This window comes from Natator depressus, chromosome 4 (genome assembly GCF_965152275.1).
Source record: "Natator depressus isolate rNatDep1 chromosome 4, rNatDep2.hap1, whole genome shotgun sequence".
Classification (NCBI taxonomy): Eukaryota; Metazoa; Chordata; order Testudines; family Cheloniidae; genus Natator; species Natator depressus.
In genome coordinates, this window is record NC_134237.1 from 136,186,875 (window position 1) to 136,308,770 (window position 121,896).

A 121,896-nucleotide genomic window follows, 5' to 3' on the forward strand; every position below is an offset into this window, starting at 1 on the left:
CACCTGGGGAGCTGGACATGCAGTTAAGCTGTGTATTGTTTTTGAGGTCTGTTTTCTCTGTCATGCTTTTATTCTGTATAAACAATACTTTGTGGAAGCTGTCTGGCCATTGGTTAACCCTGTCCTTGCCCCTGAGGGAAGAGGCTGCCTGTGCTGAATTATTGTGCGATCTGCTGAGGGGATCACAGCCTAGATCCTTGGTTTCGAGGAAGAGAATTGTGGGACTCCACCCTGGAAAACGTAGCGTCTAGAGACCTGCACATAAGTGGCGTTTCCTCAGGAAAGTCATAATGGGATCAGAGGTGCAGTTACCTCAGGAACTGTGACAGTGGCAGGGGCTGAAAGGGGAGGCTGGAGGTGTGTGGTGAAAGAAGGGTCTATCATCACTAGGACACACTCCCTTCCACAACCGGGAATAGAACCCACGATTCCCACGTTTCAGTGTTTCTCTGCTGGCTAGCTGTGAAACCCATGGGGGAAAGTGAACGCTCCGCCCACAAGAGAGGGTACTGGTCTGCTATCAGGTACTCTGTTAGCTGCAGAGGTCAGTGCTATGGATCTAAAGGCGCCAATCCTGCTGATGACTTGTTTGGGGTCGAGATGATTCCACATGCTGGAATAGCTGGTTTTTTCAGTTTTAAAAAGATCTAGGAAAAGACAAAATAAGTAGTGGAAAAAACAGTAATTACATGATCACATACAGAATGTATCATAGTTAAGGTCACGATTTTGTCACGGTTATTTTTAGTAAAAGTCACGGACAGGTTGCGGGCAATAAACAAAAAATCATGGGAGCCTGTGACCTCTCTAGAGACTAACCAATTTATTTGAGCATAAGCTTTCGTGAGCTACAGCTCACTTCTTTTTGCGAGTACAGACTAACACGGCTATTACTCTGAAACCGGTGACCTCTCTGTGACTTTTACTAAAAATAACCGGGGGGGGGAGGGCTGGGGGGGAAGGAGGGAGGAATGAAACTACTATGGGTGGGGGAACAGCTCCGCCTCCTGTCCTGGCCACAGCCACTGACAGCAAAAGCCAAAGAAGTCACGGTCACAAAGGTCTGGTAAAGTCACAGAATCTGTGACTTCTGTGACTAAATCGTATCCTTAATCACAGTGCTGAGGCAGCAGGAGCCTGAACGAAGACGGCATGGAACCTTTATTCTGGCATTTCTAAACATTTGAGTACATGGCTTTGCAACCTCAACGTTCCAGTCTTATTAATCTGTTCTCATATGAAAGCTGTTGTCCTTTTCTATACCTTTTACAATTCCAGTATATCTCTTTTTGAGATGGGGCAACCAGATCTGTAGGCAGCATTCAAGATGTGGGCCTACCATGGATTTATATAGAGGCAATAGGCTATTTTGCCTATCCCTTTCCTAATGATTCCCAACATTCTGTTCGCTTTTTTGATGGCCGCTGCACATTGAGCGGATGTTTCCAGAGAACTATCCACAGTGACTCCAAGGTCTCTTTCTTGAGTGGCAACAGCTAATTTAGACCCCATCATTTTATATGTATAGTTGGGTTAATGTTCTCCAGTGTGCATTACTTTGCATTTATCAACATTGAATTTCATCTGCCATTTTGTTCCCCAGTCACCCAGTTTTGTGAGATCCCTTTGTAGCTCTTCGCAGTCTGCTTTGAACTTAACTGTCTTGGGTGGTTTTGTATCATCTGCAAATTTTGCCACCTCACTGTTCACCCCCTTTTCCAGATCATTTATGAATATCTTGAATAGGACTGGGCCAAGTACAGACCCCTGGGGGACACTACTATTTTCCTGTCTCCATTCTGAAAACTGATCATTTATTCCTACCCTTTGTTTCCTATAGTTTAACCAGTTACTGATCAATGAGAGGACGTTCCCTCTTATCCCATCACAGCTTACTTTGCTTAAGAGCCTTTGGTGAGGGACCTTGTCAAAGTCTTTCTGAAAATCTAAATACACTCTATCCACTAGATCACCCTTGTCCACATGCTGGTTGACCCCCACAAAGAATTTTAGCAGATTGGTGAGGCATGATTTCCCTTTACAAAAACAATGTTGACTCTTCCCCAAAATACCGTATTCATCTATGTGTCTGATAATTCTGTTTACTATAGTTTCAACCAATTTGCCTGGTACTGAAGTTAGGCTTACAGGCCTGTAATTGCCAGGGTTGCTCCTGGAGCCTTTTTTAAAAATTGGTGTCACAATAGCTATCCTCCAGTCATTTGGTACGGAAGCTGATTTAAATGATAGATTACATACCACAGCTAGTAGTTCTGCAATTTCACATTTGAGTTCCTTCAGAACTCTTGGGTCCATCTGGTCCTGGTGACTTATTACTGTTTATCAATTTGTTCCAAAACCTCCTCTAATGACACCTCAGTCTGGGACAGTTCCTCAGATTTGTCACCAGAAACAAATGGCTTAGATACTGGAATCTTCCTCACATTCTCTGCAGTGAAGACTGATACAAAGAACTCATTTTGCTTCTCTGCAATGGCCTTATCTTCCCTGAGTGCTCCTTTAGCATCGCCATCATCTGGGGGTCCTACTGATTGTTTGGAAGTCTTCCTGCTTCTGATGTACTTAAATTTTTTTCCCTGTTAATTGTTGTGTCTTTTGCTAGTTGCTCTTTACGTTCTTTTTTGGTCTGCCTAATTATACTTTCACACTTCACTTGCCAGAATTTATGCCCCTTTCTATTTTCCTCAGTAGGATTTCACTTCCAATTTTTAAAGGATGCCTTTTTGCCTCTAACCACCTCTTTTACTCTGTTGTTTAGCTAGGGTGGCATTTTTTTTCTGGTCCTGTAACTATGATTTTTAATTTGGGGTATACATTTAAATTGAACCTCTAATATGATGTCTTTAAAAAGTTTCCATGCAGCTTACAGGGATTTCAGTTTTGGCACTGTACCTTTTAATGTCTGTTTAACTAACTTCCTCATTTTTGTGTTGTTCTCCTTTCTGAAATTAAATGCTACCACGGTGGGCTGCTTTGGTGCCCTCCCTCCCAGCCCCTGGGGCATTAGATTTTATTTTGGTATGGTCACTATTACCAAATGGTTCAGCTATATTCACTTCTTGGACCAGATCCTGTGCTCCACTTGGGACTAAATCAAGAATTGCCTCTCCCCTTGTGGGTTCCAGGACTAGCTGCTCCAAGAAGCAGTCATTAACAAACTAGGGAAATACAACCTAGATGGAGCTTCTACAAGGTGGGTGCATAACTAGTTGGAAAATCATTCCCAGAGAGTAGTTATCAGTGGTTCACAGTCATGCTGGAAGGGCATAATGAGTGGGGACCCACAGGGATCAGTTCTGGGTTTGGTTCTGGGTCTGTTCAATGTCTTCATCAATGATTTAAATAATGGCATAGAGAGTACACTTACAAAGTTTGTAGACTATACCAAGCTGGGAGGGGTTGCAAGTGCTTTGGAGGATAGGATTAAAATTCAAAATGATCTGAACAAACTGGAGAAATGGTCTGAAGTAAACAGGATGAAATTCAATAAGGACAAATGCAAAGTACTCCACTTAGGAAGGAACAATCAGTTGCACACATACAAAATGGGAAATGACTGCCTAGGAAGGAGTACTGTGGAAAGGAATCTGGGGGTCATAGTGTATCACAAGCTAAATACGAGTCAACAGTGTAACGCCGTTGCAAAAAAAGCAAACATCATTCTAGGATGTATTAGCAGGAGTGTTGTAAGCAAGACACGAGAAGGAATTCTTCCGCTCTACTCAGCGCTGAGTAGGCCTCAACAGGAGTATTGTGTTCAGTTCTGGGCACCACATTTCAGGAAAGATGTGGACAAATTGGAGAAAGTCCAGAGAAGAGCAACAAAAATGATTACAGGTCTAGAAAACATGACCTATGAGGGAAGATTGAAAAAATTGGGTTTGTTTAATCTGGAGAAGAGAAGACGGAGAGGGGACACAATAACAGTTTTCAAGTACATAAAAGGTTGTCACAAGGAGGAGGGAAAAAATGGTTCTTGTTAACCTCTGAGGATAGGACAAGAAGCAATGGGCTTAAATTGCAGCAAGGGCAGTTTAGGTTGGACATTAGGAAAAACTTCCTAACCGTCAGGGTGGTTAAGCACTGGAATAAATTGCCTAGGGAGCTGGTGGAATCACCATCATTAGGGATTTTTAAGAGCAGGTTGAACAAACACCTGTCAGGGCTGGTCTAGAGATAATACTTAGTCCTGCCTTGAGTGCAGGGGACTGGACTAGATGACCTCTAGAGGTCCCTTCCAGTTCTATGATTCTTTGATTTAAGGTGTCAAGAAATTTTATCTCTGCATCCTATGCTGAGGTGACATGTACCCAGTCAATATGGAGATAGTTGAAATCCCTCATTAGTAATGAGTTTTTTATTTTTATAGCCTCATCTCCCTGAGCATTTCACAGTCACTAGCACCATCCTGGTCAGGTGGTCTGCAGTATTGCTATATTCTTATTATTCAAGCATTGAATTACTATCCTTAGTGATTCTATGGTACAGTTTGGTTCATTTAAGATTACTTCACTTGACTCTATGCTTTCTTTCACATATAGGGTATGTCTACACTGCACTCTAAACCCGGTTCTGTGGGTCCTGCGTTTGTTGAGTCAGTGTTTCCAAACCCGTGCTTGAGTGTATTGCAAATCTGGGTTTACAATTGCTGGACCTGAGTCTCACAGCCGTGCTAGCGTGTCCACACTGTGCCACACAGATCTTCTGATCTGGTCTTGGGTTGACCTGCATTCACACTAGGGTTGCCAACCCTCCCGGTTTCACCATGAGTCTCCTGGAATCACACTCTATCTTCTGGAGGCTACTGCAGCCAAACTGGGAGATTTTAAGCACTAACAGTCCACTAGTGCAGCAGGGCTAAGGCAGGCTCCCTTACCTGCCCTGGCTCTATGCCGCTCGCAAAAGCGGTCGGCATATCCCTCTGGGTCCTGGGGAGGGGCAGGGGGTCTCTGTGCCCTGCCCTCGCCCCAAGCACTGACTCCAAAGCTCCCATTGGCCGGGAACTGCGGCCAATGGAAGCTGCGGGGGCAGTGCCTGCAGGCAGTGGCATGCGGAGACCCCCTGGCCCCTCCACTAGGAGCCGCTGCCAGGGGGATGTGCTGGTCACTTTCATAAGCCGTCCGAGGTAAGCGCCGCCCCCTCACCCCCTCCTGTACCCCAACCCCATCCCATCGCGCACACCCAAACTCCTTCCCAGAGCTTGCACCCCGCATCCCCTCCCGCACCCAAACTCCCTCCCAGAGCCCACACTCAAACTCCCTACCCCAGCCCAGAGCCCGCATCCTGCCCCCCCTCCTGCACCCAAACTCCCTCCAGAGCTTGCACCCCACACCCCCTCCTGCACCCTAACCCCCTGCCCCAGCCTGGGGAAAATGAGAGCAAGGGAGCCACAGAGAGAGGGGGATGGAGTGGGGGTGGGGCCTCAGGGAAGGGGCAGGGGAAGGGTCTTTGGGTTTGTGCTATTATTAGACAGTTGGCAACCCCAGTTCACACTGCAAAATGACTGGGCTTTGACCCGAGGGACAGTCGGACTTGGACTCTGACCCAGTCTCCTAGCGGGGTCCTAGGATCTGGGTCTTGAGCGCTTGCTGACCCCAACCAGGCTGATTTGTGTGTGGACGGCAGTGGGGTTTGGGCTCCCACCTGGCAGCGTCGCCAGACCCAGCCAGAGAGAGTTCCAGCTCCCTGTTCTCGCCACCCTGTGACTTGTGCTGTGTCCACACAGCCGGAGCGACTGGCCCTGCCTGATTGCCTTGCAGCCTGACTCAGGATTTGGGAACGCTTGGGCTGGGCAAGGCTGGCGTCCAGCCCTCCCCCCAGGCTGGGCCACGGGGCTCCCCGTTGCTTTTCCATTGCACTTCTCGGGAGCCGGAGCAAAGAGCACGCCCGGGCCTGGGGAAGGAGCGGCCAGGCGCGCAGCGGCTGGAGGGTTTGCTTTGCCCCTGGCCAATGCATGCACCGCCCCGGCAGGAGGAGCCTGAGCAGGGGGAGGGGATCTGGACCTGGCGGGGGCGGGTCCGGTCCGAGGCCCGGTTGCAGCAGCTGTTGGAGCTGCTGAGCGACTCGGAGGCGCAGGGCGGCCCGGGGATTTGCTTTGCTGCTGCCTCCGTTCCCCCCACCCCTTTTTCCCGGGGAGGAAAGTTACTTCGCCGCCGCGGGCAGGGCGTCTGCAGCCGCAGGGAGCCTCCCTCTTTCCCCGGCGAGGAGGTCGCACCGCATCGTCCTCGCAGCGGGGAGCTTCTCCCCTCTGGGCACTGCAGCGTCCCCGCCAGGAGCCTGCCGGGTCCCCCGGGGCTCCGGCAGCCTCGCCCGGGGAGCCGGGCTTTGCCTTGCCGCGGGCCCTGAGCCGGCGCCGCAGAGACCCGTCCTTCCGCAGGGGCGCCCCGGGGAGCGGGGGACGCGTCTCCCGCCCCGCCCGGAGCCATGTCCCTGCTGCGGGTGGCGGAGCCGGAGCCGCCGGCGCAGCGCTGGCTGCCCACCCACGTCCAGGTGACCGTGCTGCAGGCCCGGGGCTTGCGGACCAAGGGAGGGGGCGGCGGGGGGAAGCCGGGCACCAGCGACGCCTACACCATCATCCAGCTGGGCCGGGAGAAGTACAGCACCTCGGTGGCGGAGAAGAGCACGGGCAGCCCGGAGTGGAAGGAGGAATGCTCCTTCGAGCTGCCCCCGGGGGCCCTGGAGCTGGGGGAGCCGGCGGACTGGGGCGGGGGCTCCCCCCGCGGCCAGGGGGGCTGCGAGCTGGTGCTCACCGTCATGCACCGGGCGCTCATCGGCCTGGACAAGTTCCTGGGCCAAGCCACCGTGGCCCTGCAGCCGGTCTTCAGGGAGAGCCGCTCCATGAGGAGCCAGTGAGTATCCGGCAGGATCGGTCCCCTTCCCCTGGGGCTGGGCGTGGTGCGTGGCTGGGTGTCGGGGTGAGGATTGCATTTACCCCCCTGTTGCAACGGCATCGCCCCCCCCTCCCCAAATGCAAATCCGTCCAGGCTGCACCGCTGGGAGGGGCTGGCAGCCAGCACGGGGCGCACGCCCCACTTACCGCATTGCAATCTGCTAGCGCTGGGTTGTAAAGTTAAGACACCCCCCCTTCCCGTCCCTTTGAGCCGGGCAAAGCCCATGGGAGTTGAGTCACCCCTACGGAAATGGGTCTTTCCCCCCCATCTCCGGGCGGGGTGGGCGAAAAGTTCAAGCAGTCGCATGCAAGAAACGTCCCCCATGAACTTCCTCGGCCCCCGGGTCTGCGTGGCACGGAGCTGCCTGGCGGCGCCCCAGATGTTGCGAGCCCAGATGTTGTGGCCATGGCGCAACCCGCGCCACAGGAAGCTGGGTGCGGTTCAGCCTTTTACAGGGCTCCCTCCCGCACTGGGAAGACTTGGATCAGCTCCTGCTGAAATTGCTGCAGCGGGGTCTCCCCATCCCTTCTGGGCCAAGAGGGTTTCAAAAAAGCTTTCAGGTGCTTGGCTGGCCGCTGAATGTGTTTTTTTTTAAGCGTCGGGTTGAATGCAAACTCGTCTTTCCGAGAGTTGGGCGTGTTTCACAGCTTGCCTGCACCAAATCCTAAACATCAGGGCGTCTAGCCCCTTCTGATCACTTAGGCTTGGCTAGCCTGCGTGAGTCACTGCAGAGGGGCTGGGCATAATAAGCTCCAGTCTCCATCCATTGGGTAGCGTCCCTCTCCCGGGCATGCCAGGAGACCCAGTGGTGATCTTGTGGAGAGCAGGATTAACAGTGTTAAAGGGGTCAGAACATTGCTTTCCCCAAAAACCCAAACAAATCTGGTTTGTTTTTGCTCCACAGCACAACAAGGCTCTTGGGGCTCTGGCTTGCCTAATAGGGGCAGTTTTTGGTGAAGACGGGGGTGGGTTGGTAATGATTAAAAAAGGGAATAGCTCTCCTCTGTGTAGTTTGACTTATTTTTCTGGGAGCATTTGCTGATGGCTTGACTCTTACATGGGTGCCGAGGTGAAGAGATTGGAAGAGCGGATGGTTCGAAAGAGAACTCCTATTTAGGTCACAAGGCAACAGTTTATCTGCAGGCTTGGAGACTTGATTGCTAGATCACAACCATTTGGAGGCAGTCCCACTTTAGTGTGTGTGAGAGAGTTTAACTTTAACTTTAACTAAATTTAACTTTCAGTGCTCCTTGCAGCTTGCTCTGGGCATTGATGGATTATACTCTGGACAAGGTTGGAATGCACAAACTCTCCATAAGGAAACCAATGCCCCTTTGTCAGAGTATTTAAAGAAAGTGATAGTGCAAAGGGACAGGCCTTGTGTCCCCGCCATGCTAAATATTTAATTAGGGAAACCCAACAGTGTTAAATAAATAGAGTGGGCTGGCTTTACTTTGGCTCAGATCCTGAAGCTGGGTAAGCATGTGCTTAAATTTGTGCACAGGAGTAGTCCCACCGAATGTGGGAATGGAGCCTAAGGCTGAAAGCTCTTTGCGGCAGGAGCGATCTTTTCGTTGTGTGGCTGTACAGTGCCTGGCACAGTTGGCCCCTGATTTTGAGGTCCCTGGGTGCTATTTAGCAACAGTAACAAATGTACCATACTGCTGTTCTCTTGTGAGCCTTTTCCAGTGTTTACATTTTGTAGGCTTTTCCTCTGGCTATATTGCCTGCCATTTCTTGTGACTTGCTCAGGAGCTGGCAGTGATGGTGTCTCATGTGATAACTTGCATCACAGCAGTAAGATTACTTTGATGCTTTGGTGTGCAGCCCAAGTAGTGGGCTCCTGCCCAGTAACTCTGCTCTGCTCATCTTAACCCTTTTCTTCGCTTAGGTTTGTTTCTTTGAAGGTGTCATATGGAGCTGTCTCTCTAACCCAGCTTAAGTTGTGGTACTGGCTGAATATACATACAGCTTTATAATGTTGATGTAGAAACACTCTAAACATAGGTTAAACCAAACCTTGTATCTCAGGACAACATGGAATAACCAAACACTGGCTGCTTTTATTGATTGATGGCAAAAGCAACTCTTTAAGCACTAAATTGCACAAGGGAAGAGCTATTAAGCATCTGTGCCATCACACACCTGAGATTGTCTGGGGCTAGACATGTGACAACTGGGAGCTTTATGTGATAGTGGGAGGGAAAACTCAGGTGCTCCAGTACCAAAAGCATAGGAGACTCTCCATTCATTGTCAGCAGAGTAGGGGCTAAGACACGTAGCTGAGCAGTTCTGATTCTGTTTAATGAGGGGGGTTGTTGCATAAATGCTAGCTAGTTCAGAGCAGCGCATTGTAATTGGGAGGTCCGCCGTGCTGGATAACAGCAGAGCCATTTGTAGATTTTTATCACAAGCATCAGAGTGCAGCAAGTCCTGTACAGTGGATAACTGCGCCAAGTGACTCCTGGCCTCAGGTGCTTGCATTCTTTAGGCAAGTTGGTGCAGCACAGAACAAGCTGTAAACTGTCACAGAGTGAATACTTCACGGGGCCCATATGGACCTTGGGGAGTCTCTTTGGAGGAGACAGAGGTTGCTTAGCAAACCCTCGCGGGAGACTGCAAGCCTGCGGGTTGGTATGAAATGGCGCAAAACCCTACAAGTCTGAGGAGTTAGTTCAACAAGCTGTGTTATACAGTAACTTATAATTGCCTAACTTGGAAGTAAACTTTCACAGTCTGGTTGAGTCATTTGCAGACAATTTTGTTTGGGAGAATGTCTGCTAGTTTCAGGTAAAAATCAGCTCAGTGCTTTGAGGCCACATCGCTGACTGCGCAGCACTGTCTCCCCAAGGCCGTATGCCTCAAGACAGACATGGAGCCTTCAGGAATTCATTAAGAACTGAACTACTGTATCATTATATGGTGATGTAAATGCAACTGGTGCTTTGCAGTGGCTGCTCACCCTGAAGAGCTTCCAACCAGAGTTATGACAGGACGGGAGATGATAAACTGGGGGTGGGTGGGGAGAGAAGGCAAGGGTTACAGCAGTAAGATCAAAGCCTGGTTGCATAGGTTAATAAAATGTGCTTTTTCTAAGCAACTCTTTTTTGAGAAAGACACAGTCTGTGTGTTAAAGGTCTCAAAGAAGCATCTTGAGGAGGAATAGCAGGTAGGGTCAAGGAGAAGGTCCAGGGAGTGGGGGTGGCCTATATGGCAGGAAGCCATGGAGACAAAGACAAGAGCATAATAAGGAATCATGCGTGGAGCAGAAACAGTGACAGTTCCTAAGTGCTCAGCCATTGCAAAGATGAGGGCCATGTACGTGTCTGGATAGGTGGGGAGCAGAATGGTAAACTAGGGTTATTCCTGGTATCTCTTTGTACAGGCTGCAAGCAGTAGACTAGCTGGTAGTTCCTCATTGCTGCTGTAGGCCAGTTGTTGGTTTAGGAAGTGTTTCATTTGAGTGGGCAGGCACACAGCTTGTGAATTGATCACTTCCATCTCTGCTGAGCTCAGGCTCTTCATCTTGGCTAAAGAGGGCACATTTGTGCCAGTGGCTGGTTATGGTTTGGTCTTTTTTTTGTAAATTCATAGAGTTTAAGGCCAGAAGGGTCTGACATACCCCTGGGATACAACCTGGAACTGTGGGACCGCTGTGCCGCCTTAACACTCCTCCATGGGCTGTCTCTTACAGTGCTATGCAAGTGACAAGCTGCAAACACCTCCAGGGGCTGCGATCACTCAGCCAACAGCATACAGAGGCACGCCCAGCTAAGTTGCATGAATGCTCTCTAAGCCACTCATGAGCTATACACAGGGAGAGACACCAGTAAATATCCCCAACCACCAGCCTTGCACTTCAGAAATGTACCATTTTACACTGCTCAGGACCTTCTCTTGAACAATGCAAGCTCATTAATTAGTTCACCACTTTGGCAAAGGATAGCGGACACGCACCAGCCTTTGTAATCTGAGCAGATTCCCCAAACACGTTAGAAAAACTCACTGGTAAGGCTAAGACATTAAAATAAGTTTATTAACTACAGAAAGATAGATTTTAAGTGCTAGGCATATAGGTCAAAGTTGGTTACATAAGAAATAAAAATAAAACCTCAGTCTAAATTCAAACTTTATCAGACGAAGCAAGATTTGAATCCAGCAATTTTTGTCACCCCACTAGGCGTTATAAGCGGGTTACAGTTCTTAACACACAAGCTGAATTCTTTGCTCAGCCTGGGACCAATCTCTCCAGTTCAAAGTCATTTCTTCCAAACATTCTTGTTGTCTTCAGATTAGGTGGGGAAGGAGAGAAGCATGGGGCTGATGTCACGGACTCCAATTTATACCCCCCCCCAGTCCATGGGCATGGAATGATACTGTCTCAGACATGTTTCAGAGTAGCAGCCGTGTTAGTCTGTATCCGCAAAAAGAACAGGAGTACTTGTGGCATCTCAGAGACTAACAAATTTATTTGAGCATAAGCTTTCGTGAGCTACAGCTCACTTCATCGGATGCATTCAGTGGAAAATACAGTGAGGAGATTTATATACACAGAGAACATGAAACAATGGGTGTTACCATATACACTGTAAGGAGAGTGATCAGGTAAGGGAAACAGCCGTGTTAGTCTGTATTTGCAAAAAGAAAAGGAGTACTTGTGGCACCTTAGAGACTAACCAATTTATTTGAGCATAAGCTTTCGTGAGCTACAGCTCACTTCATCGGATGCATACTGTGGAAAGTATAGAAGATCTAGCTATTACCAGCGGGGGTGGGGGGTGAAGAAGAAGAACCTTTTGTAGTGATAATCAAGGTGGGCCATTTCCAGCAGTTGACAAGAACGTCTGAGGAACAGTGGGGGGTGGGATAAACATGGGGAAATAGTTTTACTTTGTGTAATGACCCATCCATTCACAGTCTCTATTCAAGCCTAAGTTAATTGTATCCAGTTTGCAAATTAATTCCAATTCAGCAGTCTCTCCTTGGAGTCTGTTTGTGAAGTTTTTTTGTTGAAGAATTACCACTTTTAGGTCTGTAAATGAGTGACCAAAGAGACTGAAGTGTTCTCCGACTGGTTTTTGAATGTTATAATTCTTGACGTCTGATTTGTGTCCATTTATTCTTTTACATAGAGACTGTCCAGTTTGGCCAATGTACATGGCAGAGAGGCATTGCTGGCACATGTCTCAGACATGGAGTCAGGGATCACATGTTCAATGTCCCCTGCTCAGTCACGGCGTTAAGCGGTCCCCATTGTCTGCATGCTTGGGGGAGGGCGGGGGTGCTCACTGGGAGAGTGAATTCCCCTTAATGGGCCATCAACACATGGCGACTGGTCCTAATGTAAATCTGTCTTGTGGGTGTTAGTTGCTCCTTTATTGTTACCAAAAGGCCAGCTGTGGGCATCTCCCAAACTTAACGTATTTCAGTGACACACACGCAGCATAACTTCAGATACAACGGTAACACACAATTCAACAGGATAGTAATGTTCAGCCGATCATGACTTCTCAAACGATACCGCACAAGGCATACTTTGACATGATTATATGTTTTGTGCGCAGTGGTGAATGTAGGGGCTCCAGGGTGCTATTCTGAGGTACAGAATGTCACAAAGGGACAATTGGATCATCTAGTCTAAACTTCTGTATATCAATGGCTGTTAAATTTCACCTAATTATGCCTTTGTTGCGCCCAATCGCCTGCATTTGGCTAAATCATATCTCCCAGAAAGGCACCCAGAGATGGAGAATCCACCACTTCCCTTAGTAGTGTGCTCCCATAGCTAAATGCCCTCACTGTTAAAAGAAATCTGTGCCTTATTTCCAATTTGAATTTGTCTGGCTTCAGCTTTCAGCCAGGGGCTCTTGTTCCACCTTTCACCACTGGATCACAGAGCCCTTTAGTACCCAGTGTTTGCTTATACACTGTAATAAAGTTGCCTCTCAATCTTTTAGGTAAACTAAACAGGTTGAGCTCTTTAAGTCTCTCCCTGTAAGGCAATGGCTGCAGCCCTTGCATCACTTCTGTGGCTCTATACTGCAGCTTTCAACATCCCTTTAAAAATGTGGACACCAGAACTGTTTGCAGTGCTCTAGTAGAGAGGCTTTTTCCATTGGACGGTATGAACTGGAACCATAAACTCACTGAACATTAAATCCCACCAAATGAGGGTAGATCCATCCCCATCATCGTATCCACTCATTATACTCCACACCTGAACATAGCCATTATATGGACAACATATCTCAATGTCTGTACTTTGACTGGTTAAACTTTTACCCCCAATCGGGGAGTTTGCAGATTATGTATTCCTTACGCCACCCGTTCCTAAACCGAATTTCGCACCCCTTGATAATCTGTACTTTATTCCCTGATAACCAGAAACTTCTGTGCTTAAACTCTGTACTGTTTTCTTTTTACTTCAACATTATCTTAATAAAATTATTAAATCTGTCTTGCCAATGCTATGTACAGAGGTAAAATCACCTCCCTACCCACTGCTCCCCTGTTTATACATCCAAGGATCAGGTTAGCCCTTTTTGTCACAGCATCACAGCCAGAGCTCATGATGAGTTGTTTGTCCGGGATGACCCTTAAGTCCTTTTCAGATTTGCAAACTGGATATAATTAACTTAGGCTTGAATAAAGGCTGGGAGTGGATGTGTCATTACACAAAGTAAAACTATTTCCCCATGTTTATCCCACCCCCCACTGTTCCTCAGACGTTCTTGTCAACTGCTGGAAATGGCCCATCCCCCCCCTCCCACCCACACACACTAGCCTTGCGAACCCCCCGCGCCCCCCATGACCCTGTTTTGGGTTGGGATCCCCCCGATTACAAGACTGTGAAATTTCAGATTTAAATATCTGAAACTGTGAAATTTATTATTTTAAATATCCTATGACTGTGAAATTGACCAAAATGGACCGTGAATTTGGTAGGGCCCTAGATATGAGTACATCAGACTGCTTCTTTCCAAATACAGAACAGAAAAATGTATCAAATACATATGCCTCTTCTACATTATTAACAACAATTTTACTATTTTGGTGAATGGGCCTAGGATTACTTTTGTTCCTAATATACATTAAAAAAAACTCTTTGTTGTCCTTAGCCCTGTCAGCCATGGATTTTTCACTGATGCCTATAGCTTCCCTTATCAATTTTCTACAATTAATAACTTATATTGATTGGTATCTATTTCCCTTATTTCCTTTTGTTATACATTGCTTTTTTATTTCTAATTGGTGCTTTCACTTTGCCACTGAACCATGATGGGCTTTTAGCCAGAGTTGTCCTTTTTATTGGTTTTGGTTTTTTGGCACTCTAACAAGCCCTTCTTGAAGGACTTTCAGTTTTCATTCACACTCTTCTGTCTAGCTCTTCCTTCCAATCAATTTTGCGTATGATTTTCCTCAGCTATGGCAAATTAGCCCATTTGAAGCACCAAGTATGTAGGTGACTGGTTAGGATGGACCTCTGTTGCCCATATTGAATGCAGTCAGGTCATGATTGCTGGTCCCTAGGCAACCACCAACTTCCAGGCCATTGATGAATTCAATTTTATCCATCATAATTAGGTCCAAATAGTTATCTTGCACTGGATGCAATACCTGGTGTTAGAAAACTATAATCCAGGGGTGACTAAACTTACTGATCCTCCGAGCTGCATATGACAATCTTCAGAAGTTTGAGAGCCCAACGGGAGATGTCTGCCGGGGCTAAGGGCTTCAGCCCTGTGAGGAGAGGGGTCTTAGAGCTTCAGCACTGTGGGAGCCACCTGACCAGGTTTGGGGCTTCAGCTCTGCTCCTGTTGAAGTCCTGAGCCCCGGCAGGCCTCTCTCGTGGGGCTGAAGCCCTGAGACCACCCTCCCTACTGTGCAGAAGCCAGAGGCAATGTGTGAAGGGGACATGTGGGGTCCCGTGCCCCCCACCCCCAATTTTTGCCAGGGTTGGCTGGCCCCGCTCAGTCACATGGTGCTGCTGGGCCCTCTCCCCGCAGGGCAGCTGCTGAAGCCGGCAAGCTGGGGGCTGTGCCTTGGGTAGAGACAGCGGCAGGGGAAGCTGCTGCTTTTGCTTCACCCTCCCCCAAGGAGCTAAAGCAGAGGCCCCTCCCTGCAGCTCCCAGCTGTTTGCCGCTGCATCTCCCTGCAGAACTAACACTCTGGACCTGAAAGGAGCGGTCGCTGAGGGTAAGGGGGGGGGATGTGTGTGCCAGGATGGGGGTGTGACTCAAGCTGTTGGGGGGGCTGAACCTTTAGATTGTGCCCCCCACTCTCAGCAGGCAACAGTCGTCTCTGGGAGACTCCCCTAGCCCCACCCCCTGCCGCAGGGCAGAAGCCCGGAGATCCCCCTCTTCCCTTCCCCCCGCCCCAGTCTGGTAGGTGGAGAATGGGGAAGGTGGGGGGCTCTGGGAGCCACACTTCAACTGTAAAAGATCTGCTTGCAGCTCATGAGCCGCGGTTTGTCCACCCCTGCTATAATCTGTCATTTTTTAGAAATGTTAATTAAACATAACTGGTGGTGGTTGTAGCCGTGTAGGTCCTAGGATATTAGAGAGACATAATATCTTTTACTGGATCCACATCTGTTGGCGAGAGAGACAAGCTTTCGAGCTTACACAGAGCTCTTCTTCAGATCCCTGACCTGACCTGGAGAAGAGCTCTGCGTAGCTTGACAGCTTGTCTCTCTCACCAACAGATGTTGATCCAGTAAAAGATATTACCTCACCTGCTTTGCCTCCCGAGTGTTTGTGGTGGTCTCAGGCCTCAGTTTCCACTTCCTATCTGTTTCCCTGTGCTGTACCCTCTCGACACATCTTTGAAGCAGGGAACCATAGCTCTGCCCTGGAGAGTGGGTACCGCATGTCTCTGGAGACGAAGCTGCTTCCTTTCCTTTTAGGACCCCTCCTAAACTCTGAGGCTGATTCCAAGCTTGCCGAATGGTCCCAGCTGCTTTCCATTATCCAGGTGGTGGTGTGGTGGGCGAGGTAAAATGAACTGCCTCAGTCCACTTCCAAAAGAAGAAGTCTCCGTCATGACTGCCTCCGAGACTGGTGGGCCCCTCTGGCTTCTGCTAAAGCTGCCAAGGATGAATGGGCCATGGGAGACAAACTAGTCTCTCCGGTAGAGGTGATGCCTCCAGGTCAGGGATGGGGCACATGGGGGCCCGGGCAGCACAGCGTGACCTAGCAGTGCTGTGTGTATTTTTCTGTGGGTAACTGACAACTCTCAGGACTTGAAGTCTGGTATCGGCGTGAGACTGAATTTAGGGATTTGTCAAATGGCATATCCATAATGCTGCCATCCCTGTAGTTTCAGAGTAGCAGCCGTGTCAGTCTGTAGCCGCAAAAAGAAAAGGAGGACTTGGGCACCTTGGAGACTAACAAATCTATACAGCCCTGTAGTGTATAGGAAACAACAGTGTCTCACTGCTCTGGTGACTGCATTGAGCTAGCTTGCTGGGTTCCTGCTTCAGCTTACCTGCAGCATGGCAATAAGTCACGAAATGTGCACTACCCTAAAACTGGCCCCTCCCTCTCCCATGCACATCTGACCATCTGTCCCGCCCTGCCACCCACTGTCCAGCTGTCGTGCATCTCTGGTTGCGCCATCTGTCCTTATGCTACTTGGACGGAACGATGCACTGAAAGGTCAAACTAACAGAGTTCTAATAGAAGCCATCAGCATTCATTCTGGTGCATACATAACGTTTGAGACTCTGGGCTCAGCGGGCTTCCGACGAATCCCAGGGCTGTGCGCCACAAGGGGTAGATCTCACAGGAGCAGAGCTGTTCTGTGCCTGTGCAAGGCTGTCCTTGTGTAGCATCTTTTTCATGCAAACTATCTGCAGACGCCTCAGGGAGTTACAGTAGTTGAATTACTGAATGAAACGTCTTCCTTTGCACAGTATGGGATGAAACAAAAGGAGAAAAATGTCATCTTCTGCCCCTGAAATGTGTCAGTGAAGTGGAGAGGTTGCTCCAGATAATGAGAGCCGCCCAGGCGAAGGGTGTCAAACCACCAGGGATTAGTGTGTGAAAGGCCCTAGGTTAGGGAGGGGAGCAGAAGTGGGCCAGCGCAAGTCGCTAGAGGGCTTTAAACATGAAAGTCCTGTTCAGTTGTACCCTGAAAGAGATGGGGGCCTCTGGGCGTGTTTGCAGATGATGTGGTTTTTCAGGGCCCAAAAAACCTATTTCCCAGTGGCAGGCGGAAACTCCTTCTGGCAAATGTGGCTTGCGGGCTGCCTAAGCTGGTTTTGTTTAGTTCAGAACTGAAGTTTTTCACTTCATTAACTTCTGTTTCTAGTCCATGTCGTTGCAAAGATGCCTCCCCCTCCCCCCTGTGAGCTGTTGGGTCTTGTGTTGGAGTTTACACCCCTGCTACCTCTGCTCCTCCAGCATCCTACTTTCCCAAGCATTAGGAGAGTAAAACATCCTCCCCGTGGCTGCTGTTCAGAGGAGAGGGGGGTTATCTTTCAGGTTGGCGTCCGGCTGGTAGGCGTCCAGTACATTTTTCAAGCCCTGCAGGTGTGAGTCTCTGTGAGTGAAGTGCATGTTAAATTCTGGCTTCTGATCCAGAACACAGACAGTGGACACGGCACTCCAGAAGTTCTGTATCCTGGACTGACTCTCCAGGCTTGCCAAATCAAAGACCTTTTGACTTGTATTAATCTGTTGTTACAACCTTGCTGGCTGTCCCGAGGCTGGCAGCTGGAGTTTCTGGATTGATTCTCGAATGGGCTGTAGAAGACATGAGCAATAGCGGTTAAACTCTCCCTGTGTTATGCTGAGTGCTGCAGCATGAAACCAGGTACCAACAGCAGCTCCTGTTATAATTCAGGAGAGCTGAGCGGAAGAACTCTTCTACTGTAATACGGAGCAATCGGGCTGGGACGCCCCCCTCTCCAATTCCAGTGGGGTTGGTGCTAAGAAAAGCCCCGCAGTGCAAAAATGGAGAAACATAGTCATGGCAGGGTTTGCACTCTGGGGATTTGCAGCCTCTGTCTTGCTCCAAACCTGCTGCAGAAATGCTGAGGGCTGCGGTTTATTGCTGGAAAGAGTCACTGTGCAGTGAGTGTGCATCCCAGCGTGGCCGAAGAGGTCAAGAGGATGGGCGGGGAGGCAGAGATTGCTCCTGGCGGTGCCTCCGCCCCAATGGAGTGCAGAGCTTGCCTTGCAGTCAGCACAGCAGTAGGAACTGGGACTAGAGCACCTTTGGGAGCTTCTAGGGAGAGGTTAGTGGCCTGCGTGTATTTGGAACCCCTGAACTCCCTGGGGTTCCAAGGTCACATTTCTACAATATCAACTCAGCCCTTCATTCTGCTCAATGGTGCCCCTGATTTTAAACAAATAAGCAAGAACGGCTTCCTGCACGCTGGCTGTATGGCCGAGCAGCCTTGAAATGTTGGTGCAGTTTAACAGCCTTGGTTAAATAGCCTTGCAAAATTGTCATCAGGGCACACCAGCCCAGCGAAGACCTACCCGCCCACCCCTTCTCTCCCCACACACCCACTGCCCCCAAGTTGCTCCATGCAATAGTTTCCTTTCCCTTTGTCCCTCTACTCTTCTCTCCCTCCCCCTAACCATTACAGGGAAGTAGAGAAGGACCCCTTGCTGCTTCAGGGATGGGTTGGTAGCTGGAGGAATACCGTATTAGTCAGCTCTCTAATCTAGCAGAACAAGGTTCAACTAGGTCCAATGGTTGAAAGCTGAAGCTAAATGAATCCAGGCTAGAATAAAGTGCAGTTTTTTGACGGTGAGGGTAACTGACCATTGGAACACCTTACCAAGGGTCGTGGTGAATTCCCCGTCACCTGGAGTCTTTAAATCAAGACTGCGTATCTTTCTAAAAGAGATTCTGTAGCTCAACCAGAAGTCAGGGCTGTATGTGAGAATTACCGGGTGAGGGTCTCTAGCTTGTGTGAGGCAGGAGGTTGGGCTAGATCTGTGGTTCTCCAACTGTGGGTTGGGGACCCCCAAAGTGGGTTGCAGCCCTATTTTAACGGGGTCACTAGGGCTGCCTTAGATGTGCTGGGGCCAGGGCCGAAGCCTGAGCTCCACCACCTGAGGCCAAAGCCTGAGGGTTTCAGCCCTGCATGTTGGGACTCAGGTTACTTGGGCTTCAGCTTTGTCCCGCTCTCCCCATCCCCCCCCCACCGTCCCCCGGGTCAGAGGGGCTTGGGCGGGCTCAGGCTTCGGTCCACCCTCTTGGGGACATATGGTAATTTTTAGTGTCAGAAGGGGGTCGCGGTGCAATGAAGTCAGAGAGCCCCTGGGCGAGATGATCACAATGGTCCTTTTCTGGTCTTAAAATCTACCCAGAGGAGAAGTTAGGCAGGTGGGAAGAGAGGCAGCTTGGTCTGCTGAAGGAGAGCAGGGAGAGAAAATTGTATGGCTTTAGTAACCAGTTGGGCCAAAGCAGTGGCTCGCCTCAAGTGGGGCAACCTCCCTCCCCAAACAAACGGGACAAGTACACCACTGATTGTAAGCCTGGCACAAATACGGAAAGTCAGTGCGTCTCCATCAGCTCTGCTGGGATGCTGTGATGCGTTCAGAGACTCCATCGCAGTCTGGCTCTTGCTAGGTACACGGTTACGGCGGGTGTGTTCAGCTGAACTGCAGCCTGGGCTGGACGCGGGCGTGGTACGATGGTACAGTGGGATAAGGGCCTGCGTCATCACGTAAACTGGCTCCCCCCTCTGTTGTGGAAGGACTTGGTACATCTGACTAAATGCCTCTCAAAGCTGGGCCTGTTCGTGCCTTTCGCTTTTAAAGGACAAGGCAGTTTGCTGGGGTAAACAGGTGCCATTTCACTGGAGTTGATCCTGTTTACATCGGGGCTGTTTGGCCCATTGTCCAACTCTGTTTTCTGTGAACGTGCCGCCCCCCGCCCCCCCCTTTCCTTCCTCCCAGACCAGAAAAAAGCTGTGCTAGCTAACCTGTACCTTAAAATGTGCTGGGTTCCTGTACTAATCTTTCACCCCTGGAAGCATCAGTGCCCAGCAAATCCACCTCTGCATGCAGCAATGAGTTGCTTTATCAGCCAGGATGAAAAGTACTCAGGCTTGTTCTCTCTTTAATTCTTGAAATATAGGGGGTACGAATTGGACTGGCAGGAACTTGTCCATTAGGCTGGTTCCACCTGTTGTCTCTGCCTTCACCTCTTTCCAAGATGCAGGATCTACTCTTACATTGCAGCATGTATCCATCCCAAACTTCTTTCCATAATGGTGGCTCTTCCACTTGGCTTGGTTGCTGCTTAATCTGATAAAAGCATTGGGAATCCAAGCACTGATCTTTAAAACCAATCCTCCCCCGCCCTCCGATTTATCTTCTGGTTGCGTTAAGCAATCTCTGTGGAATAACTCGGTCACTCACTGTGGGGTTTCTATTCTGTTACTAAAAGGGGCCGCTGTTCTGATTAGGAGAGAAGGAAAAACCATGTGATGACAGTTGCTCTCCAAGCAGACCGATGATGTTACTCCATTATTGATGCTATAAGCAGGTCCTGGTGGCCATGTGCATACCCAGAGAAACCGCGTGTTTCAGTTGGCGATAGGAACAGGCTGCTCCAGAACATAGGTTCATTTGGTGCCAGGATATCAAAACGCTTTATGCATCTGGGGCACGCTCCTGGCGTCCCTATACGTAAGTAGTAAGTGTATTTTCCTGTCTTACCCTCCAGACCTCACTTTATTCTTCTGTAAGTGACTGTTCCAAGGTTGTGCCACAAGGCAGAACCGGGTAAGGATCCCAGGAGCCCCGGCTTCCCGTTCCCCCCCTCCTCTACCCACTGGATGCTCCTTGTCTTAAGCTGCTTTGGCAAAACTTCCCATGCTTGCAACATCAGTTCCTTGTCTCCTTTCTGTGTGCCGCTGGAGTGGAATGAGACCTCTCAGAGAAACTCGACTGAATGCAGTGCCCCACCTCTGCTGGGACATGGTGGAAACTCTGTGCTGCTCTGGGTTCAAGTCCCAGAAGCCATGCTTCATTCCAGGATGGGTTTCTTTTCTCCTCTTTAGAAGCTGTTGTCTGGCAAGGAGGGAGTGATACCTCAGGACTTCCCAGGGCAAGCTGTTCCTGTTCCCAAGATTTTGATGATTGTGCTTTTGACTGACTCCAGCAGCAGGCTTGCTTTTGAGTGGGCGTTGATGTGTGAGAAGAGCTAGTCTGGGGGAGAAGGGAGGTAAATATTTAATCCTGCTTGCTCTTAAATGGTTTACAGAGACTCTGATCTCAAGGGTGGCACTTTGAATCCAGCACAGGTCAGTTGTGACCAAAACGTGGCCTGTGCAGAATGTCTTGGCTCTCAGACACAGCTGATTTCAGTCTGTAGTCATACCCCTTCCAGTTCTCAGTCGTGCTGCAGAAATATCTTCCTGTCTCTCTCGGTAGCTCCTCCAGTCCCAGGTTACAGCACTGCAGTGGCGTCTGCATGGGATCCTCTGGTAAACAGAGGCTGCCCGTCTAGCCCACGCCAAACACAGCCACCAGGATTATATTCCCTGCCTGTTGCTCTGCAACCTGTGTCACCGTCCCAGAATCCCTCCAAAGGCTCCCCCTCTGCATCAAGACCCTTCTCGACTTTGCCTGAACCTCCTCCCCCGGCCATTTATGCCAGTCTTCATCTTCCCTCCTCACCCCATTCATCTGCTTTGTCCACAGCCGTCGCTGCACGCCCTTCCTCGCACCCCCTGGCGTGTGGGATCCCTCCCCGAACTGGCTCCTGACACTGCTGTGCCCTCGCCTTTCAAATCCCTCCGAAGACCCACTTCTACGGCGAGGCCTGAGAAGAACTGCCTAGCTACTAATGGGCTGGGAGAAGGGCGCTTTGGGGCGAGTCCGGATGTAGTAAAACCCCTCTCTTGTATCCCTCTGCCTGTCATGTTAACTCGTGAGCTCTCTCTGTGGCTAGCCCAAAGCCCTGGCGTGCTGCGGGGAGTAGGGTCATATCAGCAAAGCCACAGCATGATTAGACCCTTCTGAATGGCTTGGCAAATACAACTCCATGTGTGTCCTGTATTTTTAGACAAGAGTGGTTCCTATATTTGTCTTGCTCCTTTGTGTCTAGCTGAGCAGTGCAGGTTCATTCAGTGTAGTGCTGGCCTCCCTATCTGTGGGTGACCTGCAGATCAGACGTAGTGCTTTGTGGTTAAGGCACAAGCTGGGGAGATCTGGGATCTGTTTCCACTTTGTTTCTGGTGCGACCGCTGGACGAGTCGGTTTAAACTCTCCATGCCTGTTTCTCCACATCTAAAATGGGGAGTGGGAGGAAATGAAATATGACAACTCATGAACTTCCCGTTTGGCCCAGCTGGGTTTTGAAAAACAAAGGTGTTGAAATTCCCTTCCCTGTGCGAGGATGGATGTCTGACTGCTGCATTGCCCAGCGTGAGCTGTGATGAAATCTTTGTTTTTTGGGACTGGAAAGGCAGCTGAAAGGGGATATTTTCGCAGTAACTTGACCACGCCAGGAAATGCCTGGCTGTGCTGAAACCCATACTTGGTAAGCCGATCCTTCGGAGCGGGGGACATAGAGAGTATGATTATGCTGAATGCTTTGAGTGGTGGTGTATCAATTCAGATGGAATAAAAGGGGTCAAAGAGTCAGAGGTGTTACCGTGACCCTGAAACTGTGCAGCCTTAAACAGCTTTAAACAAGGTTCGGGGTTTGGTATACAGAGACCAGAGTTTGTTAGTTTCAAGGGAAACACACTAAGAAGCTTATGCCAAAGTTTAGAAATTGTGTGAACTAAGATACGTAAAAGAAAAGATGTTAAAACACGTTAAAATGCAGTTTAAAATTGAAATGAAATGAGCGTGCAAAACAAACTTCACCAAAACCTGTCGCAGGCCCTTTTTCAGAGAGGATATCAGAGGTCCCTTACTGGATTGGACAACCCGTGATCGGGAGCGAAAGGGCTGGTTAGTTGTGTTGCTCAGTTCTGAGGTATGAAGGGTGGTCTCTGTTCTTGCTTTTAACAGACATGAGGGGAGAAGGGACAGGCTAGTAAAGGGGGAGGAAATGCGGCTTTTGGTGGTGATCTCGGTATTGTGGGGTCAGGTCAGCCACAGACGAATGCGCTGGGTTGGCAGGTCAGCCACGACAGCAGTGCTGTGGGCTCTGGTCATCTTTTGGTTTGGGACGTCATCTGGTTGGTCTGGTCTCTTTCATACTGGGCCGAGCTGGATGGGCTGTTTTTTCTCACTGTGCCTGGTGCATGTGGCACAGTTGATCTCGGGATCAGCGAAGCTAGAAAGCCAAGAGAGGATAGGAGGAGAAATAGTCGGATAGAAAGGAACGCACAAAGAGACGTTGGGAGACTAACAGGATCTCCTGTGTTCCTGGCGGGGGTCTCCGCGGGAGCGGTGTTGATGACCAGGTGTCCCTGCTGGCGTGCCAAGGGCTGGACTTCCTGATGATGCAGTAACCTTCAGAATCCCCAGGTGAAGGACAAAGTCCCTGGAGCAGGATGGAGGCCTAACAGCCATCCCCCTCCTCCAGGAATTCCCCAGTTGGTTCACATGTCCCATCTCTCTTTAAGAGCCCTGAAAGGGGGATGATGGGTGGAATAGTCCATCCTCCTATTTGTTCACCAATCCACCAGACCTACTGTCCGACATACCAAGTGTAATCTGTTAACTTCCAGTCCCCCACTTTCCTTGCTTGCCAGGTACAGTCTCAATACAGTCTTTCAGTTGTATCAGGAAAGACTAACTCAGTCTTTGTTTTTCACATTCACTAACTTTTATAAACAACCCTAGGCACCCCTCTAAGCCGGACTTTTCTTACCCTTTCCCATCACGGTTTGATATGGCAGGTGATTGGACCGTTTTATGAAGGTTCACTCCCTTCTTCCAGGGGAACTGAAAACCAGGGTATGTTTGTCGGCCGAGTTATCGCAATAGTGGGTCTCTGTCATACTTGGCACCTCAGCTGGAAACTTTGCCCATCGTTCTAGCGAATGTAGCGCTGGTAAAAGGGAGGCACTGGAGATGCAGCAATGCCGCTTCCCTTGTCCTGGAAAGAGCATTGCTCTCTGCAGAGACTCGATGACGGGGAGGGGGTGGGTTTGCCCACTGGGAACTGGACTGAGCCACCAAATAATGTCTCACTGGTGACCACACAGGTTCCTGGCTACACAGAGCTATTTCTCCACCCACAATCCCCATTGTCCACCCACCACCCTTGTCTCCCCCCTCCCCCCCGCTCTTTTCCCCTCTCCCGGGCAGGATCTCACTGGCTCTTTGAAAGAGACACGATTGGCCGATTCCCTGCTGTTCCCCTCTGACAAGTGCCTTCCATCTGGAGTCTCTCCACCTGCCCCCGTGACACTGTTTCCTCCTGTGTGGCTGGGTGGGGTTGAGCGGGGCTGAATCTAGCCCTGGCGTTTCATGCACTACGCGCTGCCTGCAGTGACCTTGCTTTATTCCTTTCCGGGCAGGCTCTTGTTTTTCACAGTCCCGTTTTCCTTTCCCATTGCACTTTTGGAATGTGACTTGTGTGCAAAGAGCTCTCTGCTCAGCAGCCAGGTGCTGTCCTTGCCCAGTGACCTCGCTACTTCAGTAAAAGCTGCTGTTGCTGAATATGTTTGGGAAGAACATTGCTTTGGTGTGCTCCTTGTACCACATGGCTGCTGCACTTTATTACTGATCACCTGGGTTAACTGGAGGCCCAGGAATGAGATCTCCTTAGTATGGGAGCTAGTGGTCAGAGCACAGGGCTGGGGGTCGGGAACTCTCCTGTATTCTAATCCTATCAACCTCCCACTAAGGTCTAGGGCAAGTTGCTTAGCCCCAGTCTGGGCTTCCCCATCCTGCAATAGGGATGGGATGGCACTTGCCTGTATCCAAAAGGCCGCTGTGGGGGTTGGTTAGTGCTTTGGGCATACTGTGAGGTACGTCCTTGTTAGATCTGAGACTGTGTGTCATAGTCACTGCGGGGCTGTGCCCATCCCCTGGCAGCGACTGTCGGCTTGGCTGTTACACCTGTGGGAGCTAGCACAAGCAGGTGGCGCCCTGGTGGCTGCAAACTGTGTGTGGCTGTGTTTTTATTTCTGCAGTGCCCCTAATTGATGTGCGGAAGGGTGGGGTGTGGCCTGGCTTCCTCTGCTCTCCCCCCCCCCCCCCCCAACCTCTGGCCTAACTTCTGCTTCTCTGCGCTCCTTCTCTCAACATCCTTGCTGTGCCAGTGTGCCACTCGCCCTCCTCTGACGTGCTCCTCCCACAAAGCCTTTAAATGTTAATCCCTCCAGGAAGGTGTTAACTGAGCTGAAGACCTTGCAGCTTCTGTGTTGTTCTCTTCTGACTCACCCGGTGTGTCTGGTTTGAGTGCAAGGACCTTGGAGCAGGGTCTTGTGCAGCACGGAGCGTGCTGTCTCCTAGACATTAAGGCCAGAAAGGGGAGTGATCATCTACTCTGAGCTCGCGCACCTTGCAAGCCCTAGAACCTCGCCCACCCACTCCTGTAAGAGACCCATAACCTCTGGCTGAGTTACTGACGTCCTCAAATCATAGTTTATAGACTTGTCCTCTAATTTAAACCTGCAAGTGCCCCATGCCTCATGCTGCAGAGGGAGGTGAAAAACCTCCAGGGTCTCTGCCAATCTGACCCAGGGGAAAATTCCTTCCAAATATGGCGATCAGTTACACCCTGAGCATTTCAGCAAGACCCACCAGCCAGACACCTGGGAAAGAATTCTCTGTAGTAACTCAGAGCCCTCTCCATCTAGTGCCCCATCACCGGCCATTGGGGATATTTGCTACTAGCAGATGCAGATCAGCTGCATGCCATTGTAGGCAGTCTCATCTTACCATCCCCTATATCCCGGGCTGTGGAGGGATTGAAGGGCCTTTTGTACCTGTGGGGCCCTTATAGGCTGCTGTTTTCTGATATACAAGTGAGGTTTGTGCTTCCATGTTGCTCATTATTGTGGGCTTCTGAGAAAACAGCCTTGCTGGAAGGGCTTTGTGGGTGCTGGGTCAACTGCTTGGTTTAGCAAGGAACTAACAAATGCACATTGGTTTCAAAGCCAGTCTTCATTAAAACAAGTTCCGCTATTTCCTTTAATCAGCCTTGTCTCCCCCGTGTTCCTGCGAGCTCTCACCCGCTGGAGGGTGCAAGACGCAGACACCTGCTGCAGAGCTGTCTCCAGTTCAGCAGAGCACTTGATCCATCTGGCTCTCACAATCCATGTTAGTCACACAAATAGCCTTCCTGTTGTCTTCAGTCACCCTGGCAGGGCTTAAAAGGCAGATCGGGTTCTGAGCAGCTGGTGCTTTCTGTTCGGTTACTGGCAGCGTTGGGGTCTGACTTACGTTCCTTGAGAGGCGGTTCACGCCAGACCGTGCGGCTGCTGAGCTGACATGGGCTAGGATGAGTCAGCTGTCTTAAAACCAAGCACCCCACGGCATGAATCCAAGATGGCCTTGCAGGTTTGGATCACCAACCAGGCTAAATTTTGGAAAGCTCGCGCCTTCTGTCTGAGCGACTTTTCTTCTTCCCTCCCCAGACACAGCACGCCACTAACCTGGGGGTAGGTGGGGAGACTAACTACACGAAAACGATCCTCTCCAAGTGCTGTTCGCAGGGTTCGTCAGGCTTGGTTTGATTTCTGCTGTCACCTCCGGGGAAGGAGGAACCCGCTTTTGGGGGCTGTGGGGGGGACAAGCCGACAAAGTCCCGTGACATGACTCCTGTGACGTGACTGGCTTCAAAAGCAGATTTATTCCTCAAATATAAGCACACGCCGTCCACAGGGAAAAACCTGCAATTGTGTAAATAGGGCAAAATGGGGGCCCCCCCAGACTACCAGCTGGCTAGGTCCACCACTGGCCTTGGCTCATCCCACTTGCAGCTCAGAACTGGGTTCCTGATGACGCATGGCTGCCTGCAGGGCTGTCAGCACTGTCTCCTCTGCCTCCTAGGATGGGGTTTTCCTTGGATTTCTGCGTACTGACTGCCTGCTAAGCTTGCGAGATCTGGCCAGGTCACGGCACAGGGAGATCTGGCTCCAGCAGGAAGTTGTGGTAGGGATGCCTTGAATGGAGGTCGAGCGGAGTGTGTCTGCTAGGAAGAAGCCTATATTCTGATCAGAGTAGCTTGGTGGTGTACTGGCTGCAGTCTTGCTTCATATTCAGACTAGAGTATGGTTTTTAAAACTGGAAATACAGCGCTTCTGTAAACGGCGCTTCGCTGTCGTGTGAAGAGCTCTAGAGAAACTGCCGCAAGCTGCATTTTCCCTTAACAGCCACAGACAAACACTAACCATGTCTAGGACCTGTTTGTACAAAGCCTCGGACAGTGGGTGTGCCTCATACTATGTTAACTTCATGTGCAGGGCTACAAGTGGCTCCTAGGGCTGGGAGTCTCCTGGTGTGTGTGTCATTAAAGTAATTCCCTTCATATTCCCTTGGGATTTGCAGTAAAGTCGCCAATGGGCATGTCCTTGAAAGCGCAGCTTGAGCGGAAAAACAGGATGAGCGTCCTGGCTAATGCACTGACTCGGTGTTTGGAAATCTGGATTCTATCCCGGATCTGTTTCTGATTTGCTCTGTCACTTGCAACAAGACACTTAATCATCCAGTGCCTCAGTTTCCCCGCCTGTAAAATGAGAGTATCTCTTGGTCTTGTCTGCCTTGATATATCCCCTTTCTAGGACTTTGATTGTCTGTTTTAATAACAGCTTGATGCTGTGAGGTGCAGCATCCTGGCCACTGATGACTAGTCTGACAGCGCTAGCAGTTGCCCTTCTGAAGGGGATGTCTGTAACTTGGGATTGGGTAGAAAACACAAGCAAGTTAATGACAGTCATTTCTCACAGCGCTGGAGGGGAAACCACGTATTACTTTCTCGCATGGTTCTTTCTCTTCATCTTCTAGCAAAGGGCTGACAGTTAATCCCCTGTCTCTTTGAAAAAAGCGTTACTTCTTGTTGCTGTATGATGACCCACTTCAACAGGGAAAACTGACTGACTGTGAAGCTGGCTGTACAGTTTTCACTCACAGTCAAAATACTTTATGTGTCCAAGGTAAGCAAACCCGGGGCAGGGGAGGAAATCTCTCTGATCTCTCCCTTAATTATTCTAGATTCTGCTTGAAACAGAAATTTTCAGACTGAGAAATTTCAGACAGAAGCGAAACGAGTGAGCACATATTGTACTCATTAGAGAGGCGAGGAATCCCTCCAACCAGCCTCAAACTATTTGAGGCTGTGCTCTGCTAGAGAGAGGGACCAGTGAGGATACCTGATCTGCTAGAGAAGAGCAGTTGTTATTACCCAGACCTGGTCCAGAGGTGCAGTGTGAAATCCTGTGTAAAGTTCCTGCTGTATATTTGTGAACTGGACTCTGATTTCTGGCTACCTTGTCTCCCTTCCTTGTATTATACGTGGGGTGGTTTGGGCCTGTTAAGGTTGCCTGACATTTCCCATTGTAAGACCCTGTTTTCAGTTGTTTATACCTTTGCAACGCTTTAGCTGTTTGGGCTAAAAATTGCTATAGAATTTAAGGCCAGAAGGGACCATTAAATTATCTAGTCCAACCTCCTGTATGTGACAAGCCACCAGCACCCACACACTATACCCAGTGAAGTATTACAATACTTGGGAGACTAAGCTATTGTGAGCCAGAAGCTGAGAATGAGGAACTGAAGTACATGAATCCCCAATGCTCCTTCATGCAAACTGGCAGGGGACTGATTAAGTGAGAGAGACCCATATGATCCTGGTAAGTGACCTGTGCCTCACACTGCCAAGGAAAGTTGAATAAAACCCCAAGGTCATGCCAGGTGTCTGCCTCTGGCTGATGGTTTTTAGAATGTTTCTGCGGAATGATCGATCAGTTTCTGAGAACAAAACTAGAGGCAGGGATCTGAAATTGGGTTTTTTGGGGGTGGGGGGAAGTTTTCTGTTAGGGATGTGCCTTTTGCCATCTCTGTGACAATCCACCCACATTTGGGCAAGTTATAAACCCTTGAAAAACTGCCGTTTGCTTATGCTCCACACAGACTCCTTTGATTTTTAGCAGCTAAAATGTCTGACAGTTTGGCCCCTGATGAGCATGCTCTAATGTAGCCTCTCACAGCTTTTAATGTTGACCACGTGGCGCATGAGCTGTACGTACCCACAGAGCAACTCTGCCTGGTCCATCCAGCCCAGGGCTACGGGTGCAGCCAGATTTCTCCCTGCAATGGCAGCTGTGCGCTGGGGTGGGGCAGGGCCCTGGAACTGGGGGCAGGGAGCCTGTGTCTCCTTTGCTCTCCTGGCACCCAGGCAGCATGGAGGAGTGCTGGTCCACGTCGAGGATGACAACCGACTACCACCATTCTGCTAGCTCAAGTGGCTCAGGTTGGTTTGGTGGATCTAAAAATGGTTCAGGTTGCACCGTAGGTGCTCGGGTTAGGAAATGCCAGAATGACGATAGCCTGTGCAACCGTAACTTGGTCCCCATGTGTGTAAGCATCATGGTACAGTCTGTAATTACACGATCACATGATACTCTCCTCCCCCCCCCCCCCCCCCCCATGCCTCATTCAGTGCACAGGCTGGATGGTTCTCGGTGGATGAATCAGTATTGTGTTGTAAAGGAGCCTGTTGTAGACCCTCTACCTTCATAGAACCACAGGGTTAGAAGGGCCCTCAAGGGTCATCTAGTCGAACCCCCTGCCAAGATGCAGGGTTGGTTGGGTCTAAAAACCATCCAAGACAGGTGGCTCCAGCCTCTTTTTGAAAACCTCCAATGAAGAAGCTTCCGCAACCTCTCTAGGCAGCTGTTCCATTCTCCTACTGTTTTGACAGTCAGGAAGTTTTTACTTAGATTTAATCTACATCTGCTATGCTGTAGTTTGACCCCATTGTCTCTTGTCCTGCCCTCAGTGGCAGTTTTTCTCCAGCTTGTTTATGGCAGGCTTTCAAGTATTTGAAGACCATTATCCTGTCCCCCGGCAAACTCCCCCCGGGAAGAATTAGTGGGGGAAGCAAAAGTGGATGGGAATCTGGGAGGCAGTGACCATGAGTTGGCCAAGTTCAGGATCCTGACACAGGGAAGAAAGGTAAGCAGCAGAATACGGACCCTGGACTTCAGAAAAGCAGGCTTCAACTCCCTCGGGGAACTGATGGGTAGGATCCCCTGGGGGAATAATATGAGGGGGAAAGGAGTCCAGGAGAGCTGGCTGTATTTCAAAGAATCCCTATTGAGGTTACAGGGACAAACCATCCCGATGTGTCGAAAGAATAGTAAATATGGCAGGCGACCAGCTTGGCTTAACAGTGACATCCTTGCGGATCTTAAACATAAAGAAGAAGCTTACAAGAAGTGGAAGTTTGGACAGATGACCAGGGAAGAGTATAAAAATGTTGCTCAGGCATGTAGGAATGAAATCAGGAGGGCCAAATCGCACCTGGAGCTGCAGCTAGCAAGAGATGTCAAGAGTAACAAGAAGGGTTTCTTCAGGTATGTTGGCAACAAGAAGAAAGCCAAGGAAAGTGTGGGCCCCTTACTGAATGAGGGAGGCAACCTAGTGACAGAGGATGTGGAAAAAGCTAATGTACTCAATGCTTTTTTTGCCTCTGTCTTCACGAACAAGGTCAGCTCCCAGACTGCTGCGCTGGGCAACACAGCATGGGGAGTAGGTGGCCAGCCCTCTGTAGAGAAAGAAGTGGTTAGGGACTATTTAGAAAAGCTGGACATGCCCAAGTCCATGGGGCCGGATGCGCTGCATCCGAGAGTGCTAAAGGAATTGGAGGCTGTGATTGCAGAGCCATTGGCCATTATCTTTGAAAACTCGTGGCGATCGGGGGAAGTCCCGGACGACTGGAAAAAGGCTAATGTAGTGCCCATCTTTTAAAAAAGGGAAGAAGGAGGATCCTGGGAACTACAGGTCAGTCAGCCTCACCTCAGTCCCCGGAAAATCATGGAGCAGGTCCTCAAGGAATCAATCCTGAAGCACTTACATGAGAGGAAAGTGATCAGGAACAGTCAGCATGGATTCACCAAGGGAAGGTCCTGCCTAACTAATCTAATCGCCTTCTATGATGAGATAACTGGTTCTGTGGATGAAGAGAAAGCAGTGGATGTATTGTTTCTTGACTTTAGCAAAGCTTTTGACACGGTCTCCCACAGTATTCTTGCCAGCAAGTTAAAGAAGTATGGGCTGGATGAATGCACTATAAGGTGGGTAGAATGCACTATAAGGTGGGTAGTGATCGATGGCTCCATGTCTAGATGGCAGCCGGTATCAAGTGGAGTGCCCCAAGGGTTGGTCCTGGGGCCAGTTTTGTTCAATATCTTCATAAATGATCTGGAGGATGGTGTGGATTGCACTCTCAGCAAATTTGCAGATGATACTAAACTAGGAGGAGTGGTAGATACGGTGGCAGGTAGGGATAGGATACAGAGGGACCTAGACAAATTGGAGGATTGGGCCAAGAGAAATCTGATGAGGTTCAACAAGGGTAAGTGCAGGGTCCTGCACTTAGGACGGAAGAATCCAATGCACCGCTACAGACTGGGGACCGAATGGCTAGGCAGCAGTTCTGCGGAAAAGGACCTAGGGGTGACAGTGGACGAGAAGCTGGATATGAGTCAACAGTGTGCCCTTGTTGCCAAGAAGGCCAATGGCATTTTGGGATGTATAAGTAGGGGCATAGCGAGCAGATCGAGGGACGTGATTGTTCCCCTCTATTTGACATTGGTGAGGCCTCATCTGGAGTACTGTGTCCAGTTTTGGGCCCCACACTACAAGAAGGATGTGGAAAAATTGGAGTCCAGCGAAGGGCAACAAAAATGATTAGGGGTCTGGAACACATGACTTATGAGGAGAGGCTGAGGGAGCTGGGATTGTTTAGTCTGCAGAAGAGAAGAATGAGGGGGGATTTGATAGCTGCTTTCAACTACCAAAGAGGATGGTTCTAGACTATTCTCAGTGGTAGAAGAGGACAGGACAAGGAGTAATGGTCTCAAGTTGCAGTGGGGGAGGTTTAGGTTGGATATTAGGAAAAACTTTTTCATTAGGAGGGTGGTGAAACACTGGAATGCGTTACCTAGGGAGGTGGTAGAATCTCCTTCCTTAGAAGTTTTTAAAGTCAGGCTTGACAAAGCCCTAGCTGGGATGATTTAGTTGGGATTGGTCCTGCTTTGAGCAGGGGGTTGGACTAGATGACCTCCTGAGGTCCCTTCCAACTCTGATATTCTATGATTCTATGATCTCCTCTTTTCCAAACTAAACATACCCAGTTCATAGAATCATAGAATATCAGGGTTGCAAGGGACCTCAGGAGGTCATCTAGTCCAACCCCCTGCTCAAAGCAGAGCCAGTCCCCATTTTTTGCCCCAGATCCCTATATGGCCCCCTCAAAGATTGAACTCACAACCCTGGGTTTGACAGGCCAAATGCTCAAACCACTGAGCTATCCCTCCCCCCTTCAGCCTTTGCTTGTGTGCCTTGCATTCCATCCCTTTGATCATTTTTGTTGCTCGCCTCAGATCCTTTCCAGTTTCTCTACATTCTTTCTATGCTACAGTGACCAAAACTGGACACAGTTTTCCAGCTGAGGCCTAACCAGGGCTAAGCAGAGCGTTACTATCACCTCCCATGACTTGCATGCTATGCCTCGGTTAATGCAACCCAAAATTGCATTTACTTATTTTGCAACATCATCACATTGTTAACTCATGTCGAGTTTGTGATACACCACAGCTCCCGGATCCTTCTCAGCAGTGCTGCTGCCAAGCCAGTTAACCCCCATTCTGTATTTGTGTGTTTGGTTTTTCTTCCCTAAGTGTAGCCCTGTACATTACATTTTGTCTTTGTTGAATTTCATTTTGTTGTCTGTATAGCCCAGTTCTCCAATTTATCATGAACCCTATGAATTTTAGCTCTGTCCAAAGCGTTGGCAACATCCCCAGCTTTGTGTCATCCGTAAATTTGATCAGTGTGCTCTCTATGCCTCCATCCAGGTCATTAACAAAAATGTTAAATAATGCTGCATCTGGGACAAACTTTGTTGCAGAAGTTAGGAGGTGTCCAGTGTTGAGGAAGGGGATAGCAGAAAGAGAAAGGAAGGTCTCATAGCTAACGAAGCTTAATGCTGCCTTGGGGAACTGGTTTCCATCCCTGTTTGTACTGGAGTTCCCGTGGGGTGCTGGGCAAGTCACTTGCACCAGATTTTCCACAGATGGTCACTAACTGTGTGTTCTTCATTTTCTGGGTACCCAACTTGAGAACCTGCGGTCTGATTTGCAGAAGTGCTGAGCATTCACAGCTGCAGCTGAAGTCAGTCGGAGCTGTGCTGTGGCTGTCTAATGCGAAGTACTCTGAAAAATCAGGTCCTAGGCATCTAAAATTGTGCACCGCAAATTCATGGACACTTCTGACCTTAGTCTCTCTGGGCCTGAGCTCCCTATCTGTAAAATGGGGAGAATAGCGCCCCCTTACCTCCCAGGCTGTTATGAAGATACATTAGTTTTTGTGACACTCTCCTATGTTATAGTGATGAGGGCCATAGAAAAGCCCCTGTGTACAATCTGCCAGGCCATGAAGCAGGGGGAAGCAGGCCATGAAGCAGCCCAGTGGTTCCCAAACTTTTTACCCAACAGCATTTTGTCTCTGTTTGTGACCCACCATTACATATCGGTACCTTTCATCCCAGCACTGCAACTCTCATCCTGGCCTGGTGCATAGGGGGAGGGCCAGGGGCTGGAGAGTGAGCCTACACCGTGCACACTCCTCAGTGGCAGCCCCTGTCCCAGGGGGCTGGCTGCAGCTCCCCACTCCGGGCATTGCAGCCTGGTGCAAGGGGTTGCAGCGCCATCAGGTTTGGCTCTGCTGCCCCATAGTCATTGGAGGGATAGCCAGGCCAAATTGGAGCAAGTGGTGTGGCTGTTACAGAGGGGCGGTTGGGCCAAACCAGTGTGGTGCTGGGACCCCATGTGTCAGGCTGCAGCCCCCAGAGTGGGGAGCTGGGCCCAGCCCTGCAGGACAGGAGCCAACTTTGCAGGGTGAGTGCAGGGCAGGTTTGTTCTCCAACACCCCCCTCCCTGCCCCCACACTGTCCACACCAGACTGGGAGAAATATATGTGTGCCTAGGCCAGTGCCCAGTGATTGGTTAATCTGGCCTGGGATGTGGCAACCCATTTTAGAACCTTCTTGGGACTCACTGTTTGGGAAGCACTGGATTGGCCCTTGTGAACCATAACGTAGCTGTGGATGTTGCTGTGTGTCATCTCATTCACTTTTGGAATTGAAACTCATTAGCCTCTGTAATGAGGTAGTCAAGTCTCAGAGGGGTAGCCATGTTAATCTGTATCCACAAAAACGACAAGGAGTCCGGTGGCACCTTAAAGACTAACAGATTTATTTGAGCATAAGCTTTCATGGGTAAAAAATCTACTTCTTCAGATGCATGGAGTGAAAATTACAGATGCCGACATAAATATACTGACACATGAAGAGAAGGGAGTTACCTCACAAGTGGAGAACCAGTGTTGACAGGACCAATTCGAGCAGGGTGGATGTAGTCCACTCCCATTAATAGATAAGGAGGTGTCAATTCCAGGAGAGGCAAAGCTGCTTTTGTATTGAGCCAGCCACTCCCAGTCCCTATTCAAGCCCAAATTAATGATGATAAATTTGCAAATCAGTTTTAGTTCTGCTGTTTCTCTTTGAAGTCTGTTTCTGAAGTTTTTTTGTTCAAGTATAGCTACTTTCAAATCTGTTATAGAATGAGGTAGTGAGTTCCACAGGCTAATTTGATCATCCATTGAAAATACCTAGTTCATTTTGGGTTAGCATGCTGGGAGCAGAGGGAATAAACTGAAAAATTCTGGCCGGGTGCAAGCTGGTCACTTGGCCTTATTTAGACAGGTTCAGTTCCCTGCGAGATTCTGCATGCTTTCAGACTTCTAAAATGCGCTCCTTTCTTGGAAGCAGGTAGGCAGAAGAAATTCATGTGTAGACTGGATCCTCCTGTAGGCTGTTTATGTGGCTAAACATGGGGCTGGTGCTAAATGCATGACGACATTGTTTTAAACTGGAATTTGTGAATAACCTTCAGGCTTTCACGTTGCACAAAGAAAGTAGGTAGTAATGGTTGGAATGACATTCTGCAAGGCAGGTTTGCCCCTCAGTTTTAGGCTGGAGACCACTTAAATGCCCTTTGGGGATGAAGTGGGGGTGTCCTGCTGTCCTGGTATTTCTGCTTTGGTAAGGTCATTGGAATTACTCCATTCATCACACAAATAGAGTCTCTGTAGCTGATTCAATTTTAACTGGAAAAGCAGCCAAGGGGAGGCATGCATGAAAGAGAATCATTAGGGTGATTTCCTGTTGGGCGGCCTATCTTCTTCTCTTTTCTTAGTTCATAGTTGTCCGAGCTCAGACTTGTGGTCCAGTCAGCTGGTCTCAATCAGGTGGTTTTGGAATACCACATGTATGATTCATGACCTAGTGCCAGTTACAGTATTTACTGATGTTATGAATGAACAATTGGTGCGTGACCTATTTATGAGCAAAGCACTATTTTAATTTGCAGTGCTGATTTGTTTTTAAAGCTGCATCGAGCACTTTGAGTTACATTCCCTCCTAGTGAAGAGGTATTTTATTTTGTATTTCATAAGCTCTCTTGGGGCTAGGATTCACTTTGAGTCAGTATCTTCATGTATACCATTTCTGCCTTCCTGAAGTCCTTTCCCACTTCTAGTTGGATAAGGTATTCTTACAGTGCTTTCCTGGTTTGTGCAGTGCTTGGAACATTAATCTTTTCCCCTTAAGTAACACTGCTGCATATTTTAAATAGCTACTGCGCTCTTCTCCAGAGGTGGGTGCACGAAGTGATCTGTGAATCAATTCTTTTGCAGCAGTCCAATCTGGCAGTTTCTACCTCAGGATTTCTGACTAGCAGCTGGAAAACTGACCAGCTCCTGTTAACTCGTCTCTTCAGCTTCTTGAGACAGTTGTGAGCAGCAACAGAGGCACTGGAACTGTCTGCAGACTCCCTGTAGCATTTCATGTTTGCAGAACTGTTTTGCAACCATAAGTGCTGGAAGGCTAACTCTTAAAAATGGGCTTGCTGGTTTAGGCATGCCACTCCCTGCAGGGCTTGAAAATCGTACAGTGGGGCTTTGTTTGACTAGCACTGTATTTTCTGTATCAGTTTTACAATGTGTCAGACTTACCTTTTTTTTTCTCTTCCTTTTGGAAATTCTGTTCCATAGTCAGTTCTGCAATTCCTATCGCCTAGCATTTGAGAATTGGTGGTGAGTAAGGCTATGATTTTGTCGCTGAGGTCATCGAAGTTACGGAATCCATGACTTCCAGAGATCTCCCTGACTTCAGCCCACAGCAGCTGGGAGCTGCCAGGTCCCCATGCTGCCCGCGGTAGCTCAGAGCTGTGGGGTACCCCCCTCGCCCAAGCTCCGAGCCACCATGTTCAGTGGTTTCAGAGTAGCAGCCGTGTTAGTCTGTATTCGCAAAAAGAAAAGGAGTACTTGTGGCACCTTAGAGACTAACCAATTTATTTGAGCATAAGCTTTCATGAGCTACAGCTCACTTCATCAGATGCATAAAGTGGAAAGTACAGTGAGGAGATTTTATATATACACACAGACCATGAAAAAATATACATTGTAAGGAGAGTGATCACTTAAGATGAGCTATTACCAGCAGGAGAGTGGGGTGGGGGGAGAGAAAACCTTTTGAAGTGATAATCAAGGTGGGCCATTTCCAGCACATTTCCAGGAGTTAACAAGAATGTCTGAGGAATAGTGGGGGGGAGGAATAAACAAGGGGAAATAGTTTCACTTAGTATAATGACTCAACCACTCCCAGTCTCTGTTCAAGCCTAAGTTAATTGTATCCAATTTGCAAATTAATTCCAATTCAGCAGTCTCTCATTGGAGTCTGTTTTCGAAGTTTTTTTGTTGAAGGATACTCACTTTGAGATCAGAAATCAAGTGACCAGAGAGATTGAAGTGTTCTCCGACTGGTTTATGAATGTTATAATTCTTGACATCTGATTTGTGTCCATTTATTCTTTTACGTGGAGACTGTCCAGTTTGGCCAATGTACATGGCAGAGGGGCATTGCTGGCACATGATGGCATATATCACATTGGTACGATGTGCAGGTGAACGAGCCTCTGATAGTGTGGCTGATGTGATTAGGCCCTGTGATGGTGTCCCCTGAATAGATATGTGGACACAGTTGGCAACGGGCTTTGTTGCAAGGATAGGTTCCTGGGTTAGATACCCCACAGGTGCTGACCGCTGCGGGGGGCCCCCAGGAGCTGGCGGGTGGTGGTGGGGGCCCTCAGCTTCCCATTTTGTCACTGATATTTTTAGTAAAAGTCATGGACAGATCATGGGCTTCTGTGAATTGTTCTTTATTGCCCCCCAACGCTTCCCTCCTGTGGGCCTGGGGTAGAGAAGAAAAACGGCTTGGCCAGTCACTTGGAACGTCGAATGACACACGCAAAAGTACAATGGGGCAGAGGGCTCTGCGCGGCTGCCCTGCACCATGCAATGCAAGCAGCGTCTGCCACTGCCTGCCTCCTCGTGTGTGTTTGTCCTGCTCTGAGCTGGGGTAAGGGCTTTGCAGGGCTGCACAGGGCTCGCCCTGACTCCTGTATCTCACCGCCCTGTGTGCTTGGGACAACCTCCATGAAACCTTTTCTTAGCTCCCCAGCACTGGCTGCTTCCACTCCTGCCCCGGTCGCTGATTGCTCACATGGTGGTGGGGATGGGGAGGAGGGCTGGTCAATGTTAGTTAAGGCAAGCCTCTGTTTTGCTCTCTGTCCAGGTCCAGTGGCACCAGCTCTCCTGGCTAGATTAGTGAAGTAGCTGGTCACATGCTGACCTCTTATTAAGTTGGGGTCTCTTGCTGGAAAGCTTTTTACTTTCCCTCAAGTGAAACATTAACTCTTAACTTGCAGGCGGCCGCGGAAGGGGGATTCTGGCAGGCAGTTTGCATTTGCTTCAGCTTCGCTTTGCAGCTACTTCTGCCAAAGCCCTTTTGCTTCTGTGGTTGCTTGTGCTTTAGACTGAGGCATATCTGTAGAGAAAACTCTGGGTCTGTTAGATGTAGGATAGCCTTACAAGGGGAACAAAGGAAGCCCTATGGCTTGAGTCATATAGACACGGTCACCATTTCACTCCCAGAACTATAAAGACTGGGCATGTTGGAACAGCGGGCGTGGGATAGCAAAGGGTTGAGTTGGATCCACCTGGGTTCTATTCCCAGGCTCGGGAATCTCCTTAGCTCTCTGCCTCAGCTTCTTCGGCTATGATTGGGGATTTTATTTCAGGGTGTGGTGAAGCTTGGTTAGAAGGCGGAGTGGTCCAGGGTCAGTAGCTGAAGCTGCCGTGTTACCGAATGCTGTTTGGTGATCACGCTCCTTTCCTGGGTTGGCACTTCCGGCTTTTGGCTCATTCACATAGATTCTAAGTGATTACAACAGCAGCAACACCCAGACTGGGGGAACCTGACACTCGTCATCTTTTTGTGTTTGGTTCTCCTGTAGCCCGGTCTCTTTCCTCTGTTTGGTTACTCCTGCCCAGCAGAGGAGTGACCCATGTGAAAGAGGAGCCCGTCTCCTCATCTGCTTCCGTTTTCTGAGCTGCACAGGCTCGGCCCTAGCTCACGCTTGCAGGAACCTGTAGGATGGGTGGGCCGGTACCAGTCACGAGCAAAGTTGCCCGTGAAGCTCTTTGGCTCTTGATCAGTCTCCCGAAGTAGAGGTGGACGTGCACTCTCTTCTGGGCCTGTAGTTGAGTCCTTCTGTGGGATTTAATAAATAATGCAGGATAGCACTTGATGTCTTCCTACACCTCCGTACTGTGCTCATCTCACGCACATGTATACCCTTGCTCTGTGAGCCTGTGTAGGGGGATGGGGTTTCTTCCTTGCTTTCCCCAGGGGCAGTCCAGTCTTTGGTGGTTTTCTCTCTTCTACCTTGTTTTCATGTGTCTGGGTTTATGGGGAGGTGAAGTGGAAGCCGTGAGATTTGGGGTTCTGCTTGTTTGCAGCAGCAAGCAGCACTGCCTGGGCTGGCTGCTGAGAGAGCTTAGTCTCCGGCTTTCAAAAATTCACTGTTTTGGGGTTTGGTGAACTTAGTTCACAGCAAGCTGGAGTGTAAGTCTACCCCGCACTAGCCGGCTGCACACTAAATGTCTGTGCACCCCGCTGCAGCGCTCTGGAAGTTCCTTGGTGCGCTTGAATCCACTCCTGTTTCAAAGTGGGACAGATCGCCGTGCACTGTGGAACCTCTAGCACGCAGCGGCAGGATCCACACGGGCGGCTAGTGCATGGCAGATTTACACTCCAGCTTGCAGTGAACTAAGTGTTCGTACAGACAAGCCCTTAGTCCTTGCACCACCCCTGCACAGTGAAAGCTTGTTACAGACGGCAAAACGCACAGAGTTGCTAAGTATTTTGTCTAAGGTCAGTGCAAATCAGTGACAGCATTGCGTGTAGTCTCCAGAATTGGCTCCCAGTCACTGGCCACTGGGAGAGTGCTCCCTCCCTAGACTGCTGGGTGTAATTGGGGTGGGTTCTTGTGCTTGAAGGATTTGACGTTTAATAGCCTTGATCCAGGCAGCTATTGATGTCCTATAGCAATGAAAAACTGGCTGAAACTCTCTTTAGCTAGCTGTGCCACAAGGATATGGTACGCCTCCCGCCCACTCGCCATAGTAAGACAGCACCAGTATGCTCTGTGTGCTCTTTCCACATCCATATCCTGCACCTGGACACTGTTCCTGCTTGAAGCCTGTCATACTGAAAAGCAGCGAGTGGTGGCCTGGCCAGATCAAAGCTGGAGATGAATAGCTTCACCTCCTGCATCTAATCCGCTCAGAGTACACTGGAATCCACGGCCACCTAAATGCTTTCTAAAAAGAATCGTCTTTCAGCCATTCTCAAAGGAGTGTTCAGAGAGACAAACCTCTTTCCATCGGGTATTCCCTACCCATTGCTTTCCTAACAGTCTATTATTTCTGTTCCTTCCATGCTTTCTGCAACACCAGAGGTTTGACTTGCAAAAAGGGAGATTTAAAAACAAAATGAAATAAATCGGTACTCTGGAAAACTTCCCCAGTTGGCGGGGAGACTGTATAAAGTAGCCTGAAATCAATCCCATAAACCAAATAACTCCTTGGGGTTGTTTCCATCCTCTGCTTTTCCTCTATGCTAGTCTAGTGACTTTTTATTTTTTGGTCATTTTTTCTATAGGGCTTTAACAAGCATGTTCCCTTCAGGTGAATTGTACTGTATCTGCATTAGTAATCTCATTCAGATTCCTCTTAACAGCCCTGTGATGCCACCCAGAAGTAAGTCTCTAATCATTATGGAGATGAGGGCAAGGTGGTGTGAAGAACCAACCCCCTTGCCTTCTCTGGATGTCTCTTCTGGATTTCCCAGGACCATCTCTTCTGTGTTCTTTGACTATAAGCTTGTTGCCTTTCCTTTCATGCAGTTGCCTTTCATGGAGTTGTGCAGCTCTGAGCACACTCATGGGGAAAAAATAACTAGGGTAAAAACTAAAAAATGGGTCTTGGGTGCTTTGCAAAAAAGACACAGGCTCTTAGGGCCAGATTTTTAAAGGTATATAGGGGCCTAACTCTCATTGAAATCTGGCCCTTAAGAGCTTATGTCACTCGTAAAAATGGGGCTAAGGCACTTCTGCAAATTTGTGCCCCCTCAACCTTCAGATCAGGTAAGGCAGCTGTGGGGGAAGAACTTTTGAGCTCCTAACTGAGGCAGAGTTAGGTCACATGTGGCAGACATGTAGGCTGCTAGCATGTGTTGAAGATGGGCACGGAAGTGTGGGTCACCAAGGCCAGTTTCTAACCGCTCTTGTTAAAACGCCTTCTCTCGGGCTTCGTTTACTATTAATGGGGTGCGTGGGCACAAATCAGGACAGTCACTCGTTGAATTCCACACCCTGGGAAGAACGTCTCTAAACCACCGATGTTCTACTGGTGGCCTAGGAGGGCGCTGGGTTGTTTCCCTTGAAGATAACTGTTGAGAATCATAGAATCACAGAGTTGGAAGGGACCTCTGGAGGCCATCTAGTCCAACCCCCTGCCCAGAGCAGGACCAATCCCAACTAAATCATCCCAGCCAGGGCTTTGTCAAGTCTGACCTTAAAAACTTCTAAGGAAGGGGATTCCACCACCTCCCTAGGTAACGCATTCCAGTGTTTCACCACCCTCCTAGTGAAAAAGTTTTTCCTAATATCCAACCTAAACCTCCCCCACTGCAACTTGAGACCATTACTCCTTGTCCTGTCATCTGCTATCACTGAGAATAGTCTAGATCCATCCCCTGTGGAACCCCCCTTCAGGTAGTTGAAAGCAGCTATCAAATCCCCCCTCATTCTTCTCTTCCGTAGACTAAACTATCCCAGTTCCCTCAGCCTCTCCTCATAAGTCATGTGTTCCAGACCCCTAATCATTTTTGTTGCCCTTCGCTGGACTCTCTCCAATTTCTCCACATCCTTCTTGTAGTGTGGGGCCCAAAACTGGACACGGTACTCCAGATGAGGCCTCACCAATGTCGAATAGAGGGGAACGATCATGTCCCTCGATCTGCTGGCAATGCCCCTACTTATACACCCCAAAATGCCATTGGCCTTCTTGGCAACAAGGGCACACTGTTGACTCATATCCAGCTTCTCGTCCACTGTCATCCCTAGGTCCTTCTCTGCAAAACTGCTGCCTAGCCATTCGGTCCCTAGTCTGTAGCGGTTCATTGGATTCTTCCGTCCTAAGTGCAGGAGTCTGCACTTGTCCTTGTTGAACCTCATGAGATTTCTTTTGGCCCAATCCTCCAATTTGTCTAGGTCCTTCTGTATCCTATCCCTACCCTCCAGCGTATCTACCACTCCTCCCAGTTTAGTGTCATCCACAAACTTGCTGAGGGTGCAATCCACACCATCCTCCAGATCATTAATGAAGATATTGAACAAAACCGACCCTTGGGGCACTCCACTTGATACCGGCTGCCAGCTAGATATGGAGCAATTTATCACTACCCGTTGAGCCCGACAATCTAGCCAACTTTCTACCCACCTTGTAGTGCATCCATCCAGCCCATACTTCTTTAACTTGCTGGCAAGAATACTGTGGGAGACAGTGTCAAAAGCTTTGCTAAAGTCGAGGAATAACACGTCCACTGCTTTCCCTTCATCCACAGAACCAGTTATCTCATCATAGAAGGCAATTAGATTAGTCGGGCATGACTTTCCTTTGGTGAATCCATGCTGACTGTTCCTGATCACTTTCCTCTCCTCTAAGTGCTTCAGAATTGATTCCTTGAGGACATGCTCCATGATTTTTCCGGGGACTGAGGTGAGGCTGACCGGCCTGTAGTTCCCAGGATCATCCTTCTTCCCTTTTTTAAAGATGGGCACTACATTAGCCTTTTTCCAGTCTTCCGGGACTTGGATTTGATTCCGAGTGGAAAATGTGTTCTTTGAGCCATGCCCTGTGACCGTGAACTTCAGTGTTTTGAGGAGGAGATGGTGGAGGTGGCCCCAGGAGCAGGTCTGAGCGCTCTGCTGTCTCTTTCCTCCTGCATCTGCTCAGTAACTCGCCTGCAGCATCACAGGTGAGAAGAGAATAGCTCGGGCTGTTTCCCTGCTGCACTGTGGGAGCCTGCAGGAGAGGAGCTAGGCTGAGCCTGGGGAAATGGCTGATGGGGCCAATGTTCCCTCTAATTTTTTCCATCCATGTGTGGAATAAATTTTGTTATGTGCACTGAGGTATGTGCGTCACCAGTACAAACAAACAAACCTGGATATGATGTATATTTTTAAAAAGTTAAATAGGGATAATTACTCCAGCCAGGACAGGTTAGGCTTTATAGAACTCACTACTCAAAGAATTAAATTTAAGCGTAAGAGAAATAAAAATTACAAAATGCATAGACCAGTCAAAACTCTAACACACCCTGAAAGAATAAAATTACAGAGAATGTATGTGCATTGCAGGAAGTACCAAGAAGTAACAACAGCAATAACACAAGTGTGTGTTGGGAGGTGTGTGGCACACAGAGACTCTGTGTGTGTGTGTGTGTGTGTGTGTGTGTGTGTGTGTCACTGTGTGCGTGACATTGAGCAGGCTTCAGTGCGTGTGTGAGACACAGAGACAGGGTGCACGATACTGTGTGCGCCTGACAGACTGTGTGTGTGTGTGTGACACAGAGACTGTGTGGGTTTGTGTGAGAGAGAGAGATCGTGTGTGTGCTGGCTGCTGCGAAAGTTTCTGAGAGACGCCCTGCGCTGTCTCTTTAAGACACTCGCTGAAAGTTCTCTTGCTCTGTCCTGAGCCCTGTTGTCTCCCCTCCCCTGCTCTACGGAGATGGGGTACATGGGGAGGGGGAGAGACTCCGTGTGTGTGGTGTGAGAGAGAGAGACAGACACAAATCTCAGAAATAGTGCATGCATCCAGTGAAGTGAGCTGTAGCTCACGAAAGCTTATGCTCAAATTTATTAGTCTCTAAGGTGCCACAAGTACTCCTTTTCTTTTTGAGAAATAGTGCACTGTCTCTTTAAGAAAGACACTCAGTCACTCACTGTTCCCCGCTCGAGTCCTGAGCCAGTCTGTGTCCCCTCTGCCCTGCTCTGCGGAGATGGGGTACAGGGGTAGGGGATAGGGGAACACCCTGATATATAACCCCCCTCCCCCCCATGCCGCTCTGCATCGCCAGCAGGAGGGTCCCAGGAGCAGCTGCAGGACGAGCAATGTGGGAGGAGGGGCACCTGAACACATGCTGCGGGCTGTGCATGCTCTCCTAATCAGCTGGGTGACACTTAAATCTCTCCTGCGGGCCGGGCCGCTGAAGCAGGGAACACAGGATGGGACCCTCTTTGCAGTAACGTTTGGTCCTGTGGCTGAGAAGACTTGGCCGCTGCTGCTCTCGATGGAACATGTTTGAGGGCTGGGAAACCATTAGGGACTTCATTCTGCGTGGGAGTGTAAAATGGGATTACACCCGGTGGGCATGAAGATGGAACTTCCTCCAGGATCTGGTGCCTCCAGCGTTGAGGCATGTCAGTGGGGTGAGGTGTAGGGCAATCTGCTGCTCTGCCTAACACAGCGTTGTTGTCCCGGGTGGCTAATCCATCTGCTCTTCACCGGCACTAAATTCACGTAATCTAGGGCTTGTCTACACAGGGAGTTATTCCTGATTATATCCGTGGATGGACCCTCTTATTGTGGAAAAAGAGTACCTTATTTACCTTATTCCAAATTAGTTTTAAACCACTTCCCAAGCAGACTAGCTAATTTGGAATAAGGCACTCTTGCTCTGGAATAAGTGTGTCCACATAGGTTTCAGAGTAACAGCCGTGTTAGTCTGTATTCGCAAAAAGAAAAGGAGTACTTGTGGCACCTTAGAGACTAACCAATTTATTTGTCCACACACACAGCTAATCAGGAATAGGAAATCCACTTCCAAATTAATGTTTTACCTCATTCCAGGTTAACTTTCATGTGTAAATTAAACCTGTAATGAATACTGTAGGGTTTAGCGGATAGTGTGTATGATGGAGAGTCAGACTTGAGTTCTAGTCCCAGCTCAGTGATCTGACCAGTGTCATTTGGTGAGTCAGTGTCAAACTCCTGCCTCAGTTTCCCATTCTGTAAAATGGATGTGGTTGGGCGATCTCCCTTTGGAAAAGCACTTTGAGATCTTTGGGTAAAAGGTGCTAAAGTAACAGGTATTTATTAGTGGGGTGTGTGTGTGTATTTTATAGAAAATAAAAACTATAGGGGAAAATGGCTTCAGCTGAAGTCTGATTCTCTCTCCCCCCCCCCCCCCCAACTCCAGCTCCCCTGCTGAGAAGAGAAATAGCTACCAAAGCAGCGACTGCTTGTTCTTGGTCAAATAGAGCCCTGCCAGCATAACAGGAAAAAAAGCTGAGGGTGGTGATGTAAACGGGGATTTTCCATAGGCCGACAGCCAGAGCCTGTTTCCAGCATCGGCAGCCATGTCAGAGAATAACGGGTCACTAGCAAAAAAGGTCACATGGGCTGAAGAGAAATTGGTGAAAATTGTCAGATAAGATACAGATCCACTCAGGGTTCAGCAATCAGGGAGAGCAGTCCAAAGCCGTTTCAGAGAACGGCCTTAGGACTAGCTGTGCCGCCTTTAGTCCGCTGTGTGTCACGGTGTCTTGCAGTGAGATGGGTGAGCAGGTGCTCTGGAAACTTTTCTTGGTCTCTGTTATTGTTAAGAGCATCCAAAAGCTTGAGCCCTTCTTGAGTGAGTGGAAGGGAAATGCCAGAATGTGAGGTGGTTAGTGAGGCTGTTATGTTCCTCAAAGCCACGTCCTCTCTAAGACCAGTCTGAGCGGGTATGCTGAGGGTCTGATGTTGCTGCATAAGCATCCCTGAGGGTCCAGGAAAGGTTGGAGGGATGGTGCCCTTGGTCTCTCACATCTCTGAGAGCAGGGTCAGCTATAACCCCTCGTCTGGAGGGTGTATCTGCTGAAAGGGGACCCACAAAAGATTCCTTATAAACTGGGGTCGGGCCAGTTTTGCTTTGTCCTTTGTCTTATACAAAGAATTGAAACCTGTATTTAAATTAAAGAAGCAGAAAACATGGTTTTTAACTTGCAAATGGTCTAGTCTGGTGTGTTTTGGGAGATGTGAACTGTGAATCTTTAACAGTCTTTCTGTCCCCTCTATCGATTAGGCATAGGAGTTAGATGTTAAAAGAACCAGGTGAAGTTTTTTTAAACAGTTTGACTAGAAGTCCCATGTCTTCCTGTCTCTTGGGATATCCTAGTTGTCTGGCAGCCAGAAATTCAGAGCTTGCCTATGCAGTGGTGGTGTAGCTGGGTTGGTCCCAGGATATTAGAGAAGCAAGGTGGGTGGGGTAATACTTTTTATTGGACCAACTTCTGCTGGTGAGAGAGAGACACTTTCGAGCTACACAGAGCTCTTCTTTGGGTCTGGGAAAGGTCCTCCTAGTGTCACAATTTGTCTGTGTCAAAGGTAAAAAACAAGCAGGAATATGCTTCTTTGACAAACCTGTCCCACCTTCTTTCTCTGTTCTACAGAAATGCAATAGAGCACATGCCTAATTTCCGCCCCCCCTTCCGTTGCAGGCCCTCTTTAAAGTGGGTGTCTGACTCAACCCGTTAGCAGAGCTAGCCTAGCTAGTGATCTCTAAAGAGACTCCATGCGTTCTGGTTAATGCCTGAAGTAGTTGCTGGCCTTGGTCTAAGAATGCTCATGCCTGAACAGAAGTGTAAGGGGGGAGCAGAATGTGTGTCCAACTTCACAGCCTTGCGGTGTGGCTGTGGTATTAGGTCTGTCTATAGCCAACTGATCACGTCCATAAAGACAGTGTAGGGCAGCGTTTTTCAAAGTTTGGGTCGTGACCCGGTGCTGGTTTGCTCCGGTCAGCACCGCCGACTGGGTGTCCCATCAATGGTGCTGCCCAGCTAGGGCAGGCTAGTGCCTACCTTTTCCGACACCGTGCTGTGCCCTGGAAGTGGCCAGCTGCAGGTCTGGCTTCTAGGTGGGGGGGGCCACGAGGCTCTGCACACTGCCCCCGCCCTGAGCACTGGCCCCGCACTCCCATTGGCCGGTTCCCGGCCATGGGAGCTGATGGGGGCGGTGCCTGTGGGCGAGAGCTGCACGGAACTGCTTGCGTGCCTTTGCCTAGGAGCCGGACCTGCTGCTGGCCACTTCTGGGGCGCAGCGCAGTCCGCGGTGCCGGGAGAGGTGGGGGAAGCCTGCCTTAGCATCCCCGCTGTGCTGCTGACCGGGAGCCGCTGGAGGTAAGCCCGTGCCCAAATCCTCTGCCCTAACCCTGAGCCCCCCCAAACCCAGAGCTTCTCCCGCACCCTGAACCCCTCATTCCCAGCCCTACCCCATAGTCCGTACTCCCGCGTCCCTACCCTCTGCCGCAGCCCTGAGCCCCTCCCATGCCCCGAGCCCATCATCCCCAGCTCCGTTGGGTCATGGGCATCAACAATTTTCTAAAGCCGGGTCCCCAGAAAAAAAGTTTTTTAAAACCACTGGTGTAGAGGGAGTGAATCTGGCACTCCTGGAAGTGAAGAAGGAAGCCATGGTGTGGTCATGTGCCGTGCCACTGCCCTTTCCCCAAACAGGGCACTTGTTTCTGACCAGCAGCTCCCTGAGCACGTGTTATTAGCCAAGTACTTAAATGTGCGAAGTTTTTGTTCCCACAGGCTGTTCCCCATCACTCAGGGGCCCGATTCTCAGCCGTGTCACTGGGGGAGACAGGTTCTCATCACCTCTGGAAATCAGGCCATAGTAGGTCTTACAGCCACTCTTAGGACTTCACTGATGACCGGATCCTCTCCATACCCCTGTGAGGTAGATGGTATCTTGGTTTTATAGCTGCGGAAACTGAGGCACTGAGTTGAAGTGACTTTCCTGAACTCTCTGTGAACCTAATTGAGCTGAAAATAGAACCCAGGAATCCTGTGTCCCCATCCCCCCACTCTAAATGGGGAGACCATGCTTGTTGCATAATCAAATACTTATCTTGTGCAAGGAAACAGTTACAGTTTCCTTGAATTTATTATGGTGAGCACTTAATAGCACTCTTGCCTTGATAACTTGATGTACTGTCTGGTTTGTCAGCTGGGGTACTTAGCAATAAGGGGAAAGCATTGATCCGTGTCTGTCACACTCCCGATTCAACAAGCCTCTCTGCTTCCCTTGGCCTCCTTTATCTAGGTCACTTACGTAAAGCGGAAACGTGGCAGTGATCCAGACTTGGGGAAACCTGTGCTCTCAGTACCCTCCCCTGGGTTAGATCCCCTTATTAACCAACTTCTTGGTGCTCCTCTTCTTTTGCCAGCTGTTTTCTTTGTTCTATGTTAGGCTTTGCGACCAGCAGTGGCCTGTGAACACTTGGCTGTATCAGAGACAACAGTGCCAGGTCAGCATGGGGAAAGCAAGGCCTGCTGCTGCTCTGGGAATGAATAAGGCTTGAAATGTCCAGAGCTGTCAGCGCACAGCACTGGATTTCGTACTTTCTTGTCCATCCCCCTCCCCCCTGCTCCCTTCTCTCTCTCTCTCTCTCTCTCTCTCTCTCTCTCTCTCTCTCTCTCTCTCTCTCACACTCACACACACACACACACACACACACACACACACACACACACACACACACACACACACACACACACACACACACACACACACACACACACACACACACACCTGGGCTCCTTTAAAACAAACTTTGTGCTTGAAAATAGCTTCCTGTTGGACCATTCTGCCCTGGATGTATGCCCAAGGAGCTCCCTCGACTTCGGTGGGGTCCCCGGGGCATAATGAAAGGTGAGCTTTGGCCCTGTACCTTCATATCCCTTCTGTCCTGTGCACGGTCCACTCTGGGTCTGGTGGGAAGAGTGGAAGCTGGTTGTAGAGCAGCAGGGAAAGGGAGATGATCAGGGAGGAAGGGCAGAGATGGTTCGGTGGGGGTTGGTAGTGTGAGCTGCTGCATGCCCTGGGGGTTCCCGAGCTGTCAGCTGGGTGGATTGCACTCTGGATACCCATTCACTGGCCTCTATAGCAATGCAAGGAGAGCGTTTTTCAGTAGAGATGGTGTGCGGATGCCCTGCTGGCAGGGCACGGACATGAGATGCCATGGCACTTCTGATGGCAGGAGGTGTTTGGGCTGTTCTCCATGGCCAAACTGACTCCCTCTCAAGTCCTGTCCGGTCCCAGCAGTGACAGCATCTCGCCAGTGGCTGAACTGATCCCCACACAGTGTTTGTAAAGCGCTCTGGGGTGAAAGGTGGTATGTAAATGACTAGCTCGTTATTGCAGCACATCAGCCGGTTGTGGTAGCAGGAAGCAGCTGCCAGCACATGGGATGGTGTCATGCCCCGGAGAGGTGGGAGGTTTGCCATTGTGGTACCGCTGACTTCCAATGTCTGTCTGCGTGCCCCCAAATGGCAGTTCCGTTGCTCTCTGGTTCCCTTCTGCAGCCCCCTCCCCTAGTACTTTGTGCTTAAAACGGCCCACCGAACGGGAGCTCTGCCGTGGAGTGCCGCGTCCTTGCAGGCGGGTCCTTGTAGCCCGAGGCCTTCAGGGGAAGAGCTTGGGAATCCAGAACTGCGGCAGTGAGGGGGGCAGGGGCTTTCCCACCATCCTGCCTGTGTCCTTGCCACAGCAACTCCTTGGTCTCCAGAATCCCCCTGCTGCAGCGAACGAACTGGGCGGTCTTTTAGACAACACCGTGAGCTGCTTGCTTTGTCACCCAGCTCATCTTCCCTTCCGCTCGCCTCTGCCCTCAGTGCCTCAGTTTCTCCTCTCGACCGCTCCATCCCACCACGGTGGCCACCAACAGCCCTCCCCCAGGAAGAGCTTAGGAAAGAAAACGAAACCAAAGGCAGAAGGTTTGGGGAAGAATAAAGGCCCAACGGGTCAGAAATGGGCTGAGGAGTAAAAGAAATGAAATCAAAAGTTAAAGTTAGTGAATAGGCCGCTGTTAGGCTAGTATGAAGAGAAATCGGGGTTCGGCAAGGGTTAAAATGAACAATTTATTAATGGACTCGAAACCATGCACATGTGCCCCTACCGAACATGTGGTTATGTAGACTGTACTGCTGCCCTCCCCCTTCCCTGCTGTTGTTTCACCCATTGCAGTTTAGCCTGGGAGCTCTTCAGGGCAGGGCCTGTCTTGCTGTAGGTTTGTACAGCACCTTGCACGATGGGGCCATGATTGTGGATGGAGCGTCTGGGCACTACGAGGATGCCCAGGAACTGACCCTGACTAGGGTAGAAAGGGTGAGTTAGGCCGGGTATGTCTAGACAGCGAAGCTCTCCCACCAACATAGCGCTGTCTACGCCGGCGCTTAGGTCGGTGTAAGTACATCGCTCAGGGGGGTGGGTAATTCACGCCCCGAGTGACGTTGTCATGTCGACCAGGGCTTGCTTAGGTTGCGGTCGCCAAAGCAGAGTAAGCACGTGAGCTGTGATTCTCTGCATCTGATGCAGTCAGAGAGGGCCTGTGTGTTTTCCTTCCCTGAAACACTCTTCCCACCACATCAAAGCTTATTCTGACAGATCCCAGCTGCAGTAAGTGCAGAATAGAGGCTGCTCTATTTTTATTTCCCCTCCAAACCCACCTTTTACCCACTGTTCTGCATCGTCTGCTGTTCCCGTTGACTTTCAGCCAAGGGGTGTCGCTGGGGAAAACGGCAGTGGTTGGGCAGGAAATGGTCTTTCGTTGTAGCTGGTGGGTGTACGTTGTGGGAATGCTGCACTCGTTCGTTTAGGTGGCCGTGATCCTGTGGGGCTGGAGCAGGCAGAACTCTGGATCAGTGCTAATAACGGCTATTGACTGGATGAGATGGAGCGTGGGCCGCTTGCAAAGCAAAGCAATAGATTGGTCGTTGGAAAGCCACTCCCGTGGGAGACAAATGGGGTGATTCAACCGGCCTCCTGTCACCTTCAGCTTTGCACTCTTCTGTCCCTCTTTCCCTGCCTCTCTCCTTGCTGTGCAGGCTCTGAAGTGGGTTTGCTGGGGCAGAGAGCTCGTGTCACTTTATCCTAGGGGGGGGAACACGTGGGTCTGTTTCCAGCAAGTCTCCAAGCTTCCTAGCTAGGGAGCAAGACTGCTGTCTGCTCCCGTGGTGGAGAGTAGGCGGCAGCTTTCCCAGTCCATGGAAGGGGAATAAAGCCAGTTCTCCGTTGCAGGGTGCCCAGCAGAAGTCTCTCTCCTCTGAAAAATGAAAGACCTGCTGCCATTTCGTTGTGTGCGTCTGCTGCTGGGGGTGAGTGGGCTGGTGGGGGGCCGATCACAAAGATGGGGCTCGTGCCAGTCCAGAGCTCCGCATCCCCCGCAACAGCTTAAATGCTCCCTATTCTGGCTGAGCTGTAAGGTCCCCGGACACAGGGGACCAGCCTCTCAGTGAGCGCGCTCAGGAGGCGTCACGGGCACCCTTGAAGCCCTCCCGATAAGGGATCTGCGTGGGTCAAAGCAGTCAGCTGAGAACCCTCCAGCCTGGCCTTGCCCTGGGTCAGGGAAACTTCCCAACAGCTGCATTCCCTGCGTTCCTGGGCCGCGCACATTCCTTCGCTGGCGGCTTGGTCAGCCTGAGAGAACCAGCCATTCCCCGTGTGAGGGAAACGAGCTTTGACAGGTCCTCACACTGGCTTTAATTAAGCGCCTGTGTTGTGTTACAGAAGGCTGCCCTGTGGGGTATTTTGGGGGAGGGTCACCCACTGGGCTAGGCTGCTCACGTGACATGGGCCGGCTTTGTGGTTATACAGAGCCTCAAGCCAGCAAAGGGGGCAGAAGGCTGTGAACAAACAATGGGTTTTCCAGACAGCAGGTCCCAGTGAAGGTGGGGATTAGCACGGGCCCAGTGCGCATGGATGGAACCAAGGGGAATTAGGACATAAGCTCAGTGCCTAAGGGGTCAGTTGCTGGTTGCACTTGGCAGCTGTTTGCCCTGGGAAAGTTACAAGCCAGGACTGGTTTTCAAAAGTTGCAGGGATTGGATTCCTGGGAGGCAGGGGAAAGGGGTGCCGAGCAGGTGTGGGTAGCTCTTCTCTGTCTGTCTGATTGCAAACATGCTGCTTCCCAGGCTCCAACAGGAACCTCAGAGACTGGCTTGAACAGGACACCTGTCTGGTTTTGGTTTTTAAGGACTGTCTGTTTTCTGCTCTCCCAAAGACATTAGGGAAGGTGCTGAGGAGGGAGGCAACTAATGGTCCCAGAAGGTGGATGAAGCATGGCCAGCTAACTTACAGAGCTGTGTTGTGTTGGTAACGCTGCAGTGGGAATTGGTCCCAGAACGCGTCTGGTGTAGTCCGTATGCCCAGCAAGTGAGGGTACAGGGTGGGATGTATGAACTTGCCTCCACAAACTTGTTTTGGACCCAGATTTTCTCCCCGTGTCTCAGGCACCCGCAGCTGCCTGAGCAGGTGAGAAGCCTGTGTTTAAACTCGCTCCTGAGCTCTTCCTGCCCTGAGGGGAGACTTTTTTTTGGGAAGCTGGCAACTCCCGAACCCCATCCTGGGATGGCTAATCTGGGCACACGGTGGGTTTTGAGCACTGCTTGGCTCGGTTTCCGCTCTGTCCATCTCAGTGGTCCGCAGCATGGGAGGGAAACTGGCCACTCACCTGGCAAGACCTCATGCGCCCTTCACCCACCCCACGCTTCCCCCGGGGGAAGAGGACAGGACCAGGAGCGGACGGTGGCGGATGTCCCCTCAAGAAGCTGTAGCAGCTCCCCAGGCTGTTTGCAGCGGGGAGGAGAGGGCGCCTGTAGGTCATGGGGCAGTAGGTTCCTGCTGGAACTAGCTTGCCACAGACAATAAAAGCATCCTTGTTCTCAAGAGTGCGAGGTTTGGAGTCTTCCATTGTGGAGAAGTGGGAGACTGATCTGTAGGGGAGGGGAAAGCCTGCCTCCTGGCTGAACCCCTTAAGGGCAGGCATGTGGCTTGGGTAGGAGCCCAAATCACATCCTGCACGAACCCAGCACTGATCAGTTTCAATATGTCCCACTCCCGATGTTCATTCGTGGCAGACCTCATTTGCGGTGGGGAATGGACCCCTTGCAGTGTGCAGTAAGGCTGCTGGAGAGATGTGGGGAGAGTAGCTTGGTTATCAGATGCTCAAGACCTCTGTCTGCTGAGCAGGTGCGGCGCTCACAGCTTCTCCCGTGTAGCCCTGCCCTGGCTGGGCCAGCCCTGCGAAGGAGAGGCCAGTTGGGGGTCTACGCCCTGTTCAGTCTCTCACTGTCAAGCAGGGAGCCCGCTTGTGAACCTGGCACCCGTCCCCGAACACTTGGACCAGGGTTAGAGCACTGGGACGTGAAGGTGTGGGACAGCATGTAACAACCGGAACAGGAGAGATTATGTCCCCTGAACGGCTACTGGTGTCACGATGTCCCAGCCTCACCCAGGAACCACTGACCTCATGCTGGAGGCTCCGCGTCCTATCAACACCTTGTGTCTACAGGTCCCTTGGAGTTGCCCTTATTCATTTGTGTGATGCCACATGGGGATGGTGCCCTGCAAGAAGAGGGGCAGGGAACTTTTAATCTAAACTAGACCAAATGCAGACAAGGGTAGAGAGAGGCTGGCACACCAACTTGATGTGAATTGGGTCCTCTCTGGGCGGTTCCAGTCCTTTCCAAGGTGATGACAGTGTCGAGGGCTAGGTTAAGGCACAAGGACAGGGATGAGCGGTGGTGGTGGTGGTGGTGGTGATGGGGAAACTTGTGAGGTTGTGGTGGGTGAGGAAATTGCTCTAGGCGTAGCAGGGTAGAGAAATAAGAGGCGTAGAGAGATGCGTGGGAGGTGTCATAGGTAGGTGGTGCTGGGGGAAGGTGGCACATGAGTTGGGCGGGGGCGAGTGTCAAGGGAAGTGAGGGACGAGATTAGATTTTGTGTGTGAAGCAAACTGTTAAAGGGATGGGGTGGGTGCGTGTTGCCGGGAACGCTACTGGACGTGCTGATAAATGTCCTGAAAAGATGAACGAACTATGAAGCTTGCGCCACCTGAGCTGATTGTTGGTCCGTGCAAATCTTAGTCAGGTGCTGGCTCACGGAGCCTGAGCTGGCCACAGATAATCCTTCCACCGCAGCATTTCAAACTGACCAGAATTCAGAGCTGTGTGTGAATTCCAGTTTGTGGCGGGAGGGAAGGGTGTATGGTCTTGAAAAAAATCCGCTTTATTTTTACATTGCAGTGGCTCTTAGATGCCCCAGTTGGGGATTGGGGCCCCATGGAGCTAGGTGCTGCACAAACACATACCGTCCCTACCCTAGAAAGCTCAGAGTCTCCAATTGAAAAGGTGCCAAAGGGAGAAGAAATGGACAAAAGAGGTGGGAGGAGGGGTGAGTGGGAGGACAAAGTAGTAATAAAAGGATATTGTGAAAATGACAGTTGCAGCTGTGCAATACCCCTGCTTTTATGTTTGCTGCTGTAGGCCATGAAATCTGTCCTGATCCCAGAAACAGAGACCAGCCAGGTTCACGCTCCTCTAGTTTGTTTCTCCTTTAGAGTCTCTAGCAGGATTCTGTAGCGGTCTGGTTGCAAACACGCCATGGGAAGTATTTGCTCAAGGACTGTTTCCACTGGAATTTTGTAAAAAGGCATGGAAATGTTTCACGCTCCTCCTCATTCATAGGGTGCCAGACGTTTGCAGAGCGCTTACACCCAGAGTGCTCAGATGCACAAGTTCCTTCTTGCAGGGGAAATCATAAGAACGGCCATACGGGGTCAGACCAAAGGTCCATCCAGCCCAGTAGCCTTACTGATGGGAGAGGAAATGTGTATAGGGAGATGTCCCCTCTTCCAAAATCTTTCTAAACTAAACCAAGGCACTTCCATTCATCTTTGGTATTAATGGAAGCTTTTCAAAAAACTTAAAGGCTGAAGTTTGAGCCATATTTGACTTAACGCTGCCCCTTTTTAAATATGTCTGCTAGTCACTGGGATGCAAGCCAGGTTTTACTTCTGAAATTGCCAGTTTATTTCATAATCTACTGTTTACGGGTAAATATTAGATTATTAAATGTGTGTGCAAGGCACAGAACGTTAATTACAAGTGCCCTCCTTCCATAGCAAGAGAAGTTGTTTTGCTAGGGGTATATTTATATTTTGTAAAAACATGGCTCTTGTATCTAGGAATATGTGAGTTTCAAAAATACCTGCATCTGATCTCAGATTAATTTTAAAGGATCAGAATATAAGAGACACAATGGGAGAAGATAACTTACGTTACTGTATAGTTAACAAGGTAAAAACATGAGCCATATTTTAACAGGATATTAGGTTCTTTCTTATAGTCTGTTTCCCCTCAAGTTGACATATCTAATCTCTTTATATGATGTAATATTTAAAAATTACTTGTAAATTCTTTTCCTGGTGTTGTAAAACTAGTCACTCCACCATTCCTCTGCCTTCATTTGCTACATCCTTTCCATTTGTCTGCACTTTTTCCGGTTCCTGCTTTCAACTGAGCTACAGGCTAATAAAAATTATTTGCTTTGGCTGCCGTTTATTCCAACCAGTATTTCCACCACCCTCTTAACGGAAAGAATCTGCCTGAGTCACCTGTCGCTGGTTTCTTAATAGCTTGTTGGCATCAAACTGAGCAGTTTTAGGGCTCTGTTTACGTCTGCAAGCTCCATGCAGGGGGTTATTTCTCTTAATACATTCTCTCCCTGACCCCGTTATTTGCCAGCTCAAGCACTGCGTGGGATGGAGTCTAACCTGCAGGAATTTGGTCCAGATCTGTTGCAAGACGGGAACTCTGGAGTGACAGGGCACTAGTGTAGCTTGCTCACAGCTACGGGTGGGCGGGGGGTGCATGTCTCCACCAAGGTGCATGTCTCCACATGAATTAAGAGTGCATAGGAAGAGCAACCGAAGTGATTAAGGAGATCCAATCAATTGACTGAAGCCCCAGCCTTGTTCCTGCGGAACTCAGTGACAGTTTTTCCCTTGCTGGAGGATAGATGGGGAATTCAGCCCCGCACTGGCTGTGGGGCTTGCACTGGGTGATCGTGCGCTGTAGTGAGAGAGCTCCACCTCTCGAAGGGAGCCCTGGGATTGGAAGCCAGGAATTCCTGAGATTCCATAATCCTGGCCCTGCTGCATGGCCTTGGGGAAACTAATGTGATCTGCTCCTGTGCCTAAAATGGCGATAAGAACACAACTCCCTCCCCGGGCTGTTGGGGGGGTTTCACTGAACTAGTGTGAGCACAACGTGTCAAGTGCTATCTGAACGGAATAGTTTGCATAATGTGATCCCTTGCACTAATTTCTGGGTGCTGAAAAACCACAACTGAAGAAAACCTTCAGATTACCTCTAAACTCTCATCGTCCTCACCCTGCCTCTAACATAGCGCATTGCAGCTGCAGATCTGGAGGTGCGTGAGAGGGTGGTAAACATAGGAAACTGAGGCACGGAGGTAAAGTGACTTGCCCGGGGTCATGCATCAGGGCAGTGGCAAAGCTGGGAATTAGACCACAGGTCTCCTGACACCTCCCTCCACATTAGTGAAAGTGTTTTTGTTGCACAGCCAGAGCATTGTGCTTTGATAACACGAGGCCTGTCTGCCCTGGGGCCAGCACCTCTCTGTCTTGTTGATGCTGCATCAACTTCTTTCCTGCCAGCCTGGAAAGGGTGTAGTCCCTCTTGCAAGTTCTCTTTCCACAGGGGCTTTCCGTAACCATGGCTTTTTTTAAAAAAAATCTTTGCAAACATCCTATCAGTAGGAAGGAGGCATTGCTTAGTTTGCTTCCTTTTGGTGTGGGCTGCCCTGTGTGTTGAGAGAGCTGTTCTTCTGTCAGACTGGTCCTGTGGTGGTGAAATATATCTGACTTCTTTAGACCCCACATGAATCCTAAATGCTGGATTTGATCCTGCACCAAACTAAATTTTTTTCTCTACTGTGCCTAGTCATCTAATGTTTCTCAGCAGGGACTGGCTTGCTGCCTTCCTAAACTGTATCAGGGAGATCTCCGGAACCGTCGCCGGTCCACGGACCGGTCCTTGAGACACACTGATCTAGTGCATTTCCCTTGGCCAATACAGGATTGTTCCTTACAAATAATTTTCTAGTGCTTTGTCCAGTCAAGTTTTTAAATTTCTCCAACAGTGGGACTTTCCCTTGGGGTCATGTACCACAGCTTGATGATCTCCCAATCAGGAACCTAATAGCTTCTTGATATTCAGCCGAAATTCCTTCCTTTTCTTCATCCCATTACTTCTGGTTACGCCCTAGGACTGTCCTAAATTTGGTTCCCGTCTTGGTGATTGTCCTCTCTCTTAATAGTTTGTAACAATCTGATGCATGATACACTTGGGATGTGTTTTTTTCCCATGAAACTTTGGGGAACATATTCACAATTTTATGCCTGGAAATGTCTAGACTCCTTTTTTGTAAAACTTGGCAGTAAGAATTAGTCTAGCCTTTGTTCCTGAAGGTCCCAGCAAACTTTTGCGTGCTATAAAGCTTTCAGATTTCCTCTTGACTTGTCAAAACAGAATTTAATAGTTCGAAAATTAATCTTTTTGCTCAAATGAAGGTAATTTTGAGAGAGAAATAACAACTTTTTGTAAAGTCTGAATAAAATGTGAAAACAAAATGTTGAGACTTAAACTTTCTGTAAAAATTTCCCACACGGCACCATCCCTAGTGTCTTGCTTTGGATTTGAACTCAGGACTGATTTGCTAATAGTTAAGTACAGATAATAGTTGGATGGAAGACCTCACTATAGCAAGTACTGGACCAGTTTGACCCTTCTTAGGTTGTGGGATCTAATGGGATTACATCTTCTGGCTGCTAAGTTTTGACTGAACTTGGCAGTGGGTGTTTAAAAATAGGTTAGTGAAATTTGTTGGTGAGGGTGTCTGTCTGTGATGAAGTGAGCTGTAGCTCACAAAAGCTTATGCTCAAATAAATTGGTGAGTCTCTAAGGTGCCACAAGTACTCCTTTTCTTTTTGCGAATACAGACTAACACGGCTGCTACTCTGAAACCTGCCTGTTTCAAGATGATGCTAATTATGCTGCTTCACACTTAATGACTTTCATATCAATATCTCAGAGCATCTTAAATCTTTCAAAGACACTAACTTCCTTATGAGGTAGACAGAATTCTATCTAGTTTATGAATGGGAAAACTAAATCAGTGATTAAGTGACTTGCCCAAGGTCAAAAGAAGTCCATTGCAGAGCTGCGGATATAACTAGCTGTCCGTGTGTGCCATAAGGGCACTCTCTGCTGCTTTGCCTGTAGCAGCTTTGCAAACCAGATTGCTCCTTCTGCGGCTTACGGTTCTGTGGCTTTGTGTTTTTCTGCTTCCATTGCCCAGCCCTGCATGTTCTGGAAGTGATCAGTACAACATGATGTACATAACTTTGAACTTTCAAACTTGATCCTTTCCTTGTGTCGGAGCAAAGAGTAACACTTGGCAGGCTACCCCAAATATCCTAGTTGCACTCTTGGAAGATGTATGTTGGACCATACCGTAGCGTTGTGTTTTATGGTGGCTTTAATGGGGTCAAAAATTGGATTGGTTTGCTGCCTATTCAGTGGTGGGGCCTATGATACGGCTGATATTACATTGGAATGTTAGTGCAGTTGTTGTTTCTTTCACCCACTGAAATAAAGTCTCCCATTCAATAAGACAAGCCAGATGTGACTCTTAGTTAATAGTTGCCTTGTGATACTGCTCTGTTTAAAGGGACCATCTGCCATAGAAAACACCTCCAGTATTTTAATGTAATCTAAGCAATAGATTTCAAAGTTGGCCATGCAAAGAAGTGTGTACAACTGGGATGCATAATGCATGATAAGGTATGGGGCTTTAATCCAAAAGCACTGTAACAAAGGGGGATAATTAGTCATCTTTCAAGTGTGATATTAAGTGGCTTGCCTAAAGGAAGCCATACTGCAAGACAGTATCCAAGTCAGGAATGGTACCAGGGTATCCTGGCTCCAAACCACTTTCTCAGTCCACTAGTCCATATGCGGTAAACTTTGTCCTAGGTGTGGGTGAAACATTTCTGCAGCAGTTTGAGGAGTCAGTAAATACAGTCACAACCCTACCTGCATTTCTGATACTAGGTATGATCTTCACTGACCATCCCTTTAGAATCTCACAAACAGTGACTCCAAAGAATTTCTTGACTAACTTTTAGAATGTCTGGAGTGGCTCACGACTGTGAGTGCCTGCCTCAGGGCAGACTGTCAGAAAATAGGGCAAATGCCCCAAACTGATGGTGTGTTTTGTAATTGGATTTCACCAAGCCTGTAACACATCTGAACTCCTGGATCACTATACCAGTGTTATCATGGAGTCACAGACTGTCCCCTTAGACCGGGGTGGGCAAACTACAGCCTGGGGGCCGCATCTGGCCCTTCAGACGTTTTAAATCTGGTCCTCGAGCTCCTGCCAGGGAGCGAGATCCAGGGCTTGCCCTGCTCCAGTGTTCCAGCTGGGGAGTGGGGTTGAGGGCATGTCCCCCCTCCGGCTCCTACACGTAGGGGCAGCCAGGGGGCTCCGCACACTGCCCCCTCCCCAAGCGCTGCCCCCACAGCTCCCATTGGCTGGGAATCACAGCCAATGGGAGCTGCAGGGGTGGTGCCTGCGGACAGGGCAGCGTGCAGAACGACATGGCTGTGCTTCCACGTAGGAACTGGAGTGGGGACATGCCACTGCTTCTGGGAGCTGCTTGAGGTAAGTGCCACCCTGCCCCAGCCCTGATCCCCTTCCTGCCCTCCAAATCCCTTGGTCCCAGCCCAAAGCACCCTCCTGTACCCCCAACCTCTCATCCCCACCCCAGAGCCCGGACCCCCAGCTGGAACACGCACACACCCACCCCAACCCCCTGCCCCAGCCCAGAGCCCCCTCCTGCACCCTGAACTCATTTCTGGCCCTATCCCAGAGCCCGCACCCGCTCCTGCACCCCAACCCCCAGTTTCGTGAGCATTCATGGCCCCCCCATACAATTTCCATACCCAGGTGTGGCCTTTGAGCCAAAAAGTTTGCCCACCCCTGTCTTAGACACTCCAATCAATCTTGTCATCCAGACAACTGGACTTTTGTGATAATGGTTACTTACACAAACAATCACACCACATCAGGTTGCTCCCAGTCCCAACACACGAGTCACTTACCTCAGATCAATTGGTACTCCAGATCTTACACCAAAGACCATGCTGATAGCCAATCTATAGAAAATGAACTAAAGGTTTATTAGCTAAGAAAAGGAAATAAGTTATTAAAAGGTTAAAGTAGGTAAAAAATATATGTACAGGTGAGTCACAGTTTGTAATTCCAACTGGTGGCAGTGATGTATTAAACAGCTCGTTGCCCAAAATTTTTTTCAGGGTACCCGGATTGTGTCTGGGGATCTCTGCTTTGCCTCTGATACACTTCCCTGTCAAAGACCAGGCTCTTTCCTTGAATCCATACTTACAGCTTCTTCTGACAGAAAACAAGCTCACAGTGTCTCTAGCCACATGGGCTTTTCCTTTGATGACTTGAGTGAGGAACGCACTTTGAGTCTTTGACCTCAGGTCATCACACACAACGGCCACTTGCTTTGAAATTAGCGCTTTTCTATTAAAGTCCTTCATTAGCATTCCACAAGGTTTCTTACTCGTTTGATGGGTTATTTCGTTATGGGGTACGCACAATGTAAATGTTTCCTACTGCTTTATAACAGGATACAGATAAGTGAAAACAATGCAAGCAACATCCCTTTAGTTTTCGAGAACTTTAAACACCAAATACGCTCTTCCACGTTCAGCAGTCACTTTGATCTATACTACTACACAAGTGAGTTGGCCTGAATGCACTCTGGCATGATCTGGTCTGCCAGCGTCACACTTTACATAGCCAGCAGGGGACTGGTCAGTCTCCTTTTGATAGACGTTGCTGTATCCAAGTCAGTGCGCTAACCTCTGTTGCATGGAGCCATGAAATGTTGATCGCTGGGGAAGCCGGGGAAGGCTCAGAGGAATACGATAGGTCAAGGAAATAGGCAGTGCAGCAAAAACCAACCAACCAACCTACCCCAACCGTCAAATGTTTAACCCAAGATGAGGGTGGTTTGGGGTATTTTTAAAGTGCAATTTAGCAGTTGTTTAATGATCTGTTGATGAGCCCAGACCTAATGACCTAGCTATGTGTGCCCTGAGCTTTAGGGGGAAGCTCCGACCCAAACACTGTAGCTTAGACCCATTCCTAATTACCTGTTGGCATCCTCTCTATTAGGGTAGCCCAAGGATTTACCTAGGAATCTGCCCAGGCCAGGCTGTATGTGGGATACCTGTTCTCCCTGCAGCATCTCCAAACTGGCATGTTACCCCCGAGCAACCCTGTTTTGCTTGAGGATTGCCTGAAGCGCACCCCGCCGTGGTTCCCAAGGGGCATCTTGGGTGCCCTGTCTCAGCAGTGGAAGGAACGCCCCTTTAAAATAAGGCTATTCTATCCTATTATGTCACTAGCGCTTCTCTGAGTGTGGCCATGGCTGGCAAGGCATGAGATGGGAAGCCACTCAGACCCTAAGTAGCCTCTGGCTCTAAATTAGGCCTGGTCGGTATGGACTGAGAGGTGCCTCGTGCACAGTGCTGTAGAATGGGTAGCTGGGAACTCTCTCTCTTGCAAGGAACTCTGGTCTTAACGGCAGCAAAGAGTCCTGTGGCACCTTATAGACTAACAGACATAATGGAGCACAAGCTTTCGTGGGTGAATACCCACTTCGTCAGATGCATCCGATGAAGTGGGAAAGCTTATGCTCCAATACGTGTGTTAGTCTATAAGATGCCACAGGACTCTTAGTCTGGATCTGTGGATCGGCAAACACTACTACTCCTCTGATATTTGGTCCTAACAGTAGATCAGCGAGTCGTCTTATTTCAGACAGGGACTAAGTGTGATCCCCTGCATTACAGATGCCTGTACCGTTTCCCTCTTCGCTGCTCCCTGAGGCTCATGGGTTTTGTGGTATTTAAATAGCCCCTTCAGCAGATTTAAATTTGTATTGGCACGCTTTATGCTTTTGGCGAGTTGCTTACCCCCCTGTCATGGCAGGATCGCAGCCACATGGGAGTCGCCCATTTGTGGGCCATTACCCCACATGCCTTTCAAGGATCTTAGCTGCTGGGTATTGTGCTTATTACAGCCATGGGGCAGACTAACTGCATCTAATGTAGCGACAGGAGTTGGAGGGGAAGACGCATGCTCGTCTTCTGTTAGCAGAGTGTTTAGTTGTTATGGCTGAGTCTTTAAGTAAATCTTAGCACTGCTGCAAATAGGCAGCCCTGGAGGCTGAAGCCAAAGAACAGGTACAGTGCGGGTACCACTCGTGCAGGCTTCCCACCACTGCCTTGCCAGTATCCCTTCGGTCTCTGAGCTGGAAGCCTCTCTAGGCAGGAGATGGCAGCTGAGGCTCTCGGCATATCTAGCCTTTTGACCTCTTCTGAGCCTGCGGCAAGGTAGCCAGTTGGGTTTTTTTGTGAAGTAGTCCAGGTCCTAGTGCACTGGTACCTAAGGTCCAGTGAGGAGTGACCAGTGACCTAGAGGAGAACGGTGCATTGTGCTCCTATTTACTAGTCAGCCTGGTCCTGGCTGTTAGGAGAGATCGTGCCCTGTAACACATCCCTGTTCAGTCAGTCTCCTGTGAATAAAGGCACTGAAAGCCTGCTAACTTGCTGCTAGTGAGCGATGCTGCTTTACAAGTTCAGTAGCCCCTAAGTGTGTAACTGGAAGCCTCTCCTAGGCTTCGAAACACGCTTACAGGGTAGCCAGATGGGTTTTACCATTGCATCAGGAAAACCAGCATCACCTTGGTGAGACCATCTGAGCCCTATCCAAGCCTGCAGCTTAGCACCTGTGCAGCCTCCCCATTGTTGAAAGACAGGAGCGCCCCCTTCTGTGCGGAGACACCCTTCCTGGACACTTTATGCCCATGAGCTCGCTCTGATGCTTGGTCCTTCTGAGCAGTCAGCAGATGTTCGGGAAAATACAGTGCTGATGTTTTGAGGCTGTAGGCTCAATTAGCATTTCTGCCCCCGTAAGGTCAAAATGCAACTCAGTTAAATTTTAACCGGGTAACTTTACTTCAATCTGTGACATAAAACTAGAAACTTACATGACTCCCCCAAATAAATTCTTGTATTATTTCATGCAGACCCATTTTTCACTTGGATCTTAAATTTTACCAATGAGGCTTCCCTTGATAAGCCAGGACAGTCACGAGTGGGGAGTCAGGACTCCTGGGTTCTGTGCCCAGTTTGCTCACTGTGGCATTGGCCAAGTCACTGCACCTCTGTGCCTCTATTTCCTGATCTGTAAAATGGGGATAATTAGCTGACGTGTAAAATACTCAAGATCTATGGGTGAGACGTGCTATGTAATTAAGTATTGTTGGTGGTAAACTTTTCTTTATAATACAGAAAAGGAGTACTTGTGGCACCTTAGAGACTAACAAATTTATTAGAGCATAAGCTTTCGTGAGCTACAGCTCACTTCATCGGATGCATACAGTGGAAAATATAGTGGGGAGATTTTATATACACAGAGAACATGAAGCAGTGGGTGTTACCATACAGACTGGAACAAGAGCCATCAGGAAAGGTGAGCTATTACCAGCAGTGATAATCAAGGTGGGCCATTTCCAGCAGTTGACGAGAACAGTAGGAGGGGAAATAAACAAGGAGAAATAGTTTTACTTTGTGTAATGACTCATCCACTCCCAGTCTCTATTCAAGCCTAAGTTAATTGTATCCAGTTTGCAAATTAATTCCAGTTCTGCAGTCTCTCGTTGGAGTCTGTTTCTGAAGTTTTTTTGTTGAAGAATTGCCACTTTAGGTCTGTAATCGAGTGAGCAGAGAGATTGAAGTGTTCTCCAACTGGTTTATGAATGTTATAATTCTTGACATCTGATTTGTGTCCATTTATTCTTTTACGTAGAGACTGTCCTGTTTCACATTGGTAGATGTGCAGGTGAACCATTTCCCCTTGTTTATTTCCCCTCCTACTGTTCTTGTGAAGTGCTGGAAATGGCCCACCTTGATTAACACTACAAAAGGTCCCCGCTCCCCTGCTGGTAATAGCTCACCTTACCTGATCACTCTCCTTACAGTTTTCAGAGTAACAGCCGTGTTAGTCTGTATTCGCAAAAAGAAAAGGAGTACTTGTGGCACCTTAGAGACTAACCAATTTATTTGAGCATGAGCTTTCGTGAGCTGTAGCTCACGAAAGCTCATGCTCAAATAAATTGGTTAGTCTCTAAGGTGCCACAAGTACTCCTTTTCTTTCTCCTTACAGTGTGTATGGTAACACCCAGTGTTTCATGTTCTCTGTGTATATAAAATCTCCTCACTGTATTTTCCACTGAATGCATCCGATGAAGTGAGCTGTAGCTCACGAAATCTTATGCTCAAATAAATTTGTTAGTCTCTAAGGTGCCACAAGTCCTCCTTTTCTTTTTACGGATACAGACTAACACGGCTGCTACTCTGAAACCATTTATAATACAGGAAGCTCTTCTGTACACCACACACACACACACACACACACACACACACACACACACACACACACACACACACACACACACACACACACACACACACACACACACACACACACACACACACACACACACACACACACACACACACAATAATGAAGTAAAATAGTTACACAACTCCTCCTTGCTTTTCTCCAGAATTCTCTGATAGAACACATTGTGTTTTGCATGTTATCATGTTATCTCAGAATGTTTTGCAGTAAAATAAAGGTGAATTCCTCTCTCCTTCTAGAAGGCACCAGCTACAGCAAGATATTTCAGCTGAGATTTTAAATGGAGGGTGAGGAGATGGGGCAGAGAGATACAGGGCAGCTGTGCCAGATGGCAATGTGCTCGCTTGGCTTGGGAGGAGCAGCTCCCACTGTCTGGTGCGTTATCTGCTTACAGAACCTGCAGTGGCTGGAGCCATCCAAGTAGTGAGGATAGACTTGATCCAGTGACTTCTCACTTACTCCAGTACGTACAACTGGAGGCCCAGCTGTAGTATAAGCCCGGCTGACTCTGCATTTCTCTGGATGTGTGCGGGGTGCGGGGCGGGGGGGGGAAATACCTTTTGCAAGTGGGTGGTTTGTGCTGACTTCCATCATTTGAACATCTGCGGGGATTTCACTGCCTCTGTTTCTGATGTGGCAGCCAGCAGCTTGGGGAGAAATACTGCTGACAATTAGAGGAAGGGGGCAGAAGGAACCACATGTATCCTAGTTGGGGATAGGTGGGCTGGGGGTGGGAGGAGAGGGTCTAAATGCTGCTTTCCCTTCCTACCATTGCAGGAGATGCAGGTTCCAGAAACTCATCTCTTAGTTCTGCTAAAAGAAAAGGAGTACTTGTGGCACCTTATGCTCAGATAAATTGGTTAGTCTCTAAGGTGCCACAAGTACTCCTTTTCTTTTTGCGAATGCAGACTAACACGGCTGTTACTCTGAAACTTAATTCTGCTACTCATTTCTGTAGTGGGTCCAGCCATTGATGGAGGTTAGGTCCATCAGTGTCTATTAGCCAGGATGGGCAGGGATGGTGTCCCTAGCCTCTGTTTGCCAGAAGCTGGGAATGGGCAACGGGATGGATCACTTGATGATTACCTGTTCCGTTCATTCCCTTTGGGGCACCTGGCATTGGCCACTGTCAGAGGACAGGGTACTGGGCTAGCTGGACCATTGGTCTGACCCAGTATGGCTCTCTTACTATGTCTCTCTTACTATGAATTACTCTCAACCTAACACCCCTGTAAGCTAGGTAGGGGATTAACTGCCACCACCACTGAAACTCAGCCACCTCTTGGGTGGAACATGGCAGCGGTCTAACAGCAGCCATGCAAGACATGAAGAATGCTCCATCCAACCGCAACTGCAAGAGAGACTGAGGGACTGAACAGAGTTCGGCGTTTGACCAGCAATTTGTTGACCATCACCTCTTTAAAGATGTCATTGCATCACTTAACTGGTCATCGGCACCTCTCTGGATTTCCTCTGAAAGATGGGGCCACCAGCTATAGGCATTGGTCAAATGCCAAGATAGAGAGAAGATCGCAGCCTAACCAATTAGCAGCAGTTCTGCAGCATCTCTCAGCTGGGTCTCATTCAAGTGCTGGTCCACTTGGATCACATTCACCCTCGCAGCACTGGCAGACGTACAGATGTGTATGTTTTTCAAATGCGGGTCTCCTTCACTTTGCCCAAGATGCTGAAGGCAGTGGGCAAGCCGCAGTTGCTGCCATCGGTCTTCAACTGTGTGAAAGCTTGTTCTAAAGAGAACTGTGATCAATTGTTCTCCATGGCCACTGAGGGCAGGGCAAGAAGTAATGGGCTTGATTGGCAGCAAGGGAAATCTGGGTTACATACTGGGGAAAACTTCTAGCTATAGGGATAATTAAGCACTTGGAACAAGTTACCCAGGGAGGTTTTGGAGTCCCCGTCATGGGAGGTTTTTAGGAACAGGTTGGACAAAGGATGGTCTAACTTACTTACTCAGTGCAGGGGGCTGGACTAGATGGTCTCTTGAGGTCCCTTCCCACCTTACATTTCTGTGATCAGAAGCTGTGGAGAGAGATGCATTCCTTCTGTTTTGACAGAACAAGGAGTAATGGTCTCAAGTTGCAGTGGGGGAGGTTTAGGTTGGATATTTGGAAAATTTTTTCACTAGGATGTTGGTGAAGCACTGGAATGCATTACCTAGGGAGGTGGTGGAATCTCCTTCCTTTGAGGTTTTTAAGGCTTGACAAAGCCCTGGCAGGGATGATTTAGTTGGGGATTGGTCCTGCTTTGAGCAGGGGGTTGGACTAGATGATCTCCTGAGGTTCCTTCCAACCCTAATCTTCTATGATTCATACGGCTTTGAGTAACTTCACCCAGCCTTAAGCAAAACACAGACCGGATACCATGATCTCTGCTCCGAGCAGTTGTAGTAAAGCTCTATGCTCACATTAACAGCTCATGTCCTCCAGCATACATTTCACTGGCAGCTTCCTTTAGACGGTTATGCTGGGGCCAGAGTTGTCGTAGCCCTGACGTCACAGATTGTCCCGTCATGTGCTGATGGCACTGTGTGGTATACACCCTGCAGAAACAGCGCAGGGGGGCCCTGCTTGTATTTTAAGTTTGAAAGACTTACCAGTTTTTTTTTTTGTATAAAAATAGCAATAAATGGCTGCTTATTGTCCTGTTTTCACAGGAGAGCTGAACCCCCAGAGATGTGTGCACCTGGTTGTGAAACTCAAACTGATGGGGCACTGTGGTGTGGGGAGGGGTTGGTGCCTGTGACTTATTGGACAGCGTGGGATCTTATTTGATTTGCAGGATGTGCTCCTGGATACTTTGGTTGTGCATGCTGCATGTCTGTAGATAATACTGGGCTAGTACCTTCCCTGTAATCTGACCAACAGGAGGTGCTGTGGCTAGAAAAAAGCAATGTATCTGAGCACACAGGGTGGTGTTTTCTTATCTTATGCTCCTGAAGTGCCCCTGGAGGAAATTATGCAGCATAAACCCTGCATGGGAGCTGGCATGGAGACACTTAAGCTGCAGGATGGCTTGGAGGGAAGTAGGTGTGTTCACAGCACCTTCCTCCTGCTTGCTGGGATGGTTTTCCTAAGCAGTATTGCAGATCTGTTGTTCTTGGTGGTGTACATCCAGTAAGGCACCGACCACAAGTCTGTAGGTTTCCTTGTTTGGATACCGAGGGCAGAGGAGGCCTGATCCTGAGCTGCTCCCGTTGAAATCAGCGAGAGTTGGCAATGCTCAGGACGTCAAGGCCAAAGCTGGGCTGGACTGAAGGAGCGTTCCCCCTCTCCCCGGGGTGAAAGTGCTGTCCCAGTGCAGACAGTGCCATGTTGGCTTTGTGACCTGGAATAATGTTCCACGACAGGTCTGAAGCTAGCCAGTCACTTGACAGAGATGCCAAGTTTCTATTAATTATTTTGTATTATGGTAGCACTCGGATACGCTGGTTGGGGTCATGGCCGCATGGTGCTGGATTCTGTGCAGACACACAGACAAGGAAGGGCCTGCCCAAAAGACATTCTCCTCTGATTTTGAAACCAGACACAACTGAGGGTCAGCCGGTAGGAGGGAGGGTGCAGGTAATATGATCAGTCTGGCAGCCGGATGGCTCGGAGTTCTGAGGGTTTAACCCTAGAAACACCAGTTTCTCCCACTATCACTGGCAGGCTGGCTGACTTCTGGCAGGCACCACGGCTGATGTGGATATTGGGGAGGCGTTTGAAGGAGATATGGGGTAGTGGCCTCAAGGACGCCATGGCATCTTTCATCCCCAGGGATCCAGAAAGCTTTACAAACTGGACAGGAATCATTTCAAATACTGTTGAAATTCAGCCATCTGTGACGCTGCCCAGAAACCCTCCGCAACAGTTTCGGATGGGAAATGAAGACAGTGGCTGGGGCAGTAGCGGTCTGTTGCTGCTGCTGCTGCTGCTGCTCTGCAGTTTCGGTCTGGGTTCTGTTGAACTAGATGCTGAGCAACCACACACAGACCGGTCCCTGCCTCAAGGAACTTGCGGCCTAATGGATACTGCCACAGAATTTCCCCAGGAGACTGGGATTAACGTTCCCCTTGTATGTAGGTTCCGTAGTCTCCGAGCACCGTCCAGTAGTGTGGTACGTGCACTTCACATCTGTCACCTATTTGTTCCCTCATCCTCTCCCGAGGGGGCGGGGTGTGGAATTGGATTGGAATAAAGAAACTCTTGGCTTCCAGATGTGTGCTTGGACCACTCAACTATTCTGCCTCTCCCATACCGCAATGGTTTTCTTCTCCCTTCCTAACAGACGCTCCTTATGGCAAAATCAAATTCAGGCACAGGGCAGGCGGGTTGGGAGAGCTAGTCAGTCACGGTTTGGGCAGGGGGGAAATCCGCTCTTCAAGTCGAGCCTTAATTTTGAATTTCCAAGCTCGTCTCCTTTTGACCAGAATCTTCTTTAAGAAGGTATTAATTGACTGTGCAGTGTTGTTGTAGCCATGTTGGGCCCAGGATATTAGAGACACAAGCTGGGTGAGGTCATCTCTTTTCTTTTCTGTTCTCTCTCACCAATAGAAGTTGGTCCAATAAAAGAGATTACCTCATCCACCTTGTGTCTGTTCATAGGCCAGTCATTTTTAAAACATGATCAGTGAGGGCCTTCCTCTGGAACGCACATTTAGTATTACTATGGAGGGTAATTTGTCTTAATGTGGACAAGTTACTTAGTGGAAATAGGGTGAGAACTGAATGTAGGAATGTGCCTTAAAATATGGCATGCATCGGTAAAAGGTCTGTTTACAAATGGCACCTTCATGCCCTGAGTTGTGTGTGTGTATATGAATCTCATCAACCCACTGACCCCACATGAGCTCTGGGGGTTACACTGTCCCATAGTGGGGAGAGCCGGATTCTGGGCTGGCTCAGACATCGTCGGAAAGCTTGTTACGTTCTGTTTGCATTATCTTTGTCCCTGGTGGTGACCAAGCCCTGGTTGAGGTGGGAGACCTGCCAGCGAGTTTCTTGTCTATCAGCCTTATGTAGTATAACTGAGTCGCACGTGGAATCCCACAACATCCTATGTAGAGCCCCTTGTCCACACTTAGCCTCCATTAGCGTCTGGAGGAAGTCCTTGCTGCGTTTGTACCTACTGTGCACTGGCCTGCTGCCCTTATCAGATCAAAGCTGTCATGTGTCCTGTCTGGGAGCCTGGGCCTTGGAGGTCTCCATATAAACAAGGAACTTCTGACCTTCATGCGTAATGTCGGTGGTTCATTAGAACACTTAGCTAGCCAGACAGCGAGCAAAGCAGGAGTAGGCTAACAGCACACTGTTCATACAGCAAGTAGGCATGAAAAGAATCCTAGGCACTTCGCAGTAAAACATGGTCCTTAAAAATTAGGCCTTTCACTTTATTAGCCTGGGGTGGTGGAGAAGTCAACACTGAGTAGGGTAGCAACAGCTGGGAAGTGTGGGGGAGGAGATTCCTAAAGCAGGAGAAGGGAGCTAAAGCATGGGTGGAAGGAGGTACCACAAGCCAGTTGTCCAGAGAGCTTGGCTTCCTCTCACCAGATCACCTAAGCTATTTCAACAGGGCTCCATCCTCTGGCTGTGGGATGGGACCTCAGGCCTTTGTGGAGAGAAGGCCCAGGACTTGGGGGTCAGGAGACCTGTCTTATGTTCTCATCTCTGCCGGAGAGTTGCCGTGTGACCTTGGGGAAGTCACTTTTCCTCTCTGGGTCTCTGCGTCTCCAGTTTTGGAATGGGGATCATAAAACTTGCTTCACCTCGCAAGGAGGGTAGAAAGAGTTAATTCACTAGCTTGTCGAGTGCCCCAAGTTCCTTAGACATGGGGTGCTGTGGAAGTGCAGGTTGTGTCCTAGGAGTGAACTTGGACCACACCCGCCCCAAGGAGAGCCCCAGTGACCGCTCTGAGGGATGTAACAAAACTGATGGCAGCTAAGCCTCCATGCACCAGGACTCCCTGGCTTATGAGAAGGGATCACAGCTGAGTGGGAACTCAAGAAGCAGCAAATCTCATGATTTGAAAAGCAGCCTGTTTGCACTGTCTTAGTGACTAGGTGCTCTCCCCTGTGCAGTATGTCAGCTAATTCCCCGAGCCGCTGCGCAGACCTGATCGGTTCTGTTTTCCTGCTGTCTCTTGTCTTAGGCCTTTCCCTCTGAGCACCTTCTGGCTCAGTCATTGGTCTTGGAAATAACAGGCTCTTCTCCCCTCTTCTCTCAAACTCCAGGTGGCACAAGCTACATTCCAAGGCCGGGAAAAAGGAGAAGGAGCGAGGAGCGATCCAGGTCACCATCCAGTTTACCCGCAACAACCTGACGGCCAGCATGTTCGATCTTTCCATGAAGGACAAGCCCCGGTCGCCCTTCGGCAAGCTGAAGGACAAAATGAAGGGGAAGAAGAAATACGACTTGGAATCTGCCTCTGCTATCATCCCCAGCAGCACGGGGGCCCTCGACATGGAGGAGGACTACGAGCTAGGGGGCAAGAAATCCAAAGGCAAGGGCGGTTTCTTCAAGAACAAGCTCCGCAAGTCCTCCCTGACCCAGTCCAACACCTCGCTGGGCTCCGACAGCACCATCTCCTCAGCCAGCGGTAGCCTGGCTAACAACTTTGGCATAACCATCAATGTTCCCGAGGTAACCAAATCCCCGAGCAGACACAGCAGTCTGTCCACAGAGCGCTCTGGTAAGAGGATACTGATTTTAATCACTAAATAAGGGGCTGTCTAGGGTACTTTGGGTACATTAACTGATTGCTCACTGGAAGGGAGTGTCTTTTATAAGTTACTTTCCTCTGTGACAGGTTTCAGAGTAACAGCCGTGTTAGTCTGTATTCGCAAAAAGAAAAGGAGTACTTGTGGCACCTTAGAGACTAACCAATTTATTTGAGCATAAGCTTTCGTGAGCTACAGCTCACTTCATCGGATGCATCCGATGAAGTGAGCTGTTGCTCACGAAAGCTTATGCTCAAATAAATTGGTTAGTCTCTAAGGTGCCACAAGTACTCCTTTTCTTTTTCCTCTGTGAGGCTCACTATACGCTTGAGTGGCTGGGGCTGGGGTGCTGGCATGAAGGTGCCAGAGATACTCCCCCAGTAATGAATGGTAGGTGGGGCTGTTCTAATGCCAGATTGACAGACCTGGAGATTGACACCCTCTGTTTATGCACAGAACTGGTACAGCAGTCTGTAGCAAGGCAAAATTCCCCCGTGGTGCCCTGCCAACTCCCCAGGGCTCAGAGTGCAGCTGAAGACCAAGCTGTCTTCAGCTCAGGAAAATGGTTCTGAAAGAGTGTAGTCCCTAAGCCTCAGCTGGAAGAGCAGCATCCTTCAGCAGGTGTTGAACTCTCTCCTTGGGGTCTAGTGAATGCCATTTGAAAGAGAAAATGGCCCCCCCCTGTTAATCTGCTTGGAGCAGAGGTGGGAGAAATGGTGAGTCCTAACATATGGATGCCAGGAGCTGCATTCTATGCTGTCCCCAAAAGCTCTGCCCATCCATACGTTAAAGATTCACTGTGGATCCATTTTTTCTGTTCTTCAAATTGTAGGACTGGAAGGGAACTTGAGAGGTCATCTAGTCCAGTCCCCTGCACTCAGGGCAGGACTAAGTATTATCTTGACCTTCCCTGACAGGTGATTGTCTCTCCTGCTCTTAAAAATCTCCAGTGATGATGATCATCATACACCACAGACAGAGAATTCTGCTCTGCCTCTCGAAAGTAGGTTCCAAGCATCCGGTGTCTTCCCAGCAGTGAGCCCTGAACGCACAGTGGTCAAGCAGAATGGAGCATTAATTTAGTGAGCTTCCCTGCTGCGTCTCCTGTCTCAGGGAATCTTTCAGGCTTGGATGAAAAGTGTCTGAACAGACAGTGGCTGGACTCCAGTGACTAAAGCAATCTGAGTTCTGTCAGTCTCAGCACTCCAAAGGCAATGCACAGAACTGGGATGCCATCTCGGTGCATTAGCTTTTATTGTTTGCTGAAAGAAATCTGTAATTAATCCACAAACGATTTGATTGGCCTGAGACAGTACATTCAGAAATTCCCTTATTAGATCAAGAAGCGGGTCCTTGGTAACAATAAGTATTAATTAGGGCTGTCAAGCAATTAAAAAAAAATTAATCGTGATTAATTGCGCTGCTAAACGATAATAGAATACCATTTATTTAAATATTTTTGGATGTTTTCTACATTTTCAAATATATTGATTTCAATTACAACACAGAATACAAAGTGGACAGTGCTCACTTTATATTTATTTTTGATTACAAGTATTTGCACTGTAAAAAAACAAAAGAAATCGTATTTTTCAATTAACCTTGTACCATTACTGAAGTGCAATCTCTTTATCATGAAAGTTGAACTTACAAATGTAGAATTATGAACAAAAATAATTGCATTCAAAAATAAAAGGATGTAAAATTTTAGAGCCTGCAAGTCCACTTAGTCCTACTTCTTGTTCAGCCAATCGCTCAGACAAACAAGTTTGTTTACATTTGCAGGAGCTAATGCTGCCCACTTCTTGTTTAAAATGTCACCTGCAAGTGAGAACAGGCGTTCTCATGGCACTGTTGTAGCTGGTGTTGCAAGATATTTACATGTCTGTTCTCACTTTCTGGTGACACTGTAAATAAGAAGAGGGCAGCATTACCTCCTATAAATGTGAACAGACTTGTTTGTCTTAGCGATTGGCCGAACAAGAAGTAGGTCTGAGTGGACTTGTAGGTTCTGAAGTTTTACATTGTTTTGTTTTTGAGTGCAGTTTATGTAACAAAAAAAATCTACATTTGTAAGTTGCACTTTCAGGACAAAGAGATTGCACTACAGTACTTATATGAGGTGAACTGAAAAATGCTATTTCTTTTGTTTATCATTTTTACAGTGCAAATATTTATAATCAAAAATGATATCCACTTTAATTTCAATTACAACACAGAATACAATATATATGAAAATGTAGAAAAACATCCAAAATACGTAATACATTTCAATTGGTAGTCTATTGTTTAACAGTGCGATTAAAACTGCAGTTAATCGCAATTTGTTTTTTTTAATTGCAGTTAAGTTTTTTGAGTTAATCGCATGAGTTAACTGATTAATCAACAGCCCTAGTATTAATGCATTAAAAAACCAGCTTCTTAGCCACACAATGCTGTCTGCTCCCTTAAGTTTGATGCCCTGGGTTGTGCTGGAGTGAGAATGCATATAACTGCTCTCGCACAATTATATGCATCCGTGGGAAAAACCACATTGCGTGGGAAGGTCGAATCTGATGTGCACCATTTAATGTCAGGTAATTCTCCAGATTGGACTCTACAACGAATTGCAAAAAGTTATTGCGTGTCTCCAGGCACTGTATGACCTGAAATGGGACTAAATGCAGGAAAATCTTAAGTCACATTTTCCCATCCGCCATAATGTCCTCAACTAAATTGACAGTTCTTCACAAAGCAGTGTGTTAGCATAGTCGTTGTAGTGAATCTTAGAGGAGCAGTCCTTCCCCATGTAAAATTTTAAGCGATGCTTCCGCACAAATCCACATACTGCTAAGATCTTTTCAGATAGTTTCTTGCCTCTATTACTAACTTTCAGATTTATTTTAAAGGAAGGCTTTATCCTCCTTTCCTCCTCCCTTGATCCTTCAGTGAGATCATATTGCTACTCTTGGTGAGACTTCTATAGCAATGTGCTCATGCCCTTGTCTCAGGATTTATTATAATTACATTATGATCGGGAGAAGCCACAGCTGAGGTTGTGAGGGTGGGAGTTGGAGCAGTTTCACTGATACCTTCAGCATTGGCAGGTGGTAGAAGGCAATGTTGCTGTGTGAAATATGTGGGGTCAAGGCAGATGGTCTCATTTGATGCTGCTTTTTCCTCCTTCTAGTTAAAGACTATCTGCCTTCGCCAAAATTAACCCACAAGAGAGCATTCAGTGATGAGATCTCCCAGGTTAACGTGGTAGCTGAGCCGAAAGTAATCCAAAGTCCGAAGCCAAAGAATGACTCTGTCTCCAGATCCTCTCTCTGTGTCAATGGAAGCCATGTTTACAGTGATGAACCTGCACCAAAGAGCCCGATGTCTGGCCTACCGAGCTCCTTGCCGCTGTCCCTGCCTCTACAGAATATCGCCAGAAAGTCTGAGGAGGGTTTCCATGCTGGCTTCCCTCCTCCTGACTCTGAAGACCTGCCATGGGGAGTCAGGCAGCAGAAAGAAGAGCTCAGATTCCTTCCCTCTCCTCCCAGCTTAGCAGTACAAGAGGAGAACAAGGTCTCAACCAAAGCTGTAACCCTCAGCAACCATCTAGGTAGAGCCAAGTTGGAAGAAGGCAGCCGCTTAGAGACCAAACCTGTGCAGATCGCAACGCCGATGGTCTTCTCCATGGAGGTGACGAAAGACAAATCCCATGAGGAAACCAGAAAGGAAGACAAGAAGTCCAAGGTTGGCCTCTTCCACCATGGGGGCACTAAAGGTGATGCAGGGAACAAGAGCTTGGGGGAGAAGCTGGGATCATCCCTGACCATATCTCCGCAAGTAACAGCTGCTGGAGACGAGAAGAGTAAGAGCAGCAGCTGGTTTGGATCCAAGGACACCAAAGAACCTTCTCAGAAACCCAGGTCAGTAGAACCAGGATTATGGACTATGCTGAACTGCTCCCTACAGTCACACTTCAGAGGCCACTGTAGCTCTTTAACCAAGCTGCCCCAAGATACAGTCTAGAAAGCTGTGCTGTTAGGACGTTGCTCTACAGTGTAAATGGAGCTGTGATCCCAAATTAGATGCACTTTCCAAACCCATTTTCTAGCCATACCGTGATAGGAAAAAATAATTTTAAGGGGGTATAAATATCTGTCGGCGTCTCCTGCAGGGGGAAGGCTGGTCTTGTGGGTAAAGCACAGGACTGGGAGTCAGGAGCCCTGGGTTCTATTCTTGCTTCTGCCACAGATCCACTATGTGAGCTCAGGCAAGGCAGGTCCCCCTTCTGGGCCTTTGGGATGATACAGTTCTCTCCGGGATGGAGGTTTAACTCTGTAATGTTCACAAAGCATATTTGAAATCCTTGGTGGGAAAGTGCTATAAAATATTATGCCTAGGTAGCTAACGTTCTCTTTGTACTTCCTGTTGCACCCAATTGGGATCTGGGGGATCAAGATAGCTAGTGACAGGTGCATTGCTTACAAAGGAGGATGCCTCCCTGACCTTTGATTCAGGGTGGCACTGTGCTGCCCAAGCCCCAGGAGGGTGGTAGGTGGGTAACACTGGGTAATGTGAGTGAACCCTTTTGAAGTGGCTAATCCCAGCTCTGCTGTTTCCCTCTTTCCTCCTGCTTATGCATCTCTAATTGCTCTAGCATAGCATAGTTATTCGTCCTCTACACAGGTGCAGGAGTCTGATGCACATGGAACTGTTTCAACTTTGTGCCTCTTATATGCTGGTTCTATCATGGAGATGCAATTCCCACCCCCATCCTCTTCATTCTTTTTGACGGTTGAGTTCTTGTGGGGGTGCTGAGAACCATTGAACCAAACTGTAAACCCTGTGTCTGATGGAAACCACTAAAAGCCAGGGGGTGCAGGAGCACCCCTAGTTCCATCACCTGTGCATTCTTGTCTGCCATTTTCAGCCCCATCTTCCTGCTGATATTGCAGGGAGTGAACCCCCCCACCCCAGCGTTCACTGACTTCAGTAAAAAGGATGAATGCAGTAACTCTAACTGGTCGCTTATCCCTGGTCCATCAAGGAAAATAAATTCTGAAGTACATTTGGCTCGCTGTGCCTTTAGCTCTGCATGAATCATGCTGTTCTTAAGAATTTGTTTAGGTTTGCAACATTGCCTGGAGTGGAAGCAGGAGGAAAAGTTTGTTTGCTCTTTGGAGACTCAAGCTTTTAAAAAAAAATAAAAGGGTGTTTTGAGAATGCTGGTCTAGGGCTGCATAAGAGGTACAATCCCTGGTTTGTTTGAGGTAAGGGCCTGGGGTGCTGAAACAATCGGTTCACATACTAAAAGGGTTTCTTACAATGTTATCAGAGTGCAACAGGTTTAGCTTCCTGCAGCTTGAACAAGGATGATAAAGTATGGCTACCTTGCATGCTCATTATTAAGGGAAAAAAATAACTCTTCCCTTGTACCCCTGTGGAAAATGCTACAGTTGCAGGAGGCCGTGGACACATGGAACCAGATTAAAGGGGGGAATTATAAAAGGAAAAAATAAAATCACTTTTCAAAGACATTCCTCACCTCATGGACTTCCACCTTACGTTATCAGAGCATCGCTCCCACGGCAGTTTGGGGCAGAGGGAGGGTTCAGTGCTTGCTACATCTGACAATCAAGTCGGATGTTACAAATTACAATCTTAGTGCTTGCTACAGGAACCCCTCACTTAACATTGTAGTTATGTTCCTGAAAATGCGACTTGACGCGAACGATGTTAAGCGAATCTAATTTCCCCGTAAGACTTAATGTAAATGAGGGGGTTAGGTTCCAGGGAAACTTTTTTCACCAGTTTTAAACAAACAATTTAATACTGGTACACAGTGGTGATGATTGTGAAGCTTGGTTGAGGAGGAGTCAGAGGGTGGGATATTTCCCAGGGAATGCCTTACTGCTAAATGATGAACTAGCAATTGGCTGAGCCCTCAAGGGTTAACTCTCACATTCTACAAGGCAGCCGGAAAGGAGGGAGGGCAGACAGAGAGACACACCCTGTGTGTGTTTGAGAGAGAGAGATGCTCATTGCCCCTTTAAGTATGAAGAGTGGGGTCAGAAGTACACTGGTTTGTTAATTAGATCAGCAAGCTGAGACCAGACTGCAGCTGCTGCCTAAGGCAGCAGCTCCCTCCTTCCATGTCCTCCCCCTGCTCTATGGAAGATGGGGTAAGCGGGGTGCAGAAGCGGAGGGGAGGGGGACACCCTGACATTAGCCCTCCTCTTCTTCCCCTCCGCCTCCCCCACCCCCCAACAGCAAGCAGGAGTCTTGGGGAGCAGCTCCAAGACAGAAAGCAGGAGCAGCACATGGCAGTGCGGGGAGGGACAGCTGAACTGCCAGCAACTGATAGCCTGCTGAGCAGCTGCCGCACAGGGAACTTAGGGGAGCGGGGAGCTGATGGGGGGCTGCCGGTCCACCCTGGTTCCAACCACCCACCAGCTAGTTCCAACCGGCTGCTCTTCCTGCGAGCAGTGGACAAAGCAGGTGACAAAGCAGGCGGCTGCCAAACAACGTTAGAAGGGAGCATTGCACAACTTTAAACAAGCATGTTCCCTGATTGATCAGCAACTAAACGTTAACCAGGACGACTTTAAGTTTGGAGTTCCTGTATTTGATGGGCACTTTTGAAAGAGTTTTACCCACTAAAGGACTTCCTGAGATCTCAACTCCTATTAAATGTCAATGGGACTTGGGCTGCTAGGTGACTTTTGAAAATTTTACCCAGTATGTTCACATCTTATATTTCTTTCCTCTTGGCGAGGGAAACTAAACTAGTCAGTTTTTAGTTAATTTCACTTTCTGCTTCTGGATCACTAATTCTGTGCTGACTATACAGTAGAACCTCAGAGTTACAAACACCTTAGGAATGGAGATTGTTTGTAACTCTGAACAAAATGTTCTGGTGGTTCTTTCAAAGGTTTACAACTGAACATTGACTTAATACAGCTTTGAAACTTTACTGTGTAGAAGAAAAATGCTGCTTTTAACCATCTTAATTTAAATGAAACAAGCACAGTAACCATTTCCTTACTTTGTCAAATCTTTTTTTAAACTTTCCCTCTATTTTTTAGTAGTTTACGTTTAACGCATCTCTGTATTGTATTTGCGGGTTGTTTTTTTTTTCTCTGCCACGCCTGATTGCATACTTCCGGTTCCAAATGGGGTGCGTGGTTGACCAGTCAGTTTGTAACTCTGGAGTTCGTAACTCTGTGGTTTTACTGTATATCTCTGTGCTGACCAATTTGCCAACGCCCCTGTGCTCTACGGGTAGGGCAGCATTAGCCCCATTTTACAAGTTGGGCTACTGAAGCAGGCAAGTTTAGTGAAGTGTCCGGGGCTGTGTGGTAAGTCAGTGGCAAGCTCTTCCTGCTTCGCTTCTGATGTGGTCTTCAGGAACCACAAGCAGCAGCCCTTCTCCATTCAGTAACTCAGAAGCAACTGAGCAAGTCAGCAGCAGTGTCTTCCTGCAAGAAAACCTCCACCCAAGCCTCCCTTAGAATGGCGACTTCCTTTCTGCTGCCTCTTTTTGAAGCCGAGTAACCCCAGCTGGTCAACTGAGTAAGCAAGTAGAACTTAACATGGGTAAAGAGCCCATTGTTAAGTTGCCTGATTACAGGCAACTTAACAATGTCACAAGTGAAGGCCTTGTAGTTAGTGTGGGTGGCTTCTACGTTTTGGGTAATGGAACACACCAGACCCTGTGAACTCACCGGCACCTAGTTTCTGCAGCACTTGTGGAATTCTGTGCCAGGTGCAGATCAATTTAAACTTTCAGGTTTGATTGAATTCAATAAGAAAATGAAATCACTACTGGGTCCTTCTGTGTCAGGTTTAAATATTAACTAGGTACAATGTCCTTCCATTTTCAGCGTGCAGCTTATTTTTGGCTCAGGTAGACGTTGGCAGGGGTGAGGTTGGAGGTTTCAGTGTCTGGGTGGGGTACTGTTGGGAGCTGGGAAGGCATGTGGGAAGGGCAGTTTGGAATTGGGGGAATAAGCACAGTGGCTGGAGGATTTTTGATTAGTCATTTTTGCTGATGACAAAAAATAGGGGAAACCCTCCAATTAATAGGAGTACTTGTGGCACCTTAGAGACTAACCAATTTATTTGAGCATAAGCTTTCATGAGCTACAGCTCACTTCATCGGATGCATACTGTGGAAAATACAGAAGATGGTTTTTATATACACAGACCATGAAAAAATGGGTGTTTATCACTACAAAAGGTTTTCTCTCCCCCCACCCCACTCTCCTGCTGGTAATAGCTTATCTAAAGCGATCACTTACAATGTGTATGATAATCAAGGTGGGCCATTTCCAGCACAAATCCAGGGTTTAACAAGAACGTCTGAGGAACAGTGGGGGAGGGGGGGAGGGGGGAGGAATAAACAAGGGGAAATAGGTTACTTTTTATAATGAATCAACCATTCCCAGTCTCTATTCAAGCCTAAGTTAATTGTAAATTAATTCCAATTCAGCAGTCTCTCATTGGAATCGGTTTTTGAAGTTTTTTTGTTGAAGGATAGTCACTTTGAGATCAGAAATTGAGTGACCGGAGAGATTGAAGTGTTCTCCGACTGGTTTATGAATGTTATAATTCTTGACATCTGATTTGTGTCCATTTATTCTTTTACGTAGAGACTGTCCAGTTTGACCAGTGTACATGGCAGAGGGGCATTGCTGGCACATGATGGCATATATCACATTGGTGGATGTGCAGGTGAACGAGCCTCTGATAGTGTGGCTGAAGTGATTAGGCCCTGTGATGGTGTCCCATGAATAGATATCTGGGCACAGCTGGCAACGGGCTTTTTTGCAAGGATAGCTTCCTGGGTTAGTGGTTCTGTTGTGTGGTATGTGGTTGCTGGTGAGTATTTGCTTCAGGTTGGGGGGCTGTCTGTAAGCAAGGACTGGCCTGTCTCCCAAGATTTGTGAGAGTGATGGGTCGTCCTTCAGGATAGGTTGTAGATCCTTGATAATGTGTTGGAGGGGCTTTAGTTAGGGGCTCAAGGTGACGGCTAGTGGCGTTCTGTTATTTTCTTTGTTAGTCCTGTCCAGTAGTAGGTGACTTCTGGGAACTCTTCTGGCTCTATCAATCCGTTTCTTCACTTCCGCAGGTGGGTATTGTAGTTGTAAGAATGCTTGATAGAGATCTTGTAGGTGTTTGTCTCTGTCTGAGGGGTTGGAGCAAATGCGGTTGTATCGCAGAGCTTGGCTGTAGACGATGGATCGTGTGGTGTGGTCAGGGTGAAAGCTGGAGGCATGTAGGTAGGCATAGCGGTCAGTAGGTTTCCGGTATAGGGTGGTGTTTATGTGACCATCGTTTATTAGCACTGTAGTGTCCAGGAAGTGGATCTCTTGTGTGGACTGGACCAGGCTGAGGTTGATGGTGGGATGGAAATTGTTGAAATCATGGTGGAATTCCTCAAGGGCTTCTTTTCCATGGGTCCAGATGAGGAAGATGTCATCAATATAGCGCAAGTAGAGTAGGGGCGTTAGGGGACGAGAGCTGAGGAAACGTTGTTCTAAGTCAGCCATAAAAATGTTGGCATACTGTGGGGCCATGCGGGTACCCATAGCAGTGCTGCTGATCTGAAGGTATACATTGTCCCCAAATGTAAAATAGTTATGGGTAAGGACAAAGTCACAAAGTTCAGCTACCAGGTTAGCCGTGACATTATCGGGGATAGTGTTCTTGACGGCTTGTAGTCCATCTTTGTGTGGAATGTTGGTGTAGAGGGCTTCTGCATCCATAGTGGCCAGGATGGTGTTATCAGGAAGATCACCGATGGATTGTAGTTTCCTCAGGAAGTCAGTGGTGTCTCGAAGGTAGCTGGGAGTGCTGGTAGCGTAGGGCCTGAGGAGGGAGTCTACATAGCCAGACAATCCTGCTGTCAGGGTGCCAATGCCTGAGATGATGGGGCGCCCAGGATTTCCAGGTTTATGGATCTTGGGTAGTAGGTAGAATATCCCAGGGCGGGGTTCCAGGGGTGTGTCTGTGCGGATTTGATCTTGTGCTTTTTCAGTGAGTTTCTTGAGCAAATGCTGTAGTTTCTTTTGGTAACTCTCAGTGGGATCAGAGGGTAATGGCTTGTAGAAAGTGGTGTTGGAGAGCTGCCAAGCAGCCTCTTGTTCATATTCTGACCTATTCATGATGATGACAGCACCTCCTTTGTCAGCCTTTTTGATTATGATGTCAGAGTTGTTTCTGAGGCTGTGGATGGCATTGTGTTCTGCACGGCTGAGGTTGTGGGGCAAGTGATGCTGCTTTTCCACAATTTCAGCCCGTGCACGTCGGCGGAAGCACTCTATGTAGAAGTCCAGTCTGCTGTCTCGACCTTCAGGAGGAGTCCACCTAGAATCCTTCTTTTTGTCCAATCCTGAGACCTATTCACCCACGTTTTTCTAGGATCATCAGGGGTTAGAACAGGGGTTTTCAACCTTTTTTTTTCATATGGGGACCCCTAAAAAATATCAAATGGAGGTGCAGACCCCTTTGGAAATGTTTGACACAGTCTGTGGACCAGCAGGGGTCTGCGGACCACAGGGTTGAAAGCCACTGGGTTGGAATGATCAAATGAGTATATTTTAGTGAGCAAGGGCCAATAGAATAGTGAAATATGTCATTAAATGGGATTAATGGGGCAAATTGCAAATATAGAAACTCACTCAACCCATTAACCATAAAGTGAGGTTATGGTAAAAACACACAACACTTTATATCTTCAAAGGGCTTTAAAACCCCCTAACTACAAACAAACTCAATTAGCCTAAAGGGAGACCTCCCTGAGCTATTGACTAATCGCTGGTGGCAGCTCTGTGCACTTTGAAGTTGGCTGCACACAACTTCTGCCAGCTCTGTGGCCCTCCTGACCTAACTTGACCAACCTGCTCAGCCGGACATATTAAGGTATTGGATTCAGCACTGCCGTGCACCTTCTGTAGCCATTTAAACCTGTGCAAATTGGGAGTAAAATGCTACCTCGGGTGAGCGAGAGGGGAGTGCTGCCAGGTAGCATTTTGCACCCACCTTGCATTCAGTTGACACAGAGGTAAGTGACATCATGCCATGCAAGGTAGTAGAGAATCGGGCCCCCATTGTTTCGCTGAGCCAGTGGCCCTTGTCGCTGCAAGTCTCCGAATGCAATCCCACTTCAGTGAAACCTGTCACTACCCCAGCACTGGAGATGGCTTCAGGGCAGATGATGGAAACGGTCCTGAAATAAAGTCTTACAACATCCCTGGGAGGTGTGCAGTAGGTTGTGGCCTCTCCCACTTCACAGGTGGGGGAGTCAGCCGGATTTTCAAGAGTAGCCACTGAGTGGGGGGGCTACCCCTGTTTTGGGTGCCCCGTTAGACAGCTGGGGCCTGGTTTTCAGAAGTGCTGATCACCTGGAGTGCCTCTCTGCCTCGGGTGGAGCTGGGGGCGCTCGGCACCCCTGAAGTTCAGGCCCCAGGTGTGTCGCGTCAGGTACTGCGGATCAGTGGTTCCTCCTTTCTGTTCGGGCCAAGGCGACTTGCCCAGAGTCTGGCTGGAGTCCGTCGCGGAGGTTCGAGCGGGAGGGCTCCTGCACCCCGGCCGCCTCCTTCCCACAGCCTAGGAAACTGCAGAGGGGTGAGGGATGAATCCACTTCTTCACGGCTGACTTCCTGTTTCCTGCCGGGCCGGCCTGGGACGGGCTGGGCTGGGCTAGGCCAGCCGGCACCGTCCTCCCCAAGCATCGGCGCCAGCTTGCCCCAGCCACCGCACGGAGTAGCCGCCGCGCCGGAGGTGGGTGCCCCTGGGGGCTTGGCTGACTCTGCGTTCGGGCCCTTCCTGCGGCCAGGCCTAGCCTAGTCCCTGCAGGTGAGGGGGATGGGAGAGGTCCAGGCCTGGGGAGACGATCAAGTGGGGGGGGGCTCCCCGGCTGTTCTGAGGAGGAGGAGGAGAGCTCCAGCCCCCCGATAGGAGAACCGAGCTGGGGGGGCATCGCCACGGAGCGACTGGAGGGCCTCGCTCCCTTCCCCTCCCTTCTCGGCGACGGATTTCCCTGGGACACCGAGCGCCAAATGGCCGGTGGGTGGGTCTCCGCTGCCTGCTGGTGTCACGGCTCCCGAGGGCCCGTTCGGAAGCGGGGGGCTCGCTGGGCCGGGCACTGTGCAAGCCCCTAGGGCAGGGCGGCCCCTGCTCGCCGTCTCAGGCGAGAGGCTCCCTGAGCAGGTGTGAAAAATGGCAGCAGCATTGAGCTGCTCGGACTAGCTCTGTGCTCTAACGGCGCCGACGCTCGAAACGCCCTCATTAAAAACGCCCGTAGCGCCCCCCCCCCCCCCCCGGATCCCTTAACACTCAGGCCTCCCCTTGGAGAAGGGGCTGCGAGCCCTGAGATTGTATGCAGTGTAGTTGTAGCTCTTAGGTTGACTTTTGTTTCACCCCTTCTACATGGACTCTCTTCCTCCCCGCCCCTTAGGTTTAAAACACGGAAGACTCCCTCGGGTGCGGGGCCTTTGGGCTGCTCATTCTGCTGCTCCCAAGGGGGCGGGAGGGGAGGGTCCCTCCAGGTGTGTGTTGGGAGAGCAGAAATCCCATTGATCAGATGTGCAGCGTATGCTCTGAAGCCTCTGCCAGTGAAGGTGATCCGGAGACCTACCTGTAACTAATCCCCACTCCGGTTACGGTCCTTTCCCTCATCCCCAGCCCTGCAACACGGCTCAGAGTCCAGGGTACTGACACCCTTGGGGGGCTGCTGGGCCAGGTGGCCTCAGAGGTCTTGGCCTGGCCCTGGGAAAGTATATAACTGCTGCCTCTGGTCTCTCCCTGCAGGAAGCGAAGGCCTTAAAGTGCTAGTTTTCCTCGGGTACTCCATGGTGCTGGCTGGGTGCTGCTGGCAGAGTTCTGACTCCATTAATGCCCACAGCAGCACAGGGGGGCGATTTCTTCCCATTGTTGTTTGAGGGAAAAACACCTGATCTTTGTTTCTATTATGGCTGGAATTTGAGCCTTGACCTCTGTGCCTCAGCTTTTCCATGTGCATGTGGTTTTATTTCTCTTCTAATACAGATTTACCCTCCTTTTGCAAAGCACGGTGCAATCTCTGGATTGTGAGTGCTTGTTGAACGAAGTGCAGTGTTGCTGTATTTATTCTGAAGAGCAGACTGGGAACTGTAGGAGAAATCTCACTGGTTATCTGTTGGCCCAAGATGAGGCACTCGAGTTGCTTGTATATATACATATTTTTTTTTTAATCGAGGGAGGCCAAGATATACAAAATACTGCCAAACAGTGGATTCCTTTCCCCCCACATTTATTCATTTATTTTTGCTCATTGATCTGTATGTTCCTTTTATGGGAGTAGCTGGGTTAGTAAGTATTTTAAGACAGTGATTCTCAACCAGGGGTATGCATGCCTCTGGGGGTACGCAGAGGTCTTCCAGGGGGTGCATCAACTCATCTAGATATTTGCCTAGCTTTACAACAGGCTGCATGAAAAGCACTAGCGAAGTCAGCACAAACTTACATTTCATACAGACAATGACTTGTTTATACTCCTCTATATACTGGACACTGAAATGTAAGTACAATATTTATATTCCAGTTGATTTATTTTATAATTAAATAGTAAAAATGAGAAAGTCAGCAATTTTTCAGTACTAGTGTGCTGGGACACTTGTATTTTTATGTCTGATTTTGTAAGCAAGTAGTTTTTAAGTGAGGGGTAACTTGGGGGTATGCAAGACAAATGAGAGTCCCAAGAGGGGTACAGTAATCTGGAAAGGTTGAGAGCCACTGTTTTAAAAAGCAGTGCAGACATGTGAGTCCAGGCTGCTGCAAATGTATGGACACCCTCCCCCCTGGGCCCTGTATAGTCCTTAACACCCTCAGATCATAGTCTGACAAATAGCTGATATGGTAGGAAGAATTGGGATGTGTTTCTTGGAATGTTTTCTACAGTTGGCTATTCCATGAGAATGTGAGTGGGGGAGGAAGAGGGTGGGGCTAGGGAAGGGAAATCCAAACCCTGGTGTGAAAGCTTGCCTGGTAACTGCTCAAGCAAGAGACTCAAGGGAGAAGGTTTGTTGTTGATTGAATTCTGACTGTGTACTCGGTGGTCTGCAGACCTAGAGAAACTCCTAGTCCCTGCTGCAAGGACCTTACAATCTAAAGACACGGACAGTAGCTTGCCTGTAATAGAAGAACATCCATAGACTGTGAAGGAAGCCCTGTTGGGTGTCAGCAAAGGGGCTTTGAGGGTTGTTTTATGGTGGGGGTAGTTTGGTCAATGGACAGACAATGAGGAAGTTTCAGGTGAAGGGGCGGTTTGGAAGAATGTACGAAGGGGAGACTGAATAGTTTATTAGGGGCTCTGGAGGAGGGTAGGCAGCAAGAAGGGTATGGCAGTGATTAAATGGTTGCTTTTAACAGGCTTGCTGGGAGCTCGTCTGACTGTGGGTGCTGTAGACTGACAGGCCTTGTCATTTGCTCTGCCAGTGGCTCACTCTGAGACCTTGGGCAAGCCACCTGATGACAGCCTCAGTTTCCTTATTGCTAAAATGAGTATGATGCCTCCACCTTAGATGAAGGGAGGTGTATATAAACTGCTAAGTGCTATTATTATTTCTGAGTCTGACGACTTGAGGTGTTGGAATTGGAGTAGAGAGAAAGAGTGGAGACTTAGGCTTGACCAACTATCTGACACCAGGACACTGGCTCTTCTCCTAAAGTCTAAGGAGGGAAGCTAAAGGAAGTGGATTGACTGGCGGCTAGGAAAAGGAGATAGGTACTCCTGCTGTACAGCAGGAGGGCCCAAGTGCCCCAATCAGATTGGGCGCCCTTTTGAGGGTTTGTACAGCACCTCTCCCAGTCAGAGACGGCTCTTGCCTCAAAGAGCCTGCGATCTGGATGAAAGTGACTCAGTGAGTGAGTGTGGCAAATGAGGACAAGTGAATGCCAACAGGAAGGTGTGTTAGGTAAGCGAGCCGTGTGTGTGGTTTGCAGGGTTTTGTAACAGAGCCAAACGAGGAACTAGTGTTGCTAGACCTTGCTGGCCCCATCTCAGTTTGACACTTAAATAATTTCTAGTGTTGTCATGTTCAGGATCTAAAATCATGAGCCGCCAAAATATTAGGGTCTTACAGAGCCTTCTAGGGAAAGGGTGTGGTGAACGGGTTTGTGCTGTCACCTGTCACTTTCCTCTTGGATTGATAGTGGAAGCTTTTCCAGTTTTCCCCTATGTCCAGCCAGGTACGTCCCCGTGGTCCAATCCCTGTCAAGGTACATGGATTTCCAGTGGCAAGGACAGGGATTTTGCATGCTGGAGAGTCCAGTATCAAGTGTGTACATAATGCCTGTGATTAAATATTTGATGGGAAACGTTTTCTTTAGCCTTTATTCCTTCTCTGAACCCCAGGAGCAATAATTTATAGCTGGCTACACCTATGAATGGTTGGTCTCAGATAAACACCTTTACTTCCCGGGGAGCATCATGAAGAGAACACAACCTACAGGCAGATTTCTAGGAAGCTAGCATAACCACCTCCTGTTCCAGTACCAAGCTGGTTTGAATTGGGGTGATTGGGCTACCGGTGTCTAGTTAGAAAGACCAGTACAATATTTTAAAAGGCACTGAAGTCAAGGATGCTCAGCCTGACCCAGCTGATATTTTTTCTGGATTCTTGCTGTGCAGCTCTTAACTGAGAGCTAAAAATATTTGGGGAATAATGGAGGTAAAGCTTTAGCTGAATTGGTGCCCATGTGGTGAAGAGAGTGTGTTGTTCAGGGATTAGATCTAGGGACTGAGAGCCAAGTCTCCTGGGTTCTTTTCCCAACTTTGCCACAGATTTGTTGCAGGACTGGGCACTTGGCCTCTCTGTGCCTTATTATCCCAATTTTGCAGGTGGGGTAAATCTGGGGGTGGGAAGGATGAGAGATCCATTAACTTTGGTAATAGCTTTGAGATCCTTGGACTGAAAAGTGCTATACTGGTTATTGCTCTTCCTAGTTTTGTGAGAACAGCTCTCTGGCGTAGCATGGCTTTGTTGAGACATACTCTTTTAGAGTCAAGCACTGTCACAGTTACTGTGAAAGGATTTTAGCTCAGTTCAGTTCTGAAGCTTTTAAAGGTCTTTTAGTCTGGGTGTTTCATTTACTGCTCTGGGAGGGCGGGCACAAAAATTTAACATCAGGGAAGTAGGAAGATTTTTTTTTCTCTCCACATGACAGATTTTTTTGTTTGTTTTTGTTCTTTAAATTCAAACAGGAGCAGAAAATAATTGAATCCCCACCCCACCTCAGAGGCTGTAGGGGGAGTTTCAGGTTCTTGGGTTCTCTGGCAAATACCTATCCTTCTATCACCTTACGTTCCGGGGGGTGGGAAATGCCTGTTTGGATTATGATGTTGAGAGGAGTGGTCGTCATACAAGCTCTCCCCCCCCCCCCCCGCCCCGGTCAAAAACAGGTATTGAGCAGAATTTCTAGAATGGGAGTTCAGCTCCTTCCTTCCCATATTTAAAGAGGTGTGGCTGAGAGTGGCAGTTGTAGAAGGAGCTGGTGGTCAGGACTCTTGGGTTCTAGCCCTATGTATGGTGCTTACTCGATGCATTTTACTGGTCAGTTAACCTCTGTGTCTGTCCCCTGTAAAAGGGGGATGAAAATACAATGTGTTCCAATCCTGCCAATTTGCAATGTGCTTTAAGTGCAAGGTGATGGTGTTAATGTCCTCTTGGTGTCAGGGCTGCAAAAGCCCTGTTTCCCATAGGGGAGGGAGAAGTTTCCTCTGGCAAGTGAAGGGACCTGCACAATGCAGCACTATTTAAAAAAAAAAAAAAAAAAGTTTTTTAACCCTTTTGGTTGTGAAGTATTTTTTTCCGAATGTGAGTAGAAACCTGCACTTATGCAGTGTCACCTCCCTGAGCCTGCAGCCTTGGCTGCCCCTCAGGTCTTTGCCAGCTGCCCCAGAGTGAAATTATCACCACTCTGGTCACTTTCACTGATGCTGTACAGAACTGGTAGGCAGAAGCCATGCTCTCAAGGATCGTGTCCGTTTCATGCTGCTGGTGGAGCTAGGTGCATCAGTGGAGGTAGGCGTGGTAACTGATCACAGGGGTGGACCATCTGAATAATGGAGACAGGAGGTGGGGGTAGAGTAGTGTAGCCCTAGAGGGGGTCACTTCTCCTTTTCAATATCCAGAACTTCATATGTAAGAGCCTCCAAGCAGTGTCTATGACTCATAGAATATCAGGGTTGGAAGGGACCTCAGGAGGTCATCTAGTCCAACCCCCTGCTCAAAGCAGGACCAATCCCCAACTATGGAGAGCACTGTAGCAGAAAAATCAACTCCCACTGAATACTTACAGCCCTGTTCTTCAGAACTCTCTACAAACATTCATTTACTAACCCCCAGCAGCCCTGTGGGATAGGCAAGTATTATCACAGTGTTACACATGGGAAATGTGGGGCACAGAGTGGCAATGTGACACGGACATGATCACAGGGGTCGCTGGTGTCAGAGCTAGGGTTAGAACTTGGGAGTTCCTGGCTCCCAGCTCTTTGATCAGACCTCTGACTGCACAGCGCTCTGTTATTCATGGGCCGTACTCAAACTCCCAGCCAGGGCTACTCTTCTGACAGGAGAGGGAAGCATGGGGCCAGCTGCCAGCAAGGGAGAGAAATGGAATGTATGTGGGAGAGGTGAGGAGACTGACAAAAGTGAAAGCAAGATCAAGTCAGTTAAACTCCTCCAGATGTAAAAGCAGTGGAGACAATTTTGCAGCATTGTAAATGCTGTGCATCAGAGGCGTGGTGCCAAAGAAGTCCTAGAACCTTCCCTAGGGAATGGGAACGTTGGGTGTTGGGCTCTGCTGAGCAGGGTGGGAGTGTAGCTCTGATCCTAATACATCAAACATCACTTATGTTTTCAGGACTGCTCCTTGACCTCAGTAATACAATGAAGAAGGGGGGTTTTTTGTTTGTTTTTTTTTTTAAACTAAAGTGGGAGTTTACTTTCCATTGAGGCAATGCAGAGCATGCACTCCCCCTAGTGTAAAGTTTTTTTATTTCAGAGGAGTAAAACAAGCAGGAATTCTGCTTTCTGGAGGATTTCTAAAGACTGTGACCATTTCTAAAAAGCTTGTACCTTGGACTAGAGAACACCCAGCAGAGGTGAGAGCTGCCCCTGCTGATCAAAGACACGTCAGGCTAAGGGAGTGCCAAGTATTTGAGTGTCAGACGCGTGTATGATCTCCAGTAGTGTGTGTGTGTGTGTAACCCCCTTTGAATGCCAGGGGTTCTGTGTGTATCTCGAAGGGAGTACAGTTGGTCCCAGATCCTGCAGAAATGTGACATTTCAGTATTCTTAAATCTGTTGAAATTGGCTTTGCTTTTTTTTCTTTGCGCCCCCCCCCCCCCCCCCCCCCAAGCCTCTTGGGCCACAGCGAGAAATGTTCTGGAGTGGATCCCTTCATAGTTATGTCGATGAGAGCTGGAAGGATGCCCTGGGTGCTGGGGACAGTTCACAGTCTTATTTTCAGGGTGGGAAGGATTTTGGCTTTAGCGCTAAAGACTGGGGTGGCCAAGCGTAAGGTGACTAGGTCAGGAGGCTGAACAGTGGCTGGAAGGGTGTACATAGCTATGCTTCCAGTAACTCCTGTTCTTCTAGCAGAAATATAGTTCTCACAATCCACAGGGAGAAATGTACAGGTTTTTGTAGCTAATGGCAGAGGGTTGCACACTTTGCTGCTCATGTTGACCAAGCTCTGTGCCTTGTTCAACCTTTTAAGTGTAAATGTAGGTCGGGGTGGAGGTAGGACTGGCCAGAGTGTGAGGGGCCTGGCTGGGGACTGGGGACAAGAGCCCGGGAGGGTGGGGCAGCTGCATTGAGGGCGGTGAGGGTTGATTTTGGAGTCACCTGGCTGGAATGGGGAGGAGGGCCTTGTGTGGGTATGCCGCTCACCCTCCATGCTTGTAAGCTGCTGCCTCTGATGTGTAGATAGCAGCCAGAGGGCTCCAGAGAGCTTCCTCTGCCGGCATCACAAAATGGGCAGTTTATGATGGGCTTAATTTCAGGCTCTTTTAGTTTCCTCCAAAATCAGCAGGGGTCTGCCTGGTGCTCCCTTGAACGTTCTCCGACGTTCTACCATTGCTCGGATGTGGTTTTCTGAAGTTGTCGCGTTACAGACGTATGACTGGAGAAATGCCGTCAAGGTGAATGTAGGGCCTTGCTTTGCTTGGCCAAAAAATACCGAAACCAATTCAGAGCTAGCACTGCAGGTGCAATGCTGCATACCCTGGGCCAGGGATTGCTGGTGTATTTAGCCGTGGAGAATTGTAGAGCTGGAAGGTCAAGAGAAAAATCCAGATGTGCTTTACAACCCCCTGAGCGAAGGTGGATTGGAGGTAGGAATTGCAGCATTAGGGGCGATTAAACAAACAAGACAGTGGCTCTGTGGGCACAGGGGATGGGCTTGTGGTTAAAGCTGTAGCCCCAGAACTCTGGAGAGCGGGGTTCTCTTCCTGGCTTTTCCACGGACTTTCTGTGGGATAACCCCGGGCCTCCACCACTTGGTTCCTTTGTGGGGTCCCTTATTCTGTGCCAAGGGGAGGTAAAATGGTCCCAAATCCGAATTCTCTGCTCACACCCTGGTGGTGTGTTTACATTTGCTGTGCACAGATGTGAATGGCAACACAAGGTGCCAGGCAGTGGGGAATTTGAGTCATCTGTCTGAGTTTCCCATCTGTAAAGCCGGGGTGATGAGGATGATGCTTCCTTATTGCACAGCAGTGTTACCAGCATAAACCTGTTAGACACTTGCATGTTTCAGTACCGAGTGCCACAGAAGGCTTGTGAATAATTCAATAAAATGGCTCCCTGATGTAATGCCGTTGTCTTCCATGGAGTTTGGCCCATTATATCCTTCCTGTAGCAGCACTCTGTCTTCCACCCAAGGACGATTAATGCTCCATCCGTGAAAGATGGTTGCAGTGGACCCTGGAACAATATAGAATGTGCCCGAAGTTTGGTTTCAGTGTCAAGTTTATGTTGGGCCATATTCATCAATCTTAGTGAAGGTTCACGGGCTGGGACTGCCTTATGGCTTGGGACACAAACCACGTGTGTGAAATTCAGAGGCTTTATCTGTCCCAGTGAGTCCTTAGTTTCATTGTAAAGAAATCTGGTCTTGATTTTCAACACTGCACCTGGATAGCTTTCTATTCTTTCAGATTAAAAAATAAGTAATGTGTGTGTGTGGGGGGGGGGGAGTTGCTGATAGTGGAAGGCTAATTTAAGTTTCACCAGAACTGCATTTCTTTGACTGCTCTCATTGTCTAGTGTGGATCGTAGCTGGAGCTGCCGTTAAGAGGAAGAATAGACAGATCCTTTCCTCCATCAATAGAATTGATGGGGTCATGTAACAATGAATTCATGTTACGCTCCTGTTCCAGGGACACAGACAACTTGAAATGCAGTCCACTATGCAAAAGTAACATATAATTTCAGGCCCTGCACTTTTCCCCAAACTCTGCCCCTTGCCTCAAAATGACTATTTTTTTTTTTTTTTTTTTTTTAAGGAAAACAGTTTCTCTTTTGGTCATAGTAGGACAAATCCACAAACAGCAGGTGAAACTGACTAGCCAGAAGGTAAAATGGGTCAAACACAAAGTAAAGGGGGGGAGGGGGGGCTGTTATTTTTTCAGTCTAAGTGGCATGATATATATGTAACAATAATGCCCCCCCAAAAAATTCAGAGATTCATTTAGCTGGGATTGGTCCTGCTTTGAGCAGGGCGTTGGTCTAGATGGCCTCCTGAGGTCTCTTCCAGTCCTAATCTTCTACGATTCTTTAAGTTGTCTTGGCTGTGTTCCTCCCAAAGCAGCTCTGCTGAGGTTGGTAAGGCCAGCATTTTGGCCTTTGCTGCTGCTTTCCCCCATTCCGTCTAAACTTTTATGTATAGCTCTGGTTTTGAAAACATGCATCCATGCTGCGTTCGTTTCCTATTCTGTAACTCTCCCGGCGTACATTGCACCGGCTGGCTTTGGGCAATAACCTGCCAGTACCAGATCGGCCTAGAGGCGTACGATGACTGAAATTTACTAAGGAAGCGAGCTTAGTTTACAGCCTTCATGGACAAGTTTATAAATCACAAAAAAAGGGAGCAGGGGAAGAGAGAATTTCGATGGGAAATTTATTTTAAAATACCTTGATGGCACGAGAAGTCAAGTGGTGCCTATAAGCTCCAGTGAAGTTATGCAGCCTCATGTTCTTATGTAAATGGTCTCTGTGAGAGAAGGCTGAAGGGGGATGGAAGAGAAGGTGCTTTTTACATTTCCTCCTAGCTGAACTTTAGCTACACACAGAGAGACGCTTGCTTAGTGGCTACTGTGACTAGTGAGGGCCCAATCCTGTGACATCAGTGAGAACAAGGCTGTATATAGAATAAACAGTGGCTTTCGATCTTTTTTTCATTTGCAGACCCTTAAAATATTTCAATTGGAGGTGCAGACCCCTTTGGAAATCTTAGATATAGTCTACGGACCCCTATTGCTCCACGGACCACAGGTTGAAAACCATTAGGCTAGAGACTGACAGTATAATACGGGTTTTTGACTTTTTCCTCCCCCTCCACAAACTTTGATTTGCCCAAGTCATTGACATCAATATTTCACTTGTGGCTGATCACCCTAAAATCTGATTTTTTACTGTGTGGCTCTTCCCCAGAATGGTAATTCGCTGCATCATTCTGCCCCATAGGAGGTCTGGTACTGCTGCTACTTGAGTTGCTCTGCTCTGAGCCTAGAGGTGGTGGGTAATTGTCTGTAGCCAGGTCACGTGCTGCCCATTCAGCCCTCCCAGGGAATGCAGGAGGCCATATGAGAATGCAGCGTTCCAACCAGGAAGTGACCGAGAAACCTCAGTCTGAAGAACACATGGTAAGACAAGTGGCTGATTGCTGAAGGGACCCCGCATTGGTGCGTGAGACTCTGGTCTTTATGCCATCTTCATCTGACCGTTGCCATTCGCCTTTGCCACTATGCAGCCCGCTTGCTGAATGCAGGCCCTAGAATTGGCTGCTGAGTTACTGTCTCAGCTGGGGGGAGGAAATGGATCTCAAAGTAATCCCTCCTCCGTGACCACTTTACCTTAGAGCTGCTCAAGCAAGAGGAGGGTTCTCTGGGAGGCACCAGACTTGCCAAGAGCCCAGCATTTGTGGTTTCTTCTCTCTGACAAGGGCTGGTAACTGAAAGCAGAGCAGGTAGCTACATGTTTTCCCCTCCACTCAGAGATTTGCAATGCCATTGGCTCCTTCAAGGGCACCCACCCGAGGACCCTGAATTCGGGTCTTATGAGGAGAACATAATGCCCAAAGGTCTGTGCAAGAATCAGGGCCTAGGTGTGCTGAAGCAGCCCCTGCTCCAGAGACTCTGTCACCATCTTCAGTTCGTTTGTACGAAGTGAGTGTGCCAAGCAATAGGAAGGAGGCTGGGAAGATAGTGGGATGATCACACAATTATGCAGGCTGGGGATGGGCACAGCGTTAGGTACCAGATCACTGACCCCTTTTAAAAAAATGATCTTTTTGGAAAGTCCTCATTGACTCAGCTCCTGTGCCAAACAAGTGACTGTGACGGCTTATGATTTGTATACTATTTGTTTGATTCCCCTCGTCTATAGTCTGTCCCCAGCCACCCCTCTACCTGCTGTCAGGGGACGATCCTTGCAGGAGCCAGAGAGCAAAAACCCCACTGATTGGCTGTAGGGCATATGATCTGAAATCTGGGGCAGGGAACTTGCCACCAGAGTGTGTTGGTTACCTCTCTGTTCTAACTGCTCAAGAGCCTGGAGCTGCTGGGAGGGTGCCGCCCCCTGGTGCTGCTGGAAATGGGGGGCTTTTGGGATAAATGTGTCCCCAAAGCCGTAGCCTCTTTAGGGAGTACAGGGCAAGGAGATTCAGCTATCCCCCTTGTGCTTCTGACTGCTGAGTCTTGGAGGAAAGGGTTTGAGGGCAAGGATTGCCTTGTGGTTGAAGTACTGGCCGGGAATGGGAATTCCTGGCTGCACCAGGGACTCCCGTGTGACCTCATGCAAGTCTGTTAAGTTCTGTGTCTCAGCCCAGGGGTAATCCTGCTGATCTGCTGCCCAGGGCCTCATGCGACTCCACTCCAGAGGTTTGTGAAATGGGTTGAGTTGAGCTGGCAACACTCCAGAAAGGAGGAGGATGATAGCCTCTGACCCGTTGTAAAGGTGGGGAAGGATCTGCATCTCCATTGGTACAGCCAGGGAAACTGAGTCGCAGGGGGGGTTAATGGCCTGTTTCTTGGTGGTGCTGAGATCCCTGCAGCTTCCGTTGAGTGGGACAAGGGATAGCTCATTGCCTCGGAGACACGGAATGGGAGTGGCTTGCCCAAAGATCACACAGGGAACCAGCGGCAGAGGTAGGAACAGAACCCAGCTCTCCTGACTCCCAGCCCAGTGCCCTGGCCACATGCTGCCCCCTGCTGTTCGTTTGTTTTCTCTTCAGCTATAACTGCAGTTCCTGTGCTGACTTCAGTGTTCAGGGGGTTCTGTGGGAGGAGGGGAAAGGGAGGATTTTGAGAGCCTCTCTCTGCTGACCTGATGTGAAACCATGCAAACGACCAGACTCTGGAGTAAGTCACTAAGGTCTTGGGCTTGCAACCCTGACTCACGTGAATCAGCCTTACTCATTCCAGGAGCCCTCCTGAATTCAGTGGGACTACTCACGTGAGAAGGGACTACTCGCATGGGTAGAATTGGAAAATTGGCATCCAGAACAAGTTATCAATCAATGAACAGGGAGTTTGGGCCACAGGCGCTGAATTGGGGCTCCTCTCCAGTTCTGTGTTCCTCCAAGGTCATTTGGTTCAGCGCAGTAGGAATTCTGTATGTTATAAAGAAACAGGGTGGGGGGAGCACAAGAGCTGCCTTAAAACAAGGGTTCCCTTTCCTTTATACCAGTGCATGCACTATCCATGCATCTCTGTCTTAATCATTGCTCTGCTTAACAGGAAGGAATGTGTGATCCTTGCAGCACTGCACAGCTTTGACCATAAGTGTTGGTGGGGTGGGTGGGGTGGGGTGGGGTGAATATACTTAAGCGCTGTCATAGTATTAACCAGGAGGACTATTTTGTCTTCCCTCCACAGCCTGGAAGTGTCTCCTAAGGTAGAAACCAGCTCAGATGCACCTTCTCACTTTTCCCCTTGTTCCCCTGTCCAGTGTCCTCCTGCTGGTATAGTCCATCCTGCTCGCATGCTAAGCACTAACCTTTTAACTGCTACTGAAGAAAGTCAGTTTGGATGCCTGTCCCCTACCAACCCATTCCTCCACTCCCTGCACAGCAACCCTTTCTTTGAGGACCTCCTTGCTGACCAGGTACTAAACTCTCCTTCCCCTACTCACTTTTTCTCTAGTTTCCAGTCTGGGTCGCATGCTACCAAAGAGGTCGTTGGGCACCTTTATTCCTCTGAGGATTACAGTCCCTCTGCCTCCCTAGGACTTCACAAACCACAGCAAGAGTCTTCAACCCAAAGCGCTGGTGCCCCTATTCCAGAAGCCACTCCCACATCCCAAGGACGCAGCCCTCCTCGAGAACAGACTCCTGCTACTCCTCCTGTCTTTGACTGGGATGACACCTTTGATGCCTTTGCGACGAGTAGACTCAAACCAGAAATTCGGGAGGAAAGCCTTTTGAATTCTGTAGTTATGGAGGACGTGGCCTACATCGATGATCCAAGTCCAACAGGAAGCCCAGCTGAACTGGTTCATGAAAACCAGACTGAGAAAGCTAAGGTTGAGCCACAAGGTGCTGATGAAGTGTCTCTAGGCCCAGGGTCCTGGGCAGATGTCACAATCTTAAAAGAAAGGGAGCCAAATGTACTGAAAACAGTGCAGGAAGCTACACGGAGAGAAGATGGTGTGTTGGGTCATTTGGGCTCTCTGTTGGAGAGTGAGAAAACTAGCACCTCTCAAGCCTGGTCTGCATTGGGAGCTTCGGGGAAGGAGGAGGATGCAGCAGCATTGACTACTCAAAATAGTGCCAGAGAGAAATGGGACAGCGAAACTGTGCATGTAGAAAAACTGACTGTAGCATACAGTGAGGAGGAGCCCAATAGTGCAGGGGAAGATGAATGGACGACCACGGCCACAGAAACAATTGGCGGTCTATGGGAAAGTGACCAAACCATCGCCGAGAAGGAACACGAGATTCAGGAGAGCATGTTCAGGCCACGTCCACCTTTCGACGAGGGCATCTTCGAAGAGGAAAGCAGCCCTGTGAGTGCCCCCAGCCTATTGACCAAAAGCAACTTAGTCTTGGAGAAACCCAGTGAGGCACTTCCTCGGAATAAGGCTGCCCTATCACTGTTGGTGTCAAAAGTGGAAGCGGCAGAGAAGCCATCAGCTGTAGTCGACATCGGTGATGGTCAGGATTCTAGTAACACAGAGGGGATGGTTGATATAAAGCCACCAGGAGGTGGGCTTCAGACTAGTGCACAATTGGAGGCAGATGAAGCCAGCATGAAACTCGGTTCTGACTTTCACGAGAGACAGATCCCCTCTGCTGTATGGACTGAGACCCCAGAGAGGGAGAAGGAGAGCAGTGGGGCAGCTGGTTTGGAGATAACCATGGGGGCACCGCCGCCAAAGCCTCCGAGATGGTTCACACCCTGGGATTTCAGAGAGGAAGATGATGAGGCCAATTTGGACACACAGATGAGCCAGCAAGGCAACGAATATCAGTGTGAAAATGAGGAGGGCCCAAAGGTGGCAGTTCAGCCGCAATATACCCATGTAAGCCGAGAGAATGTTTCCCCAGTGGCTCCCAGCCCACCTGTGTTGGGAGCAGCGATAATTGAAGCAAAAGCGAGGCGTGTCCCTTCGGTTGCTGGAGATGCTGATTCTGCCACAGAGGACTGGGTGGCTAATTTGAAGGCAAGAGCTAATGAGTTCACAAAACGGGACACCTCTTCTGGGGAAAACCTGCTAGAGATAAATGAGGAGACTGGGGCTGAGCAGTTCGAGACTTGCCCTTCGAAATTCTCTCTAGACAGATTAGGCCTGTCAGATGCTGAAGAAGACTCAAACAAATTGGAAATGGTAAAGCCAGGTTTCCACCCCCAGTCACAACAGCTCACCGAGCGACGCTCCGGCGCCGGGTGGGACTTGTCGGAGACTGCACCGGCGTTCCCAGAGAGGAACGAAATACTCCCTGAGCAGCTGATTCCTTCAAAGCCCGATACTCCCAGAGATCCAGAATCCAGCCAATCGGTGCTGTTCTGCACAGCTGTGGAGGAGCAGTGGCCCGCTATGCACTACCCAAGCCCCAGCCCAGCTGACCAGCTTGAAAGGTTAGCTCTGCAAGAGCATCCCTCGCAGCCAAGGCCTAAATCGGGGAAGGGAGATAACCAGGGACATCTTGGCAAAGCACCAGCCCAGCCAGCTGAACGGGAGCCTCAAACCCCAGAAGCGTTAGAGAGCCTGACCTGCGCGTCAGAGCAGGGTAGCTATTCAGCTGACAGGCCCGAGCCATTGTCGAGTCAGCGGCTTAGCTGGTCAGTGGATCAAGTGATAGACTTCAAAAAGGCTGAATTCTGGAGGCCAGTTAGCGGGGAGGAGAGCAGAGAGCAGGTTGACACTTCAACCCTGGGCAACCCTTTCACCCCCAGAGTCAGCCCCTCGTCCCCAAACAATCCCTTTGTGGAAAAGCCACCAGATGTGCTCCCGATTCAGGCCACGTCACCCAAAATGCCTGGTCAGGGAGGCTTAAACGTCAAAGACCTTCACAAGGAAGCTGCTCCCCATGGCTTCCAGCCCGCTAACCTCCCTGGGGACCAGCTAGTTGAGCTTCCTTTCTTGCATGGCAACCAGCCCTTGGCCTTCTCCACACCTTCTCTTGTGGCCGCGACTAACCCCCAGCAATTCAATTTCCCTTCCCCCATCGTGTGCCCTACAACTGGTGGGGTGCCTGCGGTGACCAGCCGGGCAGCAGCCCAGTCCTCCTGCCCTTTGCTGCAGACCAGTGGCATGAAAGTCTCAACGCTCACGGTTTTGCCCAAGGAGACACAGCCGGCTGAGAAGCCCTCTTTCCATCAGACAAGCAGGTGAGCACTCCGGGGAAGGCGAAGGGTGTGTCCTCGAGGGAAAATAGCCCCCTTCCTCCCTTCCACTGTTGGGCCTTTAGGTAGCACCTGCAGATAGAACGTCTGTTGGCCAAAGTTGTCAAGTAATTCATGCAGCAAAGGAAACTGCCTCAGCCTGCCTTTGTTCTCCTGCCCCGTCCCCCAGATCTTTACCTACTTCCAAAGTGAAGCGTGCTAATCCCATTTTCAAATAAAATCCTGTAGGCCCCCGAGAGTTCCATTGGGTTGGCTTAAATCCTTAGCTCTATCGGACCAGAATTCTCCACGGCCGTCCTGTGCTTGCTGAGAGCTAGTGGTGCAAACGTTCCCCAGATTTGCCCCAGCTGAAAATTGAGCCCCCGCAGAACTGTAAAGGCTGTTGGCACTCAATGTATTGCACTAACTTCAGCTCCCCACAAACTTTCCCTTCCCCTCCATGCACTGCTCTTGCAAAATACGTACCTTCGTATATGTGTCCGGCAAGGGGGAGTCCCCAAACTTCTGCCCATTAACGCTCTCATGAAACGCTTCATGGCATGTTGGCAGCTGTTTCTTCCTCCATTCATTCAGCTTTTGGTTGTTTTTTTTTGTAGGGGCCTTCAGGTACTAAAATTCTCTTCTCTCCATAGTTAAAGCATAACTGGAGCCGAGACCAGCCTCCTCTGAGGAATCCTGGCAAACAGAATTTGGCCCTGAAATATTTGGGAGTGTGGGGAGTATCGAGGGAAGGCCTAGTCCAGTCCTAACCACTGGTCAGAGTTTTGTAACTTGTAGAAACCGAGGGAGATTCTGGAGGTAGAGGTGTGTTCTGTGGCTGATCCTGTTTTCCTGGCACACCATTTGTGCGGCCTGACTGGGAGAAGAAGGGAATGTTATAGGGATCTGTCTTTACTCATTGCATGTCAAGGACCAAATTCTGCTCCCAGGTTTGAGGTGACTATTGATTTCAGGGGGAACTGTGAGGACCTATCTGAGAGCTGTCTTAGGCCCTGATGGATCGTCTTACGTCTGCTACACTTGGGAAAACATAGTTCTAAGGGGCTGGTAGGGATTTCAACAGTTAGAATCCTTTTCCATCTCATGATGGGTGCAGTAGAATCCCCTTTTCCTTTTAGGCCCTGTACTGTAGTCCTTTCACATGCAAAGCTCTCCTTGACTTCAGTGGGAGTTCTGCATGCTAAATGACCTCAGGATCAGTCCAGTATTTTTCCATTTAATGGCTCCACGTTGGCCAGAGCCTTGGATCGTGCTGTCCTTAACTGAATTATTCATCCTCTAACAGGTAACCCGGCTCAAAACCTGCAGGTAAAAAAATCATTGTGTATAGATAAGTGCTACTGTGCTTCATGGAAAGAGATGTATCCTGCAAATCCGAAGAGGGTAATGCTAGGTAACAGGCAGTGTGTGGTCCCATCAGACTCTTTGTGTACAACACACACCAGTTGGTTAGTCGCCATCTTCAAACTGACTGTATAGACAGTCCAGGGCAGGTCTCATCTGTGGGAAGAAGGATGGGTTTCTGGTCGAGGCCCAGGACTGGGATCCGGGAGATCTGGATTCTGTTCTCATCTCTACCACCGATTCCTTCAATAGTGTGAAGTTGGGCAAGTGACTTAACCTCCAGATTCTTCAGTTTCTCCATCTGTAAAATGGGGATACTTGCCTCATGGGGCTGTTGTGAGGCATAACTCATTAATATTTGTAAAGTTCTTTGAGCTCCCCAGGTGAACGATGTTCACAGACTCATAGATATTAAGGTCAGAAGGGACCATTATGATCATCTCGTTGTTAGGGGGCTTATTCCTTCACCCACTTACTTCCCTGGTTCTTCTTGCATGAACAGAGAGCAACAATACCCGAAGTCCAAAGGTGCAAACAATTCGATGTTTATTGGGGTGAACTTCCAGCAAGCATGATTCCAGTTTCCTTCCTTAGTATCCTCCTTCCCAGCTCTGACACCACAGAGCCTTACAGCTGTGTCCCTGTTCCCATTTCTCCCTTTAGCCAAACAGGATTCCAGTTTCCTTACTCCCATTCCCTGTTCCCATTTCCCCCTTTAGCAAAACATGGTTCCAATTTCTCCACCCCCATACCCTGTTCCCATCTCTCCCTCACACACACCCACCCCCTCCCACCAAGGCCCCCTCACTTCCTCATTGACTACAGATTATATAGTAAAACTTCAGTTCTGCTTAGCTATACCTTAACCAATCATTTTCCTGAAATTTAACTAACCAATCCTAACATATTGTAACATGATTATGTAACCAATTATATCCCACCACCTTAATTAGTTTACACCCAGCAAAATTAATTATACAGCAGACAGGAACAATCACAGAACCAGACAGAGATTATACAGACAAACAATAGCAAAGTAGGAACTATAATGACAAAACAATACAGAAGTGAGGATTTCACATCCCAGTATTGATAAGTGAGTTCTTGCCAGACAGGATGCTGTTTCCTTTTTACATTTTCTAGGCACTTCCCTTTCTCTGGAGGTGATAGGCATTATCAGGACAGGATTGTATTCCTAACAGCCCAATAGCACCTTCTTTCAATGTGACTAGTTTGGAATGTGAGGATGTGACCTGTCGCTTCCTAGCTTATGGCTGCCTCTGCTGCTTAGCCAAAGGCCTTAGCCTAAGCACAGGGCCTCAGACTGTCACAGTAAGAGAAGGCCCTTACACCAGCAGACAGTGATTTTGATTCTTTCTTTCTTTTATACTTCTAGAACTAGCCAAGTGATAAGAATACCCCTAAATTCTTAGAGTACAGGCCTTTACAGACAGGCCTGAATATCTATATCCTAACACTCGTCTGACCTCCTGCACAATGCAGGCCACAGAATCTCACGCACCCACTCCTGTAACAAACCCCTAACTTATCTCTGAGCTATTGAAGTCCTCAGATCATGGTTTGAAGACTTCAAGGTGCAGAGAATCGTCCAGCAAGTGACCCGTGCCCCATGCTACAGAGGAAGGCGAACAACCTCCAGGGCCTCCTCCAATCTGCTCTGGAGGAAAATTCCTTCCCTACCCCAAATATGGCAATCAGCTGAACCCTGAGCATGTGGGCAAGATTCACCAGCCAGATACCCAGGAAAGAATTCTCTGTAGTAACTCAGATCCCACCCCATCTAACATCCCATCACAGGCCATTGGGCCTATTTACCATGAATAGTTAAAGATCAATTAATTGCCAAAATCATGTTATCCCATCATACCATCTCCTCCATAAACTTATCGAGTTTAATCTTGAAGCCAGATAGGTCTTTTGCCCCCACTGCTTCCCTTGGAAGGCTATTCCAGAACTTCATTCCTCTGATGGTTAGAAACCTTCGTCTAATTTCAAGTCTAAACTTCCCGATGGACAGTTTATATCCATTTGTTCTTGTGTCCACTTTGGTACTGAGCTTAAATAATTCCTCTCCCTCTCCGGTATTTATCCCTCTGGTATATTTATAGAGAGCAATCATATCTCCCCTCAACTTTCTTTTGGTTAAGCTAAACAAGCCAAGCTCCTTGAGTCTCCTTTCATAAGACAGGTTTTCCATTCCTCGGATCATCCTAGTAGCCCTTCTCTGTGCCTGTTCAAGTTTGAATTCATCCTTCTTAAACATGGGAGACCAGAACTGCACACAGTATTCCAGATGAGGTCTCACCACTGCCTTGTATAACGGTACTAACACCTCCTTGTCTCTACTGGAAATACCTCTCCTCATGCATCCCAAGACTGCATTAGCTTTTTTCACAGCCATATCACATTGGCGGCTCATAGTCATCCTGTGGTCAACCAATACTCCAAGGTCCTTCTCCTCCTCTGTTACTTCTAATTGATGCATCCCCAGCTTATAACTTAAATTCTTATTAATCCCTAAGTGCATGACCTTACACTTCTCACTATTAAATTTCATTCTATTACTATTACTCCAGTTTACAAGGTCATCCAGATCCTCTTGTATGATATCCCAGTCCTTCTCTAAATTGGCAATACCTCCCAGCTTTGTATCATCCACAGACTTTATTAGCACACTCCCACTTTTTGTGCCGAGGTCAGTAATAAAAAGATTAAATAAGATTGGTCCCAAAACCAATCCCTGAGGAACTCCGCTGGTAACCTCCCTCCAGTCTGATAGTTCACCTTTCAGTATGACCCGCTGTAGTCTCCCTTTTAACCAATTCCTTACCACCTTTCAATTTTCATATTGATCCCCATCTTTTCAAATTTAGCTAATAATTCCCCATGTGGCACCGTATCAGACGCCTTACTGAAATTGAGGTAAATTAGATCCACTGCATTTCCTTTGTCTAAAAAATCTCCTTCTTTGAGAAAGTAACAGATCAGGTTGGTTTGGCACGATCTACCTGTTGTAAAACCATGTTGTATTTTGTCCCATTTACCATTGACCTCAATGTCCTTAACTACTTCCTCCTTCAAAATTTTTTCCAAGACCTTGCATACTACAGATGTCAGGCTAACTTTTTTTTCCTTTCTTAAAAGTAGAAACTATGTTAGCAATTCTCCAGTCATATGGTACAACCCCTGAGTTTACAGATTCATTAAAATTTCTTGCTAATGGGCTTGCAATTTCGGGTGCCAATTCCTTTAATATTCTTGGATGAAGATTATCTGGGCCCCCCGATTTAGTCCCATTAAACTGTTCGAGTTTCACTTCTACCTCAGATATGGTAATATCTACCTCCATATCCTCATTCCCATTTGTCATGCTACCATTATCCCTACGATCCTCATTAGCCTTATTAAAGACTGAGGCAAAGTATTTGTTTAGATATTGGGCCATGCCTAGATTATCCTTTACCTCCACTCCATCCTCAGTGTTTAGCGGTCCCACTTCTTCTTTCTTTGTTTTCTTCTTATTTATATGGCTATAGAACCTTTTACTATTGGTTTTAATTCCCTTTGCAAGGTCCAACTCTACATGGCTTTTGGCCTTTCTCACTTTATCCCTACATGTTCTGACCTCAATAAGGTAGCTTTCTTTGCTGATCCCTCCCATCTTCCACTCCCTGTATGCTTTTTGCTTTTTCTTAATCACCTCTCTGAGATGCTTGCTCATCCAGCTTGGTCTACAGCCCCTGCCTATGAATTTTTTCCCCTTTCTTGGGATGCAGGCTTCTGCAGCTTTGACTTGAAGTAATCCCAGGCCTCCTCTGCCTTTAGATCCATAAATTCTTCAGTCCAATCCACTTCCCTAACTAATTTCCTTAATTTTTGAAAGTTAGCCCTTTTGAAATCAAAAACCCTAGTCACAGATCTATTTTTGTTTATCCTTCCATTTAGTTTGAACTGAATTAGCTCATGATCGGTTGAACCAAGGTTGTCCCCTACAACCATTTCTTCTATGAGGTCCTCACTGCTCACCAAAACCAAATCTAAAATGGCATCCCCTCTTGTCGGTTCAGCAACTACTTGATGAAGGAATCCATCAGCTATCGCATCTAGGAACATCTGAGTCCTATTATTATTACTAGCACTCGTCCTCCAGTCTATATCTGGGAAGTTAGTCTCCCATGATCACACAATTTCCATTAGTATTTACTTCATTAAAAATGTTAAAGAGGGCTCTATCCATATCCAAATTAGATCCGGGCGGTCTATAGCACACCCCAAGTACTATCCCAGGGGAGGCTCTAGTAGTCACATACCCTTCAATACCTGTAGTCCAGTCATGACTACTATTCCACCATGTTTCTGTTATCCCTAGAATATCTGGTTTCACTTCCTGCACCAGTAGCTCTAGTTCCTCCATTTTGTTACCTAGGCTCCTCGCATTAGTGTACAAAGATCTTAATTTTTGCTGTTTGGTCTCGCTCACATTCTTTACTCGATTAGGCACGGACATTCTACTGCCAGTATGACCTATTAGACTGGTATCCACACTGCCCTTCCTCCTTATGTCCATTCTCCTACCCACGGCTGTATCCTTTCTTACTTTGTTTTCTTCCCTCTCAATGCTAAAATCCGGCACGGAAATTACCTGGACATCTCCCAACCATCTCCCACAAATTCCTCGTTTAAAGCTCTCTTAATCAGTTGTGCCAGCCTCCATCCTAGAAGTCTATTTCCTTCCCTACTCAGATGAAGTTCATCCCGAGAGAACTGTCCTCTGTCCATGAATGCTTCCCAATGGCCATACATCCCAAACCCTCCTTATAGCACCACTGCCTGAGCCATCTGTTGATAGTCATAATCTTGTCACACCTTTGTTGCCCTTCTCTAGGAACAGGCAGAATCCCACTGAAGATCACCTGAGCCTCCATTTCCTTAAGCATCTTCCCCAGCCTGACATAGTATCCCTTGATATGTTCCAGTAAGAATTTACCAGTATCATTTGTTCCCACATGAAGGACAATCAGTGGATTCTTTCCCGCTCCCTTTAGGATCCTTTTCAACCTCAGGTCCACATCCCGTATCTTAGCACCTGGAAGACAGCACACCCTTCTATTCTCTGGATCAGCTCTGGTTACAGACCTGTCTGTTCTTCTCAGTAAGGAGTCCCCGATCACGTAGACCGGCCTTTTCCTGGTGACAGTGCGATTCTCCGGTCTGTCCCCTGTTCCTTCTGGCTGCAAGTTCTTTCCATTCCTATTCTCCCTTTTAATCCTCTTCAACCCATCCTGTATGCTCCTGGGGCTCACATTTGGTGTAGTTTCCATTGACTCTTCCCCTTTTCCTATAGCACTAGCTGCTCTTCTTTTCTTCCTTGCCCTTCCACCTTCAGTGACCACCTGCTGAGCCCCTTCTTCATTTTCCAACTCTGCAAACCTGTTCTTGAGCTCTGTTTCTCCTTCACTAGCCCGTCTTTTCCTCTGCCTGGTTCTCTTAGTCACATGCTTCCACTGTCCATTTTCTTCACCGAGCAGTCTCCCCTCAGAATTCTTCAGTCCTGCTTCCATCTGGAAGTCTGAGCTTTTCCCTTCAGCTGCCTCATGTCTTTGCTTCATAATCTGCTCGAACCCCCTTCGAAACTCAACCAGACTTTCCATCTGCATCTCCAATCCTAGGATCTTCTCTTCCATCAGCTCTAGCAGACGGCACTTCATGCAGACAAAACTCTTTCCAGGTTCCCCCCCCCCCCTCCAGGATCATGTACATACTGCAGCTTCCACATCCAGTCATCTTCATTGTGTCTTCCACTACAAGGGTCACTCCCACTGCTGCCTCTGTAGCTGTCACAGCCTTCCCACCTACATCCTGTTCATCTTCTCCTCCAACAGAGCTCCCACTCCAATCCCCTGTTTACAGCTCTGTTTGCTGGCTACTGCAGCTGTCTGATGTTGTAGAAGGACACACAATGTGACAAAGGAGGATCTTCAAATCTAGAGCAGGAGCGAAAGACTTATTTGGGAAACAAGTGACCCGTCCAGCAGATAGAGAAATGTAGTGCTGGGGTCTGGGGCGGCTGTTCCAGGGAAGGCTGACTGGGGAGGGAGGGGGGCTGGAAATCATTGAGGAGGGGCTGGCTCTGGTGGAAAGAGAACTTTTCGCCAGGTTTCTGTTCTTGGGCTGCTTGCGTACAGCCCCACGGATAGACAGAGCGGGTCTCAGCCAGTCACAGCTGGAGTGGTGTCAGTCAGAATGGGAGAGACGCATTTGGCTTAGGTCTGTAACTTCCACCCTCCAGGCTCTTCTGCGTCGGAGCCCGGAGAGTGTGAGGGTGTGGAGCGGGCGGGAGGGGGTGATCGAAGCCTCCTGGAGGTTCTGCTCACACGCCAGTTTGGAAGGGCGAATCGAAGATGGAGTCAGAAAATTCTGAGGAGGGCTCCGCTGAGATGAGCGGAGGCAGCTCGCCTCTCTGGGGCCAATTCTGTCGCCGCCCTGCAGCCAGGGAGGGCTCTTGTCGTAAAACCAGAGTGGTTGGGGTGAGGCAGGACGTGGGGAGTCTCCTGCAGAGCATGCTGGAGAGGCCGCCCGTGCAGCGACTCCCTGCTGCTCTGCTCAGCGAGGGCTTGGAGCTGGGGGCAGTGGATGGACACCTGGAATGCATCCACAGGCCATGCCCTGCTGTGGAGTAGCCGCATGAGAGGCGTGGAGGTGGAGTTGCAGCCATGGAACAGGTCCACTGCCATGGAAGCGGCCTGGGTAGGAAAACATTCCTAGCACCCCCACCTCCTGCCCCTGGAGAAACTCCCCCGTTTGCAGCAACCTGACTTCGCTAAGATGCTGAGTAAGTACGTGTGGGACTATTGTACTGTGGCACAAGCATGGGCAGGAAGGGGGACTGGAGAACAGTCCTCGGCAGACTTCCCCAACTACTTTCCACTAGTCCAGCCTCAGAGGGCCAGGAGCAGGACTCCTGCACCTTCCCCTTCCTCACCATAATGACAGCGATTCCAGCACTCAGTGTTTTGCTTGCCAGGTGGTGGTGGTTGGTGGTGGTGGGTCACAGTAGCAATGCTAGAGCTGTCAGCTGTCACTCTCGGCTTTAATAGTCCACCTACGCAAACAGAAACAGATGCAAACCGGACAGATGGACAGCCGGTGAAGGGGGGAATAAACACTTTGGTATCTGCCCCTACTGCTTCCAGGTCAGTTCACGCAAGGAAAACCAAGCTGGTGCAGGAGAAGATCTTTTGCCCAGAACACGGTGGGATGTTTTATGTTAGCTGTTCATGGTGGCTGCAACAGACCCGGGCCTGGTTTCATATAGGTTCAGAGATTTTAAAATATTGTTAGCTAATCTGACCTCCTGCGTAACACAGGCCATAAAATTTCACCCAGTAACTCTTGTATATAGACTGTCTCATGACAGAACCAGGCTGATCTGCAACTTACTCACTTGTAGGCAAAAATGTCCTACTCTGGATTTAATTTTCAGCAGCTGCTTAAGTCCGTCTTTCCTCCGTTACTGATCTAATTGCCTGTAAATTTGAGGTTTATATGAATTTGCCTAAAAGTTTGCACCCTAGATCTTAAACCCCAGAGCTAATTTTACGCTCCCATAAAGCACTGCTAATGGAACTGAGCCAGAAAATAGCTTCTCCCATGTCATTGCAGGTCAGCTGCACCCACAGTTCAGAAAACTCACATGGGGAGCGGCGTTTCTCACAATACCTTTGATCTATCTGCTCCTTGGAGTGGCACAATATTGCTGAAAAGGAACCTAATTGGTGACGCCAGCAGATTGTGAGGCTAGAGCTGGCTGTTACTTAGGACTAACTGCCCAACAACGTTGTTAATGCAGAGTTAAGATTCCCCAGCACTACTTTGTGTCCCACCAGAACATGGAGGGTGGCTGAACTGAAACCTCTGCAAACCAGGAAATACAAATGGTCTCCCCTGCAATGCCGCAACCGTAGCTCTGTCCCTTGGAGCTGGCAGCACCATGGGAATCACATTAACCATCTGGAAAACTAACTTGTAAGGAGAGGTGCAGTGATCATGTTAAGTATTCTCCACTTCCCTGGCACGTTATGCCTTCAAGCGTGTTACAGACTAACAGGAACGATACCTAGGGAATCCATTCGACGTTGGCGTTCCTGGCTCCCAGGCCTGTTCTCAGACTCCTCTGGACTTTAAATAGCTATGTTAAAACTCCTGGATTTCCAACTAATTGTCTAGAAATACCTGTGGCTGTGACTGCATTGCCTTGGCTTCTCACTGACAGCTGCTGCTTTCCCATAGGAAATCTCTCCTGACCTGATACGTGGCCCAGGAAGCGTTGCTCAGTAGATGAGGCAGGAGAAGCTGTAGTGAAGATTGACAACTAGGCCATCGCTCTATTCTTGTTAATCTTAAACCGCTGTGAAAGTCACGAAAACTGACCCTTTCAGGAGCCTCCAGGTGCTTATCAACTGAAATGTAAGCTCCCGGATACCTCTGTGATGGAGGTCATTAGGCATCCAGTTTGTCAGGGAAATTGAGGCACCGAGAGGCTGAGAGATTTGTCTGAAATTGCATGAGGAGTCAGTAGACAGAGCTGGGATTAGAACTGGAGACTGCTGATGCTAGTCTTGTGCTGTAACCACTAGACCACACTCTCTCCCTCTTGCTGGTATAACAAATGCCAACAGTATGGCAACTGCCACCTTGGAAAGATACGTAGGTTTTAAGGCCAGAAGGGACCATTCTGATCATCTAGTCTGACCTGTACTACAGAAGCCAGAGAACCTCAGCCAGTGCTTTCAGTTTGAGCTAGGGTGAATGTTCTAGAAAGACCTCGAGCCTTGAGTTAGACCCCAGGTGGTGGAGAACCCACCACCTCCTGAGGTAAGTTGTTCCAATGGTTAATTACCCTCAGCGCTAAGTATATAAAAGCTCAGCAGTTTAACATACCAGCTGCCTCTTACGTGTGCCAAATGTGTCTGCCATTAATCTGCTGTGCTGATCAAATCCAGTGCAACTTTTTAAACAGTCCTTTGGGATTTCAGGGACAGGCCTGCAAAATGCGGTTTTTCTGTTCCGTTAGTCCCTCACGCAGAGTGTGCTGGAGGGAAAGTGCCTTGGGGCCAGCTCCCCAATCTTTTTTATGTGTGTCCCCCACCTCCTGGGCCTTGCAAAGCCAGGAGCTGGATACTAGTCATAAGGTAACTTGGTATGGCAAATGCAGCCGCTGCTGTCTGTTCAAAGTAGCTCTTTCCCCGCAGTCCTGGCTGCAGACACCTCTTCTGTTGATGGGGGGATACTGGACAGGAGTGAGGCACTGCTGGAAAAATAAAAATACTTTTGCCAGCTTTTTTGGGGGGGCGGAGGCGGGGGGAAGAATCTCCCAAAATTCCACAGCAGGCGAATGCTATAATGCATCCCCTGCCTAGCAGGAGAACTAAGAAACTGCATGCAGCCTGAGCTGGGGGAGAAATGAACTTTCTTCTGACCATATCTGTGACAACTCTTGATCATCCCTCTGTGGTCCCAGCTTGCATCTAGAGGCTGTCCCCTCAGTGAGCTTGGGCCAGAGAAAGTACCTTCAATGTCTAAAATGTTCCTGTAGGCGGAGGAGCTGTGTCTTCTGGGGATACTCTTTTCTGCCAATCGGTCCCCATGTGAATCTCGTTAGGGGTTTCAACCCCTTCCTTTTCCCTTCCACTATGTTTTTCTCTCTTGGGCTGGCTGGGTGGGTATTGTGCGCTCTCAGATGCTGAGTAGGAAGCCTTTGACCAGACTGATACCATGTGAGGGTACCATGGAATTTGGGACCAATTATGTTTAGGCCTGACTGCTCAGCTGTCTTGCCCTGGCCCTCCTAGCTGGAAGGCTTGCTCAGAGGGGGGTTGTAGTATGTGTGGGACTAAAATCTCCCGCAGTGATCAGTAACCAGATAATGTGGAGCATCCCTGCTGGCCCACCAACAAGTTGGAATAGGAAGGAAGCTTCCAAAACTGACCAGGTATTGTGTTGCATGAAGCTGGAATTCAGGAGTGCAGAGTTTCTGATCCGTCTTCTCTCCATTCACAGCTTTTAGCTAGAGGAAGCTTCGTAACTTATTTGTGTTGTAAATGGCTTTGGGCTGAACCTGAGTTAACCTTTTCAAGGCACAAGTTTCAAGCCTGGTATCCCCTGTGCTTAGCTAGAAATTGAGGGGGAACGTGCTTTAGTGGGTAGCGCACAGGCCTGAAAATGAGAAGAGAAGAGGTTGGGGTCCCATTGACCTTGGCCAATGCCATTCTCTTCTGCGCAGCCATTGTGCCATCTGTAAATGCAGTGTGCTTGCCTGCCTCCCTGGAGTGTTGTGAGAACTGATGCATGCTTGCAAAGCACTTTGCATTCCTCTGATGGATTACGTAATGTGTTAGCTTGCGTATGCATCAGCAGTGGTTATAATTCTTTGCAGGGTAGCTGCTGTGTGTGAGGAGTAAATCTGCTTCACGGCATTTCGGTTTTTGTTTATTACTAAATGTCATAGCACAGATTTCACGTATAACCTGCACATCACCTCCTGTCTTCCCCATTAGGAGCTGGCAGCGCAGTTTGCCTTGGGACACTTCTCTGTCCGTTGTTTTGTGGGGAGCCCACACTTCAGCCCAAAGGACAAACACCGCCTGGCTGAGGCCAGAAATGCACCCTCCAGCCTTGCTTGTGACTGCAGGGGGAGGAGTGGGGCAGCAGCTGGTAGAAAAGCAGTTGCCCGCTCGTCTGTCAGGGAAGGTGCACGCAGATGCTGTGCTTGCGCCTATCGGTTTGGGTAATGTATTTTGGTGCAAATTCTATGGTGCTCTTAGCCACCATGGCAAACTGCCAGGAGCCCATCTGGTGCAGTCCTGCTGGCCTGGGTGCATGGGGCCAGGGGATTGTCGGGGCGTGCATGGTGTATCCTCGCTGTAATCCCTAAAGTGGGCAAGTCACGGAATCTTTTCCAGTATACTGTAGTATACTGTCTGAAATACACCAAGACAAATCAGACTTTTAGGGTTGTGTATGTTTACACCAGGGATGGGCAAACTTTTTGGCCCAAGGGACACATCTGGGTATGGAAATTGTAGGGCGGGCCATGAATGCTCACAAAATTGGGGGTTGGGGTGCGGGAGGGAGAGAGGGTTAGGGCTGGGGGTGTGGGCTCTGGGGTGGGACCAGAAATGGGGAGTTCAGGGTGCGAGAGGTGGCTCCGAGCTGGGGCAGAGGGTTGGGGTGCAGGGGGGAGGGCTTCAGCTGGGGGTGTGAGCTCTAGGTGGGGCTGGGGACTGAGGGGTTGGGGATGCAGGAGGGTGCTCCGGGCTGGGACTGAGGGGTTCGGAGGGTGGGAGGGGGATCAGGGCAGGGGGTTGGGGCATGAGAGGGTGTCAGGGGTGCAGGCTCCAGATGGTGCTTACCGGAAGCAGCAGCATGTACCCCCTCCAGCTCCTACATGGAGATGTGCCAGTTCCTGGCCAATGGGAACTGTGAGGACAGCGCTTGGGGCAGGGGCAGCATGCAGAACCCCCTGGCTACCCATATGCATAGGAGTCGGACGGGGGGGACATGCTGCTGCTTCCAGGAGCCATGCAGAGCCATGGCATGCATGGAGCGGGGCAAGTCCCGACCCTGTTCCCCGGCTGGAACTCAAGGGCCGGATTAAAACATCTGAAGGGCTGAATGTGGCCCATGGGTCGTAGTTTGCCCACCCCTGGTTTACACCCTAAAATAGGGCAGTTATGACTTGGTGGAGTCAGCAGATCTGCAGTGTTCTCATAGATGGGGAAATAGCCAATAGGCAGCCTACCAGCTGTGGGTCATGGTGGTACGTAACTCCCCAGCCAGTCAGTCGTGGCTCCAAATGCTATCCCAAGGGGGCCCAGACTTGGTCAACAGGGTCCTCAGCTGGGCAAAGAGCCCTGGGCCTCAGAGCTATGCCTAACTTACCCAAAATGGAGCAGATTGAAACACTGCAGGCCCCAGCATGCAATGCTGCGATCTTGGTTAGAGCAGCCCATTGAGACGGTGGGTGCCAGCAAGCAGTTGGGCCTGACTGCCTGTATCAGGAAGAATTGCATCCTGGGATTTGTAGTCTATCCCTAGGGGTCCTATCTCTGTCTTAGAACTTTTGGGCTGCATTGCTCTGTGGGCCATTTCCATTCCCCCCCCCCCCCCCCCAAGAGAAGGTAAACATTCAGTGCGGTGCATGGTGGAGGATGCAGCTGTGTGGAACCCACTGACTCTGATGTACTGCTACCTTCCCCCACCGGCAGAGAAACCAAAGGGCAGACGTGCTTCCCCGTCTCCCAGCTCTGTGTGGCGCTAACTCTCTGATTTCCTTGCTCCCTTTAGTCCTCATCCAGTGAAGCCCATAAGTGCTGCAGTGGCAGAGGTCTCCGGGGAGAAGAAGCAGCACAGGTCCACCTTGACCACTGCCCTGAGCAGCGGCCTGGAAAAGCTGAAGACTGTCACCACGAGTAGTGTCCAGCCAGTGACTCCTTCATCGCAGCTGGAGAAAATGGAGTCCAAAAAGCTAAAGGTAGGGTCACCACCACTGACCTATAGCGCATATTCTCCTCCCCCTCGGATTTGCGTCTCCCATTGATGCTTAGTTACAGTGGTGATTGAAGGCCTAGAAATACCTAGCAGAGATACCACTGTGTGTGAGAACCCATTACACCACTGAATCAGCAGAACTGCAGATATTACCGCAGACTCCAGCCACCAGTCCCTGTTCTAAGCACTGGGCAGGACCCTGCTCTGATTAGGGATGGCGAGCATGTTATCTGCTCTTTCCTTTACTGTCTGGACTCTGATGTTTCCTTGTCTCGCTCCTGCTGAGCTGAGTTTCACAGTGCGTGTTCAGCCGTACGGAACCAGCAGGGTAACTACAAGATACTGCAATTGCTGCACTGCCCCTGACTTTACAATCTCGGGGAAAATCTAAGGCCATATCGACAGTGCAGCTGGGTGTGTCGCTCCCAGACCTGGTAGACAAACTCCCATTAGCTCCGTTTGAACTAGCGTGCTAAGAACAGCAGCGTGGGGGGTGAGGCATTGGTGGTGGCTTGGGCTAGCCACCCGAGTCCAAGCCCGCCTGACCCCCTCCGTCCGAGCTCAGGTGGCTAACCCGTGCCTTCGCCAGCGGCACAACATCCACACTGCTGTTCTTAGTGCGCTCGTGCAAGTCTCCCCGTGCTGCGTAGACATATCCCAAATGGTTCTGCCTGCTGGGGAGGGTGGGAAGTTTCTAATAAGGCAGTACTGGCTGGGTGCATTCAAAAGCCAGTGTGTGCTGACTGGCAAACCACAAAGTCTCTTGATGAGTTCATGGATGCTTTCATCTCCCTTTCCCATGGCTATTGCAATTCCTTGCTCTTTGCTTCCCCCAATTCCAGTACTCCAGACTCTATTGTATGTAAGTTGCTGTGTCAGTACAGGGGGCTGGACTTGGATGGCTTCTCGAGGCCCCTTCCAGCCCTACTTCTGTGATTCACATGTACACAGAAATGCCACCACATCACTGTCATGCTCAAACACCCCCGCTGATGCTCCCTGTGCATCTCCAGATCCAGCCTGCAACCACCTGTCTTAAATTCTTCCACCCCCAGCTCGCAGATCTTGTCTGTGTCTACTCCCATGTGCTCATCTACCTGCAGTCTCCTTTCCATCCCTTCACTGCTTCCTCTGCAGCTCCCTCACTGTTCAGTCTCCATTACGCTTAGGGTCTCTGCTCTACACTGAATTTGTCCCCCTCTTACAATGTAGCCCTATAACTGTACAGTGCTTTAGGATGCCACTTACACGAAAGCTGCCATGCAAAATACACAGAACTGAAACATGCACAGATTATTTTCTAGTGCACACAGATCTGTCTGAGTCACAAGCTGGATTCAGTTACTTACCATGCATACAGTTTCCAGGTGTATTTTGCAAGGTACAGAGAAGGTCTCATTTAAGCTCACCAGGCCTGCTTCTTTTTTGTTCCTGCTGTAGGATGCTGCTCTGCCTGACCAGTCTGCCAAGTATTATCACCTGACCCATGATGAACTCATCCAGCTGCTGCTGCAGAGGGAGAAGGAGCTAAGCAGGAAGGAGGAGCATGTCCATGAACTGGAGAACTACATTGACCAGCTGCTGGTGCGCATCATGGAACAGTCTCCCACCCTCCTTCAGATCCCCCTGGAAAAAAACACGACCAGCAAGTAACCTCCGCTCAGAGATCTCCTTGGCGTCACTTGCCCACAGCACTCCAGCAATAAACACGCCAAAGACACCTGATTCTGCCCCTGCGCACACACTGTCCCCACCTCTTACAAGTAAAACCCAAGAGGGCTCTGGTGCCCACACAAATTTGCTGAGAGTCTTTCAGTAAAGACTAGCTGTATCACCTAGCAAATGTGCTCTAGATCCAGGAAACGATTACATTGGGGCATAGAACACTGCAATGCCCAGCCCATGAACTGGACTTCTCCCCCACGGCCTGGCAGAGTGGTTCAGGAACATCTTGCACGGAGCTCCTGCCAAAGCCGTAAGGAGTCCCTGGAACTGGACGTCTGAAAATTGGAAATGTGCCAACTAGCCCCTGGCTTCGAGCTACCACCCCTGCCTGTGTTCCCAAATGACCCTGTTCTATTGGAAATGAGGTGTCCTGGCTTGCTAGAAAGTTCTCTGAATCGCTGCCACAGTTGAGGAATCTTACATGTGACACCTGAAAATCACAAGTGTGTGGCTCTTCCCCATGTTGCTGTACATGCCAGTGTGGCAAGGGGTGAGTGGGAGGTCTAGCTTCACCTCTCTTCTTGTGTTTCGATGGGCACCATTTCTTTGCCAGCCCAAAGGAAAGGGTTCCCCATCCAATTGGCAAGCTCTTCTCTAAGCACTAAGTTCCTGGCCGTATGGGAGATGAGACAAAAAGTGACAATGGTGAAATCGGCTGAGCGTGACTGAGCATGTGTCCGTGCTGGAGCACGAGCTGTGTTGGTAACTTTACTGCAAGTTTGCCTCTGTGACAAAACCAACTCTTCCTTACCCAGCTCAGACTAGAACTTCATCCCCAGGGCTTCCGGGGAAGGGACCTGTTGATGTTCATGCAGCATCTGTCCCATAGAACTTCCTTCACAAAGCCACCTTACCCATCACCCCTGTGTATGCTACAGGCACACACTGTGGACTTGTTGGCATCAGTCACTGCTGATATTTCTGCACAGTGTTGTCTCATTAAATGCCTCTTTCAGTGTTTACATGGCGTGTTTGAAGCCACCATGGCCCTTGACACTACTTGCCTACTTCTTTTTATGTGTCTTTCTTTAATGTGCCTGGAAGATGCTGTAAGAAACAGAAGCTAGAGTGTGACTGCCCAGCCCTGTCTGCGTGCATGACAGCAAATTTAGCCAGACACCAGACAGATAGTCTATAATAAACTAGCAATTCACCTCTCTAAAATACCCCCAGGATTAATATTATGCCTAGGGCTTTCTCCCATCTATTTTGACATCAAGACTCTTAAATCTTGTGCCAGTGCCTAGATGTTTCACTGGGCCAGCACTCTCAGGGGGTGTATATGTAGCGTTCGATTTTGGTGCCTCAATGAACAAGCTCCTTGTTGGCTGGTTGGTTTAGTCGCTGCAAATATGGTGAGTCTGAGGCTTGAGTATGACTGGTACATCTGGCCACAGTAGAAAACAGTATAGTTGCTGGTTCTGATGCGCCCTTGGGCGGGGCCAGAAGTTGCTGCTGTCTTCCATTTGGGTTTTTAGCTCTTGTCAGTTTCTTCCCTCTGCTCCATCAAGGCGTTGGGTGGCGGGTCCTCTTGCAAGTGAAGGAGCGGCTGTGTTATCCCATCGAGACAGTGAGGACAGGGCCTGACACCTAACTCGAGTTGGACTTCAGTGTCCTCAGCCGGGCAAAGGGGCATTGTTTCCACTGGAACCCCTGAAGTTTTTGCTGTCGTTTTTAAGCTTTTTTCACATTCTTTCACTGTTACCTGTTGAAATGTATTAAATTGACTTCAGAAAGTTGTGCCTTTTGTAATAGAATAAAGGCAGTTTCCTGTTAAAATGGTTGATTCTTTAAACCCAACCTGCAGTCCAATGGATTATTGTCCTTACCTAACCAGCCTTGCAAAATTCTACTTGCCCGCCAGGCTCAGGTAAGTTGCAGGTGGTGTTGGTTTGTTTTTTAAGGCAAATAAATCAGACCATCCTGGGCAAATGGTGGGCAAGTAGCTTTGTGTTCTGGGGCTGGAACACTTTTATGTAAGGCTGGTGTAAATGAGGTCCTCTGTTAGTCCCTTGAAAACACTGGCCATGAGCATTTCGGTCCTATTTGTCTTTGCTTCTAATAGGAAAGAAGTCTGGGGTCTGCCTGCATTGTTGTTCTTTGTGTGCATGTGTCTTGAGGAAGGCGGGGTTTTAAGAAATGTATCCAGCTTTTCTTTCTTCAGACAAGTTCAAGTACTTGCACGTACAATCAAAAGGTTCCCCTAGAGTGAGAGCCAGGTCCCTTTCCTGGTTGTATGCCTCGTGGAAAATGTCTTCCTTTTATGTGAGGAGGAGTTACATGCAGTGTGGTATAAGGAGGCAAAACTTGCGTAAAAACAATTATGCAACTAAACCTACCACACCAGGGCATGGAAGGGAGGGGCATAATCAAAGACAGCTGAGCTGGAATATGGAGGCCTGTGTCAGATGGGCATTAAAAAGGAGGGAAGTCTGTAGTATTTCATCTCTATGAGAATAAATGTGTCAACGCTGGCTTTTCAGCAGCCTGTGTATAAAAGATGCATGCCCCGTTCGGTCTGTCCTCTGAAATATACCTGCTTCCTTGGCACCGATGTGGGACTGGCATCATTTCACTGTTCTTCCAGCGTACCATGCAGCAGAAACATACGAGACCAAATCATGCTGCCTGGTACCAAACCATTCCTCATGTTGGCTTGATCCCTGGACAGCCTCTAGAGCCAATTAGTTGCTCCCTTGGCTTGTCTTTCTTGTAGGATTTTGTTTCATCTTCTCATCCTGAGGACTGACTTATTGTAGGTGCTTTCTACACCCACACAAGTGCTAATGTTTTTAAAGAGCTCTCTGCACCCCTATCCATTGCTTCTTAATCCTTTTGTTATGATTTAATCACATCTACAAAATCTCTCTGCCTTAGACGGTTTTCTGCCTTGTCGAAGCTTGAATGTTTGCCACTTTATCTATTCAAGATAACCTTGAAGAGCTGCATCACAAAGAACTGTACCAGGACAATGGACTTGTCTAATGATAAGCCTGTTTCCTTTCCATGACCTGTCCTTCTCCCTCTGAAGGTCACTGCTGAGTGATTGAACCCCATAGGCTACCTTGTACCAAAAGAATCCACTCAGTGAGAAGTTGTACATAGCCTAAAACGCTGCCAACCAGATAGCTTTAAAATGTTCAAGCCTTGATTCTACACGAGCAGGGATGCTCTGAGAAACGACCTGGGAGACTCCGCGTTCTTGGTGGAGCAGGTACTGCATGGGCAGCACGACATCTGAGTTAACCAAAGTTAGTGTGTGGGGAGTATGGCACAAACCTAATGATTGTCTTGGCTAAGAGGGTGTTGTCCCTCCCTCCCCTGTTATGGGTGTCATCTAATTGACCGTTAGACTTTTCAGAAGTCAGGCATTTGTGATTGAACTTTGGCTAGGGAAAGGCATCCTTGAGGAGAGGTTTCTTTGGTAAGTCCACTTACTTTTTTGTCCTCCATTCCTCCACTACCTTACAAAACTTCCTTCCCAAGTGATTATGCGCCACATAACGGAGCAGAGAATGTTAAATATGCCACAAGTGTCCAGAGAACTCGGTTAAAACCAAAGTGGCTATTTAATTAACTTCATTTGGTACTAAAAAAATGTATTGGAGAGCCTGATGTGAAGATTTTAAAATGTAGATGTCTTACAAAAAGGAGGTAGGAGAGAGCGGAGTACAATAGAAATGTATCTGCCTAAAAACGATTGATGTTCCTGTCCTGTATTCGTATTTAAAGGAGGTGGTTGTGTGAAAACAAGGAGTTGAAAGTATGTCATTGTCCCTGTGTACCAGTCTAATGCTGGAACCCTCTTGGTGAGGGTTAGTCACTGCAGGTGAGATGACTTTTGTATGTCTAGATCACCTGCTGTCAACAGTGTGCCTATTTATTCAGTTTGAAACAAGGCCATTCCCGTAACTTTGTCTTTCATCCCAGTATATTCGGCCTCTTCCCCCCACACAAACTGCTTTGCAGGGTTTTTCTGCAGATGTGCAGTTGATTGCATTTATGTCATGCTTTGTTGTCAGCCCAAAGGGTCAGTAAACTTTTTTTAAAAAAGGAAGCCCATTAAGCAGTCTGTTTCTTTATTTTCTCTTCTGGCCAGGGGCGAAGGGGGTACAGAAGAGATGTCCAGTAATGCCCTTAAACTGAAACAAACCTGAAGGGATATGGATACTGAACAGTGTTTTGTAAACTGTCTATTTGAGATGGTTGATCTTGTTTGTAAAAAAACCATGTTATGTTCTGTGCTATAAATGAGTGTTGGAAATGCACCCAAAAAAACAGGGTTAAGAGTGTTCAAATCTGGGGGGTATGTTGATTTCCGTAATCTTCACAGAGTTGGGAAGAGGGTTCTGCTTATGTTTCTTGATTTAATAGTTGCAACTAATGTTTATAAAGAGCTTGTTATTTACGTTTTAAGCACTTTAAAAAAAATAAAAATTGTTCAAGCTGTTCCTAGACACGTCTGATTTACTGATGGGAAGGGCCGTGCTAATTGGCGCTTGGGAACTGAGTGATCGGTTAACTTCCCTCCTCCCCGCCCCCACGCGAAACAGAATGGTAGTCTCCTATCGGTTTCTCTCTTTAGGAGTCGGGTTTGTTATTTTTCATTCACACGGAGGTCCCTGTGCTTCAGGAGCAGCATGTCTGTATCGATCACAGTTTAACCCTGTGCACTTACAGTCGTGCGCCCTTACATAGTGCCGTTCATCTGTAGCTCTCCAAATGTTTTTGCAAAGGGAAGGCAGGATCACTAATCCCACTTTTAAGGTCCAAGGCATGAAAATGGAGAAAACTGAGTGACTTGCTCAGGGTCACTTGGTGATTGCAGTAGGGCTGGGAATAGAAACCAGACTTCCAGCTTCCCCAGCCTGGCCTGCTGTCCAGTGGGTCACCTGGCTGCTTTACTTATCGAGGTACGATAGCTTTACTGTACTGTATTAAAACCCCCAACGAATGGCTAACGCTTTCTTGTGTCCAAGTGATACACAGCATTTTGGTTGCATGGTGGGGAAACAGCAACTGAGAATCATCTGGCTTGAAACCTCCAGCTGCCGTTTTATGGCTTACTTAGGGTGTGTCTTCACTGCCCAGTTAGCCAGGGCTCCTAGCTGGGTGTTGATATTAGCCCTCCTCTCTCATGAGTTGAATGGTGCTTTCAATCTGGGCTGGTTGTCCAAGCTGGGGGTGTGGTTTAGAGCTCAGGTCCGACTCCCACCCAGGCTAGTAACCCACCCACTTTGCAGTGAGGATACAGACTCAATCGCTGGAGTGCTGGTAGTCCTCCAAATGCCTGCCCAGAAGGACAGATGGATTCTTCCACAATTCACTGGGATAGAATCCTAGCAGCAGAACCATGGGATGTGCCCCCAGAAGTCCACGCATGGGGTGGCTGCTGCAAAACTGAGGTTATAGTAACTTAGGTGGGGCTTTGCAGTGGCTGCTTACACCTGGGCGGGGCTAGGCTAGGCTAGGCTAACCTGGGTGCTGATCACCAAGACTAAAAGCAGTGAAGGTGAATCGTTGCAAGGCATTGTAGCCAAGGTATACTGGCAGACTTCCCCCTCATTTCCACAGTATTCCCAAACGTGGTTGCTTCTCTTTATTTCAGCCAACCCCTCTTCCTCGAAGGGAGGGACAGACCATACTTTGAAGTACTCACAATCAATCAGGCATCGTGTTAAAGTAATGTCCCCTCCTATGCCCCTATCAAGGAGGAGGGTGGATTGCCATCAGATGGCCTGTGTTGGAGTTATTCAGGGGTGGAGTAAGGCTATGTAGCATCTGGATCCACCCAAACTGCAGAGCTATCATTTTAGTAGTAAGCAGCCCTACTGGCCCACAGAACAGCCCTGCTGAGCTGCAAACGTCTGCTATAACCAGGCAGGCTCACATGGGGCATCCATGAGGCACAGAGCCTGGATCCCAGGTAGATTTGGGCATATGGTTATTTTTGTCCCTTAGCCATCCTTTAGAAATCAGGTGCTGCCCTTGAATACAAAATTGTGTACAAATGGGTATTGGCAAAACCACTTCTAACGGGAAGAGAGAAGTCCTGGAAGATGCTGTGGCGTGAGTGAGAACTTCATTAAAAACGGTAGGAATTGCTCTAAAGGACACTACCAAGATTAATGGGCCTGAAATGTGAGGCCAACAGCCCCGTACCTGAGGCCACTTATTTCTAGAGAAAGAGAAGTCCCCCTGCAGTAGACGGACAAGATTGTTTACCAAGGCCTTGTCTGCACTTAATATCCAAATTGACTTCGCTACATACCTCAGGGGTGTGAAAAATTCACTGCTGTAGTTAAGCCAATCTAGCCCCAGTGTAGACACGGGTAAGTCAATGGAAGAATTCTAGCTCCCACTGCTTGGCGAGGTGGATTACCTACATCGACAGAAAAACTCCTTCCATTGATTGTAAGGAGCGTCTACACTACAGTGGCACGGCTCCCGCTGTACTGTTGCAGCGCCCGTAGTGTAGATGTGCCCGAAGGCATCAGACTTGCTTTTAAAGCTTCCATAAGGTTACAGTACCCAAACTTCATATAAGATGTTAAACTGAAGAAGAAAGTTGCTACACAACAAGGTTTGGGAGGTGAACAATCTTAGCCCCGCCTCCTGCTAACACACGCTCACACACACACACAGGCAGAATAGATCGAGCCAGGTACCCCTCTCTGCCTTCAATATTTTAATATTTTTCTTTATATAGTGTCTGACCTCCGGTACGGTGTTTGAGGTGTGTAGCCATCCCATCCGATCTCCCACACTGCACAGCACGAGACTGGGGCCGGTCTTGGATGAGACACGGCCAAAGGACAACAGCGGGCTGGCGATGCAGAAGATGAGTCAGTACCGAATTTGTGACCCTGTAGAGGAGCAGTGCTGCTGAAGCTCCTGATGATTTGTAACCGAAGATCCAATAAGTGACACTCTTCATGAGAATAGGGGTGTGGCCTGTGTTATACAGGAGGGCAGACTAGATGATCACAGTGGTCCCTTCTGGCCTTAGAATCTGAAACTATGTCCTGGCCAAATTCTGCAACTGTATTCTCCCTGCCGATGTTCCCACCTGCAGCTTCAGTTGAAAAAGGTATGCTTCACTTCCCGTCTGTGCGGTTCACTGTGCTTCATGCTGCTAAACCCCTGATAAAGGTGGCTCCAATGTAAAGGTACTTTGGGTTCCTATAGCAGACCCTAATGATGAGTGGGTAGCTCCTGTTTGGCTTGACAAGCCCAGAGGCAACTGGTGGGCCAGTGTGTAATAGGGCCATTGTAAGTGTCACTAGCTGCTGCTTCCTTTGCAACCAGGCTGCCTATTTAGGCACCTGATTTCTGAGCACAATTTTTCAAAATCTTGGCACCTTTTTGTTTCAGTAGCTGTCGCCCTCATCTCTTGCTTTTTAGATGCCCTGCTTTGCCTAAAAGTTTCTTTAGCCACAACAAAGGTGGGAACTCACCATTCTACCCCATTCACCTCTAGGAGGGGGGAACATCCAAGTCTAGGTGGTAAGAATTAAAGATCATGCAGAGGTAACTTGCATCTTCTCTTTCTAACATTCCAGTCCGACAAGCGAAAGCTTTGGCTGAATGAAAATGGCATCTAAGAATGGAGACGCTTGCCAGCGTATCGACCACTGTTTCTGTTGTTCCAGTGCTGCTATGTTAATGTGTGGCCCTTCGAAGGAGAGCGCTAGTTCATTCCCTATCCATAAAGGTGCATGAATGCAATGGGAACCAAGACAGTGGCTTCAGTTTCATACCTCAGTTGAGTCTAAAAACGAATGTTTTCTGCTGCTGTTGAAAGGGTGAATGAACTCATTCTTCTGAAGGAAAGAGAGCCAAATAATCCGAACTGCTGATGCTAATTGCAAAACTCTGTAGGTGCATTATGTGTTGAGGACTCTGTCTAGTGGGAGCATTTCAGCGTCTGGTTTTACGTGTTGGGGCGGGCATAGAGGACCTTTGTGCTTCTCCGAGTGTTTTGCAGAAGAGGCCAGAGTGCAGCATGTTTCGTGACAACCGGCCTCCCTATAAGGGGAGGAAAGGGAAATTGTGATGGCTATTCAAAAGCCCTTTTGGAAAACAGATATTGTCAAATACTCTTTAAACTGCCATCATTATCAGCATTAAGTCTGCATTTGAGCTGAGGTCAGGGTTCAGTGTAAACACGGATCCCGGCACACCTGTGAAAACAGAGGAATACTGGAAAGGGGGAGGATATATTTCCAGCCATCCTGCAATGAGCAGAATTTACCAAACAAAGAGGGCATTAGAGGTCTAAGCAGGGGTTGTCCTGTAGTGCTTTGAGTGACACCCAAGTGTGTTTTGGCATCCCGGGTCTGACTGTGAATTAAAGCCCGAATACCATTATTCCACTAAAAGACCTAGATTGCATTGGGCCTCTGCTTTGCACAGAACCAGTCCCCAGCTGAGCTTTTTGCCTCTATACGAGAGCTTCCAGCTTCTCTTCTAATCTCC

General features: G+C 48.8%; 1 protein-coding gene across 3 annotated transcripts; it reads left to right on the forward strand.

Moving 5' to 3' along the window:
• The first annotated feature begins 6,444 nt into the window (after positions 1-6,444).
• On the forward strand, positions 6,445-117,861 carry RAB11FIP5 (RAB11 family interacting protein 5). 3 transcript variants are annotated; one of them, XM_074951952.1, is made up of 6 exons: positions 6,445-6,869; positions 70,203-70,660; positions 73,858-74,587; positions 95,077-97,764; positions 111,490-111,676; positions 113,134-117,861. In XM_074951952.1, exons 1-6 carry the CDS (start codon positions 6,445-6,447, stop codon positions 113,344-113,346), a joined length of 4,701 nt encoding a protein of 1,566 aa, XP_074808053.1. In that variant the 3' UTR covers positions 113,347-117,861. The 3 variants fall into 3 exon arrangements, with proteins under 3 accessions (XP_074808053.1, XP_074808054.1, XP_074808056.1); XM_074951953.1 differs by having other exon boundaries at positions 95,077-97,011; XM_074951955.1 differs by lacking the exon at positions 95,077-97,764.
• Positions 117,862-121,896: the final 4,035 nt, after the last annotated feature.

Coding starts and splice junctions, on each gene's coding strand:
- RAB11FIP5 (XM_074951952.1), top strand. CDS start 6,445: ATGTCCCTGCTGCGGGTGGCGGAGCCGGAGCCGCCGGCGCAGCGCTGG. Junction 70,661..73,857: donor TCTGTCCACAGAGCGCTCTG/GTAAGAGGATAC, acceptor TCCTCCTTCTAG/TTAAAGACTATCTGCCTTCG. Junction 97,765..111,489: donor TCTTTCCATCAGACAAGCAG/GTGAGCACTCCG, acceptor TGCTCCCTTTAG/TCCTCATCCAGTGAAGCCCA.